Genomic DNA, 144179 nt, shown 5'->3' with positions numbered 1-144179 from the left:
AACCCCCTGGGAATTTTACGATCACAAAAGTAATAGCATGCAATTGGAAATCCAATTCTTTATTTTTAAGTTTGTATAAAGCATGATAATTATCCTCAGCAGATTCCGCCCCTGCTGTGGGTAGCTGTAGTAAGAACATTTTCTGCTTCAGTGTCTGTAAAAGACAATATTTCACCCAAAGGCAAAACCACAGGGGTGAACTCTGACATCTTGGACGGCTATGGTACCAGAAACAAACTTATTTAAAAATCATGAAGGTAACTTAGTATTTAATGTGTTCTGGACCTCACCAGCATGATAAAGGACATACACTGTGCAAATAAAACCAGTGAACTGACGATATGATGTTTGTACACAAGGAAGCAATTAAGCGGTAGCCTTGTCCGGATAAGTAGTGCAAATTATCCCAAAGTAACAAGAAAGAACTGACCGGCTCTCCGCATGACTTGATGAAGTACCTGGGTGCCCTCCTGGGACTGCAGTGGAGCTGAGACCATGAAATAGAGTCTGTAAGCAGGCACTCCCTGGGTTTCACAAACAACACTTGAACACAAGTTGTGGTATAATCAACGTTTCAATTGCACACAGCAATCTTCGTCAGGACAATAACAGTAACAAAAGAATACTTACAGACATTTATACTCATCAGACAGCCTGGCATCCACGCCGCGTTCCTCCCGCTTCTGGGTGCAGTAAGCTGCCGTCACGCGTGATGCGTGCTCACGTCTGCCAGAGGCGTTGCTATGCAACTAGTATACAAGAATAGAATAGAATAGAATCAACTTTATTGGCCATGTGTGCTTGCGCACACTAGGAATTTTTTGTGGATTACAGTGCAGCATCAAGCAGGGATGAAAAGGGGGGGAGGGAGACATTACATTTATTACATAAAGACATTACAAGCATTTAATTTCTAGCTACGACTATGGTGGTCAGGTCGCCAAGTAGGGACACGTTGTTTGGCTGTTGATATTGGGATTGCATTCGCTTTGATTGGATTGTTCAGGTGATGGACGGCTATGATCCTTTCCGCAGTCTTCACTACCCTCTGCAGTTTTTGTTTGTCGTTCTCGCTTGCGCCACCGTACCAGATTGTGATCGAGGAACATAAGACAGACTCCACGATGGCTGTGTAGAATACGCACAGCAGCTCCTGTGGGATGTTGAATTTCCTGAGTTGCCTCAGGAAGAACAGGCGCTGTTGGGCCTTTTTGATGTTTGTGGTTATGTTTAATCCCCATCTTAGGTCACTGGACATGGTTGTCCCTAGGAATTTGAAGGAATCAACCCGCGACATCACTGCGTTGGCTATTGTTAGCGGGGCTAGTGCATTTGGTTTTTTCCTGTAGTCGACCACCATCTCAACTGTTTTGGTGGGGTTTAGATCGAGGTTGTTGCTGCTGCACCACTGTGTCAGCTTCTCCACTGCATGCCTGTACTCGGTCTCGTCACCATCCTTGATTAGGCCGATGATAGTGGTGTCAACTGCGAATTTGATGATTTTCACTGACTGCTCAACTGAGGTGCAGTCATTCGTGTAGAGAGAGAAGAGCAGAGGGGAGAGGACGCATCCTTGGGGGGCTCCAGTACTGATTGTTCGTGTGCTGGACGAGAAGGCGCCGGCTTTGACCACCTGTTCCCTTGCTGTTACAAAGGTGGCTACTGGCAACTGCGTTGCTAAGCAACGTATAAACAGAGGAGACTCGCGTGTCGCTGCATCTCTGAAGCTAATATATAAAGCTCTACAGAGCTGTTGGCCGCGTAATAAAACGGCAAGATTGGACAGCAGTGTAATAAGTGATACTACGCTGTCTCCCTCCACTGGTTCATCCTTCCTTCCTCCTCCTTATTTCATACGTTCCTTCCTCCCATCCCATTTTTGTATCATTGGATACTAAAAACATTACCCATTCACGGCATTGTTTCATCATTGTAGATCTCGGTGTATTACCCCTGAAGAAGTCCCTAAGGGACGAAACGCGTAGGGTTTCTCAGACCACTATACATCCAAGGTCAAATCAGGAATCAATACACCTGAAAAATCTCTGTATCTTGTATTTTATATAAAAAAAATCTCTGTATCGTACTTTATATTTTTTTATTGTTTGGAATAAATATATTCTATTTTTAAAGAAGTCTGCTGTTGGTGAAACACATTTAAGCGCACCTCTACATCTTTTCTTTTCATATATATATATATATATATATATATATATACTATCGGAATAAACTACATTTGTTTTCACTGCAAACGAAGTCTGACGAGTGCCGCCTTATTTCCAGTCTATATATATATATATATATATATATATATATATATATATATATATATATATATATATATATATATATATATATATATATAGGGAACATGAGCCGGCACCCCCACTTAAAAGCAGGATGTCTCCCTCCAAGGGAGCTAGTAGATAAAGCGGTGCTCTCCATACTGCTCAGCCTGCACAGACTGACAGAAATGTTCAAGTATGTGGTGGCGGTGGCACTCGAACAAATAACGACACAGCAGCCAGTTAATCCCGATGTTTTGAGACCTATCAAGGTGCTTATGAGAACCTTGATAAAGGGACCTAGTGGTCTCGAAACGTCGGGGATACCTGGCTGCTGGGTCATTATTTGTTCAAGTGCCCCCACCACCACATACTTGTATGTATGTGTGTATATATATATATATATATATAATCCCAGCGTAGAGGCGGCACACGGGTCAGCAATGTAAATAGACACGGACCCTGTAGTAGGTCAACGTTTCAAAGCTTTATTTCTACGCTTCTTCCTCAGGACCAAGTTACAAATGACACCAGTGATACAAAACATTTAAATACATACATACCGATACGCCCACCGCCGTACGATCCCCAGCACGCCTGCCGTGAGGTGACGTCATCAAGGCCAGACAGGTCGCAGACGTCCTTGCGTCACCGCGTCATGACACTGCCCGTATTCCTGGTCTCTCACGCTCCACCCCTCGGCGTCCTGGCGTTCTCTGGTCGTAATAACAACCGGAGCTGCGTCTAACAGAAAAAACAAGATAAGCTTAAGGTAGCAGATCAATATTAAAAAACAAACACAAGTGTATACAATGACTAGTGAACCTACCAACATACTCTGTAAATACTAACTGTAACGTTATGTAACAAGCTAAAAGAACTACAAGTTCCTAGCGTACAGACCTGTCAGCAACGCACAGGCTCAAAATCTACAGTCATAATGTTAAAGTGAGGTGCAGGTACATCCAATTACATATAAAAAGACGATGTTTTACAGGTATTAAATAAAGCAATGCAAACCAGCTGATTCATTAAGTCCCTTAGGCGCCAGTGTCCCCAAACGGTGGATCCACTGGGCCTCGCACTGCAGGAGCTTCAATGACCTATTCCCCCCTCTAATGTTCAAAGGTACATGGTCTATGATGATATATCGAAGCATGGGGATGGTGTATTTGGCCAAAAGGAAGTGCCTTGCCACGGGCTGATCACTCTGCCCCTTGGCAAGAGCCGCTTTAATAGAAGATTTGTGCCCAGCCATCCTCTCCCTCAGGGTGCGCTCAGTCTTGCCAACATAGTGCAACCCGCACGGACACGTGATCATATAAACAATGAACCGTGTCGTGCAGGTTACCCTATGTCGGATGACATAACGTTTGCCACTATGAGGGTGGCAAAAGGAGTCAGCCCTGGTGAGAGAATGGCACACAGCGCATCCTAAACAGCGATAGCAACCTGGATGCTGTACAAGGAACTGCTCACTACTCGCAGCTTTAATTCTGGATACATCGGTTTTCACCACATGATCCCTGATGTTCTTGCCACGTGTGTGGCATAATTTGACTCCCAGTCAGGTGTAGAGCCTGATCTGACTGAACAATGGGCCAGTTACGTTTTACAACTCTGTTGATCCCAGCACTAGCCGTGCTGAAATGATTGACCCAAGGGAGTTTGTTGGATATCTCCTTTTTGCTCTTATACTTCCGCAGATCAGACCTAGATGCTGCAAGGGCTTTGGACTTAGCTTCTACCAACAATTTGTTATCATAACCTCTAGCAAGAAAACGGGTCATCATGAGGTCAATCTGTTTCTCAGCCTCATCCCTCTCACTGCAAATGCGCACAGCTCTAATAAATTATGAAAAGGGAAGCCCGAATTTAAGTAACTTCGGGTGGAAACTACTGGCGTGTAGGACAGTGTTCCGGTCTGTTTCTTTCCTAAACAAATTGGTGTTAATTTTACCTCACTTGTGGCGTGCACCTGAACTTTCTTCATGTAAAGGAGTGCTACTTCAATATCGTGACTATATATATATATATATATATATATATATATATATATATATATATATATATATATATATATATATATATATATATACATATATATATATATATACAATGTGGCCAGACATGAAGCAGGGCCATAAATATAATTGTCATATAGTGCTCCAAGTACAGCTTGTATTGCTGTGTCATGTTCTTATTGAATAGTGCTATGTACTAACATAATCCATGCAGAACATGTTGAATTACTATACAGAATATTTGAACATCAGAAGAAATTAGAAACCAAATCAGATGGGCAAATGTCTCAAGGATTAGAAAAGTTTTATTTAAGAGATCTAACCTTTATTAATGTTTAAATACATCAACAGTTTAATCCAGTGGTTCTATACTCCAGCCCTCCAGTCTGGGCTGTTATCAGAAATTGCGATGCCTGGGACTAACAAATAGACAGGGCCCGCCTTCCCCTACTGAAACGCCCATCGTGCCTGGAGAGACCTCTGGGGCCAAGTGTAATAGGGTGAGAGTTTCATAAAGTGAGAGATTTTGGGTGAGTTTTCTTTTCTTTTTTTTTAAAGCGGCAATCATTTACACTGCAAAACCAGGTTGATTTTGCCATGTAATTGATTGCTGCTTTAAAAAAATGGGAACATTTTTTTTTTTTTTTTTTACCAAGGTAAATTTGAACTAGGAGGTGATTCTATTGCAAATAAAAGCTGCTGCTTGGGTGAGATTTATAGTAAACCACTACAAAGCAATACGAACGACAAACAAAAATTAAAGCAGCGCTAGTTGATTACTTATAATTAACACAATTACATGGGATTGCCTGAAAAGATATCAAATTTATTAAAACATAATGTTAAAAACACTTAATAATGTGTAAAACAGATTATTATATTCATGTATAGAGCAACCTTAAATTTGAGCAAAGGGAGTAACTGGCTTTGACTAAGTCCTCTTGAGAGAATGGCTGAATTGTTATGGCGGCAGCTGAATAAAGTTTATGAAGTCTCACCACTTGTTGTTTATGGGATTTTTCCGGCTTGGGTCCGATGGTCCTCACTATGGTGCGGTTGTGCAATGATGGTAGATGGGACCTTGTGGGCTTCCCAGAGGTGGTGAAGTTTTTCACTGCAGTTAGATAAATGCTGGTTGCCAATTCAGTAGTCAGCCTTATGGAGGATGAAATAAAGTCTTGTGCCAAATTGAATATGCCGGGAGGGTTGCTCTCAATGCCGCCGATGCGTTTCACTGAGTTATGTCAGCTTTTTCAAGGTGAAACTTCACCACCTCTAGGAAGCCCCACAAGGTCGTTGATAATCCTCCAGCGGCCATCTACCTTCATTGCACAACCGCACCATAGTGAGGACCATCGGACCCAAGCCGGAAAAATCCCATAAACAACAAGTGGTGAGACTTCATAAACTTTATTCAGATGCCTACATAAACCTTTTTGGTTCCATTCCTACTGTATTTTACACATTTTGCACATGGTGACCCAGATGAACTGAATCAGCCTCATGCATTGCATTAAAGTATCTTCCAGGGAGTAATGTATTCAGCTCAAGTCAACCCCCGCCTCCCCTCCCCCAGGGCAGGAGGGGGTCAACTTGAGCTGAATACATTACTTTACCTCCAACAGCGCTAATCACAATCGTCTGAGATGCTCCTGCGACTTGGGTTTCTCCAACAGCGATATGGTTGCCACTGATTAGCAGCACTTTACACCCTCTACACAGCGCCATGTGGTGTATTGTAGTGGATAGTTGCACCGCTCTGCACACTGGAAACCCATGTTCGACTACAGTGTCAAATTTATTTTCTCTATTTTATTGGAACATTTTAGAAAGTGATATTTAATAAAACTAGACATACTGTACATAAAGGTACCTGTTTCCATAAAACCTTTTTGGTTCCATTCCTACTGTATTTTACGCATTTTGCACATGGCAACCCAGATGAACTGAATCAGCGTAATGTACTCAGCTCAAGTACAGTACTCTCCCTGAAGAGTCTAGCAATCTCACTGATTCCACCTACAGTAACCCACATTACTGCATGCAGTTGTTAAATAAGGTACAGTACAGTACTACTGTATACTGTATACCGTACTGTATGCAGTACACTCAAATGGGGGAATGTATTAACAACTACTGTATAATCTCCCTCAAACGAGATTTGTAAAGTCTACTGTACAGTACAGTATGTGTTACAGTATGACACCACATGTTCGAAAGTCGAAATTCATCTTTGTGTACAGCAGGCTACTGTATACAGTATGCAATGTTCTGTACTATACAGTAACTAAGAATACTGTACTGGTACTTACAATGGTGGTGGCACCTCTCCAACAGCACCATCCTACTGATAACTGTAAAATAAAATAAAAAATACAGTATACAATATATATATATATATATATATATATATATATATATATATATATATACTGTATATACTGTATGGCAACAGGCATGCATGTACTGTAATGACCACATTGAAAACAAACACTGTAGGAAATCCCCCATGCCAACAAGCATGTAATCACCCCATGGCAACAGGCATGTAATCTCCCCATGGCAACAGGCATGTATTCACCCCAAGGCAACAGGCATGTAATCACCCCATGGCAATAGGCATGTAATGACCACATTGAAAACAAATACTGTAGGAAAACCCTCGTTCCAACAAGCATGTAATCACCCCATGGCAACAGTCATGTAATCACCCCATGGCAACAGGCATGTAATCTCCCCATGGCAACAGGCATGTATTCACCCCAAGGCAACAGGCATGTAATCACCCCATGGCAATAGGCATGTAATGACCACATTGAAAACAAATACTGTAGGAAAACCCTCGTTCCAACTAGCATGTAATCACCCCATGGTAACAGGCATGTAATCACCCAATAAATAGGAATATAAAACATGCATGAACCACAAGTATGGCTATAGCTGCCTATATGGCTATAAGGCCGATCCTGGTTGTACCCGTCTGTACACGGGATCGGCTGTAATCAGCAATCTTAGTAAAATTCTCCCAATGTGTGTCATTTTTTTTTTATTACTTTCACAGGTAAATTACATCATAACATCATACCTTTCAACATTAGCATTGAGACATATGCCCGTGCCAGTGATGCAAGTCGCACTGCTGAATTTTGGGGGAGTGGTCCCAAGACAGGGGGCATGGCCTATGATCACTGTACTCCCACAATGCCATGCTCCCATTTTGACTGCTCTGGGGGTAATGACCAGCACTCTATGAGTTGCTGGCCATGCCCCTAGTCCCTCTGTGTCTCTGAATAGACATCTATTCACTGCTGCTTTGCTCAGCAGAGCAGGAACTAGCAGGTTGGACTTCCAACTGGCCTACTCACTACAGGACACTGCTGGCCCCCGATGGGATGCGTGGCAGTCCCAAAAAACTTGGGCTGTTCTGTAAAAATCGGGACAGTTGGGAGGTATGTTCCAAAATTAGAAAATTACATACAATCCTAGGGATAGAGTGGGTCTAAGCGGTTAGAGCTGTTCCTTTTTCAATAATGTCACAATATTGGGGTTACTCTGATTCACTTGGAAATTGACAATGACTCTCTAATGGACAAAACCATATGCACTGCAGGTGGGGCTGATGTAACCTGTTAATAAATAAATAGGGAGAGTTAGATTTGGGTGGGGGGTGTACTGCAAACAGATATCTATATTGCAGTGTAAAAATAAAGCAGCCAGAAACAATAAAACACCCAAATCTAACTCTCTCTGCACATATTACATCAGCCCCACCTGCAGTGCACATGGTTTTGTCTATTAGAGTGATTGTGTCTTTCCGAGTGAATCAGAATAACCCCTTATATTCCAGGGAATAATCAGAGAAAGAACAGAAGCTACTGTCTCTCTCCAGTAACCCACATTTTTTACTGCACCTTGCCTGGCAATTGTATAGAGATAAATCACAAAAGCAGAATGGTCACTAGTTTTATATTTTAACATTAAAGAAACATTTCAATACCAAAAGGAGTTTTTTTAATGTAGATTTCTTTAAAAGAGCATGCATGGTTGAGTTGCAACTAGCGGTGGCTCCCATCTGACCAGAGGTGGTGGGCTGCCGCAGACCGCAATGCCGGGTCTCACCAACATATTGTCCCCAACTTCATTCAGGGTCCTAGCACCTGTACAATAAAGTTGACAGGCTCTTTACTCAACGCATGTACAGTATTGGTGATGTCGCCGGATCAGGGGTCACCTCCGTTGTACCAAGTGGATCCCTTACTGTCGCAGCTGACCAATGCCGCTGCACCTGGGGAGAGCACCAGCAGACCTTGATGCTGGGTGCAGTATGTAAAAATGTAAGAAAATATTGAAGTATTAAAAGAGGTGCTTTTAAAGCACTGCAGCCAGGGTGCAATGCCTGGGTATGTGTAGCCTGGTGCAGGGCACAAAATATGTATTTGTGTGATACTCTGTATGTATTTTAAATGCGTGTACATCTCTGCAATTCCATTCATTTTTGAATCAGGCGCTTAATGCGGTAGATTTCCCAATTTTTAATAGAGATGAGTGGATTCGATTTCACTCATATTTACTCGGAACTCAAAGCGGGATCTTATTGGCTATCCGAAACATGTGACAGCTGATAGCCAATTGGAACCATTTGAAATGGCGATAATTTGGTAATAAGAACAGAGTAGATCCAAGTAAAACTGAACCCGCTCATCTCTAAAATATTGTAGTCTTTTATGGACTACAATCAGGGGCGTAACTACAACTTTGAGGGCCCCATAGCAACATTTTGAATGGGGCCCCCACCCCACCATTGCTTGGTACATCCCCTCCTAGTGTTGTGGAAAGAGAGAGAAAAATAGAGGATTGAGAGAGGTATGGTCAGGTGGTGAGAGGCAGCTGCATGGAAAAAGAGGGAATGAGAGAAAGAGAGGGAAGCATGACATAGAGTGTCGGGTTGAAAGAGGGGATAAAGATAGTGAGTGTAATGGAGAAAGAGGGATACAGAGATAGGGAGTGAAAGTGGTGCCAGGAAGAGAGAGACTTTCAGAGAGCAAGGAAAGAGAGAGAGGAGAAGCTCTGGTAAAAAGGAGGGGGGGGGGGAGAAAGAGAGAAAGAAAAGGAGGGAGGTGAGATGTAGGTGGAGTGTAGGGAGAGAGGTGGGGCAGCAGAGAGATAAAGAGGGGTGACGGGAAAGTGAGAGCACAGGAGAGAAAAGGGGATGGGAAAAGAGTGAAAAAAAGGGAGGGGTAGAGGGAAGATAGATAGAGAGGGGAAGGGGAAGTGAGACAGAAGGGAGGGAAAGTGAGAGAGAAGGAGGGGGAGTGAGAGAGAGAGGGGGAGTGGGTGAGAGAGAGGGTGAGTGAGAGGGGTGGGGGAGAAAGAGGGGGTAGGGTGTGAGAGAGGGGGAGGGGTGAGAGATGGTGGGGAAGGGGGTGATAGGGAGGGGGGAGAGAGGGGGAAGGGGGTTGTAGGGGGAAGGGGGTTATAGGGAGGGGGAGAGAGAAGGGGATGTGGGAGGAAGAGGGGGTGGGGTGTGTGTGAGAGAGGGGGAGAGAGAGGGGGATGAGGTGTGAGAGAGTAGGGGAGGGGGGTTTGAGAAAGTTGACAAGCATCACTTTGACTCCCCAAAGTACAAGTGGCGCTTTGCAGGGCTACTTCTCATCTGCCTCATAAGTAGCAGATCTCCTCTGCGACAGTGGTGTTGGCAGATCTCCTTTGCCCCGCTTCTGCTCCAGCAAGCGCATGGTGGGTGTCGGTGCCCTGATGCCAGAAGTTGCAGTGTCTTTCCTCCGGGGATGAAGGGATTCCTGTGCCCAGCGCCAGCAGGTCTCTTTTCCTCTGGCTCCAAAAATAGCAGTGTCTTGAACTCTGGAGGGTCTCCTGTGCCCAGCACTGGAGTCTTTCCTGTGTCCCTGCGACAGAAGTGTTAGTGGCAGGTGTGTTTTGCTCCGGCCCCTGGCGGCGGAGGTTGTCCTGTGCTCCTGGGCTGGAAGTGGAGGTGGTGGGTGTCCTGTGCCCCTGCGCCGGAGGTGTGCCCCCGCACTGTCTCTACTAGCAGTTGCGGGTCTGTGTGCTGGCTCCTCATCTAGCACAGCCGCTTATGTAGTGGGAGGAGACCGGGGCCACCGGACCCTGGATGTCAGCGCAGTAATATCGAAAATAAATAAAAAGGATGCAGGGGATAGCCTGCTTGGCCCCGGGCCCCCCAACCCATCGGGCCCCATACCAGTTGCATCCCCTGCACCCTCTATAGTTATACCACTGACTGCAATATTATACCTACAAATAATGAGGTTCTGGTTCATAGTTCTACAGTGTCTAGATAGTAAATGTGGTGATTGTCGACATTGACACACAAAAGTGAAAAACTTATGTTGACCTTTTCACGTGTCTTTCTTTTTTTATGGCGACCTATGGTATATCAACCTTTTGGTGTCAACCTATTAACTGCCTATATAATAATCCACACCCATATATTAATGACCACTGAATCAAAGCTGTTGAAAATATGTACAAAAAACCCCAACAAAACAATGAATGTAAAGAAATCAGAAACTCTAGAACAGTGTTTTTCAACCACTGTGCTGTGGCACACTAGTGTGCCTTGAGCTGTTCTCAAGTGTGCCCCCAGATCTAGAGATCCCCAAACCAGTTTACAGCCACCACCAGTTCAACTGTTATTTACTGGTCTCTTCTTTTCATGTAAAGGGCCAATGTATTTTATTTTTGTTACCTGTGGGGACAAGTGTGACTATTTTTTTTTATATGGGGACCAATAGGTTTTTTTTTTTTCCTGTGGGGACCAGTATGTTTTGCCCTGTGGGGATCTCATGGTGTGCCTTGGCAATTTTAAAATCTTATTGCTTACTGCTCTAGAAGGTACAATAGGAGCCCAACTACGCAGAGGAACCGTGGGCTATATATAAAGGGGTGTGAGTTATAACTCCGACATCTGGATATTAGTAACTATTCATTATTTGTATACAGACAGATATGCAGCATACAAATAGTACAGGCCATTTCACAACTGGGCAGGGTTAGTGCATTTCAGGTCTATACAAGGTCTATTATTATTATGAGACATTAGAGATGAACGTTGTGTCTAGCATCCTTGCTTGGTATTTAACATTATGTAATTATGTTTGGGCTACTCCAAAATAACTAGGACATGAGGGTCCACACGTGGTTGGTCATTGCAGCTCTGTTATTTAATGTAGACGCTTCTGAGGAATGTTAATGAAGGTAAAAATTCCAGATGAATCACGGTTGTCAGTACAAAGTATTCTTATTTTAATCATAAATTTAACGCTAATGACCTTGTTAGCAGAGGCAGCTGCTGCCCCTGGGTATCAGCACTGCCCATATGATGTAGGGGGAACATATAAACATACATGTAATGTAGGGGCTGGCTTGTTATCCCAGAGATCTGCAATGCTGTGTGTGTGTCAGCACCTCAAACTTAATAATAGGCTTCACTTATCGTTCTAAAGGTGCTTACACACTGGGCAATATATCAATTCACCATCGGCCAGTGTGTACCATCGATATATATGTGAACGTCATTGTTCACATATATATTGCGTCGGCTGTACAACGTGCATCGTGCTGTGTGTACATGCAATCTGCCACCCATACAGCCGCGCTGAGAGCTGGTGGTGATGCCCCCACCTATTTGTGATGTCAGTCCAGCGGATTGGGCAGCGTGTATGGAGAAATCTCTGTCCAATCCATGTGTAGGTATATCTGCAGATTGATTGATCTGCAGATATATCAACCAAGGGAAAAAGAAATGCAAAGAGAGCAGCGTCTTTTACTACAATGAATGACACAAATTAAATTGAAAAGTAATAATATTTATATATAAAAACAAATAAGTACAATAATACACACAATACAAATAATATAAAATTAAAACTGATTGAATTGCTCACTCCTGGAATGAATTAAAGTGCAAATTTCAAGACTTTTAGGGTAAAATGATAGGTAAGTGCATTTTACCAAGGACTGAATGTTGGGTCACTGTCCGTGGGTGTTTGGGATGAAAGAATAAGACACAGGTCCTCTCTATTCACACGGTCTCCTGATGTGATGCCGCTGGAGGAATCTGTGTGAGGATCCAAATTAAAACTCCCTAATGTCCCAAAGTCCTCTCTGGTGGTATGGCGCCCCCTCAGGCCGCTGGAGGAAACGCAATGGGACAGCTCAATGGAAGGTGCTAATCCTAGTGGGATAAATTCCGATGGTACAAATGGGGGGTGACCCGGGAGTATCCAATTGGCAAAGGGGGGGTCAGGAGGTACTGCAAGTCCTGTGGTTGGTTCCCACACTTAAGGCAATAGTCGAAGTGACCCAGATGGTGTGGACATTCCAAAGTGAAACAAACAGTCCTATCCAGGAGTGAGGAAACACTTAACGCGTTTCACTACTGGCTGTAGCTTTATCAAAGGTGATGGAAAGTCTGGGGACTGATGGTGTTTATATACCCCTACCAATGAGCACTCAATTGGAGGCTGGGCAACCAATCAGAGATACAATAAACAATATTATTATACAAAACAGCATGATTGTAGCGGTTGGGAGACAAACATACTGTATCATAACTATTATTGACTTAAGGTTTATGCGGGCTGCGGCAGAGTTCAGTCTCCCTTGGCACCGAGCAATTTGAGTCCCCATTGGCAATGAGCAATTTGAGTCCCCCTTGGCAACGAGCAATTTCAGTTCCCCTTAGCAACAAGCAATTTCAGTCCCCTTTGGTATAGAGCATGAAGACTCTTGGCATCGAGCATGAAGACCCTGGCATCGAGCATGAAGTTCCAATCGATGAGCATGTAGGTAAGTGGCACTTATGTGTCAAATGTGTAATGGGCATTACTGTTTGTTATATAGTACGTAATGGACATTACTGTTTGTTATATAGTATGTAATGGGCATCATGTGTGGCCTTATGTGTAATTGGCATTACAGCATGTGGCTTTATCTGTAATTGGTATTGCAAAGTTCGCTAAAATGTGCAATGGTCATTACGGTGTATGGTATAATGTTAGCATACCCTCCAACATGACCCATTCCATTAGGTACAAAATGCTCTGTTCCTGGATTTCCCTGCCAGTGGCAGTTACAGAGGTTGGACTTCAGCACAGTCCAAAATTCAATTAGGGGAACTGCCAGGACACCACAGGCTGCTCCCCTTGTATATTTATACCAGGACACCACAGGCTGCTCCCTCTGTATAATTATACCAGGACACCCCAGGCTGATCCCCCTGTATAATTATCCCAGGACACCCCCCCCCCCATTATAACACCCAATACATAATGTCACCTGCCTTTCACAGGCACTGCCAGTGCCTTTCAAATTTTGCTGCCCCGGTTCGTGCTGCACTGCTGTGGCTCCCGCCTCTCTGCCCTGCTTTGCTTTCCCGCGCCGCAGCTCGCTCAACCTCTGTCCTCCGAGTATCTGTACTCCTCCTTTTCCACCTATACGCACGAGTGGGTGGTGTCGGCGTCATGATTTCACACACGTGGCGTCCGTCACACTGCAGTGCCAGGAATCAGGATAGAGGAAGCTAATGTGATACAGACGGCCAGGCCCTGCACATATACTGTATATCCCAGGAGGCTGGTGAACATGTCCTCATGCAGGAGGCCGGTGGCCATGTCCCTGTAGCCACGGAGGTAATACGAGGCGGTTTGCAACAGTACTGGAGCAGCCCGGGGGGGCACATGGCACCCTGCCCCCCCGGCCCAGTCTGCCCCTGGCATTTGGTGTGGCTTTCCTTTATGAATATTGAACTGTGCTGCAGCCCAACCTCTGCAACTGCCACTGGTAAGGAAGTCACGAAACAGAGCTTTTTGTACCTTATGGAATGGCTCATGTTGGAGGGTATGTGTTAGGCCGCGTCCCCTTTTCACCGTGCAAGAGCCCCGCCTACTACAAATCAGGGGGGGGGGGGGGCGCAAAACATGCCTTTGCTCTGGGCATCGTGGCACCTAGATACACCACTGGCTGGAAAGCAGTCAATATCTATTCATTTTTATACTGCAATATAGATTTCAGTTTGAAGTAAACCCCCACCCAAATCTAATTCTCTCTGCACGTTACCTCTGCCCCCACCTGCAGTGCACATGGTTTTGTCCATTAGAGAGTGAATTTGCCTTTGCGAGTGAACCAAAATAACCCCCTATATGGTCGGTACTGCTTGTCACTGATCCCTGCATGTGCTTACAATCCTGATATGCAGGTAACTAAAACATTCACCTCCCAGGTAAGGAGCTGGCTGGGGTTTTTTTAAGCCACTCACAACTGCCCATTAATAGGATGGAATGCTGTAGCCAGGGCCGCTGAGAGAGGTATGCCGGGCTGCTGTAAAATGTTGGGGGTGTGGCCTAACCGTGGGAGGTGGCTACGCCAAAATGTTTAGGGGAGGGTGAAAAAAACTCTAAAGTCAATGGGGGAGTGTTATTGTGTCCCCCCCCCCCCCACACCCCCACCCCTCAGCAGCAGCAGTGGCAGCAGCACACACCTACAGCATGTGCTGACAGCAGGCTCAGCATGAGCAGTCATGCTGTCAGTGAGACACTCATGCTTAGCCTGCTGTCAGCAGTGCAAAGCACATGCTGTAGGTGTGTGCTGCTGCTGCTCAGGAGGGACAAAGGGGGACGGGAGGGGTTGGACCAGGGCCCCCACCGGGCCCCTCCAGCAAGCCTGGGCCTGGGTACTAAGTACCCCTCCACCTGGCTGTAGCTAGGGCAAAGAAAATGTAGAGGGACTCTGAAAGTGGATGCTCAAGCTCTAAAATTTGCAGACATTCTGTTTCAGTAAATGAAAAACTATTTGGAACATGATTTATTTTGCCATTCGTTACCCAGAAAGCTGTTGCCTGATTTCAAAGTTAATTTCAAACCAATCAGCAAACAAAATGTTTTTTAACCCCTTCCTGACACAGCATGTTTTTGCCTTCCTGACAGAGCCCTTTTTTTCAAATCTGACATGTATCACTTAAACTTTTTTTTGCTTTTACTTATCCCAGTGATTTTGAGATTGTTTTCTCGTGACACATTGTACTTCAATGTGTCACGAGAAAACAAAGTCTGTGTTTTTTTGTGAAAAATACCAAAATGTCGTAAAAAAATGGAAAATTTAGCAATTTGCAAAATGTTAAATTTTCTGCTTGTGAGACAAATAATAATACCACTCAAAATAGTTAATAACTAACATAGACCATATGTCTACTTTATGTTTCCATCATTATTTCAACTTCCTTTTAATTTTTTTGGACACTAGGAGGCTTACAATATGAATAGCAAATTCTCAAATTTTCAAGAAAATTTCAAACACTGATTTTTTTAGGGACCAGTTCAGTTCTGATGTGACTTTGAGGGACTTGTATGTGAGACACCCCCATAAATGATGCCATTTCAAAAACTGCACCCCTCACAGTATTCAAAACAGCATTTTGGAAGTTTGTTAACCCTTTAGGTGTTTCACAGGAATTAAAACAAAGTGTAGGTGAAATTTCAAAATTTCTTTTTTTTTGCAGATTTGCAATATTAATACATTTTTCTAAGGAACACCGTAGATTTTACTAGAGAAATGTGACTAAAAATTGATTCCCCCAATTCTTTTGTTTTCATAAATATCCTATATGTGGCCCTAGTGTGCACGTTGACCAAACTACAGGCTTCATAATAGAAGGAGCACCTACTTGATTTTGGAGCCTCCTTTTTATGAGATTATTTTTTAGGCACCATGTAGGTTTCTAGGCACCATAAGATGCTAAAATTTAGGAACCCCCCCACAAGTGACCCCATTTTGCAAACTACACCCCTCAGGGAATTCATCTAGGGGTATAGTGTACATTTCAAACCCCCAGGGGTTTCACCAATTGTGGTACAACTGGGCAGTGAAAATGAAAAATTAAATTTTTTTACACAAAAATGCAGTTCTGGCTCAAAATTTTTCATTTTCACAAGGAATGAAGGAGACAAAGCACCCCAAAATCTGTGCCCCAATTTCTCCCGAGTACGGCAATGCCTCACATGTGACCAAAAAATACCATTTGGGTGCATGGCAGGACTCAGAAGGGAAGGAGTGATTTTGGGATTTTGCAGCTCAGATTCTGGTGGAATGTTGGTGGGTGCTATGTCGCATTAGCAAGACCCCCCAAGCACCAATACAGTGGAACCCCCCCACAAGTGACCCCATTTTGCAAACTACACCCCTCAGGGAATTCATCTAGGGGTATAGTGTACATTTCATACCCCCAGGGGTTTCACCAATTTTGATACAACTGGGCTGTGCAAATGAAAAATTACATTTTTTACACAAAAATGCAGTTCTGGCTCAAAATTTTTCATTTTCACAAGGAATGAAGGAGACAAAGCACCTCAAAATCTGTGCCCCAATTTCTCCCGAGTACGGCAATGCCTCACATGTGACCAAAAAATACCATTTGGGTGCATGGCAGGACTCAGAAGGGAAGGAGTGATTTTGGGATTTTGCAGCTCAGATTCTGGTGGAATGTTGGTGGGTGCTATGTCGCATTAGCAAGACCCCCCAAGCACCAATACAGTGGAACCCCCCCACAAGTGACCCCATTTTGCAAACTACACCCCTCAGGGAATTCATCTAGGGGTATAGTGTACATTTCATACCCCCAGGGGTTTCACCAATTTTGATACAACTGGGCTGTGCAAATGAAAAATTACATTTTTTACACAAAAATGCAGTTCTGGCTCAAAATTTTTCATTTTCACAAGGAATGAAGGAGACAAAGCACCCCAAAATATGTGCCCCAATTTCTCCCGAGTACGGCAATGCCTCACATGTGACCAAAAAATACCATTTGGGTGCATGGCAGGACTCAGAAGGGAAGGAGTGATTTTTGGATTTGGCAGCTCAGATTCTGGTGGAATGCTGGTGGGTGCTATGTCGCATTAGCAAGACCCCCCAAGCACCAATACAGTGGAACCCCCCCACAAGTGACCCCATTTTGCAAACTACACCCCTCAGGGAATTCATCTAGGGGTATAGTGTACATTTCATACCCCCAGGGGTTTCACCAATTTTGATACAACTGGGCTGTGCAAATGAAAAATTACATTTTTTACACAAAAATGCAGTTCTGGCTCAAAATTTTTCATTTTCACAAGGAATGAAGGAGACAAAGCACCTCAAAATCTGTGCCCCAATTTCTCCCGAGTACGGCAATGCCTCACATGTGACCAAAAAATACCATTTGGGTGCATGGCAGGACTCAGAAGGGAAGGAGTGATTTTGGGATTTTGCAGCTCAGATTCTGGTGGAATGTTGGTAGGTGCTATGTCGCATTAGCAAGACCCCCCAAGCACCAATACAGTGGAACCCCCCCACAAGTGACCCCATTTTGCAAACTACACCCCTCAGGGAATTCATCTAGGGGTATAGTGTACATTTCATACCCCCAGGGGTTTCACCAATTTTGATACAACTGTGCTGTGCAAAATGAAAAATTAAATTTTTTACACAAAAATGCAGTTCTGGCTCAAAATTTTTCATTTTCACAAGGAATGAAGGAGACAAAGCACCCCAAAATCTGTGCCCCAATTTCTCCCGAGTACGGCAATGCCTCACATGTGACCAAAAAATACCATTTGGGTGCATGGCAGGACTCAGAAGGGAAGGAGTGATTTTTGGATTTTGCAGCTCAGATTCTGGTGGAATGCTGGTGGGTGCTATGTCGCATTAGCAAGACCCCCCAAGCACCAATACAGTGGAACCCCCCCACAAGTGACCCCATTTTGCAAACTACACCCCTCAGGGAATTCATCTAGGGGTATAGTGTACATTTCATACCCCCAGGGGTTTCACCAATTTTGATACAACTGGGCTGTGCAAATGAAAAATTACATTTTTTAACACAAAAATGCAGTTCTGGCTCAACATTTTTCATCTTCACAAGGAATGAAGGAGACAAAGCACCCCAAAATCTGTGCCCCAATTTCTCCCGAGTACGGCAATGCCTCATGTGTGACCAAAAAGTGGCAGGACTCAGAAGGGAAGGAGTGATATTTGGATTTTGCAGCACAAATTCTGGTGGAATGTTGGTGGGTGCTATGTCGCATTAGCAAGACCCCCAAAGCACCAATACAGTGGAACCCCCCACAAGTGACCCCATTTTGAAAACTACACCCCTCAGGGAATTCATCTAGGGGTATAGTGTACATTTCAAACCCCCAGGGGTTTCACCAATTTTGATACAACTGGGCAGTGAAAATGAAAAATTACATTTTTTTACACAAAAATGCAGTTCTGGCTCAAAATTTTTCATTTTCAGAAGGTATGAAGGAGAAAAAGCACCACAAAATCTGTGCCCCAATTTCTCCCGAGTACGGCAATGCCTCACATGTGACCAAAAAATACCAGTTGGGTGCATGGCTGGACTCAGAAGGGAAGGAGTGATTTTTGGATTTTGCGGCTCAGATTCTGGTGGAATGAATGGTGGGTGCTATGTGGCATTAGCAAGACCCCCGAAGCACGGTGAAATTATGAACCTAATAATCCATAGATGTGTGGTATATTTTAAAACACTCCTTTATACATAGGCCGGGTTTGTCGGGGCAAGTGTCACACTGGAAAATAGTTTGCTTTCTTATTCCCTTTTTATAGCAAACTTTGCACCTTTTTTGTGTCCTGCCCTTTTTTCCAGTGGAGGGGATTTCATCAGGAAAATGCTGCCCTGGTACAATACGGGGGCCAGTACTAGAAGTACTGGGGCCCTCTGCCTGCTGGTTCCCAAATATTAGGCCCTTTATGACTTCCTCTTGAAAGTGCATAAATGTCCCCCTCTGGCCGGTAGAACGGAATAGCACGTAAGCGTTATACAGTGCCATCTGGATGATATACACGGCCAGCTTCTTGTACCAGATTTTTGTTTTCCGCAGGGCACTGTACGGCTTCAGTACCTGATCTGAAAGATCCACTCCGCCCATGTACCTATTGTAATCCAGGATACAATTAGGTTTTGAGGTGTGGGTACTGGTACCTCGTACAGGGACGGAGGTGGTACTGTCTCCGTGAATTGTTGTCAGTATAAGGACATCCCTCTTGTCCTTATATTTGACCAACAACATATTTTCGGTGCATATTCCCCTGCTTTCACCCCTTCTCATTACTTGGGCAATGTGCGTTTTTGGGAGGCCTCTTTGGTTCTTGCGCACAGTACCGCAAGCTGCTGTACCTCTTGAACCATGGGCCTTAAACAGGGGAATGCTAGTGTAAAAGTTATCCACATAGAGGTGATAACCTTTATCCAGGAAGGGGTGCACTAAATCCCAGACAATTTTTCCACTAACACCTACGAGGGAGGGGGGGCATTCTGGCGGTTCAATTCTTGAATCCTTCCCTTCATATACCCTAAACATGTGGGTGTACCCTGAGGTGCTTTCACACAGCTTATCCATTTTTATGCCATACCTTGCCCTCTTACTGGGAAGGTACTGGCGGAATTTAACCCTTCCTTTAAAATGTATAAGGGACTCGTCAATACAAATAAATTTTTCAGGGATGTACATCTCTGCAAATTTGGCACTGAAATGATCAATGACCGGCCTGACTTTGAATAGCCGGTCAAAGGTGGGATCATCTCTGGGTGGGCACTGTGCATTATCGTTGTAATGCAAAAATTTAAGGATCATCTCAAAACGAGCCCGAGTCATGGCCATACGGTAAAATGGGGTGCTGTACAAAACATCTGTACTCCAATATTGCCTAATTTCTGGCTTTTTTACTATGCCCATATGAAACACCAGACCCCAAAACGTCATCATCTCTACTGCATCTACAGGGGTCCACCTAGCAAATGATGACGTGGGGTTTTGAGCAATAAACGTCTGGGCATATAAATTAGTTTGGTCCACCATTAAATTTATAAAATCATCAGAGAAAAATAATTTGAAAAAGTCAATTTCTCTGAGACCTGTGGAATCAAATTGGATTCCTGGCATGGCCAAAAACTCAGGAACCTGGGGCTCAAAATTGTCTGGTGGTGGGGTCCATACGAGATCAATTATTGGGGGGGGGGCTCAGCTGCTCTACAGGGGCGTCTTTGAGGGGGTCCCTCATCACCAGAGGAGGAAGAGGAGCTTAAGACGAATCCTTCAAATTCCCCGCTTGCCTCACTGGCTGTGTCAGCGTCAGAGGCAAGCATGGCATATGCCTCCTCCGCTGAATACATTCTTCTGGATGACTGGGATGACATTTGGGATGACATTTGGGATGACATTTGGGATGCCATTTTTATTTTTGTGTTACTGGTAGTGAAATGTTTCAACACGTGTATAGTGTAGGGGGGGGTACAAACTTTATTTCAACCCGGGGGGTATGTAGTGTGTAGTGTGTATGTAGTGCAGAAAAAAAAAATACTTTATACAGGAATTTGATCCCAATAAAAAAAAAAAAAAAATTGAAGGGGTTAAAAAAAAAAATAAATTGAAGGGGTTAAAAAAAAAAAAAAAAAAAGGTCCTGCGCCAAAAATTTAGCACAGATGTTGGTCAGTAACGTCCGTCACTGAACAGCGCTCAAAGGCAACAGGAATTTGATCAAAAAAAAAAAAAAATAGATCAACCCTGTGCCGAAAAAGCTGATCAGTGATGTACGTCACTGATCAGCGCACAGTGGCCACAGGACACCCACAAAATCACAGTGTGTGTAAAAAAAAATTAAAAAAAGACCCCACAGCACCCTCAAAAAAAAAAAAGTGATCAGTGATGCGACACTGATTACCAGTGAGGGGCAGCAGGTGCACAACCTTTGGTGCAACTGACAGTGCAACTGGCAGAAACTGACAGGTATATATAAAAAAAAAAAACCTCTGCACCCCCAAAAAGTTGCTGATCACCTCAGATATAGTGATCAGCACAAAAGGCGGGGGCAGCAGACACAAAATATAGCACTCTCTATCACTCTCTGTCACTATCTCTCTCTATCTCTCTATCTCTCACTATCTATCACTCTATGACACTGCAGCAGCAGCACTGACAGTTATATATATGAAAAATAACCCCTGCACCCCCAAAAAGTTGCTGGGGGTGCACAAAAGGGGGGCAGCAGACACAAAATATAGCAGTCTCTATCACTCTCTGTCACTATCTCTCTCTATCTCTCTATCTCTCACTATCTATCACTCTATGACACTGCAGCAGCAGCACTGACAGGTATATATATATAAAAAAAAAAACCTGCGCCCCCAAAAAGTTGCTGATCAGTTAATTTATACTGATCAGCACAAAAGGGGGGGCAGCAGTCAGTTATATAAAAAATATATAGCACAATCTGTCACTATCTCTCTATCTCTCTCTATCTCTCTCTATCTCTCTCTATCTCTCTATCTATAACTCTATCACACTGCAGCAGCACAAAATATAGCACTCTCTGTCACTAGCCCTCTCTATCTCTCTCTATCTCTCTCTCTCTATCTCTCTATCTATAACTCGATGACACTGCAGCAGCACAACACAGCACAACACAGCACAGGAAGTCACAAGAAGTAGCAAGATCCAGGCAGTGATCAGGTAAGTATTTTGCAAGGTTCAGGTCAGTATACTGCGGCAGCTAGGCACGGTGACCGCACTGCACGCAATTCCAGACCGGAATGGCGTCTGCAGTGCAGTCACCGTTAGTTTAAACCCCCCTCCATGGCTGTGATTGGTTCGTCGGTCCGACGAACCAATCACGGCCTTTGGGGGCGTGCGGGGTGAGGTGGGGTGACACCAGTGTCACCCTTACACCCCGCGGTGATTGGTGCTGTACTTTACAGCACCAATCACCTCCGATCCCTGTGTCACCGGCGAACGTTATTCGCCGGTGACACAGAAAACGCTGTGAATGGCTGTTCACACTGAACAGCCAATCACAGCGATCGCCGACGGGGGGGCGGCATCGCAGCCCCCCTGGGCATGCAGGGACATGTCTGCTGTCAGGGACAGCAGACATGTTTAAACTGTCACCGCGTCTATAGACGCGGTGGCAGTTAAATGGCATGACGTACATTTATGCCATGTGTCGGGAAGTACTTCCCGACCATGACGTAAATGTACGTCAAATGTCGGGAAGGGGTTAATGGATATTGTTGACCCATACTGAAAGCTGGTAGCTGCATTTTACATCCCCTTCATTAATCTCAGTCTCACTAAGATTACATGTAAGAGCAGCTGGTTCCACTATCATACTTATAGCTATCCAGATCAGCTGGGAGCTTCTTACAGCTTTTCTTGAACAAAATCAGATCCTATCCCCTCCACTGGTTGCTACTATTAAGGCCAGTCCATCAATCCCCTCCTTCAACAGTTTTAGGGAAGTTTATGGAACGCCTTAGGAATTTGACAACCAGTGCCAGGGGGTCAGGTGACATTTATCAACGTCTCCTAGGAGAGGAGAGACTGTCTTTATAGAGACAAGCAGGACCTTCAAGAGTGAGTTTGTGCCTGGACCCAGAAGAGGGTGACACAACCATGCCTGAACCAGCAAAACCGGGTAGGACAGTCTCTCCCATGTGCTGTCTCATTGGAGTTTAGTTTAGTAGGATAGAGAATATTATTTAAGGATTAATACTATTTGTCACTATGGTGGAAAAAATGTAATTAATGGAAAGCATGTGTGCTAATTAAGCCAACTTAAATAGTTACATTAATATTCATTATATCGTTTTATGGAACAATCTATGTTAGTAGTTCATCAATTCCAAAGACTTAAATTTACAAAGTTCTTCATTGCATTGTCACTCAGAAAAGATAGTTCCAAACTGCAGGATCATCGCATCTATACAGTTCTAGCAATGTATTGCCCAACATCTCCTTACACATACAATGCTACTATGACCACTTAATGCCATTTGGCTTATTTTTAAAGGAATGTAAAACAGACAATAGGCAAAACAGAAATCTAAATAACCCAGTAATATCTTCCGTAATGATTTCACAAATCGATTTGCTATCACCCTATTCTGTTAAGGTGCATAAAGATTTTTCTGTCCAATCTATCTGGTGGGAACAAAAACCTGGAAATGTATGGTAGAATATAGGAATCCAAAATTTCTACCCAAATGCAGGAAAACAGAAATAAATATTTGCTTCGATAAATTTGTTATATCAAAATGATTTAAACAATTTGTCTGACGGATCATTGTCTGTTCTCAAGTGTTTGGGAATAATTTTTTGATTGTCATTTGCTTCCATACATTTTCAGGTTTTTTGTTCCCACCAGATAGATTGGACAAAAAAATCTGTACGAGTATACGCACCTTTAGACATGCATCATCCACATCTAACTTTACTCTTCTGTATATGAAGATAAAAACACTGCATACAATACAAGCACTGTACCGAATGATCTAACGTTCCAGTGTGACAGCTGCAGAATGTTAGCATGGCACATATAGAATTACTCCAACATTACAGCTTTCTATATCATAGACTTCAATAAAATTGAGTTGACGTCTCTTTTACTAAATCCAGAACCTAAATTTAGATCTTTTAAGCTCCTTCCAAGTTTTTGATGCAACAATGTGCTGTGGAATAATCAGGCAAGAAGAATGTGTTTAGAAATTGCTATAGTTTTATATAATTTTATGTTTATTTGGCTAGACCTGGCATCACTGCTTACCAAAGTATTTCTACTTTATATTTTTACTAAAAAACATATATTTGGAGGGGATTTTATTGCTGCAAGTATCAGTATACATCTATGAGTGCATTCTGCTTTATAGTAATTGGTTAGAACATTTAACGGAGCTCTAAAAAAGGGACAAAAAAATTGTGTTTTTTACTATAGTTTTTCATTTTACCCCATTTCATATTTTTTTATACTGTAGTAACTTGTTTATTGTATCTTATACAACAATTTGAAAAATTACAGTATATGTTTAGTAAAAAAGAACAGCTTCTAATTTGCTCATCTAGGTAGGGATGGGTGTACTGTGCATCTCTGGCTGCTGGCTGGGTCAGGGGTTCCCAAACTTTTTTGAATCACGGCACCCTAGAGCATCAAAATATTTTCAAGGCACCCCTAGGCCAAATGCTTCTTATCGAGAAATTCAGAAAAAAAAATATTTAATTAAGTGCATTGTGTTTATATGTCACAGTTATCTGGTGAGGGACAGGATTTGCTTCTGTTTGTCCACATATATTATGATTGGAAGCCACCAGCACTGGTTTTGCCTGTTACATTGACCATAAATAATATGAATTGATCCTGGTCCACCAACCCAAGGCACCCCTGCAAGTGTCCTGATGCACCCCAGGGTGCCTAGGCACACAGTTTGGGAACCACTGGGCTGGGTACTAAAAATTCTGGAGGGTGTAAAGTAAGACTGCACATGTCCTACAGACTATTATAGTATTAAGAATTCACGTGTAAGAAAAACTTCTAACATTTCATCATCTACTGTATCTAACTAATAATTGTAAGTATCATATCATTGCCTTTGCATTTATGATTTCAAAACTAAAAATAAACCAAACTCTTGGCAGTATTCACATGTAAAAGACTATTTGTAATCTATATTATGGAGTTTCATATGAGTACTAGATTTGTATCACAGATGCTGTGAGTCTGGCAGTGACAGCTGAGGGGTTCTTGGGGGCAACAAGTGTACGGCAGCCCATCGCTTTGGGCACTGTGCCCACTTATATTCCCACTCTATGACCACTTTGATATTAAAGTATGAAAAAACACCTTTTTAACAAACAAAAAATGAGTACAACTTATGTCAAGCTTTTACATGTTTTCCATGCCTAAAGCTAGAGCCATCCTCATCTAGCCCTTTAATAGGATTAAGTGAGCCAGAACTGTTGGACTTAATCCTATGCTTATCCCGGGCCTACTGTATTGTTCAATGTATTGTATTGCATCTGAGAACATTAGGCCTTGGTGAGCCATGGCTTGCCATGGCTATCCAGAGAAGGCTAGTTGAAGAATGCTCAATCTGTACTGTATGTTGACTATAAGCTTGTTGCAACCTTTTCACAATGTCAACCTTGGGTATGTCAACCATTTAAATGTGTCCACATTGTCAATGTCGACCATTAGTGGTCGGCCTAATGACTGTCAACTTAGACATTGGGCGAGATGTATTAAAATGAAATTGCAGTAAAACCCCTGTTGTACCGCATTTTCACATGTACTAAAACCCGGCTGCACCGATATCGCCGGGCAGGGTATCGCCACCTTTGGGTGGCGTTACCCTATAGAAGCCTATAGGCTTCTTTTGCCCTCTCCGCTGCCTCTGCCGCAACCCCGTCGCCTCGCCGACCCCCCCTCTCCCCCTCCCTTGGGCTTACCTTCCTGAACGGTCCTCCTGGACCCTGGAAGGTAAACCCCTCCTCCCCCTAGCAACGCAGCCGGACGTCCTTCCGGCTGCAGGAGGTAGGAGGTGGCGCTGGGGACAGCCAAGCTGAGCTGTTCTGGCTGCAGTGTAGAAGTAGGCGGCTGGGAGGTGACGGAGACCCCCCCAGACCACAGTACAAATATAACGGGGGGCCTCCATCACCGCACGCGATGCCAGCCGCATATATTAGTACATACACGATGACATCATGGCGGGAGCATGGTGAAGGGCGGCGATGTATATTAATGCATCCCGCCCATTGTCTGCCAAGGTGACCGCATACCCAGTAACTAAGTTCCAGACTGTATAATACAGCAAGACACACCTACCAGAGTGTTGACTTCCTATTAAGTGCGAGCAGAGCATAGATGAGCCTGTACTAGATAATATGTGGAGCTAATGGTGGTGTCTATAAATGTCATTTTGGATTCCTTCCAGTGATACTCAGAAACTGTCCAACAGCCACTTCAGCCAGAGAAGGGGTCATTCTGGTAGCAGGTACTTGAAAGTACATTTAAAAAAGACATTACATACTCTATGTCTCTAGCAGGACAGTCGGTTCCAGATGACGGCAGAGAATCTATTGGCAAATAAACAAATTGGACCGTAAACACCTGAATTGTCTATAAAGCAGATCTTAAAGGAAGGGTTAAATGTATAAATCAATGGGGAGACTTAGCCAATCTTGGAGAGAGATTATGTGAAAATATATAAAGAAACAATCAATAAGCTTCTGTCATTTTTTTTAGGTTAAAAACTGATTGATAGATATCTTATTTCTCTATAAGATTTGATGAATCTTCATTCAAACTTTATCCCAGTAAACAAGAGTCCTCTTTCATCTTAATGGTTAAACATCGAAAGCCCTGTTGCTAAAGAGTGAGTTGCAATGTAAATAACACATAAAGGTGCCCATACACGGTACAATTATTGTATGCATTTGGACTAGTTCCCACCACATCGCATACAATTTGCAATGCAATGAGATGCAATCTAGTACAATAAGAATGTACAGCACATTCTATTGGTGCTGTGCGCATTTCATCGCACCTGACAATTGTACCGTGTATGGGCACCTCAAGGCCTAACCACAAGTTACCTATTAGAGTGATTGTGTAGAGCATGATCTAGCCAATAGGATTGGATGTTAGGCATAAACTGCACTTAGGGTAAGGGGGGGGGGGGTTACTTTATGAATGAATCTCTCTTATCTACAGTACCTTCAAATACACACACGTGCAATATGTTTCTAAACTCAGTGTAATATAATACAACAAAGGGCCACTACGCCTCTACATTTGCCCATCACTTATACAACTCAATCACTGACCGTACTGTGAAAATGATGCAACAATGCCAGATGTCTATCTGGTTATACTGTGCAGAGTGCTAAGAATGACATTGTTGTGTCAGTAATTATAAAAGATCATACTGTAGTATGCCATTTCTCATCTCATGAAATACATGTGATGAGAGTAAGGTCAGTAGGATGTAATAAGCATCCTATAAATCCTGTAAACATTTTAAGTGACATCAGTTGGCAGACTCACAGTAAGGCAGCTTCTTGTGACTTTACTGTGATCATTTCAGCAGCTTCGCTTGCTACATGGGTTGCCAAAATGAACGATCTGGTAACTGTCCAAAGCCAGCAACCTGGATAATTATGGAGCACAAACCGTAGATGTATAAACAGCAGTGATTTTCTGAAAGTGCCTGGACCAATGGAAGAACAATGTCCTCATGGGAAATGGTGGAATTGTACTGAGATATGTATTAATTCCCTATACTACTAACCTATTCACAAACCAATCCATAAGGTGTGACTTTTGGGTGTCTTGGAGTATTCTGTTTACCAATCATTTTAATTAATTAATTACCAATTCAAGTTTTAATACATGTTTGTTCAATTACCTCTTCTTTTTTTTATTTACATTGACATGCAAACAGCATTTTCTTTAGATCAATGGAAATGTTTTTTGTGCTATTGTATTCTGCTATCTATTAATAAAAGTTGTATTGAGGTATCATTCAAACCTGGATGTTTCATAGTTGTATCTACAGTATAACATATTCCTAAAGGCCTCTGCTGTCAAGAGCACCTCTGTCATACTTTGGCATCACTCATTATTATTATTATAAATTTAAGCTGTACAATCCAATATTTTAGTAAATAATAAAGTATAAATCAACAAAAAAGGGGCCTGGTTCTAGTCCATTCCGTCCCCCGTGCATTCGTATGGGGGACCAATGGTGGGCCTCTGTTTTTACACCCTCGCCAACCTGCACTGTCGGAGTGGGCGGCCGTGGCGATGGGCTATGGGAACACTCAGCGTTTCATGGGTGTCCCCATGCAAAGGCTGGTCATTACCATGTAAATGCCAGCATGACGTGGGGTTCTGGGGGCGGGGCCCTGTCTTTGGGCCGAAGCCCGCAAATATAAGTCTGTCTCCAGTGACTTATATTTGAGAGCCATGGAGAAATCACTCGAAGGTTGGCGACCATCGAAGGATTTCTTCAGCAGTGGTACATGCGAGGGGATATGTTTTCATAACACACAGCAGCGGGGGTTGGGAATTTGGTGGGGCGGGCACTCTGGGAGTTGGTAAGCCATGAGCTTCAGGACAACCAGAATCAGGCCTAAGGAGTATTGTCTCAAATTGCTAGTAACTTGCAATCAATGAACTAGTTGGGCCATTGCGCACATGTAGATGCATTTGTGATCTGCATGTTTGCTCTCAAGTAAATTACTTTTATCTTCTTAATTAAAACAAAATACTTTTGCAACATAAGGATATTTAAAGACTACACATTATAGTGGGGCAATACAGATGGTGTAATGGTTAGTATTACAGCCTCACTGAGGTCATGGGTTCAATTCCCACCATGGCCCTAACTTCAGAGTTTGTATATTCTCCCCATGATTGCGTGGGTTTCCTCTAGGTACTCCAGTTTCCTCCCACAATTAAAAAATATACTGGTAGGCTAATTGGCTCCCAACAAATTAACCCTAGAATGTCTGTGTGTGCATGTACATGTGGTAGGGAATATAGATTGTAAGCTCCACTGGGGCAGGGACTGATGTGAATGTTCAAAATATTCTCTCTAAAGTGCCGCGGAATATGTGTGCGCTATATAAGAAACTGTAAATAAATAAATATAGGCATCCACTTGTACCATATAGTTTGAAATTTTGAGGTAAATAAAACTATAATTATTTATTATTATTATTATTATTATTATTATGTTTATGTATTTATATGTATTGCCTAAAACTCTTTAGGAACTTTATGGATGATTAGCATTCCTCTTGTTATTAGATATGTATGACATTATTATGAGATCCTGGCGTTCCTTGTACCACAAGAAGAGCCCTTACAGTACAGTGGGTACTCTGAGAGTTTTGCAATATGCTTGGCAAAAGGATTAGGAAGAAATTAAATACTATGACATTCGGTAGTTGTAAATCAGAAAGATGGTCTTTCAATTTGTTCCGACTTGCTTTTCTAAACATGATTTAGACAGGGTCCTGACATTTTAAAAACCTAAGACATTAGCAAAGCTGTTGTCTATTTCAGAACACAGACAGGAGATTGACATATTAGGTTAAAGATAAAAATGTTTTTTGGCAAGTTTTGGTTCTAGGCATGATCTGTGTCTAGTCTGTTGTGCTGTCGTGTAAAGCATCTCAGCCTAACATGTAAGGTACCAATGACCAATTATCTAAGACAATGATGATGGTTAATATACAGTGATTTAAAAAAAGGAAAGCCTTCGTAAGCACAGAGTAGGTGCATTATTGTGTAAAAGGGTAAGCAGAAAATATATAGATAGAAAAAGAAAAATATAATGGAATGTAACTAATTTACAGTTACATATAACTATCTACTATCTTTTTTTTTACAGTAGGTAGAAATGTTAATGTGCCAGTTTAGAATATTAGTCTGATAAGGATATAATGCTTAGCATGGTCAACTTTGATGATACCATAATTGGACTTTTCCTTCATGGCAACCCCTTCCCTCATCATTAACATTATTTGATTTACCTCTTACACCTGTGCAAATGTTTTTTTTTTTTTTTTAAATAAAGAAATTGGTTTCTCACAGACATGTAGTGGAAATTGATTTTTAATCATTAAGGACACTTTTGTTAAAATGTATGCAGTCATGCATTTAGCATGTAAAACTTCTCAAGGTTGACAGCAAAAGGTCAACATTAATGATACCATTGTTACAAGCCATCTCTGGCAGGTCTGTTTAAATGCAGCCTGTCTCTTGTATGTGTTCTGTTTGCAGTTTCACCTGTCACATAATTAGGCAATTAGCACTCTGCCTTTTTTTGTCAGGCTGCTCACCTGCAGTGACCTTCCTCGTTTAGGGGGCTTGTCCATTACAGCTGTTCTGATTGATGAGGAAAGTCACTGCAGGTGAGCAGCCTGACACACAAGGTATCGCCTAATTATGTGACAGGTGAAACTGCACACAGAACACATACAACAGACAGGCTGCATTTACACAGTCCTGACAGCGGTGGCTAGGGTGACCAACTCATCCCTTTAATCCGGGACACATATTAATTACACAGGTTCTGTGGCAGTTTAAAACCAGGTGAAATGGAGTCTTGAGGTGTGGCAGTTTAAAACCAGGTGAAAGCCATCCACAGAACCTGTGTAATTAATATGTGTCCTGGATTAAAGGGATGAGTTGGTCACCCTAGCGGTGGCTTATAACAGTCATCATAGTTGAGATGATGTCATTAGTGTCGGCACAAGAAATATTTTGCCATTTTCAGAATCTCAACATTGTCATAATATCGACAGGAGAGTTATGGTTAGGTGTGCCATTATGGTTGCATATAGAATTAGAAGAAAAATACAATACAATGTTGACATAATATACAATACATGTTGACATTCTGATTGTTGACATGGTCAGTGCTGACCTTATAAACATGTGAGCATGTTCAATTACATTGAATGTGAATGTGTACATGCCAGTTCGCAGGTTGCAGGTGTCTGACTGCTTTGAGTAGATACAATCAAAAAAGTGCAGCTGGTTTGTACACTGAGCACAGGGCTCACTGAGGGCCTAATGCAAATCACTAAGCAATGTTCTTTTGCTGCTTAGCGAGTGGTAAATGCCGCCGGAGCGAGCAAACACACACAGGGGGTTAATCTGGCTCACTTGTAGAGGCAAATTCACTCTATAATAGACAAAACCGTATGCACTGCAGGTGGGGCAGGTGTAATATGAGCAGAGACAGTTAGAGTCTTTATTTGTAGCAGGCAACAGCATTCCATTATGTTCAGTAGCATACCTCCCAACTGTCCCGCTTACCGCGGGAACGTCCTGATATTCGGGGACGTTCCTGCGTCCCGCCCGTGGTCGCCATTGTCCCGCGGTGGGGGGGGGGGACAGTTGGGAGCCCCCCAGCCTGCCAAGAATAGATGCTGTGCGCAAGTACATTTGTTGTTGTAAATAAAATAGGACATGGTTTATATACCAAACACATACTCATTATACTTAAATACAAACTTTTAGTTTCTGCCTTGTGCATAGAGAGTTAGATTTGGGTGAGTTATTTTGTTTCTGTGCAGGGCAAATACTGTCTGCTTTATTTTTACACTGCAATATCAGATTTCAGTTAACACACCCCACCCAAATAAAACTCTCTCTGCACATATTTCATCAGCCCCACCTGCAGTGCAACATGGTTTTGCCAATTCGAGAACAAATTTCCCTTGCGATCAAGTCTGAATTAGGCCCAATGTCCTAAATTAATTTCAAAATGTTATTGTGCGACACTCTCAAATAACCTTTCATATTGTTAGCATGGTCTTACACACTTAATTAGTCCCAACCTGTTGCTGTTGATGGAAATGGAGAAATGCTGCTGTCTGTAGTGATGTTGTATAATTCTGGTGTTAACTGACATGCATGAGTCCATTAAACAGTCTCACTGTCTAGCAAGATTTACTGAGGTGTAGACAGGACCTTTAACTTCTGCTGCTTTTATATCTTCATGGTGTTTGTGACAGGCTGTTCAAAGATAGACAAAGGTTAAATACACAGCAGTAGTGTTGGATTTCAGTTGAAGAGGCAACAATCCTCAATTACAGGGCCACAACTAGGGTTTTTGTGACCCACGTCAAGGCCCCTTTAACCATCTAAAACCCATTGTCTTATTCTGTGCCCTTTGTATGGAATGTCATTATTATTCAACATGTCTAAAAAAATATTAATGTTAGCTTGTTCATGCCCAAAGAGCAAACTACCACAATACGCGCCCGGTTCAGGATGGCTCAGGATATTTGCAGCTTACTGAGCGCCTGAGACACCACCAGTTCAAACGTCCGTTCCACTGCTGATTCCCCTCGTTAACAGGCGAGGGGATGTGTAACAAAAACATATCCCCTTGCATGCCTCCGCTGCAGGAGAAATCATCAAATGATCATCAAATCATCAAATGATTTTTCCTGCCTTCACAAAGTGAAAACTGACTTTTATTTGCGTGCACCTGTATGAAGACGGGGACAGGTGGCTGATGTCTGTGAAGTCAGCTGCATGCCCTCGGCAGGCATCGGCCCTCCCGCGTACCCATGGGAGCACCCAGTGAAATGCTAGGCATTCCCCATAGGCGAGCCCTATTTCCGCCGCCGTCAGCCCCCATACCATTGTGTGCCACTCAGTCGCCGAAGCCAATTTGTACAATGGGTTGCACATGCGCATAATAGATCTTGCACATGCGCAGTCCCCATAACATCAGGACAGGGTCAGACTTGCTACATTGCGAGTAAACAAGAACTGTAAAAGTGTACAGCGATTGAAAAGACATAAAAATGATTAGAAGTGAATAGGAAAGAGCGATAAAATACTATTCATACATATGTATACATATTGGGCCTGAATCTCACCTGATCACTGGGCTGCTAAGCTTCGGAGCTCAACAATCAACCCCTGTGCACAGCTACAAATACGATTGCAGTCATGATATTAAGGAGAAATCCATTTGCATTCTCTCACCATCTTATGGCTTCAGCACCCCCACCCTACCGTGTGGCTGAGTAGCTCTGGACTCTGGTGCTGCAATGGATTTCCTCCAATCGGGGCTGGTGTTGGCCCTCCCAGAAAACACCTGGATTCCGTCTGCGTTTTTCTGGTTAGAACCTGAAAACATCTGGGACCCTCCTTTAAACACCGGCATGAAGTCCATCTTCTTGTGAAAGGCCAATGATGAACAGCCATCGCTTGCTTTGTTTTCAGGGGGACCTCGCGCATGCACACAGCCTGCTGATAATCGTTAGGGTTGCGAATGAGTCTGAATCGGGTCCATAGACCTAATCTAATAGACCTAATCTAATAAATTTTAGTAGGTTAAAAAAGTAGGTATAGTGCCACCATGGATGAATCACACTCGTGACAATAATCTGTGTTGTAGGTACTACCTAAAATGGTAGGAGTGTATTATATAGTTACCTGACCACTAGAGATGTTAATCCTAGTTTATTGTCACAAGTATGATTCATCTATGGAGGCACAATTGGAATGGGACATTATCAATGATTTTCTCATTTAATTTGGTCATCAGTCTACCCATCTAACATTCCTTTGTCATTGCTACTTGAATTAGTTTACTCTATTATCCCTTGTTTTTAAATCATTATATACAGTATATGGTATGTGTTTATGATATTAATAAATTGTGTTATATATTTGGTTATATTAGCAGCACGTCTTTTCTTTTTGTGTTGTGTTATCCTGTTGTGGGATTAACCATCCCTGTCAAAGTGGCAGTTGGTATCACGTCCATTGATAGTGCCCCTAACTTCTACTTTGGTGGTGTTTCAAAGTGCTTACAGGGGCTTTAACAACTTTGTATAAATGTTTTTGTATGGCCACAAAAGCTTCCACCTTCACTCACCATCTGTTCTTACTTCATGATTATAGCAAGGTTGGGACATATCTTCATCTTAAAAGTTGATGCTGAAGTATGGATAGAGAGTGAAGTGCCTTTGCTTCTGTAGCATTTATTCCTACTAAATGTAGTGAGCGTGCTATTGCCAAAAAAGGTCTATGCTATTTAGAAATTTGCCATTCTTGGGGTTTCCATCAAAACTTTTTTGACATCCCCTCAAGTGACTCCTCTGCTTGACCAAGAACATAATAACATTGATTTTGCGATGCAAGACTGCTTGGCATATTATTTCTTCCTTAGCTATCTGGTATTGTAGTTCTGTCTATGCCAGGGGTCCTCAAACTATTTTGCTCTGGGACCCAATCAGACAATAAAACTAATTACAGGATCCCAGCAAGTTACTGCAGAACGTCATCATATTACAGGTGTAGTCCAGCAGACAGCACATACATGGCAACATTGTTGAGACACAAAATGATGGGAGGAGTCTAAAATAACAGCCAATTCAACAGACGTTCAGACTCCTTGAATCACTGACTGAGATTAGACAAGTATCAGCCTGATGGTCAGCAACATGGAGTTGCAACCCCATAATGAGAAGGTTGGGACCTGTTTTGGGGGCAGGATCCACAGTTTGAGAACCGCTGGTCTATATGAGTGCAGTTTAAAAAGTTTTTCAATTAAAAAACATGATATGTGATGTAGTGAGTTCTTGTGATCTTGGATTAAGTTTTTTCCACTGAGTTAAAACTTTTTCTTTAGCCAAATAGGACATGATGCAGATTGTGAATAAGGTTGAACTCGGGACTGACAGTAGGAATCCCATATTGAATACCCCCCTTAGTATGCTAGTTTTTCTTAGGGCCTCCCTATTCATCCCTGCTATGTACAGACAGGGCCAGTCTAAGGCCTCTTGGCACCCTAGACATAGCTTGAATATACTGCCCCCCTCCCAAATGCAACACTGCCCCCAATACCCACCTACCTGTCCCTCAAGAAAAAGTGTGGAGGTAGAGTCTTAGAAGTTCCATTCGTATGGTCTGGAAGCTGCCTCTTTATGTAGAAATATAACCAATGGCATCATCATACAACAAAGGTAATACATTTGTTTGCTTTTTACAATTGTCTTAGTAAAAATGATTGTGCCCCAACCCCTTCCCCACTGTGTCCCACCAACAGTCTAATCCTGCTGCGTTTCTCCATAGCCTGTGATTACCCCACCCCGTGTGTCTCTTCAGCATCCCCATAAAAATGCTGGGCATTCCACTGGGTACGCAGGTGTGTCAATGCCTGCATGGGGCGGGCAGATGACATCGGCGCCCGCCCCAAATTCGAACATCTCTGTCAGAAATAAAAGTAATTCGGCAACCATCCAAAGATATTTCACTTGTCCAGCCGCGTGCGAGGGGATGTGTAAGTGGACACATCCCCTCACATGCAGATGCGGGGATTCGCACTGTGGGGGGGTGTTTGGTTGGGCAAGTGGCATTTACCTGTTCGCTAGGCTGCGAAGATATGCAGCTCAGAGAACAGGTCTGAATCAGGCTCTATATTTATAGATTTGCTTATTAGGGATATTTTCATTAGCAGCGTTTAAAGCAGCAGCTAATTATAGCGTGTTTGCATGGTTAATAAACAGGCTGTTGCCCAGTTGTCTATCCCAATTAGGCAAGAACCCATAAAGGCAGCAATCGGAGATGAGGATCAAAAGGTCAGACTGAAGTCTCAGAGGGGAGAGCTCTCTTAAGGAATAGCGGCTTCCAGGTGTAGTGTTTTCAATTGGCTGTGGACAGACCAGCTAAGTATTTGCCACATTATACGCTCTCTTATGACCTGATATGACAGGAATAGGACTCGTATTGCAATCCCATGCATTTTAACTGTACAGAAGGCACGCATGGCTTGTTACATATTATCCAAGGATGAGTACAGCACCATTCACTAATCCAGGGGTTCCCAAACTTTTGTGGAATCACCGCACCCCAGAGTATCAGAAAGTTTTTCATGGCATCCCTACACCAAAAGTTTCTCATCAAGAAAGTCAGAAAAAAAATAAGTTAATATAATTGTGTTTATTGCTCATCCTTAGGGTCAGTTATGTGGTAATTACAGTATCAAGATTTGCCTATAGTTGTGAGATAATTAGACAATTGAGTTCAAGTAGAAGTGTTTATCAATGTATGTGGATGTCTGGTGGATATGAGTTTACTATTTGTATCACTGACAGAAGTATAACAACTAAGGAATTCATCTAAACCAACAGATATTTCAATAGTATCTGGAGGAAAATAGAATTAGCCTATTGTTATTAAAAAAATATGTTTACCACTAAACAAGGTGAATATATGCAAACCCCCTTTTTGGAAGGGCATTCTCCAGACATACTTTTTACTACGCTGACCACAAAAAAAAGCCCTTGCTTCTAAAGGCCCCCATACACTATCCGATTTTGGGACGATTTCATCCGATTTCGGCACTTTGTGCCGATAATCGGGTGAAATCGGCCCAAAATCGCAGGTGTGTGATATCTGATCCGATCCGATGCGCGGTCCCGTGCGCATCGGACCAGATCAGGGAGGTCGGACGGTCAGTACATACAATCACGTCCGACCTCCCTGTATGCATATGCCTGCCCACCTGACAGGCATATGCATGCAGACACCGGGGGAGCAGTGGGGCAGGCAGCGGGTCCCTGAGCGCCGGGGAGTGCTGACCTGGCCGGGCGGTGATGTTCATATATATCAGCAGCGCTGCGGGAGTCGGGAGGGGACGTGGTGCCGGGTGCGGCGAGTGCTGCTGGCTGACCTGGCCGGGCATGTGATAACAAATAGCAGCAGCGGGGACAGGACGCGCAGTGGCGGCTATTCTATTTTTAAAGTACCTGTCAAATGACTGGCCGTTCTCTGATTGGCTGAGAGAGCTCTCTCAGCCAATCACTGGCTGCCCATTCATTTGTAATGGTTTTTTATTTTTCCTCCCTTGCAGAGTGAGTTGTTCCCGATCCTCCTGCCCAGCTCCCTCGTTGGTTCACCGGCGTACCCCCGCGCGCTGCCTCTGTGTCCCCTGCCCGGCTCTCCAGCGCCTGCTGCATATTTGACAGCTTACCATGCCCGGCTCCCCCCCCCCCCCTGCAGGTCCCCAGCATCTGCCGCCGCTGACTCTGTCCGGCTCTCCCCCTGCCCGCATCTCCCACTGCAGCTCCCCGGGAGTTGCATATGATAAATTGCATGGCACATGGCACTTGGCACATCAAGTGCCTAATCGTGTGTTCCCCTCCCGGGGAGCTGCCGGGGAAAATCAGGTCCGACTTGTCCCTAGGACAAGTCGGGCTAATGTATGGGGGCCTTTACAATGGGGCAGACGGAGCTGCAGCAGGAAGAGGTACTTTGTGCATATAACCCCTTGCCTGCATTTGTGATTGTTAAAAACTGCCATCGCATCGCAGCTTAGAGGAACATGGTGACAATCGATCGTGATGCGACTGCAGCCTGTGTTTATACAGCTTGCGATGCTAAATGTGCACCCCTGTTGGAGCAGATGTAACATGTATAGAGAGAGTTAGATTTGTGAGTGTTATTTTGTTTCTGTGCAGAGTAAATACTGGCTGCATTATTTTGACACTGCAATATAGATTTAAGTTTTTAACACACCCCACCATAATTGAACTTTCTCAGCACATGATATATCTGCCTCCCACCTGCAGTGCCCATGGGTTTGCCCATTTGAGAACACGTTTGTACTGCGATCAGATCTGAATAAAGGCCACAGTCTAGTGTTCTAGCATAGTCAAAATCAACCAACGTCCAGTAAGTATATTCATGATTGTATGGTTCTGCGGAGTTCAAGGGAAATCGCATTGTCAAAATTGTATGGATCCAAAATCTCACTGTTTGTTTGCACCTTAATTAAATTGCTCCAGTAATTCATCTTAGATAGAGATACAATAGAAAAGCTCAAAACAACCAATTAGCTTCTGTCATTGTTCTAGCGCAGCCTGCAGAACGGCAGAATGTGATCTGTTACTCTGGACTAATTCTCCACTTTATTTTCTAGTAGTTTTATTTACTATAAATTAATTTCCATTGATTTTTACCAATGAAAATAATCCCCTTAGATTTGATAACTCTCCCCCTACATTTCAAAACATAAGGGGTAATTCAGACCTGCTTGCTAGGCTGCGTATATTTGCTGCCTATCGAGCAGGTAAACGCTGAATGCACACCCACCGTAGACCAAATCCTCACAATGCGAGCCGATGTGTAGGCTTACACATTCGCTCACATGCAGCTGCAGAGGGGAAAGCTCATTCGATGGTCGCTCACCATTGAATGATTTTCTCTCTTCACAGATAAAAGTAAGCCTGGACTTACTATTGTACTGCGCACTTATAGCCAAATTGAGGGGTGGACGCTGAGGTCATGGCTTAATACATCTGCCCCATTGTTTGCTATGGACAACTCTCTACTTCTAAAAACCCACATTTTAGTGAATCTCTCCCTAAATCTGCCTATTTCCGCCACATTTGCGTTACCAACAAGTCTTATGGGCCAGATATATCAAGCTTCAAAAAGTGATAAAATAGAGAGTGATAAACAACCAGCCAATTAGCTCGTACCTGTCATTTTTCAAACCCAGCCTGTAACATGGCAGGTAGGAGCTGATTGGCTGGTTTTTATCACTCTCCATGTCATCCCTTTGTAAAGTTGATACATCTCTTACGAGGTTTAGTGGAACAACTGATCCAACCAGATTATGATGCAATGTATGTATCAATAAACTCTAGATGGGAATAATACAGAAATGCAACTATCTAGAAATATACCATTATAGCTTGTAAATTATCACTGGGAAAAACTCGGAATTAAAGTGGATTATCCACTACAAGTGGATGAAAGGCTTTCTTGCCTTCTAAACCTAACAGCCTTGCACTCTTTAATGTGCAATGAGTAAGAAATGATCGGCACGTGGAACCGAGTCCAGTCTCAGTACAACTATGTGACTCTGTACCAGCTCGCACACAGATACACCAACAGCTGCCTCTAGTTTTATATTTATATATCAAAAAGAAGAAAGAGAGAGCGATGAGGGGACGTGCAAGGAAATCTATCCACTTACTTTATGTAAAGCGTTTGGTACCAAAGTGCTTTACAAGCATACCAAGGCTTATTTAGAACATGCTACGAAGGGGTAGGAGATATAGAGGGGGTGTCTTATTGGAAGCGAGGGCAGTTAATGTGTCTGTTAATCTGATGCCTCAGCAATATGTTAGATTACAGCAGCTATATTAGGAGGTGTCCTGCTCAGGACTGTTCTGTGCCAGACATCAGATATTCTATTAGATATTTGGGTTCTACTCTGTAACCAGAAATGAAAGTACAGAATATTTCAAATTATGATCTGAAGTGAAAATGTATCATTAACATATGTATCCTAATAGTACTAATAATACTATCAGATTCTGTTTTTTATTTATTATGCACCATCTAGAAGATAATAGATCAAATCTGATTGGTTGAACTTCAGTAGAACTTCCATCTTAGTAAATTTACCCTTTAGTGAGGCTGACTTCAAGAAACCCCTTTTTGTGCACATAGATGCACTATGCATTACATTTTTTGTTAATAATGATGATTGAAAAGAAACAATTAAAAGTTTGTAATATTCAATTTTTCTGTATAGGCCAGTGGTTCCCAAATTCTAGTTCACTCTTTCTGACAAAATCCTTCTTAGATGGACAAAACCATGTGCACTGCAGGGGGGCAGATGTAAAATGTGCAGAGAGAATTAGATTTGGGTGAGTTATTTTGTTTCTGTGCAGGGTAAATACTGACTGCTTTATTTTTACACTGCAATATAGATCTCACTTTGAAGTTAAACCATTCTCTCTGCACAAGTAACACTCTTTTGCACTTCCTTTCACTTGTAAATATATGTATGTGGAAATATAATTTTTGCATCCTTTTATGAATTTCTCTCTTATGAGAAAAAATATTTTTATGCAAATGCCATCCCAATAATTTTTCAGCCAGGCCATTCTAATGCCTCATGGGAGAATATCCCGATATTGAGACCATTAATTGATCAAGGCTGACACATTCACATAATTTGGTGCCCATTGAGAGTACCATTTTTTTTTGTCCCTTTTCACAACAATTCTGCATTATAAAAATATAAAAATATTTTCTGTATGAGCATCTTCCCATGAGTAGCGGCGTTAAGTGTGGTGAATAATGTGGTGTTTCTTTGTTATGCATATCATTAACTAATATCAAATTTATAAAAAGTTGTGCCCCGACAAAGAGAGTCATCCTTTTCCTTCCTTGTGTGAGCTTCTCATTGAAGCAACCCTCTTCAGGTGACCGCAAATCGCTGCAGAATTCAGCGAGGGGCGAGGCTTAATGCCACAATGGGGCGGAAATGTGAACATAAGTAAGCAGCACCAGAAAAAAAATTTGGTCCATGTGGGGGTCTGGTAAGCGCTACAAGACCATACATGCTTAGCACATTGTAAACATAAATGCTGCGCAGTAAATGAAGCACAGAGCACTGCCGATCCACACAGAAACAATCCATCACATATATTACATGTGTCTGGCCTGTCTGCTCATTTGATCTCATGTCACGGGAGTCTGATACTCCTCAGTTTGTTTTCAGACCAGGAGTGCTGAGCCATTTTTTTGACAGCTTTGTTTAGACTTTTCTCTCCTTCCCTGCCAGTGTTCCAAAGGATTGCTGGGTAGTGCTCCCTTGTCCAATTTGTAATAAAATAAGCTCAGTGTGTGAAATACGGCATGTGTGCGGAGATAATGTCATTGCTTAATGGGCAATATGGTAATGCCGTAGAAATCATTTTGTTATCACAGGTGCCGGATGACCTCCCGACAGTCAGGATTCCAGCGATCAGTATACGACATCGGAAGCCCGACTGTTAAATGTCCGACAGTCAGGATCTCGATGTACAGGGGATATTCTCCGGAAGATGGTCAAGACCCCCATAGAGGCAGAATAGAACCTGTGGCAGAGCGAGCCACCAAGCCCTCAAGGGGCTTCAAGTCCCCTGTCAGAGTACCGGCAGTCTGGATTCCGAAGGACCATCGGAGTCCTGACTTTCGGACACTATACCACACTATTAGCACTGGGATTCTTAGTTTGATTTAAATCAAAGCCCTATATGTCTGATTTTTGATTTGCTTAGAATCACATCACTGTTTCCGTGTTCCTGCAAGGGACTGTGCTCTCTGGTTTCCTGGTTCCTCTGACAGTCCTAAAACATACTAGTATATTCATTGACTTCTGCAAATTTAACTTATGTGGAACATACTGTCCATTGTAAGCCTGACAGGCAATGGTCAAAGTTAAAAAATTTAATAAAAAGTGATGCACTATCAGTGTTGACCATAGGATATTACTCAGCATTATTAGTGATGCAATAGATTTAAACCAAGCAAACACATAATATAGTACAGTGATCGTCAACCCATGTGCATGAAGTACAATTTTAAGTGGCACAGCTTGGAGGAAAACCTGGAGCATCACTTAACCTACTATTCACAATGCAAGCAGGTCACAGTCTCGAGTGAAGACCACAAGATGTGCTATCATATCTCCTTGCATGGGCACAAGTAGCAGAGGTAATTGAAAAGGGGGATCTTTGATCAGCAAATATGAATTATATGGGACTGCTATCATTTTAGTGGTATATAATGTGGTTTGATGGCATATAAAAGGCATATGGAGGGGTTTGATATACAAGGTATCACAAAGGGATGGCTCTTCATCTATTTTTTTTTCTTGTTAATATACCTTTCACACCACAGCAGAGAGGCAAGGATCAGTTCCCTAGAAACAGACAATACCCAGAATTTGTGACTAAATAAATCAGTATTTTTTAGTAAAGACTACTATAATGGCTATAATGGGGCATGTGGCTTAATGGATGGCTTATGGTGATGCATTGTGGATTCACTACAAAGTACAAATAAACTAAAGATTTGTCACAAACACAAATTCTGGCTTACTTTGTGTAGCTGAATTCTCAAGCCTACAAGTAAATCACTACAAAATTTAAGTAAGATCAGATGTACTAATATACTAACCTTCAACTTGTTAAACTAAAATGTGGGTATCGGTAGCTGTGGAAATGAAAACAGAATAACCACAATATTATTGTCTTAGAACGCCAACTAGTGAATTGGTAAGAGCATCGTAAATTATTCTGAAACCTGACGACATAAGTCCCCAGTGGCCACCAATGAAACATGTACAGTAAACACAAACAGGAATTATTACAAGACAACATTCCATGCTAAAGTTATGCCGCACAGGATCAGGATAATGTCAAAGTGCAAGACGGCAACAACATTTTCAATTTGATCCAAGTATGTCCTACTGTGATAGGTCAGGAGTCCGCAAAGTACTCGTGCATAGTAATTACTAACCTAAATTTTCTCCAGGGTATTAGAGAGCGGGTGGTCCAAGGAAGGTGGTTGAGTGTGTTGTGTTGAGAATTATGTTATCGTTGAATTTTGTTGTTGGGGGAAGGGTGTCCATCATAATGTGAGTCACAGCAAGTTGCATTGTAATAATGAAAACCATTTCTAAGTCAAATGAGTAGTTGGTGGGATCCGGGTGTTTTATCCAGTCTTTCATTTAATCCCATGGAGGAGGTAAGGGTCTCAAACTCTTCTGTAGCCTGTAAACTCTGTCTAGCTATGTCAGCACTGAGGACTGTTCACAGGGGAACTGGATTATTTTTAATACACTGGGGTAATGAAAGCAGACAAGACAGTATATACAATCAAATATGCTTTAAAGAAATAACACTAAGCGATAATATTGGATACTTAGCAAAGGATGTGATGATCAATCAAGTAGATATATTCGATACAGCAATCACATCAGCATACAAATTGTCCAGGAGCCCTGCCTACTATACAGTAGAAGCTGACTGGTCATTCGCACTAGCATCCCTGCAGGTTTGGTGATCTTCCAGGCTAGGCTGCTGGACACACTTTGTTTAAGCTTATATATAAGGTGATCAACCGTCCTCCTTTAGGGGCAGATGTGATAAAGTGGAGAGTGATAAACAACCTGCCAACCAGCTCTTACCTGTTATTTTTCAAACCCAGCCTGTAACATGACAGGTAGAATCTGATTGGCTGGCTGTTTACCACTATCCATTTTATCATTTTGTGAAACTTGATACATCTGGCACTTAGGGAGGACAGTCCTTCTTTTGAAAGTTCTGTCCTCCTTTATGTCCTCCTTTATTGGCCCTAACAACATGCTGCGGCAGCAGCTTTCATGATCGCACATTGCTGTTGGTTTCTCGGGCACATGCGCAGAAGCACTGTACGCGGCCATAATACAATAGCCCACGGGAGTTGTTACGCGCACCCGCCCGCAGCAGCACCCTGCGGCTCTGAGTCCAGACTCCAGCTAGCTGCGCAGCACGCACAGCACAGGCCCTGTCTCTGAGAAGGAGGTAAGAGACCGCTCAGGGCACAATGAACATATTGGAGATGGGGACAGCAGAGAATGGGGAAGGTGGGGGGTCAGTTGTCAGTGCTGATATGTGTAGAAATGTTTAAAATGGGGATGTATAATATGGGGTTGGCTTTTATTTTTCACTGACTTTGGGTGCATGCCTACAGCGCATTGATGTCCCTTCTGTCATGGATTAGAAGTTGGAAAAATGGGGAAAGGGGGAGGGGATGGGGGCCAGGTGCACAGGACTGATTTGCTAACAGAGGTTAAACTCCAGTCAACATGTGAGTGAGTAAATTATGTTATAATCTCGTTGTGGAGGTGCTCCCGGGGAGTATGGTAAGTACAATGAGTTTATGAACAAACATCCTCATGATATATGTATTATCAATCATAATATTAAATGCCAATGCAATACTGTGCCTAGCATGCAGCACTTCCTACCATATATACGCATATATGTTTTTAGCTAGTGCTTCTACTGTTCTGGGGACTTTTTACCTCCATCTCATACAATTAATTAATTAATTTCGCCACATATATTCTCCCTACGGGGTTTAATAAGGTCATAATTATTATAAGAATTCTACGCTGTTCTGAAAATCAAACATAATCATTTCTCCCAGTCAATACCCTTTCACCTTCCTTTTCCTTCCTCCTTCCATCTGTTAAATGTATTTATCAATTAATCAATTAATTAGAAACCTTCCATTTAACTTATTTCAGGATGCTTTTTAGCCTCAACATGCACTTCCAATTAGGCTCAGATCCTACTCCCTCCCATTTTTCACCTGCCCCCATTTGGGATTGGCTAAGAATCATTTAAATACTGAACGCCAGAGCACACCTCTACACCGATTGAGAAAGCTTCCTAAGTGAAACGTACGTCTCGGTGTCCTAGGACCCCGCTGTGTACAAGCGGGACCCTGCACGCTTCACACATATCTACTTGGCTACTACTACTGCCCTGACAGCGCGATATTCCGGACAGCGTGTGCACCTTCTAAACGCTAACACAGCTGTTTGAGTTACATCGCCGGCGGCTCTGTTCATTCACCACCGCATTCACCACCGCCGCACACAGTGGATGCTTACCGCTGTGAGGACTACCTCTTGGACGGGGCACCGTACTGCTGATAAGATCTCTGCAGCAATCTCGGTGCACACCGCCTGCCTCACAGACTGTGGAGAGGCACAACGGAGTCCACACCTGCTTACCTTTTACTTCTATACCAAGACTGTCCATTTATTATTATCGTGACAACTTACAGATTTACTACTACAAAAAACTTTCTTCTTCACCTTTACCGACCAATTGCAGCCAGCAGTATCTGAGTGTACACACTGGGGGATTTTGCTATCGGATAGACAGACTTCCCAGTGCTGCACCCGGGAACCGGTGTCTGTGAGTTACCAACAGCCCTCAGGGCAATACTGTCATTATCTGCTTTTTAATGGTTGGAATTACAGGGTTATGGCAATACAACCCCCTACCTATATTTATTGATATCACATGTTGATTCACCTAGGCACTAAATTGTGAACCCGTATTGCATGGAGGATTTCTCTCTCCAATTACCTCACCCTGTCACCCTGCCTATACCAGTTGATGCCATATTTAAATGTATTGATCTACCTTAGGTTTTAAAGTGTGACTCCGTATTTATAGGGGATTCTTTCCTTCAGATATATTTTCACCCTGTCACATACGTGGGACTTGTTCCCTCCATTTAAAAAATTTCAACATTGAACATAGTGTATTTGGGTAAGGTCGACACATAGTGTGTGCCGACACAAGACTACAGACCAGGACTGCATTCTAAACTATTGTGTATATTCCATCATAGATATCCATCTGACTGGGAGTTGTATGCACTAAATTGTGAACCTGTATTGCATGGAGGATTTCTCTCTCCAATTACCCCACCCTGTCACCCTGCCTATACCAGTTTATGCTATATTTGAATGTATTGATTGACTTAAGGTTTTAAAGTGTGACTCCGTATTTATAGGGGATTCGGTACTTGTTTCCTATCTGGGCGCCCGTCGCGGGCATCGCGGGTACATTTATGTATGGCCGCGACGCGACCGACGCGATGCCCGCGATTTCCCATTGAAACCAATGTTAAACTTGGAAATCGTGTCGGTCGCGTCGCGGCCGGCCATAAATGTACCCGCGATGCTCACGATTTCCCATAGGAATCAATGTTAAAAGCCGCGATGGACCCGATTTTACTGTTAAATGCCTCAATCCACCCGATTTGGCCATAGGAATCAATGTTAAATGGGCCACAGAGCCCATTAACCCTTAAATGTCCCCCCCAATTTTTGACGCCACCCCACGATCGACGCCAACCCGAAGCGTGGCGAGCGCAGCGAGCCCGCGAGGGGCGGCGGTACGCGTCCTCCGACCTTTTCATGCCCTACTATCCACTAGGGCGTGGTGTGAGAATATAATAGTGTGGCGAGCGCAGCGAGCCACCGAGCCCGAAGCGTGGCGAGCGCACGCGGATACCTTCACAATTATGCGCGTCCCCTCGCGGCCTTCACAGTGAAGGTATCCGCGTCCCCTCGCGGGGCTCGCTGCGCTCGCCACGCTTCGGGCTCGGTGGCTCGCTGCGCTCGCCACACTATTATATTCTCACACCACGCCCTAGTGGATAGTAGGGCATGAAAAGGTCGGAGGACGCGTACCGCCGCCCCTCGCGGGCTCGCTGCGCTCGCCACGCTTCGGGTTGGCGTCGATCGTGGGGTGGCGTCAAAAATTGGGGGGGACATTTAAGGGTTAATTGGGCCTAATTCAGGGTTAATATGGCCAAATCGGGTCAATTGAGCCATTTAACAGTGAAATCGCGGTCAATCAGCCTTTTTAACATTGTTCCCTATGGGAAAATCGCGGTGATCGCGGTCATCGCGGGCATCGCGACCATCCAATTTTACCCGCGATGCCCGCGATGACCGCGATCACCGCGATTTTTACCCCCGATCACCGCGATTTTGATCGTGGGCGCCCAGATAGGAAACAAGTACCGGGGATTCTTTCCTTCATATATATTCTCACCCTGTCACATACGTGGGACTTGTTCCCTCCATTCATCAAAAATTTCAACATTGAATATAGTGTATTTGGGTAAGGTCGACACATAGTGTGTGCCGACACAAGACTACAGACCAGGACTGCATTCTAAACCATTGTGTATATTCTATCATAGATATCCATCTGACTGGGAGTTGTATCAATTTTTGTTAGCCCATTTCTTTCTTGGGCTTGCGGCCAATTAGAGCAAGATATTCAGTCTTATGTGAAGTACAGATTGTGCATCTTCTGAAATCTCCTCCTTTTTTACTACCTTTGCACGGTATAGCAGCGACCCACTAGGAACAATACCAGAGTGCACCCTGTGCTTCCTTCTGCAATTCACTACCCAGATATACCGCTCAACCATTGTTCACTACGTCTACATGCGTACACACTGGACAGTAGCGTATACCTGGGATTAAAGTGAAATTGCTCTTCTTTTCTGGCATCTCCCATAGTCGGGGTTCTCTCATCCCCAGGGGACCCATTACCTGACTCTGCGCTGTCACTGTATAACAGGGCCAGGTTGGTCACCCCTGGAGACAGCAGAAACCTCCTTTTTGTCTTAACTCCTGTACCTGTGACGCTCGCAGAGTCCGCTCAACTGTGCAGTTGTCCGGTTGCCATCATATGCACAGGCAGCAGCCACTAGGCGAGCATTTTCAACCCAGGTTCTTCACCACAATTCTCAATTTCTCTTGGATCTTGCAGTCCAATTAGAGTGAGATTACACACAGTTTTCGACCATTAGAAAGTAATTAAGATAACAATAAGTTGTACTGCCAGACAGTGTGCCATTTGTTACGCATTTATTAGATATGTGTTTATGATAACCAATATGGTTAATTGAAGACGTGCTTAGTCTGAAATAATCCTTTACAGGAATACGCTGATATTACAGCCATATTGAACAGAGGCATTTAGCCCATTTTCAGACCCAGATATCATATTTTCACGATCTTTTCTCAATTTTTTCTATTCATGTTATCTGTATGTCCTCGTCTCATGTTCGTCTCTTGATCCATTAACAGGATCAATTTTAGTATTAATAAAGTTGATATTTTAGACTGATACGTTTATATTATAGAAGGCAGTGCCCCACCCGGGAGTTTCTTTCCTGATATTCTCCCTTGAATATCAACCCGTTTCCTATGGATTAGAAGTTGGAAGGTAGGGGTTGCTTGAGGCAGAAAGCATATGCTTGCACCTGGGCCTACGAGTCGCTAGTTCCTCCACTGCCCACCCTGCTAGTCTATTTGTGTTTGCTCCTTGGGTCTTTCATTTACAATATTTGTTATTATATATCATTTCCTAAACAAAGCACTACCTAAAGGTGTAGATACTAGACACACGGTTAGATTCTGTCTCATGGCAGGTTTTAACTATCCAATTTTGACTTTGAGTTTGACTAACTGCACTTTATATGTGCTTTAGATTGAAGCCCCATAGACACGGGGTGACCCGGATTTTTTTTTGCTGAGCGATGTGCTGAGCATTCGTATTAAATGGGCTATGCCTATTTTTATAATAGGTAAAGCCCTGTTATCTGTGGAAAGCCAGCGCAAGCACTGGCTTACCCGGTCGGAGATACCTGCATTGCTGCAGGGCATACATCTGCTCCTTTTCTAAGCAATCTAATCAGATCGCTTAGACGCCCCTGTGTATGCCCTTTGCAATTTGGCCCTAGGCCAAATACATGCTAGAGGTGAGATAGTCGAGATAGACTTGCCTGCACAATCTATATTTCTATTCGATACTGACTAAATATGGGTGCACTTCGGGATCAAATTTGCATCAAATGTGGCTTAGTACTGTGCAATTCTGACTAACTGACTATGTAGACAAGATCGATATCCAGAATCGCATCATTTGTACACAGCTTATAAACGACCAAAATTAAATTGTTTATTAATATTCTAATTGCCGGAGCATCTTTCTGAGATTGAAAGCCATCACACAGTGTGGATGGTTGGCACGCTTTTAATAAGATGTGTCAACACCATAATGCTGACATGGTTGAACATTAATCATCTATCATCCTGATCACCAATAGGCAATTGGTAATGAAAACTGAGAATAATGTTACGGTACTTGATCAGCCTTTCAGACAGGTAAAAGAAAAGCGTTTTCACAAGGTGTAACGTCATTTGCAATGGAAAACAAATAATACTTAACATTTAATATTTTTATGCCTTGCCAAGTGGATCATTAAATCCTTTTAATGATCATGTTGCTAAGTACTGAGGGACATGTTTCACAACTTATATGAACTAGCCAAAGACTAAACTTTTGACAAGTATTTTCTCATTTTTCAACAGCCATTAAAAAGGGACCTGGACCTGCAAAACCAGCTGCAAAACCGGCAGCCAAAGAAGCTCCAAAAGAGGCCCCAAAAGAAGAGCCGAAAGGTAAGCTCTCCAGAAGGTGACTAAAGGGATGATTTGTTGCCAATGACTTTCATTGGTGTGTACCTAAATAGTTATTTTTTTTGCTTGATTTATGAAATTGTTAATCACCAAGGCAGCTGAGATCTACCTACCAGCCATGGCAGAAGATTTATTTATTTATCATGTACATTAGATGTGCGCAGCATGTATGAGATATAGCTGCTTGTTGCTGTGGAGCACCATTTTTCTTGAAACCTTGAAGGCAGATTGCAGTGTTAATGTAGAGCTGAGAGCAGGGACGTCCATTTGGTTGATGTAGGCTGAAACTGTAATGAAGTTGAGTTGTGAGAAGGTTGGAAGGGCCCTATTCAGACTTGTTCGCCATGCTGCAAATTTGCAGCACGAGCAATTATCGGATGATCGGGCATGCGCACGGAACATTGTGCTCAGTGGCGGTTTTTACCTATGGGCTGCAGGGCTGCAGCCTCCCCAGGTAAAATCCACTACTGTCTCTGCTTAAAGTGAAGCCAGATGCAATCTGTGAGACTGCTCTGGCTTCAATGTGACTGGCAGTGACTTCCTATTGGAAGTCGGACCTGCCAGTCATTCAAGGCAGTCACATTGGGAGGTGTTCCCCCCCTTGGGATGCCTCTCTGTGCGCAAATGCACGAAAGCCCCCAAAAGGGTTCTGTGCATGCGCAATATCATGGACGATACTGCACATGCGCCGGGTTTGGGAACCTGATTAAGCCTCCGGGGGCTGCTGCAAAGGCAGCCCATGGAGGCTTGGGCCAGCGCATGTGCAGTATGTATGAAGTTACTGCGCAAGCACTAGACCCGTGCAAAGGAATGGCGGCTGAGGAACACGGCGGTGGCAGCGGCAGCAAACGGGGGGCCCGCATTGCGGCAGCCACCCTCCTCCAAAACGGTAAGAGCCGCCACTGATTGTGCTCATGCACAAGCCACCAGTCCAAAGATAGCCAGAGAAGGATAGCCTTTGCCCTGCTACTGTCTGGCAGCGGTAACCCTATGTTTTTTATAGTGTTCCAGAAAACGCAGGCATTCCCTATTTGGGCGGCCTCTGGGCAACTGGGACGAACTTACGCCACTGCAATGAGGGTTAGTCTAGCTAGAATAATAAAAACTAAAAACTAAAACGCCCAACTTTCATGGCTAAAATATAGGAGCAGATATGTTACATTGGATCTACTATTTGTTCCCCCATAAAATAACATTCATTTTATGTCAGGGCACAGTAATAGACTTATTAAGTTCAAAGACCATCACTGGAATAAATAATTTATGTAATCAAAATTGTTCTGTTAATGCCATCCTGAGAGGGTTTTGACTTAACATGTATCACCTCCTTACAAGTGCCACCATGATACTTAATAAAAATCTTTCCATATGCAAAAGCATGAGGGAGCAACAGTTAATATGGGGGAGGTTATCAGAGGTGGAAATGACATTAACATGAACAGAAAACAAAACATATTATATCACCAGCGAAAGTCAAAACTTTCCAGCTTTTGCATTTTGATCAATTGACTGCTTCTTTTTTGTTATGTTTAAGTCTTGTTGGTGGCACCACAGCTGGATTGCTGTAAGAAGAACCACCTGAAGTTAACTTACTTTGAAGCACAACTCAGGAATATAAATGTTTTCAGGTTTTATTAAAAATTCTAATAAAACTGACACTGATTGCAATTATGAACCGTGTTGTGATGATTTTACTGCTTTTATTGTCAGCATCAGTGCACAGCTTAAAGTCCATGGATTGTGCTTTATATTTGTGCTTTATATGTTGGTTTTATTTTATTAGTACAAACTTTAGAGCAACAGTTTATTGTAAGTCCATTCTGTGTACTGTAAATGTATATGTTGTCCATGTGTATACAGAGTTGTTCAGTATGTACAGGTAGGTGATACAGTGTTCAATATGTCCAAAATATTGTCTGATTGTCTTGTTAAGAATGTCCTAAGACAATGTGTTATGTAAGTGAAAAAAATGTGGCTGCACGCTTAATATTTGGAGAAAGGACATACTTTGTAGTTGATGTATAAGTCTGGATTAAGAACTATTTCCTTTAAAAAGATGGTGGCATCTGAAAGGGGCAAATAGCCTACATATGGTAATTAAAGAGTGTAGATTAAATGGCGGCCTTTAAAATGTTAGTTGTGGACAAGGTGACAATGAAAGATAATTCAGATGAGACAATGAAGGGAATCAGAGCACATAAAAGACTAAAAATAATGTCTTTGAAGGTGAAAATCATTGGAAGTCCTTTATTTGAGTATTAGGATTTATCATTAAATCTTGGCATAAACAGGCAGCCAATGTAAACGTCAGGGTTGCCTGGAAATCGGGTCCCTCTCCCAGCCCCAGAAAGGGAGGCAAGCCTTCTGGAATGTGGCCAGTCTCCCGTGACACCCCCCTTGGCAGGGGGTCCGTGGAAGCAAATGACCCGAATGAAAAATCATTTGATGGTCGCTCACCATCTAATGATTTTTGTGCCGTTTGTAATGAAAAGTCAGCCTGGACTTTACATTTACACACTGTCCTCCAAATTCGGGGTGGGCGCTGATGTCATGTGATGTCAACCACCCTCCCCAAGCAGGGAAAGGCCCAGAGTTTATATGAGCACGCCCATAAAACGCTGGGCGTTCCCCTGCTGACTCCCCTTGCAACTCCATTCACTCCCGGGATTGCACAAACCCTGAATATTGGGGACGAATTCGGCCCTTAAGAAGGAGTCTGAATCGACCCCATAATACGATTTATCTTGTCATTTTGTTTTTCCGTTTACAAAGAGAAATAAACACTGGATTAATGCTATCAAGTGCAGTAGTTTCCAGAAATGTCCCCACTGAAACTATTACAATGCCTTTAACATCACAAATCCTATTCTAATAACCAGTACTGATGGGCTTTTCTATGCATGCTGTATGTGTCTTATATGTGTAAGATAAAAATGTCCCTTTTGCTAAAACAAATCTTTTTTTATTAATACTAATGCATACCTCCCAACTTTTGTAAAGTTTAAAACGGGACACTCGCTCGATGGAGCCGTGTGAGCGGCCGAAAAAGGGGTGTTGCCTATGAAAAGGGGGCATGGCCTCGCGGATGATGTGTCCTCTGGCCACGCCTCCATTTTCTGCCCGCCTGCGATGCTGAATAGACACTGTGCGCACAGCGTCTATACCGTTAAGGCTGGGGGGACTTCCAAGTGCCCCCTCCCCCCTGCTGCGGGACACTGGTGGTCCCAGGCGGGGAGCAGGACCACCCCAAAATACTGGGTTTGTCCCGCGAAAAACGGGCAGTTGGGGGGTATGCTGATGAACTGGATGGTGTCATTTCTATCCTAATTTGTAATATAACAAAATAATTTCATCTAGCAAATACTGACCTCCAATTAATTACAAAAATAAATAATTAATTATAAAGTAGTTGAATTTGTCTTAATTGTAGTGTGACGTTGTTCAATGTTTGTAATTTATATTGTGTTCATCTGGCTTTGTTAAAATATAATAATATATTATAATATACAATATTATTTTATATTATTTAATTCATTTAAAATGAATAACATGTTATGTTAAAGCTGCTATGTTTGTCTTGTCTCTGTCACACTAAATGTGTCTTTGTAATACTGTTCTATATGTGCATGACTGCATGACAAATTTTCCAATCAGACATCGGTGAAGGCATTGAAGATTCCATGGGTGCCAGTCTGTGAAGTGAGATTGAAGAGTCATTTTGGAATCCGGTATGCGTAGTATCTGGTGTCATCATAAATGATGAAAGAAAAGTTCACTCTGCCAGACAAGCAAGGGTCCTTCAGTTTCATGAAGCCACATTTTTTTCAGCTCTCCATGAACATCCTGATTCTTCACCGTACAATAAAAACCCTGGTCTAGAGCATATGGTTAAAATGCAATCATTTGTAATTAATTTTTCTATTTATTTTATCATTCTTTGATTTACAGACGTCCAAGATGGGGAATTGCCACCGGATGGTAAGTTTCCACCATACAGACTAAATATTACCATTGTCAGAGTACTTAAAATATTTCTTGAAGTCAAAATGATGAGTTGAAGATGTCCAGAAGAACCAAATGCTCTGGATGAAATCCAGGATAATTGAACATTGATAAATAAAACCACAAGATCCAAATGATGTAGATAAAATCCAGGACAACCAAACTTCAGAAAGAAAACCAGGAGAATCCAGATAACCAAGCTTGCCAAACAAAACCAGGATAACAAATATGTTGAAGATGAATTGTTGGGAACAAAACCAGAAGAACCAAATGTAGCTAAACTCCAGGACTTATACCACAAATCCAGGGAAACTACATGTTGTAGATGAAATCCAGAACAATCGAGTGCCAATAAAGTCATCAACTGCAGCTACATTCGAATATATTCATTATTTCATCACAATCAAATCATTATGTGGAACATGTGAAAAAATATTCCATCAAGGTCTTCATCTGAAGATGACTGGGGATTGACGGAAGATGGCGTTTTGTCCCCTCATGCTGTTGGGTTAAGATGGATTCTATATCAAAGGAACAACACCAGAATGCTTTATTACATTGGGATCTCCATGTATGGTGAAGATATCATTTAATGAAGCCTGTGTGGACATGGTCTTCTATGGAACGCTCCAAGATAAGCATTTCAGTAACAAACCTGTCACATCATAGGAACCAAATACTACATTTACTGTACTAGAAAAAGAAATGTCACTGAAGTGTATGAAAAGCAAACCTTACTGCATACTTTGCATATTAATGTTCATATATCTATTGAGGCTGACATAAAATGCTATTGTAGGTAACACACTGTTTATGTATTTGGAATTCCATTTATATATTTTATATTATAAACAATGTTAGGCAGTATTTACACGTCTTAATGATTGAAACAACCTACAGTAATAGTCCCCAATTATGTAATTTTTAACTTCAATTACTTGTGTCACACTGGTCAGTATTGAGGATATGGGGGATCATCACAGATCAACCTGTAAGATAATACATAGCCCTTTAATAGCTGCTGGCTGGCCAGTGATATAATGCAGACACAGCATTGCAGATGTGATTGGGTTTTATACCAGCATCACTGGGCTGTTTCTATTATTCATAGTGCTATAAACTCATAGTATATTAATATACACAATGCATAAATACTTTCAGCTAATAATAATGCTCTTTTATAACACTACTCATTTGCACTCTTCTCATTTGATTTGCAGACACAAATCCTGAAGATCGTGCGCCTGAACTGACGGGTTTATTTCTGAAGGCACCAGAAAATGTCAATGTGGAAGCTGGTATGTACAATACCAATACTGTACTTTATTAGTCTGTGTTCCAGAAAGTGTATGCCACGAAGAGACCGTAATCGAGTGGTGACACCTAGTGGTTGAATAAGTATCATACGTTGAGTGCTTTGCTGACGTTAGCAATTAGGATAAATTCTCATTGACTTTTTTTTTTCAAACACATTTCACTGGATTAACAAACTAGTTATTCACAACCCTATATAAATATACAAAAAGGCATAGTCTAAACACAAGATCGCTAAAACGAGGTAGCCAATCATCTGTAAACTTTTTGAGTTAAGGTGTCCGAGTTGGGCTGATTTCACACGATTTCAATGGATCAGGCCTATATATATATTGCTTGAAATTGATCTACATCGGATGTGTTTGACATGTGATCGTTCCCATGAGCATTGGATCCTGTAGATCAGAGTGGCCAAACCGGTCCTCAAGATCTACAGTACCAACAGTCCACAATTTCTAAACCACCTAGCTGGTGCACAACTGTAGTCATTACTAACTGTCACATTTTCAAACCTGCTGCAGTCATTCCTACTATAGAGCCACAGGTTGCCTGAGATACATGAACTGTTGGTAGATCTTGAGGACAGGTTTGGCCACCCCTCAGTCGCGTAGCTATAGCTCCGCAGCACCCGCGGTGGCGGGGAGGCGCAGAGAACATGTGGGCGCGGGGGGTCTGCGGGGCTATAGTTACCCGCTGCTGTCTTGCCTGCCATCATGGTCCCGTCTCCCGTCGCTGGCTCCCGCTGCTATAATGAAAACTGACACTTAGAAAATGGCTGCCCCCATACTGCAGACAGTTTTCTGTCTGCAGTAAGGGGCAGCCATTTTCTAAGAGTCAGTTTTCATTATAGCAGCAGGAGCTGGCGACGGGACCGTGACCGCAGATTCGGCCGGGCAGGTACGGGCATGGGGGGCGCCGAGAGGAGGGGGAGGGCAAGGGTGGGGGGGTCAAAAATTTTGCGGCGGGGGGGGGGGGGGCGCATATTAGGTAGTTACTCCACTGCCACCCCTGCTGTAGATCAAGCATGCAGCACATATGATATATTGGAATGAGATGCAACAGTGTACATCGCAAGTGCTATTTTAGCACCCACAATGTATCGCATCTGTGATGTATCGCATCCGATCTTCCTTGAAACCCCCCCCCCCCCCCGCAGCTTCCCAGCCCAGGAACCCTTTTATCTGCCATTTCATAACCATTAATAGACCACACTCAACACACGCCAATCAATTCAAACAAGTCTCCTCCCGGCTGGGAGTCGCATGGAGCCAGCAGAGGGCGTGACACCGGGCCACAAGGTCTCTCGATCCTACACACCCAGAAGTTGAAGTTGCGCACAGCCAGCGCTGTGGAGCCGGGCTTGGAATCAGATGCCACACCGACCAAGTCCCGGCTGGAAGAGGACCGAATCTACAGCATCAAAAACACTGGTGGGACATCGCTACACACACAGGCCAGAGGTGCACTGTGGAGGGATTTAAATTTTAAACTCGATTTAAATTTTATTGTTTCTGATGTTTAACACACATAAATGTTGATAAATCATAGCTATGTGTCACAAACCCGGCCATATTGCTAGCTGACTCAGAGTTTTCACTAAGCTTCTTTCCCTATGGGAAAGGAATTTGCATTGCTGTACATGTATTCACAATATGTCTTGCATTTAGACAGTGACAAATAAGGGGTGCTAGATAACGGAGGGACAGTTGGAATCCTGACTGTAAAATGCCCAACAGTTCAGATTCCTACTGACAGGGGCTATGACCCACATAGAGGAAAAATAGAACCTGTGGCGAGTGTAGCGAGCCTGCAAGGTGCTCCATTGCACTTGCCCTGGGTATCGTCACTCGGGGTTCCAGTATCGGTACACTGTCAGTCGGTATCATGACTGTTGGGCCAGCATACCACTTCCAGGTCATAAATGCAGAAGTAAATTCTTTGCCTGGACCACTCTATAATGGGAGTTTGGCTACATACTGGTGTTAATAATGCTGGTATGCATGTGAATAGGGGCGGGATGCAATGTATTTGCAATACATGTTAAATCTCTCCCTCAGAAAGGGATGTAACCTGCTTAGAACCTGAGCATTGTTTGGCCTGATTTGGGTGTGATTTGAGTAGATTATTAATATATTTTATTTATAAGGCGCCATAAGTGTTTTGCAGTGCCATACAATGGCCATACAATGAAACAGTACAGGGAGACAAAACTTAACATTACAGTAAATAAATAACAAAAATAGAGGACAGGTAAAAAGAGCACCACAGTTCAATACACACTACAGCTTAGATGTAAGTAGTGAAGACGTGATCAACGTACAATTTAATTGTTTAATTCAAATGTGAGAGATAAAGATGTATAAATACCACACGCTCCTCTTTAGAGGACAGGGATCCTCTTCTCCACCTTGGTATAAATCACAAGTTAACCCAAATGGATATCAGGTCATACGGTCCAATCCAACACTATATTAGATGGGCTCTGCAAATGTCATAGATGGTGGAGAACCAGAGTAAACATAGTTCTCAAGTACGCATGAATGACAATGAGTCCCGGGAGTCACGGTCAAGCAGAAACAACAGGTAACAGGTCCAGATCTCTCCAGGTCCTCCAGATTTTAAAAGGTAGTCCACTCTTAGATGGAGATGAGTATGTGGACGAAGATGGTCGCTGAGTGTTTGAGTATGGGAGAGCTGTAAGTGAAATGTGAAGAGAAGAGCTTTGACAACAAATGGGAAGAGGGCCCTGCTCTGAGGAGCTTACAATCTAATGGAAAGGGGAGACAGACAGATGACATGAGGTGCAAGCAAGTGGGGTGACTTGATAGTAGGATGTAAGCAGGCAGAAGGCATGAGGCAGGGGTCATCGTACTAACCTCAGGACTACGATATGCAGCGGAAGGGTATGCTTTGATTAATAAGTAAGTTTTCAGTGTCCATTTTAAGCTTTGCAAGGTCGGGGGAGTCTAATGGAGGGAGGGAGGGCCTTCCACTGAAGGGGTGCATCATGGGTAGTGGGAGCCAGTGCAGATTTTTTTGAAGGGAAGTTGCAGAAGTGAAGCAGAGTTAAGGACAGATTGGAGCCGAGTGAGATGGGAACGAGCAAGGCCAGTGAGGAGAACATGCAGTAGTCGAGCCTTTGGATGACTAGTGAGTGGACGATAAAATTAGTTGCACTCTGAGAGAGAAAAAAGGCCTGATGCGAGCAATGTTGTTTAACTGGAACTGACAGGAGTGTACCTTTATGTGGGGGAAAGATAAGGAGTTCAATTTTATCCATACTGAGTTTCAGAGAGTGCTCAAACATCCAGGAGGAAATAGTGAAGAGGCAGTTAGAAATCTGGGAGTGAGGGAAAGAGCAGGAGAGGAGAGGTATAGTTGTGTGTCACTGTCATCGGTGAGGTGGTGCCAGAGGCAGACACTGAGAACAAACTGTTGGTGAGGTAAGAGATAAACCAGTCAAGGACAGTGCAAAAGAGGCCAATATTTTGGAGTGTGTGGAGGAGAAGGTGATCCACAGTGTCAAAGGCAGCTGAGAGATCCAGAAGGATAAGTATTGAGTAGGGGCCTCTGGATTTGGCTGACAGCAGGTCATTGGGGACTTTCACCAGGGCGGTCTCACTGGAGTAGAGTCGGCGATTGAAGGGGATTAAGGATGGAGTGGTCAGAGAGGTAACTGGTGAGAGGCCTGTAAACCAACCATTCAAGTAGTTTGGAGGAGAATGGGAGAAGAGAGATAGGACAGTAGCTAGAGGGAGATAAAGGGTCCACATTTGGTTTTTAAGAATAGGTGAGACCAGAGCATGTTTGAATGGTGAGAATAAGATGCCAGTAGAAAGGGATAGGTTAAAGAGGTGAGCAAGGTGGGAGCAGCCAGTGGGGGAGAGGGAAGTGAGGAGAAAGGAGGGGAGGTGGTCCAAGGGGCAGGTAGAGGGGGGACAGGATGAGATGAGGAAGTGGATTTTCTCATCTGTAGGATGGAAGGAGGACAGAGTTGCTTAGTTGGAGAGGGAGGATGATTGGGATGAGTGGGTAGCAGAGGGGGGATGGGAGATATTATGTCGGATTATCTCAATTATAGAGAGAAAGAAGGAGGCAATGTCAGTGGCAGTGAGGGAAGATGGAAGGGGGAGGAGGATGGCAAAGGAGAGTGTTGAGAGTTTCAAAGAGATGGCGGGTACTAGAGGACTGAGAAGAGATGAATGATTGGAAAAAAAGATTTTTTTGGCGAGAGAGAGAACAGCGCTGTAACAGGAGAGAATAAACTTGAAATGGAGGACGTCTGCCAGAGAGTTAGATTTCCTCCAGAGGCATCAGCAGAATGTGCATATTTTTGTAAATATCGTGTTACTTTGGTGCCAGGGTTGGAGTTTAGAGCATCAGAGCACAGTAAAGGGGCTCTGATGCAAGAGCAAAGAAAGAGAAGAGTTTTAAAATTAGGCAGCCTGGTAGGGGCAGGTCATGGTGAAAAGAGGAGAGAAGAAAGTCTCCAGAGAGGACATGATAGCAGGGTCAAGAGACCAAATACACCATCTGGGCCTTGAGGGGAGAGGATTGGCTGAGTGGATGAAAGAAAGCAGATGGTGGTCAGAGAGTGGAAAGAAGGCATTTGAGAAATTAGAGAGATCACAATGGTAGGTGAAGACAAGGTCAAGGGAGTGTCCGAGATTATGAGTGGGGGTGGGGGGTCCATTGAGAAAGTCCGAAGGTGGTGGAAAGGGCAACAAGATTAGAGGAGGCAGACTTATTGATGTCCATGTTAGGATACTCTTGGATACCGAGATGGTGCAGCCACAAAGCGCCTAGAATCTGACCCTGACTGTTAATCCCTCCAGAGATTATAGGCACCTGCCGAGCTAAAACTTCACCTACCCCGGTGCCACCAGGACTTTGCAAGGAAACAAGGTGCCCAAAACCTCCAGAGCGGACTAGAGGGAAAATAACTAAAACCCGTGAATGCAAAGATGTTATACGTAGAAATAATACTTCCCAGTTAAATTTATGAGTGCAGAAATGCGGGAAGGTGTTAAACATAATATGTCCTGGCTGACCTAATAAATGCAACAATGCATGAAGGTGTTAATAATATACAAAACCACCCATGTAAAGCTGGATGGCAAAAACATAAGTAAGAGAGACAATATAACTCCACACAGATATATGCTAAAACTGGATAGCAGAAAAACTGTAGGAGATAGAAGGAGCACTTATTTCTGTCAGACAGGGTCTCTCAGCCTGCAGCAATGGTTCACTGACACAGGACACCCGGCAGGAGTGCCTGCTGGAAAACCTAAGACTATAACAGGACTTTAACAAGACTCTGACAAGATTTAAACAAAACTATAATCGGCAGGTTCTCAAAGCTGGGAGAATACCAAAATACCCAGAGGCCTAGCAGGCAGCCACACCCAAAGACCCAAAGTGTGCATAAAACCCAGGCAAGGTGGATCAGCAAAACCTGGAGTGCTGATCCAGGGAGAACATATAACTACAAACAGAACATGAATGACACCAACCTGCCGGAGGTGGCTCGTAACTGTACCCCCCTCTTGAAGAGGGGTCAAAGGACCCCAATTCCAGGTTTTCCACAACAGGGATACATCCGAAACCCTAGCATGCAGGTACTAACAATAAAAACAAGACAAACAGAAACAGGCTGTGGCTGCAGCTTGTAACAATGGATAGGAAAGTTAAAGTCACCTCAGATCATAAAGCTGAGGTCGGATGTGAGAAAGTGTGGATGCCATGTAGCAAAATTGTCAAAAAAAGGTGAGCAGTGGCCAGGGGTGTGGTAGATCACCGCCACAAAGAGGGGAATGGGGTAGAAAAGCCATATATTGTATGAAGAAAGTGAGGGAGTACTCAGGTGGGATGACACGGAAGGATGCAGTTGAGGGAGAGAAAGATGCCCACTCCTCCACCCGGGCGGCCATCAGGTCTGACTTAGTGGGTGAAGGAGAGCCCTTCATAGGAGAGATCAGCAGGGGAGGTGGTGTCAGAGGAGGAGAGCCAGGTTTCAGTGATGGCAAGAATTTATAAAGGCGTAAATTATTGCATTTATAGTATAATACTATCAGCTACAACATAGAAAATATATGGTACATCTTAGGCTGAAGCTTTGTAGGGTGAACACAGAAGTACAAGTGATGTAACAGAAATATAGTAGTGACATTACAGTCACAATGATTCCGATCTCATAAAAGGAAAGTAGAGAGAATTCTTCTGACAGCTCAAAGCTGATAAGCTATATGAGGGGATGTACCATGATAGTCCAGCCAAGGTGACCAGATGGCAGTGAACTTAACAGCTTCCATTTTGTCTTTGAGCCAAATAGTTTCTTTAATTGAAGCCAGGGAGGGCAGGACCATTTTTTTTTTCAGTGTGAGGATATCTGACATTAAATATGTACCATTTTAATCTTTGTGCGTGATTGAGTTTCTCAGGAATAGGCTTGTGGTATAAGGAGCACAAAAGACCATTTGGAGTTTGAATATTTATGATAGGATAGATAAGTTGATGAGCCTTAAGGTGCCCATACACGCTCCGATCCCGGCATGCGTTCTGGGCTAAAATAGCATCCATCACATTGCATTGCATGCCTTGTGCATGCTTTGTGCATGCCTTGTGCATGCAATGCAATGCTATGTGATGAAAAGCAAGTACAAAAAGTATGTGCAGCACATACTTTTTGTATTCTGCGATGAGGTGCCGCAGGAGTGCGCACCTCAAAGCACACATCGCACCACCGGGATCGGAGCTTGTATGGGCTCCTTCATTTTAAATTGGGTTAATTTTGGAAGGACCAGAATAAATTGGAGAAAGTACTATCATGACTGAAATCATATGCTGCCCTAAACTCAAGGCAGTCAGTAAAGTTTTATGCTGTCATTCAACCCGTCTCGCAGTGCAGTGTAAACGGATAACCCAGGTTGATGAAACCCGGGCTGGGAAATGCTCTCATCTATCAGTCCCGGCTCAGAACCTGTCTCTCCTGCTGACGTCATCCACCCAGCATTATGTCGGGTCTAGATGCCAGTGTAAAAGTGCCACAAGCCAGGTCGCACCCAAGTAGGAGCTGAGTACAAAATCCCAAGTGCGACCAGGCTATTTGGTAATAAAGCAATATAAGTGAACCAAAATTAATCAAATATGATGATATGTTAGAAAAGTAATGTGTTTGTTCACTTGCAATATATATATTTATTTTAACAGGAAAAGATATTTTTCTATGTGCAAGTGTTGATGCCAGTCAGCTGACAGTGAAGCCAACAATTAAATGGTTTAAAGGCAAATGGCTGGAATTGGGCAGTAAAAGTGGGACTCGTTTCCAATTTAAGGAAAGTGTGGAAAAAGAAAAGAAGGTAAGATTCCAAGGGTCCAAATGCTAGCATGTGGAAGTCTGTTACTCCTTTTCCACCAAAATCCTGTGTCTGACCCAAGATTGTTTACACACGATTTGCTGGGTCATATCTGGCTTAGAAGATCAACACTAGTGGCGCCAAACCCACAATTGTATTCTATATTTCCCTATATCCTCCATCCAACAGGGGATCTTGTGAGCTACTGTAAGTAACAAGAAAAAGTGAAGGGGGTTATTCAAAGCGCTGGGGGGTAGTAACTAAAACAGCTGTCTTGTGGTATTTACTCTGTCCCAATATGACCCAAAACAGAAGAAGACTAATAACAAAAAGGAGACAGCGCTAAAGGTGCTGCGTTGATGTTCTAATATAAGCCGACAAAGATAGATAGCAAAATGGGTTTCTATTTAATCCATAATATAACAAAAGCTTAAATATACATAAAACAACAAAGATAAAATAATATTTAAAATATAAGAATAAAAAGGAATTCCTTTCAACAAGCTAATAAGCGTCCGGTTAGCTGCACCTGAACAATTATTATATAATTAGTTGTTTAAAACAAGCATATATCTATCACATTCAAATATCAGCGGACATGTAATTTATGTAAATAATCCTGCTGTTACGCTGATCCAAATATAATACTTTTGCCAGGCTAATTGTCTGACTGGTGGGACTTTTAGTTCTCAGAAGACGTCCGTGGTAAATCAGCCCAGTAAATCAGTCATGACAAGCTTAAAATAGTATTATAGTAGATCCAGGGCACTATAATCCTCCTCCACTTGCCGTCAGAGTAATACCCTAAGGGACCATCCGGTTTAGCTTATCATCAGTTTCCCGTAGGGTGATGAGGTCGGAAGATCTTACAGCAGCCGGCCGGCGTGCAAGTAAACACAGCTGAATAAGGAACTGACGCGTTTCCCCGCCTGTGTATCTCGGCAGTTTTCTCAAAGATCAAGTGGACTTGATCTTTGAGAAAACTGCCGAAAAAAACCCTAGTTACACACACATTGGGCAGGATGTAATAACCGAAAAATGCGGTTTTGCTGCATTTTCAAATGTACTATTACCCGGCTGCCGCCTCACCACAGGGCAGGGTATCGCCACCTTTGGTATCGCCTATGGGCTTCTATCGCCACCCGCTGCCCGCCATCCACCAGAGACTCCTACCCCCCTCCCCGTCCTCGTTGAAATTCCTCCTCCACTAGCATATGTCACAGCCGGATGTCCTTCCGGCTGCAGGGGGAGGAGGAGGCACCAGGGACAGCCGCACTGAGCCGGGATGTGACGGAGACACCACATCACGGGTATCGCGGGGGGGGCCTCCGTCACCGCACTGTGATGCTAGTGACATATGTTAATACATATGCGCTAGCATCGCTGCGGCTGAGCGGAGAGGTGTGGTGCTGTATTTTAATACATCCCGCCCATTAAGAGAGAGTGCTATCATTGTGGAACTTGTAGTTGTTCAGGTTCATATTGTAAACAAGAAAACTATAAACATTGGCCAATGAGGTGAGGATGGAAATATAGTCATGACAATAGCTAAAGTACAGTAGTGGAAAGGGCAAGGACCTCCAACAGTGCACAGTTCTGTGGTCTTATTACACTTCTGCCCAATATAATCTATCCAACTCCTTTTTAGAAAAGATCAAAAAATGCATAGACATAAACCATCCTGGCTCATTTATTCAGGTACATGACACTTACAGCATATGTCTTTACAGATATACAATTTTGAACTGAAGATTCTTAAAGCTATTGCAGCTGACACTGGCGGGTACAGATGTGAAGTGACCGCCAAAGACAAATGTGACAGCACTTCCTTCAATATTGATGTGGAACAAGGTATGTATGTCATGTTTGTTATATTTGTACTTGTTATGTAAGATCTTGCCACATGATACAGGGTGGGATGCTCTAAAGCGAAAATGCTTTTACAGCCCAGTTATCAGAATTTTGAACGCATTATTGTATGCACTAAAGCCCCTCTGTCAGGGCAGCACCGTGGAGGGATTCACCAGCTTTTTGCAGAGAGGGGCGGCGGATGTTAGAACATCCCGCCCGCACTCTGCAACCCTCGGAGCCAGCTTATAAAAATACAAGTTATTGCAGTAAAAAGTGTCAGAAATTACGTTTTCCTCTCAATTCATGTTATTAGTATTTTCTTACATTGCTTGGCTAGACAATGGTCCTATAGCAGTGAACAAAATAGGTTGAATATACAGCAACATTACAGAAGTACAGTACACTTGTAACATTTATAGACATAATTAATGATATCTCTTGTGCACGTTCCTATCTCATACATTGAATTAGAAGCCCAGATTGAGCTACAAATCTTGCGGCTATACAAAACAAAATTATGACAGAGGTGTGATGCTCATGCGAATTCAAGTTTAAATTTTGCTTTGACGTTTACAATGTGAAATGAGATGTACTGGTAAAAATAAATCAAAACAAGACAAAGTGCACTCATCCCCCATTCCTTTAATAGTGAATATAGCCCCAGCTTGGTCTGTTTTCCACGGCAGGTAGTCAAGGAACCGGGGTTGGGAAGGAAAGGTGAGCCAATCGGCAGAGGAATTCCAGCTATGTGCTGAAAATGACTGGGTCCCTTTCCTATTACTGGGCCCCATGGCTATGGTAACCAGAGTCACTTACAAGTTTAGAAACATTGGTGTAGACTTAAGGTCCATACACACTGGGCAATTTTTCCCCCCAGCGTGTATGCTGACCGATGATGGAAAAAATAGCTGGGCTGAAAAACGCTCAGTCCACGCACACTGAACGTTTTTCGCCCATTTTAGCATTTTTCTCACAATGGAGGATTTTCCATAGCAGGACGCTATGGAACGCCATCCACACTATTAAAGCACCTCAAATTAGTAAACTGATCTGCTTTTAGCTTAAAGTCGCCAATGTATGTGTATGGGCCTTACGTGACACCTGTGATTCAAGTATAATGGAAATACAGTAGCCTCTATAACAGGGTTGCCGACTTTTTAAATCTCCTCTCCGGGAGAAGCCTGGAGAGGAGACATTCAGCAGGAGTTCTGGGGGCGGGGCTTGAACGTGACATCATTAAGCCCCATCCCCATTCTTGAAAATTATCCGATTTGCACATCTCCGTGGAGGGGGCAGGACTAAAATGACGCAATTATGATACTTTAGCCCCGCCCCCTCATCGGAGATAAGCATATCAGGTGAATTAAATGGTGCGTGGTGTGTGTGTGTGTGGGGGGGGGGAGCCGAGATCAGGGGGGGTTTGCCCACCTTTCCGGGGGGCCGGGAGGGGGACCTGATTTTAAGGCCCCTCCCGGCCATTTCGGGAGGGTAGGCAACCCTGCTCTATAATCATTACACAATATTCAAAAGTGTAACATATACAGTGCAAATCATACTTGCCTACTTTTGAAATCTTGTTTCAGGGAGATTATAGTTGGCAGTAGAATTTTGCAAAGCGCCCCATTGAGGGGGTGTGTCATGCTCCACCCAAAGGGCATGTCTAGTTCCATATATGGAGAGATTGTGAAAAGAGATGGTGAATGTGGCACCTAGAAGCGTGGGTGTGTACTGCTACATCTGAGAGGAATCTTTTAAAATTACTTATATCCAAATGTAGATGATCCCCGAAGCAGTTAGTAAGTGCTACTATAAGTGCTGGGAAATGGCGCTGATGATTCAATCAGAAAATCTCCCTGTGTGTAGGACCCATTACACTCTAATTTAGAGTTCAGTTTGAACACACCCCACCCAAATCTAAATCTCTTTCAAATTAAGGGCCTAATTCAGCCCACTTCGCTAGGCTGCTTATACTCGCACCCTAGCAAACAGGTGCGAGTGGTTTTAGTATTCTAAAAAAAAAATTGGTACTTATCTCCTAGCACGGCACCCACGATCTAGATTGTATGTGTCGGGCCGATATCGTAAGCATTGCATGCATCTTATGTGTTTGTGCGCCATAAGATACATGCGATGCGATCAATGAGAGTACGCGTACGATGGGCGCCATGCTAGGAAATAAGTACCAAAAAATTATACTTATTATGTTTCAATTATTGTATAAAATGAATAGACAAAATTACAAGTTAACATTGGCAATTATCAATGCTTTCTTCAATTTATTTCCAGTGGCAAGCAGTGAGGACAATATTTTGCAATCTTTCAAAAGGACGTACGTATGCCATACATTTTATAAATTACTTGGTTTTTTAAATGAAGCAAATATGTTTTTTTAATAACTTCACTATGATTTTATAACCCCCCATACCAGGCTTTCCCAACCACGGTCCTCAAGGCACACCAACAGTGCAGGTTTTGTAGATATCCAGGCTTGAGCACAGGTGACTTAATTAGTACCTGAGTGATTCTGATTAAACCATCTGTGCTGAAGCCTGGATATCACTAAAACCTGCACTGTTGGTGTGCCTTGAGGACCGTGGTTGGGAAAGTCTGCCCCATACACTTACTTTTGTTGTGAGACTGATTGTTATATATATTTTATTGTATATTTCTAGGGGTGAACCAAAAAAGGACGAGGATGCTGGGGAACTCGACTTTAGTGCGCTGCTCAAGAAAAGGTAATTTGTTACAATTCTATGCCACAATTGAGAAAACAATTGGGGAAATTTACAAAAATGGGAGTTCCATTGAATAGATGAGATGTTGCCCATAGCAATGAAACAGATTCTATTATCTTGTAGAAGGTGCTAAATAGATCAAAAGTAGAATCTGAGTGGTTGCTATGGCAACGTCCCATCTTCAATAGAATTCCCATCTTAGTAAATTTACCCAAAAGAGGCTGATTCTAAGCCAGATGCAATGCTGTAAAATTGTTCTGTGTTAAGAAGTCACAGGGTCCCAGTACTGATTCTGAGGCACATTCTCTGAATCATGGTGGAATGTATTGGGCATTCCTGGGTGGTGACTGTGATGTGATTCTACAGATGCACAAAGATCTTTCATTTTATTGATGTACTATGGGGGTGTCTTTGACATATGTCACACAATATTAGTTGCAAACCCATATGCTTAATGGCTCACATTAAAGTCCATATGTATGGGGTCAATCCTATTAGGTGGAATGGGTGTGATGGGCCATTGCCTTTTCAATGCCACCAATGGAACCCAATCTCTCACCCTTCATGGGCTGAAATCACTTAATTAAACCTCTATGGGGTGGAGAGCACTTCAGTGTGAATTTGGACCGCTGTAAAGAACATTCTCTGACACAATAATTTGCACCCTTGTGATCATAGCGGCTAATAGGATTCATCCCCTAGATCGGTAATTTACACAGGGGAAGGTGCAAGTACAGTATAGCTGGTGCGTCTGAGGGATGTGACTAAAGACTTACAAAGCAGGAAGGTTAAAACTGCTGCCATTCACAGTGGGCGCTCAGACTGTAGATATTCTGGGTGAAATGTAATAGGATGAGAGAATCAGAAAGTGAGAGAGTTGGTAAGAAATCTCCAGTTTTTTTAAAGCGGCAATCATTTACAGTACACTGCAAAACCAGTTTGATTTTGCAGTGTAAATGATTGCCGCTTTAAAAAACTGGAGATTTCTTACCAACTCTCTCACTTTCTGATTCTCTCATCCTATTACATTTCACCAACTGTTCTTTTCTTTATTTTGAAATTATGTGAGCCCTGACCCTGCTCCCCCGCTTCGGCAGACAAGATGGTAATACATCTTGTTGATCTCCCTTCCGGCTTTGCCTCGTTAATGAGGCAAAACAGGAGGAATTATAGTGGTGCGCTATGCGCCGGTATAATTTATCTGCCCCAATAAGTGTTAACGTGGTTCTTTCCACTTTTTGTATTTCCATACCCATCTGAACCTCTCTCGGACATTATTCCTTTCTCACCAGATTTCTCTTCATTTGGAACACCCTTACAGGCAAAGCGTCATGCAGTTTGAGCCATACAATCTCACACTGTCGGTTACTCAAACCTTTCACATTTTGTAAATTTTTCCATACTTTCTCACTCATTTTTGAGGACTGACCATCAATTGAACTAACAACCTCTCTTTCTTTCAAACGCTTTTTATCCTTCCATTCCATTCATCCATTTCAACACCTAACAAATCATACTAACGAACAAAACTCTCAACCACTGCATACCACTTAAACATGATATCAGACATTGGTAATGCATTCACTCTCCTTCCCCACTTCAGACTACTGTACATAGCAACCATCCAGGCATATATATCAACATACATCCTGCTACAGTCACTCTTTAGTAATCTAAAAAATTGTGCGATATAATTCACACCTATGAAAACTTGTAGGTCAAGGAAAGACAAGAAAGACAACCCCCCGTTCACAAAATCTTTACACACGATATCTCTCGTTAGCCTTTCCATAGTGCTACCCCAGAAAAAGATAAAAAGTAATCTATTTAATTTGCGTAAGCACAAAATTCCTGGAGAAAATGCCATCACTATGTACAAAAGCATAGGTAAGATTACAGCTTTTATCACTAAAACTTTGCCAAAAAGAGTTAATCTTCTCAATTTCCAAAAATTTCATTTTTCAACCATTGTTCGACCATTTCATCCCAGATTTCTTTTCCATTTCATTTATTATCAAAAATTACTCCTAAAACTTTAATACTACTCTCTACACTTGAAATACAGAAATAATTAGGATATATCCAAAGCGCTGTCTGTGTATGATTTTCCTTCTTCTCCTGTTCTCACGGATGGTGTATATGTGAAACAAAGAAAGGGATAAAAAATTGGGACTAGAATAGAACATACCACACTCAAAAAGTGTGTGTGTCAGAAGCTCATAAAGGTATCTTTATGGTGATGTTGATAACCTTCACCAGGATACACCAACGTGTCCAAGTAACTTATTTAGACGTACATTTCCACTCACTCAAATTCAGAAGGTGTAACAGATATAGTGGTTTCTTTTTTAGTAAGCGTACCAATGACAATAAAGTAGTCCAAAAAAGAAGTAGTGCAGGTCCAGATAGCCATCCAACGCGTCTCGATTTCAAATCTTTCTGAAGGCCTTGATAAAGATTTGAAATAGAAACGCGTTGGTTGGCTATCTGGACCTGCACTACTTCTTCTTTTTTGGACTACTTTATTGTCACTGCTGGACATTTATCTAAGGTACTGGGTGGTTTACTCACAAACACTCTTGACTTATCCGGAAGGTCTTTTTTGTTGTATAGTGAGTTCCCTATCATCATTCACCCTCCTTTGGATTTATTTTTTCAGTATACTTACATGTGGTACAATTTTAAAATAGTTTTTTGGCAATAAAAGTTTTTATGTGATTTTTCCACCGTTCAAAATATTTTCCAAGTAAAAGAAACCCAGATGTGTTTGAAAATCTCCTGTGAATTGGTCATTGGTACGCTCAGGGCCGGCACCACCACTGGGCAAATCTAGGCATTTGCCTAGGGCGCCGGCCACTGGAGGGCGGCATTTTGTGCCGCCCGGTTACCTGTCCTACGGCGCTGTGTATTTAAATCTGGCGGCGGAGGCAGCGGGGGTCCCTGCAGTCCATTAGAAATCACGAGCGCTATCCGCCGGGCTATGCGGAAGCGCTTCTAGTGTGAAAACTCTGGCAGCACGGCGCACGCTGATCTCAGCCAATCAGCGTGCTGCCAGTGTTTTCACACTAGAAGCGCTTCCGCATAGCCCGGCGGATAGCGCTCGTGATTTCTAATGGACTGCAGGGACCCCCGCTGCCTCCGCCGCCAGATTTAAATACACAGCGCCGCAGGACAGGTACCCCCCCGGCACCGGGGCGCCCCCACCCCGACTCGCCTGGGGCGCTCCGGTGCCTTGCACCGGCCCTGGGTACGCTTACTTAAAAAGAAACCACTGTATATGTTACACCTTCTGAATTTGAGTGAGTGGATATGTACGTCTAAATAAGTTACTTGGACACGTTGGTGTACCCTGGTGAAGGTTATCAACATCACCATAAAGATACCTTTATGAGCTTCTGAAACACACACTGTTTGTGAATGTGGTATGTTCTATTCTAGTCCCAAGTTTTTATCCCATCCGTGAGAACGGGAGAAGAAGGAAAATCATACACAGACAGCACTTTGGATATATCCTAATTATTTCTGTATTTCATTGTCTCACTTGTTTTTTTTTGGTTAAACAAGTTTTTTGGGGTATATTGAGCTGCTTTTCTGTTTTTTGCACCTTGGAAACCTCCAGTGTTTACACTTTATACTCTCTACACTTACCAACTGGCTTTTAATATTCTTTACTTTCACCGAAACATTTAACTTTGCATTTGTTCAAATTTATTTTAAAACATGATCCACTACAAAAGATCAAGGTCAAAAGTTTAGCCCTATCCAGAGTCACTTTATTATATCCTAAGCACACAACATCATCCATATACGCTAAAACTTTAACACACCATTGCTACCAGGCATCAAACATCCACGCATCACCTTATCTTCCATTTGTTAGGGAGGAAAAGAAAAAGGAAGAGGAACAACCAGAAGGAATTCCTCCTGATGTCTGGGAAATATTGAAGAAAGCCAAACCATCTGAGTATGAAAAAATTGCCTTTCAGTATGGTGTCACTGATCTCAGAGGCATGCTGAAGCGATTGAAGAAAGTAAGAGTGGAGATCAAAAAAAGTGAAGGTAACAGAAAATAGAACAGAAGTTTAACTGGGGCGGTACACTTGTCAAACTGTAACACAGTGTACTAAGGTATTGATATGGCTTTAATATTACAATTGTGTTGAAAGATGATCTATATTTACTTAGGTATATATAATCAGTTAACACAATTTAACAGGTGATAAGGAAAATTCAGAAAAGTTTACAAAAATCCGCTCAGGATATGAAAAACATTTAGAATAATGGGGAGAGAATGCCTGGAATAACTGACTTCAAATGCTGTTTACATACTAGATCAGGGGTAGCCAAACCAGTCCACAAGATCTACCACCGGTCCACGTTTTCCAAGTCACCTAGCTGGTGCACAGCTGTAGTCATTACTAACTGTCACATTTTCAGACATACTGCATTCATTCCTTCTATAGACCCACAGGTTGCCAGAAAAACATGGACTGTTGGTAGATCTTGAGGACAGGTTTGGCCACCCCTGTACTAGATGATTCCTGTGGCCTCCGATATAGTTAACTATATGGGCAGTGCTGCGGAAGAACAATATTGACAGTACACACAGTGCAATATTGTTCACGATATCGGTCACGGTGTCACCGCCCCTCGCTCCGTAAATGCAGCTGCTGCCGATATTGTCAGTTTGAGCTGCATGGACAGACAACACAGGAGTCGTTAACAACTTGCGGTCGCGCGTATCATTAACAATATTGACTGCACATACTGCACTGTATATAAGTGATATCGTCAACGATATTAATGATTTATCACCCAATGTGTACCCAGCTTTAGAGACACTCTATTAATAGTCACCATGCAACTGTCAGATTTTATCATCTGATTTGGTGTCTTTAATTGTTACCGTCCATGCCATGTATTCACAGTAATAGACAAAACAGAGATGCAGTATGTGCTAAATCACAAATTATATTTTTAAATCTAATTAATATATTGGGGTTTTACCAGTTTGTGATTTAGCACATATCTGTGGTGAACAGAGTGCCTACCCCCCTATCCCTCCGGCTGCGCTGTCTCTCCCTCCCAGCCAACCAATGCTGGCACCCTGCTGGCCATTGATATTGAATCAATATCAGTGGCTGCCGGATCGACTCGTGTGTCCACATCTTAAGGAATAAGAGGATTGGAAAATGAACATTCCGTAGCAGGAAGAGAAAGAAAATTGTAGGAGAAGAGGAGCCATGAGCCGATTAGAGCATCAAAGATGAGGAGTGAAAAGCCTCCGGCCTTGACTGGTTTTGCAACCTGGATATCCTGCACTGGCTGGCTTACCGACAGAGGCCTGACCAAACAGTGCAGAAGAATTAAACCCCACCCTAAGCAGCAAGGTATTTAATATAGTGGCTAGTCACTAGGGAGGAGCCAGCATGCATGAAGAGTCCAATGCTGCCCATTAAGCCAAAGCAACAGATTTGGGACCAAGGCCTTTCTCCCCCATTGGCAGTAGCATGTGAAGGCAGGGTAGCCACATAATTTAAAAGGCTAGCACAGGGACTCTTGGCTTATGGGACCATGTGCAAAGTACATTATGAACCCATGGTGCACACACCGTGCAAGATGACATATTTCCAAGAAGGTCTATTTGTCTCAAGTAATTGGACTTAAAAAAAAATCTGTCTTGTAGTGTATCCTTCAATCATCTTTATCTAAATTACCAGTTTTACATCTCTTTTTTTTTTAAATATACAAAATATGTACATTGTGCATTTTTAACAAAAACTCAGTGGATTAGTAATTCATAAAGGAAGAGAATTTAATGCATTACATCCTGCAGGGAGAAGAGTTGGGTGTGTATTGTTAGGTCTACACCAAAATGGTTGACAACCATTGGGTTGAAACCACTAGGTCGACAGGCAGCAATATCGACATGGGTCTAGGTCGACATGGGTCAAGGTTGACATATGTCTAGGTCGACATGGGTCTAGGTCTACATGGGTCTAGGTCGACAGGACATTAGGGCAACACAAGCATTAGGTCGACATAGGCAAGGTCGACAGTCAAAAGGTCGACATGTTTGTTCTCTGTTTATTGACCCGAATGTCGACACAGTCGACATGGACACAGTTTGAAGTGCACCGCATCCCCTCGCATCGCTCGCTTCACTGGCAATGCTTCGGGCACGGTGCCTCGCTGTGCTCGGCACACTATTTTATTCTCCCACCACGCCCTAGTGGATGGTAGGGCATGAAATACCATCTGTCGGCACATGTCGGCTCAAAAACCAGTGAAAAAACCATTGTCGACCTTTTTACTGTCGACCTAGCCCATGTCGACCTAATTGGGTATATATGTTGTGCAGATGCACAGCAATCATCAGGCGCTAGGGGGGGGATGGGATGAGAAAACAATAAGGGGCAGACCATAAGACAAATGGGGTAGGGATCACGTGAGGGGGTTAGTTTCTGAGATTGGGACGACAAGATAGAGATAAAGAAAAGGGGTAATGCAATACAATGAGAAAGGTTATAAATAAAGATATGAAGAAGTGAAACAAATGAAAAAAATGAAAAATGAAAATAATAAAATAAAAAAAAAAAATAATAATAAAAATAAAATTAAAAAATAAAAATAAAAGTTGAAAAAATGTGTTTACACTCTTTCTGTGAGTAGGTAGAAGCAGTCCAGGTTTTAGGGAGGTTGAATAAGCTTGCCCTGCACTATTCTGACGGCTATGCCGCTTGCTGCGGCTTTGCAAACTTACGGGACTCCGGAGCGTACAGCTGGTGACGTCACCTGCCGGCTTCTTCGTTTGCGGCTCTGCGGTATCGTCTGGCAGGGGGTTGCTTCTCCTCTTCTGCTGGGGAGCTTCTTGTGCTTTAAACCAACGCGTTTCACACGCAAGGTGCTTTATCAAGGATGTTTCTAGCTTGTTTTTTTTCCTTTTAATTAGGGTAAACTTTATTGAGAAAACGGAAGTGTAAAAACGGAAGTTGTCATAACAACTGGTGGGAACCTCATGTCTTTGGGTCTTTGTTTTTTTAAAGAATAAAATAACATAAAAATTGGTCAATTGTTTTATAAAAAAGTTGCCTTAAAAAACGAAGTGCAATAAAAGGAGAAAGGTGAAAATGAATATAGAAATATAGAAAATAGATGAAAATAAATATAAATTAGGAAAAAGTGGTAAATAAAGATAGAAATAAGATAAGTGAAATATAAAAAATAGGAATAAAAAATATAAATAAGAAAAAAAGGTACTTATGTAGTATCTGGGCTGCCGATTTCTAAATCGGGTCGGATCGGGAGATCGCATCGCATCGCATGCGACCATGCGATTCGATGCGATGTGATGCGATGACCCGATTTTTCCATAGGAATCAATGTTAAAATGGACTGAGTCCATTTTAACATGGAATTCAATGGGAAAAATGGGTCCTTTTCATACCCCTACTATCCAAGTGGGCATGGAGTTGGATATAAACCTGTGGCGAGCGTAGCGAGCCACCGAGCCCGAAGCGTGGCGAGCGAAGCGAGCCCCGCGAGGGGACGAATACCGTCCCCTCGCGGGGCTCGCTTCGCTCGCCACGCTTCGGGCTCGGTGGCTCGCTACGCTCGCCACAGGTTTATATCCAACTCCATGCCCACTTGGATAGTAGGGGTATGAAAAGGACCCATTTTTCCATAGGAATCATTTTAACATTGATTCCTATGGAAAAATCGGGTCATCGCATCCGATATCGGATGCGATGCGATGCGATGCGATGCGATATCGCATCGCATCGCATCGGATTGTATGCCTTAACTTAAGGCATACAATCAAAAAATCGGCAGCCCAGATACTACATAAGTACCGAAAAAAATATAAATGAATATAAAAATAAAAATAAATAAAAATAAAAATAAATCTAAATAAAAATAAATAATAAAAATAAATACACAGTAGTTGGAATGGAAATTGTGGACAAGGGGGGGGGTCAGGATTAGTAAGGGACTTATAAACATCAGGAAGGGAGGGGTCCAGATTATTTTAGCGTGGACATCAAAGGAAGGCTCAATGTCTATATTTAACCCTTTCGGTTCCAGGGTGTCCAAAGCGTATATCCATCTAGTCTCGGTTTTTTTGAGGTTAGATACCAGATCTCCTCCTCTCCAATGTGGTTCTACATGTTGTATACCCATAAAGGTGAGACCTTTTGGGTCTTTGTTGTGCTCTTTCAGAAAATGTGATGATACACTGTGGGTTTGTAGTCCTCTTTTTATATTATATAGATGTTCCGCGATTCTTATCTTAATTTTCCTTTTTTGTTTGTCCCACGTATTGGTATCCACATTGGCATTCCAAGAGGTACACTGCTCCCTCTGTTTCGCAGGAAATGTGTTCTTTTATTCTGAAACTTTTTTTGTTTTAGAAGTAAAGGTTTTTGTGGGTTTTGTTCCAGCGCTTTGGTTTTTACAACCTTTACATTTCGTGCAGTAGAAGAAGCCAGTACTCATTTTCTTGTTGGTCTTCATCAAGTAGAAGAATGTGCCAGTGTTTTTTTAAAATTTCTTCTATTTTTAAAAAAACACTGGCACATTCTTCTACTTGATGAAGACCTAAAACAAATACTTCCCCCAAAACCGAAAGTCGTCTACCGAAAAGCCTCAAACTTAAGACAAAAACTGACAAAAAGCTATTTACCACCACCAGAAACAAACAACAAGAAAATGAGTACTGGCTTCTTCTACTGCACGAAATGTAAAGGTTGTAAAAACCAAAGCGCTGGAACAAAACCCACAAAAACCTTTACTTCTAATCAAAACAAAAAAAGTTTCAGAATAAAAGAACACATTTCCTGCGAAACAGAGGGAGCAGTGTACCTCTTGGAATGCCAATGTGGATACCAATACGTGGGACAAACAAAAAGAAAAATTAAGATAAGAATCGCGGAACATCTATATAATATAAAAAGAGGACTACAAACCCACAGTGTATCATCACATTTTCTGAAAGAGCACAACAAAGACCCAAAAGGTCTCACCTTTATGGGTATACAACATGTAGAACCACATTGGAGAGGAGGAGATCTGGTATCTAACCTCAAAAAAACCGAGACTAGATGGATATACGCTTTGGACACCCTGGAACCGAAAGGGTTGAATATAGACATTGAGCTAAAAGCCTTCCTTTGATGTCCACGCTAAAATAATCTTGACCCCTCCCTTCCTGATGTTTATAAGTCCCTTACTAATCCTGAACCCCCTTTGTCCACAATTTCCATTCCAACTACTGTGTATTTATTTTTATTTATTTTTATTATTTATTTTTATTTAGATTTATTTTTATTTATTTTTATTTTTATATTCATTTATATTTTTTTCTTATTTATATTTTTTATTCCTATTTTTTATATTTCACTTATCTTATTTCTATCTTTATTTACCACTTTTTCCTAATTTATATTTATTTTCAACTTTTTTATAAAACAATTGACCAATTTTTATTTTATTTTATTCTTTAAAAAAACAAAGACCCAAAGACATGAGGTTCCCACCAGTTGTTATGACAACTTCCGTTTTTACACTTCCGTTTTCTCAATAAAGTTTACCCTATTTAAAAGGAAAAAAAACAAGCTAGAAACATCCTTGATAAAGCACCTTGCGTGTGAAACGCGTTGGTTTAAAGCACAAGAAGCTCCCCAGCAGAAGAGGAGAAGCAACCCCCTGCCAGACGATACCGCAGAGCCGCAAACGAAGAAGCCGGCAGGTGCCGTCACCAGCTGTACGCTCCGAAGTCCCGTAAGTTTGCAAAGCCGCAGCAAGCGGCATAGCCGTCAGAATAGTGCAGGGCAAGCTTATTCAACCTCCCTAAAACCTGGACTGCTTCTACCTACTCACAGAAAGAGTGTAAACACATTTGGTCAATTTTTATTTTTTAATTTTATTTTTATTATTATTTTTATTTTTATTTTATTATTTTCATTTTTCATTTTTTTCATTTGTTTCACTTCTTCATATCTTTATTTATAACCTTTCTCATTGTATTGCATTACCCCTTTTCTTTATCTCTATCTTGTCGTCCCAATCTCAGAAACTAACCCCCTCACGTGATCCCTACCCCATTTGTCTTATGGTCTGCCCCTTATTGTTTTCTCATCCCATCCCCCCCCCCTAGCGCCTGATCATTGCTGTGCATCTGCACAACATATATACCCAACTAAAAACCTCCTAATCAGGCTGCTTCTACCCACTGAGCGCAAATCCTACAAAAAGGATTCTATCCCCTTACAAACCTATACCATGTCGACCTAATGCTTGTGTCGACCTAATGACCTGTCAACATAGACACATGTCGACCTTGACTCATGTTGACCTTGCTGCCTGTCGACCTAGTGGTGTCGACCCAATTTCTTGTCGACCTAGTTGGTGTAGACCTAATGACCGTATGCCAAAGAGTTTTCTTTAATGAAGTTCTTAAAATAACAGATATTGATACCTATATTGATAATGTCTACTTTACCTTTGCAGCATTTGGAAAGAAATTAGAATCCTGTTATTCAGTAGACAAAGGCCACAAGATTAAAATGACGGTGGAGGTCACAAACCCTGATCTTGTAGTTAAGTGGTTTAAGAATGGGCAAGAGATACGTCAAAGTGCCAAGTAAGTGACAGAAAATCTGAACAATCTTTGCCAATGTAACATAATTTATGCTTGAACTAAGAAGAGAGTCATTCAAGGACAACAACAAATTTGTCAACTGCATGTCACATAAGAAAGTTGAACTGATTAGTTTATACCAAGAATAGATATTTGCATACTGTAATAACCCTTTTACACAGAATACCTGGGTCCTACCTGGGTTATGGAATGTGGTTTCAAGCTGTGTCACTGCTGCTAAAACTGTGTTCACAATGCAGTCTGCAATTGGGTTATTGTCGGGTCATCCCTTTCAGACTGCACCCATGTATCAATGCTGCCAGATATACTGGCGCTTGGAGATGACATCATCTCCAGGAGCAGCTGATTCACCTATTTGGTCATCTTAGCATGATCCAGGTTGGATAATCTGGGTGGCACTTTCACACTGCAGCCTTCCCGGATCATTCCTTGACCCCGGTCACAACCCTGGTGGCGGACTTAGTACTCACACCAAGCCAAGGCCTGTGTTGCCCTGGAATTATTCCAGGCCAGAATCTTTGTGTGAAAGGGGAAAAAGTGAGCCTGATTCAGAGGTGGGCACAGTTGCAGCCATGACTGTCTTTTTATGTAGCCACTACTGTCCTTGGGCGTCACCCCTCGCCATGCCCCCACCGCGATGCTAGCGCATATGTACTAACGGAGGCCCCCTACGATACCTGTGATGTGGTGTGCGGGGAGTCTCCGTCACCTCCTTGGCTCTGCGGCAGTCCCCGGCGTCTCCTCCTCTCACCTGCAGCCGGATGGACATACTTGGTTGGGACATGCTGCTGTGGGAAGAGGAGCAGCACATAGGACTGCGGCGGACAGCCCATATGCTTCTATAGGGTATCACCACCCAAAGGTGGCGATACAGTGCCCTGCGATGACACGGTGGCCGGGTATTAGTACATTTGAAAATACAGCAAAACGGGTTTTACAGCATTTTCGTCTTTGTACATCCCGCCCTTTATGTTAATGTTGTTGATGACTTCCTACTGATTTTTCCAGTGATAAAATCCAGTGTAAAGGCTCCCATACGCTACTGTGATATGGGATGATTTCACCTGTTCCCGACGGATCGAACTGAGAAATAGGCCCAAATTGGATGCGTTCGAGGTCCCATCAAGTCCGATGCAGCCAGGAACATGAAACGCATCCAATTTGGGCCAATTTCTCGGTCCAATTAACCCATGACTCTGGGCCTGTAATTAAGGCTACAATTATACACACCTTTTTGCAACAATGTTTCCCATATTTTTATAACCAGTGTGCTTGTTATTATCACTGACATGCATTGTGCATTGTTACTCCAAATAGGGCATTGTTACTCCAAATTAGGATTTTTAAAAAGTGCTAAAGTATGTTTAACACATTTATGGCTCTGTTAGTATTTACACCAGTGGTTCCCAAACTGTGTGCCGTGGCTCCCAGGGGTGCCTCAGGATACATGCAGGGGTGCCCTTGGTTGGTGGTCCAGGACCAACTCAAATTATTAATGGGTAATTATGTATGAGCAAAACCAGTGCTGGTGGCTGCCAATCATAAAATGTGTACAAACAGAAGCAAATCCTGCCCTTTACCACATAACTGACCCTAAGAATCGCATATAAACCCAATCTAATTATGTTAATTTGGTCTAGGGGTGCCGTGAAAAAAATCTGATACTCTAGGGTGCCGTGATTCAATAAAGATTGGGAACCCCTGATTTACACATTGGGGGAAATTTTCTAAGGCAAATACGCCTAAAAAAATTTGTATTTTCATAGTAAAATACAATTTTTTTAGGCGTATTTGTATTTTTGGCATTTACTATGGCAAAAATTTGCATATTCATATTTGTATTTATGGCACATTCGTATTTGTATTTACAAATACAAATGTATACGCCATCGGAAAATATGACTAGGAATCACCATTCAAAAGAATGGTGATTCCTAATTTTCTAATAAATTTAAAAAAATGGCGTGGGGTCCCCCCACGGCCGTAACCAACACCAGGCTCAAAGAGCCGGGGCTGGTTCTAAAAAATCAGCAAACCACTGACATAGGGCGTCGCTGAATTTTTAAAACCAGTCCCAGGCTCCAGGGCCAGGGTTGGTTCCCCCCCCCCCCCCCCCCTCCAGAACTTACCTGCCCAGGCTGAAGCCTGGTGCTGTCCCCGGTACCCCTGGGCTGTGGGTACTGGGCTCATCTTTGTGTAAAAAATAGAATGATAAACCATTGTCTAATACTGTGAAACTATGAGTCCCAGCAAGCCTCCTCTGCAGGCTGGGACCTGGAGAACCACAAGTCCCAGCATGCAGTGCATTAAAGTGCCCACTGGCACTTGTAGTTCATCCAGCTGTCTCCGCTTCAGGAAGATGGGCAGGGTTAGGGGGGGGGGGGTCGGGGCAGCAAGGGAGACTGGTGGCGGGGACCCGGGGGGAGCTCCGTTGCCACAGGGAACGCGAGCGTCTCACCCCCTGGTGGGAGCTGGCAGCTGTCTGGATGAGCCAGGCTCCATCTGTATACTTATAAGTCTCCTCCAGGGTAGATCAGGTCCTCTTCGATCCATGTAGGCTCTAGGGGGACTTGACAAAAAAAATAAACCGAGTACGCGAACCAAGCCAGACTGACCAGGAGCCGCACAATGTCTTTGTTTACATCGTGCAGCTCCGCCCCCCCGAATAGCACTATTGGCTGGCTAGCACCACTAGGCACCGCAAGCCGGCCAATAGCACTATTCGGGGGTGGAGCCGCACGATGTAAACGAAGACATTGTGCAGCTCCTGCTCAGTACGGCTTGGTTCGCATACTCAGTTTATTTTTTTGCCAAGTCCACCTGGAGCCTACATGGATTGAAGAGGACCTGATCTACGCCACAGGAGACTTGTAAGTATAATTTGCTTCCACAGGTCCCCTATGGATTTCGTCGGACACCGGACGTGGACCCTTGGACACCGGAGCCGGACCCAGAGCCACAGGACACCGACCGAGACCCAGGGATAGGGACCGGGCTCAAGATAGGTAAGTATCAGTATGTGTGGGCTTTAGATGTAATAAAGTTTTATTTTTCATGTGTGTCAGTGTTTTTTTTTACTAATTCTATTACTGTGGAACTACAAGAGCCAGCGGGCCCTTTAATGCCCCATATGCTCGGACTTGTGGTTCTCCAAGTCCTAGCATGCGGGGGAGGCTTGCTGTGCTAGTTTAACAGTATTAGACAATTGTTTATCATTCTATTTTTTTACACAAAGATCAGCCGCGTACCCACAGCCCAGGGGTCCCGGGGACAGCACCAGACTTCAGCCTGGGCAGGTAAGTTCTGAAGGGGGGGGGAACCCCTTCATTGGGGGGTCCTCACTCCCCCAGGACCCCTGCACAGGTTGACTGGTCGGTAGGGCTGGAGCCCCGGCCCTGGAGCCTGGGGCTGGTTTTAAAAATTCAGCGGAGCTCTATGATTATATACAGTATATGATTTTTTAGAACCAGCCCGGGTCTTTGAGACTGGTGCTGGTTACGGCCATGGAGGGGACCCCATGCCATTTTAAATTTTTTTTTTTAACACACTGCAGCCTGCACGGATCTGACTGATCCGTGCAGACTGCCTATACTAATTCGTATTAGCGTCCGTATATACGCCTGCTAATACGAATGAATACGCCATCGGAGTTTACAAAGCAGTCGTATTTTACTGCTTTGTAAAATAAACAGGAAAAGGTAGTCTCTGATGTTCTATGCGCTAATAGCTGCCAAGTGGAAGGTGCATCCAAACAAGTGGTACCCTAAAACCACTCAAAAGAATATGTGAAACAAAGAGTTGATGGATGTGCCCTCCAACGGCGCTAATAATATAGTGAACCACCACTTCCCTTGGAGTTGGGATACGTTCCTCTTCTCCAAGATGTGTGATAGCTGGTGTATGTGGGTGTAATACCGTGCGTTCCTCGGGTAGAGTGAACGGTCCTCTTCTCCGTATGTCAAGCTCCTATGGGGTCCACATGAATAGCAAAATCCTCCAAAGTGGGTCTAAGGGAAATCCTCCACACTCTAAATATGGACCATACCAGAACGTGTGTCCCCAAAACAGAATGGATAGGTATACGTATTGTATTGCAGCTGAGAACAATAGAATAGCCATGGCTAGCCATGGACAAAGGAGCAAAGATGAAACTTGCTCCTACTGTAGTGTAAAACCTTTTATTATACAAAACATACACAAAAGAACTGGAGGTAAAATGAACAAGATGGCAGGTTACCGTAGATGGTGGAGAACCAGATGGTATCTAAGTTCTCATATGCGCATACGTACACAGTGGTAATACCCGGGATAAGACCTCTGTTTCCTCTATGCATGCGGTAAATCCAACAAAGTCCAGTGCACCTCCAGATTAGAATCCAGCAAACTCCGATTCTGGATTCTGATCTGGAGGTGCACTGGACTTTGTTGGAGTTACCGCATGCATAGAGGAAACAGAGGTCTTATCCCGGGTATTACCACTGTGTACTTATGCGCATATGAGAACTTAGATACCATCTGGTTCTCCACCATCTATGGTAACCTGCCATCTTGTTAATTTTACCTCCAGTTCTTTTGTGTATGTTTTGTATAATAAAAGGTTTTACACTATATTATATACCTATCCATTCTGTTTTGGGGACACACGTTCTGCTTTGTAAAATACCCTCTGGAACACGAATTTGCATACGGCTAAAACAGCCTTTTGCCTTCGTATTAAGAATACGAATACGAAAAATCGTATTCGTGTTCTTAGTAAATTTCCCCCATTATACTTAAAAATATAATTGGCAGCATACTATAAAATTATTTGTCCTGACATCCTACAAACTTGAATCCAATCCTGTTAGGCATGAGCGAGAATACTGTACTTTGCCTTCATAATAAATGCTGACAACATAAACCACCTTTATCATTACAGATACTTGTTTGAGAACGTTGGCCTGAAAAGGGTTTTGACCATTAACAAATGCACCCTAGCGGATGATGCCAACTATGAGTGTGTTATTGGTGATGAGAAATGTTTCACAGAACTCTTTGTCAAAGGTGAATAAAACAAATTGTATGTCGTGCATTTTTCAGGAGCAGAATATATTAGATCTCTCTTTATGCAGATATTTTACAATTATAATCCAGACTATACAAATTAAAAATGAAAAGTGTAATACTGGGTCCACACTGGAGCAATGCTGATTAGTTCCAGATTCATAACGAACCACCATCAGCACAGATCACCCATACACACTGGAATCATAATGAAGAATGAAAAGAATGCTGTTCTATCCTTTATTAACATGCATGGTGTCGCTAGCAATGTCACTAGGTTTGAGCAAACCTAGCATCATCACAAGTGATAGTGGTAGCACCCATATGGCGCATACAATGGATGTCATATCGCTCAGTGCGTATCCAGCTTTAGTTGAATAAATATGAATATACAGTAATATCTTAAAAATCTTGCCTTCAGAACCTCCTGTTACAATTGTGCGACCACTTGAAGATCAACAAGTCTTTGTGGGAGATAAAATTGAAATGGAAGTGGAAGTATCAGAAGAAGGAGCGCTAGTCATGTGGTATGTCATCCATGTTTTTACTCTCCTTCCCATGGAAACAAATAATTCTCCTTAACAGTGCTCACAGAGAGGACATACATGTGTTTACTGAAGTAACTTCCCTTAGAATGCAATCTGTAAACTCACGAGGAAGCAGTGTCATAGGCCGCTATGTTTGCAATGGAAAAATATGTATTCAGATGTAACCTATCAATGCATGATTATTGGCTGGTCTGAAAGCTATTTGCCTGTTCTTTGTGCATACAATGAGGGACCTTTAATCCACTGTAGTAATCTAGCTTGTCCTTTTCTTGTTTACAAGGATGAAAGATGGAGTGGAGCTTACCCGTGAGGAAACATTCAAATATCGATTCAAGAAAGATGGAAAAAAACACTTTTTGATCATCAATGAAAGCACTCAAGAAGATTCTGGGCGTTATCAAGTGTTGACCAATGGTGGAAAATGTGAAGCTGACCTTATAGTGGAAGGTATAAGCTAATGAGGCTTAATTATACGTCAGTGAACAATGCTTCTTAGCACTCCCTCCTATTAACACATGGCATTCTCCTACATCCTACAGAGAAACAACTAGAAGTCTTGCAGGGCATTGCTGACCTGACAGTCAAAGCTTCGGAACAGGCCGTCTTTAAATGTGAAGTTTCTGATGAGAAGGTGACTGGGAAATGGTTTAAGAATGGAGTCGAGCTGAAACCCAGTAAGCGTATCACCATGACACATAAGGGCAGGTAAGAGTCAGTTTAGTTATTAAATTACACAATTGTACACGGAACACTACAAAGGAATAGTTAGTGGCCACTTGTGTACAGATGTAGCCAACCTCATCTGCTCTGTTTGCTGGGCTGCAAGTAGTTGCAGCCTGGTGGTTGCTCAGACATTGGCCACCATCATGCATCAATGGATAGATGAGCATGGTTACATCTGTACATCACATCATGATGCTGCACAGGACAGTATTTATTGGTTTGTCCTCATACCGTGCCCTTTTGGATGCTCAAGCACAATGTACTGGCCCTGTGTGTGAGCTTCTAAAGTAATACATCTCTAAAACCAAAGCCTTAAATCTGAATTTTTATTAACATAACCAGGTTAAACAATGGCGTACACTCATCCACCATCCACTGTCATTGCGGAATGATCATTCAACCTGCATATCCCCATGCAGCCAATGTGATCTGACAATTCAGAACAAACATTTTGATAGCTATGAGCATACACTCTAATGCACATTATTTTATATGATATTGACAATATAGTAACATACACTTATGGAAAATAAGGGAAAAGTTTCCCCACCAGAGCCTCCCATAGCTTTACCTAAAGCAGCCATTCATATGTTTGAGTTATATTCCAAACTGGGCTGCATAGATGACAGCTACATACTGGTCAGTTACTATGAGCAATAGTTTTTATATTGCCCCTCACTTGTGTTTTCAATATAAAAAATTAAAAAGGATATTTGTTTATCTTGCTTATATCCACTGATCATGCCACAGCTGAAAAGTAATATATTGTAGTTTCTAAGTGGCCTATTTATTAAGTGTACTCATCATAGAGATAGACGGATTCAGTATGAAATCCCGGCGGTCGGGATCCCGGCGTTCAAAATCCCGACGCCGGAATCCCGACCGCCGAAATCACGACAAGGGGGGGACGTGGATCGCCCCCCCTTGCGGGCTCGCTGCGCTCGCCACGCAGCGGGCCCTGGTGCCTCGCTATGCTCGGCACGCTAATTTATTCTCCCTCCAGGGGTGTCGTGGACACCCACGGAGAGAGAAACTGTCAGGATTTCGGCGGTCGGGATTTCGGCGGTCGGGATTCCGGCGTCGGGATTCTGAACGCCGGGATCCCGACCGCCAGGATTTAAACTGCATCCCAAATAGACATGGGGCCGAATATAATGGCACCTGAGTTGGGTGGTCATGCAGGATGCCGGACAAGCTCTGACTTTTTTTGAAAGGGGCAATCACTTACAGGGCCTGGTTTTGCCTTGTAAGTGATTGCTGTTTATATAAATGGCCACCGGACTTGGGCGTCATTACTTCTGGCCCATGAGCTTTTTTGCCACACTTAAAATTACTTTCAGCTACATTTATCAGAAGACTATTGCCAAGTCAGCTGATTGGATTATCTGCGATGCTTGCTTGAATCAATAAGAGTTCATATATAGCAGTAGCATAAATGGAGGGGTAGCGGGTTCTGAGTAACTGGTAACCACCCTTGACAGTTCAAGTTTTCAGTTTGAGACAAAGCTGTCTCCATCTTTGATATTACTACCGCCTGCAGTCACAAGCTGCTAGTGAGCTGTGCCCATGAGGGCTCTCTGCTGTTGAATGAATGGGAAAGAAGATGCATGAAAGGGCACCCCACCTACCTAAAGCGGTGGACTGTCAGGTGTGCTTGGTGGGCTGCACTGGCAAATAGGTTTTACCATACTGTATGTAGTGCCCTTCTGCTCCATGGGAGGTTTCTGTCCTCCCTGAGCTCGCCAACGGCTGAGCGCTCAGGTGTTCAGGTGCTCAGCCGTTCGTCTATTCGCGCATCCCTGTGTTTTTTACAGGGATCCAGCAGTGCTTTCAGCAGCACTGTTCTATTCAGAAAGTCATAGGCTTTCCAACGACATATCACAATGCATGAAAACAACAGATATAGCATGGACCCTTATGACAGCACCCTTAAGGCCATCTTTTAACTTAGATGGTCCCTTAAGATGGTAAGGTAGTGTGAAACGTTTGAAGACAATTAGCTCAAGCATTCGAGAGTTATCATGGAACATTCATACACACACAAACATCATTCAGTTATACTTATGTCGATGGATCAGGTATTGTGGTGACACAACTAGTATTGCGTTATCAATGAAACTCCTTAGATTTACAAGGTGATGCGACAGCAAAGACCACCAACAAAACAATTAGGGGGGAATTTACTTAAGGCCCCCATACACTAGCCGATTTTGGTCCGATTTAGGCCAGATCAGTCGGATCTGGGCGAAATCGGACCAAAATCGGCTACTTTTGATGTCCCCTCAGATCCGATGCGCGGTCCCGTGCGCATCGGATCTGCGTCGGGTGGTCGGACCTGCTGCACGTCCGACCACCCGACTTGGGACCTTTAGCTGGCGGTGAGTGCTGACCTGGGGGCGGTGTGGTCAGCAGCAGGGCTCATCAGGGGGACGCCGGAGCGGGGAGCGTGTCCTGACGCTGTAACTAGCCGGCGGCGCCTGTGTGTGATGATCTGGCCGGGCGCTGTGATCATTCACATATATCATTCATTCAGCAGCGCTGCGGGACGGACGGGGCCGGGCAGTGGCGGGTATTATATTTTTAAAACACCTGTCAAATGACTAGCCGTTCTCTGATTGGCTGAGAGCTCTCAGCCAATGACTGACCGTTGGCTGAGAGCTCTCAGCCAATCAGAGAACGGCTAGTCATTTGACAGGTGTTTTAAAAATATAGTACCCGCCGCCACTGCCCGGCCCCGTCCGTCCCGCAGCGCTGCTGAATGAATGATATATGTGAATGATCACAGCGCCCGCCGCCCGGCCAGATCATCACACACAGGCGCTGCCGGCTAGTTACAGCGTCAGGACACGCTCCCCGCTCCGGCGTCCCCCTGATGAGCCCTGCTGCTGACCACACCGCCCCCAGGTCAGCACTCAGTACCCCCGCTGCCCGCCCCACTGCTGCCCCTGATCACCACCGGCCCCCATGCCCCTCACCGCCCGCTGCAGCTCCCCGTACATGTGATAAATCGCAAGCGATTTATCACATGTAAAATTTGGCTCATCAAGTGCCAAATTGTATTTGAGCCTCCCGGGGAGCTGCCGGGCGGCTCACAGGAGTATTGGGTCCGACTTGTCCTAAGGACAAGTCGGCCTAATGTATGGGGGCCTTAAGATGTGTGTTCTACTTCACATGTGATGTTGCTATGGGCAACCAATCAGAATCTACTTCTTATTTATTTTGCACCCTCTAGAAGATAGTAGACAGGATCTGATTGGTTGCCCATAGCAACATCACATGTGAAGTACAATACACATCTTAGTATATGTCCCCCTAATTGTTTTCCCCCTTAGGCTTTTTATCCTTTTCGAGATACACCTCTAAATGTTTGATGAAACACATGTGGATGCTGACTTCACACAAATTGTCTGTCACTCATAAAATGCTAATAAACAAAAAAAATAGACATTTGATTAATTATAGCCAAGGTTTATATAAGGGGTATTGATGGGAATTGAAATGTTTAACAGGATAAAAAACAGGTGATACATTTACCATTATAGGATCCACAAGTTAGTGATTGATGATGTCCGACCAGAAGATGAAGCTGATTACACATTTGTCCCAGATGGATTTGCTTTGACTCTTTCTGCCAAATTGAACTTCCTAGGTAATTTACATCCTAAACACATGTATATATAAACACTTTTTTATACAGTAAGGAAACGACTTAAGAGGGCATGGCCAAGGCAAACGGGCATAGCCACTCCCCTTTGGTGGTATTTTAGTACTTTCAAATAAATAGTGATTGCATACCTCCCAACTGACCCACTAATTGACGACTGTCCAGCTGTCCTTTCCGCGTGTCGCAGTGTCCTGCAAGCAGGAGGAACAGGTTTGTGGAGTCGGCGATCACTGCTGCTCTACTTGGCAGAACAGTCGGGAATTGGTAAATTCAGTGCGGGGATTGAGCCGGTGGACAGCCCAGCTGCTCAGGAAGCTCTGGGCACACCGCCAAAATGATGCAAACTGGGGTCACGGTGCTCAGCCCCGCTCTCTCTACCCAAACCCACATTTGGACAGGCTCCTTTTTTGCAGTGCAGAAAGTCCTGCTAATGGGACTTTCAAAGTTGAGAGGTATGTGAGTGGGAATACAGAGGTGTGTCCGTAGTTCCCTGACAGTGTGGGGTCCACCGATAATCATGTAACAAAGTACTTTGGGGCGTGATGGCGGAAAATAGTTGCACCCATGGAAAATGCTGGGTGTTCCCACGGCACTCTCCCAGTGATGTGGGTGCCGGGGGTGGGCAGCTGACATCATCACCCACTTCCTTCTGAATGCCCACACACATCTAAGGTTACCTCAGAGTAATCTTAGATGTGTGTGTGCCTTCCACATCATTCGATGGTCGGTGACATTCGAATGATGTGGGTGTTCTCCCACAGCCTGTGAATGAATGTTAATGTTAAACATCCATTCACAGCCTGTGCGTACGAACACGGCTTGCGAGGGGGTCGTGTGTATCAGCATTCGCAGGCTTGTGAATCAACCAGAATAAGGTCCAAAATGTAACAGAATGTACACATGCAGAAACCTCACTCTTTTTATTGTACTTACACCTTGATGTTTAGATAATAATCTCTAAAAAAATATATTTTTCTTTTCTTTTTCGCAGAGATCAAGGTTGAATATGTTCCACGTCAAGGTAAGAATCTGCAAAAACAAATTATTTTATATAGTGCTTCCGTTGGTTTGTTCTGTAAGCATGCTAAGATCATTTAACAGTGATTCACAAAAAGGGAGGAGTAACCTTAGTATTTGACTAGAGGTGCTGGTGAGGTGAATACCAAAAAAGAGATTCAGAATTTATATAGTGAATATTTTCATTGACTTACCAATTATGTGTGCACAGTAACTACCAGTTTTAGCAGTAACTTTTGTCCAAATCATTGACTTGGGCCTGTCTGTCAAACAAGAGGTAGATAATTATTAGACATGCTGTACATAGTGAAAATGTTACATCATAATGTCAGCTATAGGGGGGTATTAAGAGATGTCCGATAAGTGTATAAAATGCGATGTGTTTTATTTTTCGGTTAATTCGCAATGCAAAGTGATTTCACTTATGCGAAGTTTTCGTGTATTCAGACTTGAAAAGTGAAAAGATATTCACCCGCGAAATGTGACCAATGAGGTGAAAAGAGGGAGTTGCTCTTTCCGCATTTCCGCCCTACGCAGTCTATATAAGTATTCGCTCCTCGTGATTAGACGCCATTTGCCGAATGAATCCAAATACCAGCAGACTGCACGATGCTGTGAACTCCCTGAAGTCTCAAACAGGAGTGTCTACACAAGGGAAGAACTGCATTCTGGGTTTAAAAATGGATCACATGTCAGAACAGAGCATCATGGGAGAAAAATAATATTACTTTAAAATTAAATATATATTCAATAACATAAATTCTAGTAAAAAGAATGGGAAAAATTAAACTAATGCATTTAAAGGAACAAACGAATATAACAAATATGAACAAATAAAAAGGAGAATGGTAATGTAAAATGGTGACGCGGCAGAAAAAAAACAGAATCCCGTAAATACACCGAAAAAAGTGCGAAGACAAGTTCGTTAAAAAAGTGTGAATAAGAGAAAACATTCCAAAGTGAAAATGACACTGATATTACGAAAAAGCAAAATGCGAAAATATGAAGTTTTCGCATAAAAAAGGTCGAAAGAAATGAAACTTTCACAAAAATCGCAAACAACGATTTTGTGGAAAAATCAAAGTTTGAATACCTGATAAGAGTTCGCATTCGAAAAAATAAGAAAAAGTGAACAGATTACGCTTAACACTACCTAACGCAAAAGTCTGAATACCCCCCTAAGAATGCTGTCAATTATAGCATTGTAATATTACATTATGGCCACATTCTAGGGCTGACATTATGCTGTCGACATTTGACTGCCGACAGTGTAAGTATTGACATACTGGGGTTTATTTACTAAGATGGGAGTTCTATTGAAGATGGAATGTTGCTATTTGACAACCAATCAGATTATTCTTCATCAAGCCCCACCCCCATACAGCTAATACCTTGATTCCTGTGTCTCTGAGGAGGGGGCGGGGCTACAATGATGCAATTGGTGTCATTTTTAGCCCTGTCCCCTCCCCTGAAAAGGTCTGGAGGTTAAGGCAACCCTGACATTGGGTGGGATGTACTAAAGGGAAAATGCAGCCAAAAGCTTGGTTTCGGGTTTTGTCTACATTTCCCTTATGTACTAATGTCAGGTACCATTGCATTTCTGCTCATAGTGAGGAAACAAAGAGTGCTTGATAGGGAGAGACTATGGGAGGTAATGCAGCCGTGTTGTGCAAATAACTGTAATCTCATACAATAAAACATGCAATTCATGCATTCATTCTGCTCAGGGAGTCTATGATCCTCACATCTGCATTGAGACGGAATACTCAGTTGCTGAGAATGTTGGAATGGCTTTTGTGGGCACCTCTGTTAACGTTTAGGCAGCTGTATTGCTTGTGTTGCCTAGTCATTGTGCCACCGAAAAGAATTGTTGCTGCATCAGCACTGCAACCGCATCTCAGTCAAGACTAGTGTTTGCAAGAAGAGGATCTAACACAGAGGCATTCGGTTTACTTTAAAAAGGATATCATGTCAGAGTAATTTTACATCTGTCATGTAAAATAAAATATAAGTTTGAACTTTATACAATAATACACAATTTTAAATGTAGTTATGAATTTGTGGATAAAATACCTTTATTTAGACTGTAGATAATATTATACCAAGCTCCACTGAGAATAGGATGGCCAGATCTATATACATAAATAATGTATTTTTTTAATAAGGCATAACGTAGAAGCAGCAGTAGTAGCAGTAGTAGTAGTAGCAGTAGTAGTAGTAGTAGTAGTAGTAGTAGTAGTAGTAGCAGCAGCAGAGCCCTTTCTTTTACATTACATTAAAGTGATACAAGCACATCATTATCAGCAAAAAAAATAAACTATATAAATTTATGTCATCACGTCACCAATGGAAACTACTGGACCTTTCATCTCGTTTCTCTAGAACCACCCAAAATCCACCTTGATTGCTCTGGCGGTGAGCATGTCAACACCATTATTGTTGTGGCTGGAAACAAACTACGTTTTGATGTTCCAATCACTGGAGAACCGGCACCAGTTGTTACCTGGTTCAAAGGAGAAAAGGCAAGTAGCTAGCAATGGACAATATTTATCATATAGAAACATAGAAACATAGAATTTGATGGCAGATAAAAACCATTTGGCCCATCTAGTCTGCCCCTTTTTTATCCTTCAGGTAATCCCAATCCTTTTTATTCCTTATTTCTTTGTAAGGATATTCATATGCCTATCCCAGCATGTTTAAATTGTTCTACTGTCTTAGCCTCTAACACCTCTGATGGGAGGCTATTCCACTTATCCACTACCCTTTCTGTGAAGTATTTCTTTCTAACATTTCCCCTGAACCTACCTCCCTCCAGTTTCAGTGCATGTCCTCTTGTGCTATTACTTCTTTTCCTTTGAAGAAAACTTCCCTCCTGTACTATGTTAAAACCCTTGATATATGTGAAGATTTCTATCATGTCCCCCCTTTCCCTTCTCTGCTCCAAACTATACATGTTAAGATCTTTTAGTCTTTCCATATAAGTTTTGTGATGTAGGCCATGCACCATTTTAGTTGCACTTCTTTGTACACTCTCTAATGTATTAATATCCTTCTGAAGATATGGGGCCAAATGTAATAGGGTGAGAGTTTCCGAAAGTGAGAGATTTTGGGAGAGTTTTCCCATGTTTTTTAAGGCAGCAATCAATTACACTGCAAAACCAGATTGAATTTGCCATGTAATTGATTGCTGCTTTAAAAAACATGGGAAAACTCTCCCAAAATCTCACACTTTCTGAAACTCTCACCCTATTACATTTGGCCCATGGTCTCCAGAACTGGACACAGTATTCCAGATGAGGCCATACCAAGGACCTATAAAGTGGCATTATTACGTCTTTTTTTCTGCTACTGATTCCTATGCAACCAAGCATCTGACTAGCCTTCCTCATTGCTTTGCTACACTGCTTTCCTGCCTTTAAATCACTTGAAATAGTGACTCCTAGATCCCTTTCCTCCGCAGTAGTTTCCGTTATAGTACCCTTGATATTATATTGAGCTTTTGGGTTTTTGAGTCCCAAGTGCATAACTTTGCATTTTTTAGCATTAAACTGTAGTTGCCATGCTCTTGACCAATTCTCAAGTTTACCTAGATCATCAGTCATTTGATTTACCCCTCCTGTTGCATATCTTTGTGTCATCTGCAAAAAGGCATACTTTCCCTTCAATACCGTTTGCAATGTCACTCACAAAGATATTAAAGAGCACTGGTCCAATTACAGATCCCTGGGGTACTCCACTGGTAACATGTCCCTCCATAGAATGCACTCTATTTACTACAACTGTCTGTTTCCTATACTGCAACCAGGTTCTTATCCATTTAATTGTTTTATAATCCAATCCCACACTTTCAAGTTTATTTAGCGGCTTGACCGGTGAAATGCGCATAGGCGCGTGATGTAGGATAGCCTTAAAACATAGGAATGCAACCTAGATAAATGCCTGAAAATGTCTACTGTACTCCTTGTGTGTGCTAAATAAAGTAACTGTCCCAGACCTCACTGTCACGATAGCACCGCATTCCCAATATTAGGGGAAGCGGGCAGTGTCTACATACTGCGCGTGGCGAGCGGCAGCGGTGCATAGTGATACACAGTAACTATCTCCAATCCCTATTTGCGTGTGTCTGAGAAAACAACTGTTCCAGACCCCATTGCTACGCCAGTACCGTATACCCAATACAAGGAGAAGCGGGCAGCGTTCACATACTGCACACGGCGGTGTCGCATAGTAACACATAGTAACCATCTCCAATCTTTACTTGTATGTGTCTGAGAAAACAATTGTTTCAGACCGTATTGCTGCGCTGGTACCGCATACCCAATATTAGGGGAAGCGGACAGCGCTCACATACTGCACGCGGCGAACGGGTGCTGTGCAAAACAGTATACAGTAACAATCTACAATTCTCCCTTAATGGGGAAGATGTATTAAGCCTGGTGAAGAGATAAACTGGAGATAAAGTGGAAGGAGATAACGCACCAGCCAATCAGATCCCAACTGTCATATTTCAAACACAGCTGATTGGCTGGTGCGTTATCTCTTCCATGTTATCTCCATTTTATCTCCAGTTTATCTCTTCTCCAGGCTTAATACATCTGCCCCTATGTGTGTTATAAAACAAGTGCTTTAAACTCTACTGTCACCGCATTCCCAATACCAGGGGAAGCGGACAAGTGTTCACGTACTGCACAGGGTGAAAGGCTGCGGCGCAGAGTGACAGACAGTAACGATCTCCAGCAGCTCTCTATTACAGAGAATTACAATAGGCGATAAAACATACAAACCACACTAAGTAAATGAAAATACACACAATGAATATCTGAAAGTGATTGTATATGACAGAGCGGAACTGGACGGGGTATACTGTAATCACCGGACAGTGTGCAATGGAGCCTGTCTCTTGCAAACACAAATACCAGAGAAAGCGGCTAATGCTCTCAGACTGCACAGGACAAGACTGTGACAGCACTGAGTGACATAATATAAAGACTATCACTAGCTCACAAACATAATAAAATACAAGTGAGTGTACAGCAAACATTAAAAGTGGTTATATACTAATCACATAAGGAGAGATTGGATAGTGTGGATCAGGAGCGTACTGTAAACATCTGAAAAGGGCGATATATAAAGTGTACAGAGAAAGATTGGATGGTGTGTATCACAAGTGCACCGCAAACATCTAAAAGTGATTGTATACAAATTACATGAAGGGAGATTGGATAGTGTATACCACAAATATCTAACATTGAACAATAGAGCCTGCTGAAACACATAAAAACCAACAAAAACGCTAATAAGCTAAATAAATGGTTATCTTTATAAAAGCAGCAGCAAATGGTCATCCTTATAAATAATAGAACAACCTACTCTCCCTAATAACTACGGAGACGTTGCTGTGGGACAGTTAAGTAGCATACATTGGGGCAGATGTATCATAGCAGCGCTTATCGCGCCGCTATGATACTTCCTGCTTCGCCTCAATAGCGAGGCGAAGCAGGAAGGGACATCGACAAGATGTATTAACATCTTGTCTGCCGAAGCGGGGGAGCGTTAACTCCCCCCTTCGGCGATGTCCCTTTCTGGAGATAGCGCATCAGTTAATACTGATGCGCTATCTCCTGTCCCCCGGCCGGCCGCACTGGGCATGCGCGAGATCTCGCAAAAACCGCGAGTTCTCCAGCGCAGCCCAAGCCAGACGCAGGGCTAGCGTTGTCCCCATAGTGGGGGATAGGACAACGCTAGCCCTGAGCTGGCGAAGCGGCCGGGGCGAATTAACGCCTTGAAGGCTGTTAATACATCGCCCCGGCCGTTAATCCCTGGGGGGGATTGCAGGGACAGCCCCGCCGAGCGTAACTCGGCGGGCTGTCACTAGCGCATGTTAGGTGCGCTAGTAATACATTAGCAAAATCGTAATCCCCCCCCCCAGTTAACCAGCGTTAAGTGCATTTTTGCACTTAACGCTGGTTAATACATCTGCCCCATTGATAGCTACAGTAACTGCGAAACTATAAGAAGTAGCAAATTATGTGCTAGGTGACCCAGAACAATAAATATTGCTGAAACACTATTAAATAGGAGGGCAATATGCAGGCTCTAATCCCCAAATCAGTATAATTACCGTACTAGAATAAAGAAGCTGTGATACACTAAAAGACAGCAATAAAAGGACAGACAGTGTAAGGTGAGGACAATAAAAAGATAGCTCACATCAGACCAAAAGTGAAACATAACTGTATCTAATTATCCTCAACAAGGTTGCCTTGAAGATAAAAGGGCAACATTGTAGCAGGATACTGCTTACACCAGTGGTTCCCAAACTGTGCGCCTAGGCTCCCTGGGGTGCCTCGGGTTGGTCATCCAGGACCAATTCAAATTATTTATGATCAATTATTTCTGGATAAAACCAGTGCTGGTGGCTGTCAATCATAAAATGTGTACAATCAGAACCAAATCCTGCTCTTTACCACATAACTGAACCTAAGAAGCACATATAAACACAATCTACTTAGTTTGACATATAATTTTTGGGGCCGAGGGGTAAATTCTGATACTCTAGGGTGCCGTGATTAGAAAAAGATTGGGAACCCCTGGCTTACACAATAGTACCAAGCAATTTGCTGGGAATAGGAAATATAGCAGGAACAGACAGTTAATACACTAAGGTCAGAGATAAAACAAATAAGCATATTTAAAGCAGCATCCTCGCCTCAAAGTGACAAGGAGAGTTGACACAAGGAGTCAGGGGGACACAGACACAGAAGAGCATCCACATCCCCCTTTATTTTAACCACTTTTCTAAACTTTTTTGCACTTCTATACTATTGTTCTAATAAGATGGTGTAATCAGTACACTTCTTTTTTAATTATCGTGTATAATAAAAGTTACATTTTAAACGTTCAAGTATCAGTTGGATGCCTAATAATGTTATCTGCAGTGTGCACCCATTGTTTCTCCATTGTTTCTCCACTATCCCTTCCCTTTTTTTGTATACCTACAGTATGTATCAGAGAAGGGTAGCACCACCTCTCTTACTTGAATAGACTAACAAACCAATATCCTAAAGGAATTGAGTATTGAATATTTAAGAGATAGCAGATACAACACAAAAAGGCCAACAATAGGACCATTTCAGTGCGGAATAAATCCATTTCCCCTTTATTGAAGTTTATTTAGCAGTCTGCGATGTGGGACAGTGTCAAATGCCTTACTAAAGTCTAGATATGCCACATCTACATCTACAGGTTCATCTATTATTTTGGTCACGGAGTCAAAAATGGTGGATCAGGTAAAAAATGGGTACACCCTCAAACAAGTTATACTTGATAATAAGGGTGAAAAAACACAGGTGCCATTAATTAAACAAGCAAAAAATATTTTGAATTATGCACATAAGATATTGGAGTATAGTGAAATATATCCTACCGCATACGGCCCCCGGGCCTGAGATTCCCCACCCCTGCCCTATCGGCTGCTGAGCAGCAGTTAATAAAAGCTGTGCGCATTTTTATTATTGCCAGGGGGCTGGGGGCATGGTTAGAGGCTCACAGAGTCTCTCGGTCATGCCCCCAAAATGGGTGTGGCCTCACGGGACAGCCGCAAGTATAGGCCATGCCCCCTTTAATTAGGCCACGCCCCCTAAAATTTCGCCATGCCGTAGGCGCTCTTCTCAGTGTCCACCATCTGTCTGCAAGTTGGGAGATATGGGGGGGGGGGTCACAGAGATGATCATCAGAAGCGGCAGTGGGAGCAGGAGAACCAGTGAGTGTATACTCACTGCCTCCTTCTGCCGGCTTCTTACACTGCTCCCGCACCCCGGCTCTCTCGCAACCACTGCCACTTCCAATGATCCTGCTGCCGCAGTTCTTCACTGCGTTTTCAGCTGCACTGCTCTCCTGAGTCTGACCTGGCTGCTCCCGACCCTGATCTGCTGCAGGGCTGGCCAGATCTGTTGGACTGTGTTTGTATAATGCATGTAACTCCTCCCAGCGTTTTACACACACACACACACACACACACTGATTGACAGATCTGGCTAAATATATAGGATATATATATATATATTTGCAAAAAAGATAGAGAGAAATGCACCAATGAGCCAAATATAAACAGTGTCAACAGGAAGGACTTCCCCCTGATGAAGTCCTTCCTGTTGATGAAACGCGTTGGGCGTGGCTAACTTGGTCCGACGTGGAGACGTCCTTTTGTCCACCGGTGTATCCTGCACTTGCAGTTGTGTCCAGAGAGCGGTGAGCGTTGAGTCCGTGGTCCCTGGTCGGTGGCTGAGCGGGTTCCTTTCCTGCATATTCCGCAGATCATCTTGTGCTGAGATCGGATGTTACATGTGGCTGGCAAGCATATGATTTTAAACCCCTATGTATGTGAGCATAAAAACAAGTAAAAAGTGTTGTTTATATTTGGCTCATTGGTGCGTTTTTCTCTATCTTTTTTGCAAGTACCTATCCTTGGATCTTTGGTAGGATCCGTTGAAAGAAACTGCACACATGGTGGATATCATTGTGGACTACATTGCCTTATACTAAAGGACTTGTGCGCTGGGTATCTTTTTTCTGATATATATATATATATATATATATCACTCCAGACGGCGGCACTCGACAAAATAACGGAATGTCCAAGCAGGTAAGTAGATCAACGTTTCGAACCTTTTACTTAGCTCTTCATCAGGATATCTATCCTGTTGAAGAACTAAGTAAAAGGTTCGAAACGTTGATCTACTTACCTGCTTGGACATTCCGTTATTTTGTCGAGTGCCGCCATCTGGAGTGATGTATGTACCCTGAGGGGGAGTGGAAGGCACCGCGTCCATATTGCTCAGGTTAAGGTGTGCTGCTCTAGACTTGGACTGTATATATATATATATATATATATATATATATATATATATATGTATATATATATATATATAATTTAATATTATATCAGTGTACTGTTTACCTTTTAACAGGAATTCATGGATTCAGAAGGACGGGTGCATGTTGAACTTAGAACTGAGTTAAGCAGCTTTGTAATTGAAGGAGCGGAGAGGTCCGATGAAGGTTCTTACAATATAATAGTGACAAATCCTGTTGGAGAGGACAAGGCTACTCTGATCATCAAAGTTGTAGGTAAATTGAACATTATTGAATTTCGTTATCTCAATCATTTGTTTAATGATGTATATTGGACAATATACTGGTAGCCTTCTCCAGATGTAATCCATTTTTATATATTTTTACCTTTTTAAGATGTCCCCGACCCCCCAGAGAATGTCCGTATCACCAGTGTTGGGGAGGACTGGGCTAGCGTTATTTGGGAGCCCCCCGCATATGATGGCGGAAAGGAGGTAACAGGTGAGCTACATGTACTTGATGGTGTTATATTCACTGATGAAATGAGTCCCCTTATTACACAAATTTAAATGTTTAAATAAATATATTACTGTTCAGAACCAATAAGCTGATGATTTTTATTTGCTTGGGGTATTTTTTAGGATACCTCATAGAAAGGAAAAAGAAAGGCAGTCAGAGATGGATGAAGATGAACTTTGAGCTCTACACAGACCTGACATACCAGTCAGTAAAGATGATTGAAGGGATCCTGTATGAAATTCGAGTCTTTGCTGTCAATGCCATCGGTATATCACAACAGGCTAATACTTCCAAGCCATTCATGCCCATCGGTGAGTGCCAGCTGCTGAGTTATTAAAATACATTCCATAATAGCGTAATATTCACAGAAAAGAATTGAGCCAATACTGAGATTGTTCCACATCGTCTACCATACCAGCGCTATACGTAGAGCATATAGATGTCAGCGCATATCCTTCTATTGTAAATGTGCTTTCTGCAAAATGTAAATATATGGTATTATGGGGTGCTTTCAAATGCTTGATTTTAAAGTGTGTGTGGCCAAGCCAATAATTATCATGTAACAAGACATACTCTGCCTTATACAAGGTTAACACCATTTGATGGGCAATCGAATGCACACCCCCGACCGCCAGTGAATGTACGCGGCAGCATGCAAATGGATGTGTACACTCACATATGCATTCGCATGCGAGCGTTCAGCCGAAAATGGTCGCCGACCATCGAATTATGCTTTAGTCATTTGCAAATTAAAGTCAGTTTAGACTGTCTTTGCTTTGACTAGCAAATAGCCAAGAAAAGGGCGCGCGCTAACGTCATGTGACATCAGGCGCCCGTCCCATTCAGGTTTTGACCCTCCTGCATTCGTATGGGGATGCCCAGCATTTTTCTCAACACACTGACCGTTTTTGTGGGCACACCCAGGAAACACTGGGCGTCACCATGTGCCAGCCCCCTGTCCGCCCACTGCACGCCTCCTGAAGGCGTTCGCACAGAGGCCATGCACAAGCGTATATTTACTGATATACATGCGCACAGCCGCAACATCGATCCCGCAGCAAATTTACTGTGGGCCGAATGAAGCTGAATCACCCCCAAAGTGCAGTATCCGTAATACATCAGCCTTAAGGCCAACTTGTCCTTAGGACAAGTCGGACTCAATTCTCCTGTGAGCCGCTTTGCAGCTCCCTGTGAGGCTCATATACAATTTGACACTTGATGAACCACTGTAGTTGCTGTAATTACCCTCACCGACAATGAGTTCCAGAATTTTACTGCTCTAATGGTAAAGAATCCTCCTCCTAATTCAGTACAGAATTTATTTTCCTCGAGCCTCAGTACATGCCCTTGTGTCCTAACTATAGGCCTGTTAGTGAACAAATCATCTCCCAGTTCTATATGATTTCCAATCCTGAACATACTAATCATATCACCTCTCAACCTCCATTTCTCCAGTGAAAACATATTCAGCCTGGTTAACCTATCTTTGTATTCTAGTGATTCAAGACCTTTTACTAGCTTAGTCACCCTTCTCTGTACCTGTTCCAATTAATTTATGTCCTTTTTAAGGTGCGGTGCCCAGAACTAACTGAACTGAACATAATATTCCCAGTGTGGTCTCACCAATGCCTTGTAAAGTGGCACTATCATATTGGCATCCCTTGAATCCATAACCCTTTTAATGCATGCCAGTGTCCTGTTTGCTTTTGCTGCTGCACTTGAGCAGTGTGCACTATTACCCAATTTTTCATCTATGATGACCCCCAAGTCCTTCTCTACAGCAGAATTTCCTATAATAACTCCATTTAGCCTAGAAGTAGCTTGTTCACTTTTGTTCCCATAATGAATTACTTTACATTTTTCAACGTTAAACCGCATTTTCCACCTTTCCGCCCACCTTTCCAGTTTAATAAAGTCACTTTGTAGTGTTTCCCCATCCTCTCCTGAGTTAATTTCCTTATTCAATTTTGTGTCGTCTGCAAATATTGCAATTTTACTCACTACAGTATGTCACTTCCAATATCATTAATGAATATATTAAACAAGGTGGGTCCCAATATTGAAAGTTGCAGGACTCCATTTTGGACCTTACCCCAGCTGGAATGTATGCCATTTACCACCACTCTCTGTCCCCAATTGTGTAAGCAGTTTTTAATCCAATTACAAAATTTATCTCCTAACCCTAAATTACCTAGTTTTATTAATAGCCTTTTATAAGGCACTGTGTCAAAAGCTCTAGCGAAATCAAGCAGTATTACATCAACAGATTTCCCTAAGTCCAGCCCTTTACTTTTTCCTGTTCTAAGAAATTTTGGATACTATCTCTTATTATTCCCTCTAATATTTTTCCCACAATGGATGTAAGGCTGACCGGCCTATAATTTTCAGGGTTCGTTTTGCTACCTTTCTTCCATATTGGTACAGGTCGAGTATCCCGTATCCGAATATCCGTTATCCGAATTATTCCGAAATACGGACATTCCAGAAAGTGAAAAAAAATATTTTTTTTGCTAAAAACTCACTGGGGACATATGTAACAGCATCACTGGGGACATGATATGTAACTGGCACTATATATGTGCAAGACAATGATTGCTTGGCATTCAAATTCAGTGCTGAGATAGTACACACATTTTGTTTCACGTTTTGAAACCTTGTTTTTTGAACAATTAAAATATGTTTGTGTGTATTTTATGTGGTAATAAAATATATTTGTGTGTATATTATGTGTTTATACAGCATAAATGCAAGATACTTCAAAATACATCATTGAAATATTAAAATATTCCGAAATACGGAATAATCCGTTATCCAAAATTCTCCTGGTCCCGAGCATTTTGGATACGGGATACTCAACCTGTACTACGTTAGCTATTCGCCAGTCGATTGGTACCATCCCTGAGTTTATTGATTCCTCGAATATCAGATATAATGTTAGTGCTATGACAGAACTCAATTCTTTTAGTATCCTAGGGTGTATTTTGTCCGGGCCAGGAGATTTGTTACTATTTAGGTTCTGTAATCTATTTTTTGACTATTTCCTCACTCAAACACACAGTTTGGGAGCAATCAAAAGCTGAGCATTTAATCTGTGGGAAATCTTCTAAAGATTCTTCCCAAAGCAAAAAATTCATTGAATAATTCCGCTTTCACTTTTCCTTCTATTACCAGGGTACCTTGCTTATGTTTTAGTGGGCCAATATATTCCTTCCTTAACCGTTTCCCGTTTATATAACTGTAGAATTTTTTGGCATTAGATTTGCTATCTGCCGCTATTTTACATTCAGGGGCAGATTTATTAAGCTTGGTGAAGTGATAAAGTGTCTGGTTTTTATCACCAGCCAATCAACGCCAAACTGTAAAACTACAGGCTTGGTTTGAAAAATGACAGGTAGGAGATGATTGGCTGGTGATAAAAAGCAGACACTTTATCACTTCACCGAGCTTAATAAATCTGCCCCTCAGTCTCTAATTTAGAAACCTTAATTGTTTACATTTCTTATTACATTCTTTATATGCGGCAAATGATTTGGGTGTCCCGTCTTGTTTAAAGGTTTCGAATGCCCTCCTTTTTTAGTTATTTCAAATTTGTGAAACAGGGGTGGTTATGCACTGGCTGATATTTGCACAATGGAGCAATTGTCAAAAGACTACGTATATGCTATGATCGCAATACACAAGTGTCATGACATCCCTGCAATCTCTTGGAATGGGCATTTCAAAGAAAACTTGGAGTGGGCATTTCAAAGAAAGGTGAATATTAATCATATCTCTTTTGCAGCTCCAACAAGTGAACCTCTGCACATGACCGTAGAGGATGTCACAGATACTACCTGCACTCTGAAGTGGAGACCACCAGATCGTATCGGAGCTGGAGGAATTGATGGTTATCTCATTGAATACCGCAAAGAGGGATGTAAGTTTTTATAAACTTTTTGTGATGCAAAAAGTGAAGTCTGCACACAAAATTGAATAGACACTATATAATATTTATAAGGAAAATGTTCTTTATTTTCTGTATTAGTATTCTACAAAAGATACAAATGTAAATCAGTCTACATGGGCAGTAGGGTGGCCAATCCAGGGATCGGTGGGATCCCGGGATTTGGCCCCCAAAAAGCCGGGATTTCAATCCCGGGATTGGAGTTTCCAATCCTGGGATTTCGGGATTAGACTGCGCATGCCCGACTTCTCCCGGCAGCACTGCGCAGCTTGGCGAGATCAGAGGTCACGCTGCGCAGGAAGAGGTCGCGCCCGGCAGTGTTATGCCACGCTACCCGCTTAGCCAGCAAGCCCACCTGATCACCCAGCCAGCACGCCAGCCCGCACCCAGCCAGCAGCATGGATGACCTGTCCCCCCACCCAGCAACCGGGCTCCTGGCAACCCTGCTGCACCCTCAAATGTAAGTAAATGTGGGGCAGCCAGGGTGTCTTTTTATTAGGAAAGCCAATCCCAGGATCCCGGGGATTGAAAAAATGCCCCGGGATTGGCTACCCTAATGGGCAGTCTAAGGGCAAGATACAACCAAACCTTTTCGAAAATGCACTTTTCGGAGGTTTGGCTGCAGTCCACATATGTACCAAGCCCGAAATGCTTTACAATCCAGGGTTTTGATGTAGTGAACCAAGCCATCTTCAGATCACCATTACCCATAGAAACCTATGGGCTGCTATCATGGATCTTGCTTTGAGATTCCTCCGAGCAGCCCCAGCTGCACGTTCATCACTGAACGCATTAGTAAACCTGGAAGTCCCATCACCACAAAGGATAGCTCTTACCACAAGAGCCATCATTGGCCAAAATGTTCATGCATATGGCATTACTAGATGCCATATGCAGATTTAGGGCCCGGAATCTACATATTAACATGTAACTATTACTTATGCAAATTAAGACAGTCATTGGCGAATCAAAATGAATGAGAACACAAACTATCAATTAATTTGTGACCATTACTTTTGGTTATAACACCAAGTTTAGTGTAATAGTGATTTTATTTACTGCTTTACAAGACCCTGGCCTGATAAAGTGTGTAGTCCTTACATTGTCCTTACAATGGGACTGTTTGTGAGTCACACAGATCCTTGTGCACAGATGCAAATGTTTGCATACACAGGACTGGCTTAAAGGCCTATCGTATGGGGGTGCATCCTCATAGGGTGAACAGTTTGCTGCCCAAAGCTTGAGTAACACACCACAAACTGATGACCAAGCAGGCGGGCAGAATTTACTTGGCTCCGGTCTGTCCTCTCAGCTGCTAACTCCACTGTTCAATTTAGAAAGTGGTTGCATTGGAGCTACAGTATTGATCTCAAGGAAAGCGGCATCAATATCTCGCAAGACTTGCTGTCTGTCAGGACTGTGAATTTGGGTTATAGTAACAGGCGTTAATATGTCATTATAGGGGCCCGTATATCAACAAAATAGGGGCCAACTTCTTTCTCATGTTCCAGAGAGGCTTGAATGTCTTTATGTATTTTAACAGCAACGGACTGGACTGCGTCCAACCAGGAGCTGGTAGAAAGATGCGGATACACTGTTAAAGATCTTCCTACAGGAGAGAAGATTGAATTCCGAGTGATTGCTGTGAATATTGCAGGAAAGAGTGAGCCAACTTCCCTTTCTCAGCCTGTCACCATCCGGGAGATTGTCCGTAAGTCCCCCAAACTACTCATCCTCGTCATTTAAAATAAGCCAACCAGTTTGTCTATCTTCATTTAATACATGATCTGCAAAAACAGGCAATTATTTTATGTTGCGGTCATGTGACATTTTAAGGTGCATTAATGCACAAAAGATCATATATGTAATAGCTTCATAAATTGCAGGAGGTGCTGGATGCCGGTCGAACTCAGACTTTTTTTTTTAACATGGCATTCATGTACAAGGCAAACCCATCAGCCAGCATCTTCCACCTCTGGGGAACTTGGATGCTATTACAAGTGCCCCAATGGGTCTCATTTTAACTTATATAACAGCACAGTGCAAACCATTTTTGTCATTGTGTTCCTCAATATACATTATATATTTATATAAAAAATTATATCTGGAAAAACTGAACTAAAAGACATTGGTCTCAGTCTGTGCGGACAACTACAACGGTCCTCAATTTGTTCAAGTAAACCTAAATTTCAACCAGATTGGTTTCTGTAACAAGGTGATATTGATTGCTGTGGTGTTTGACCGAGCAGCCAAAAAGATAAGTGTGGCAGAGTGATTTATGACCCCCCCCCCCCCCCCCCCCCCATGCACACTTCATTCTGAATGTGCAGTCAATCCGGCCACAAGCATACAGATGAAGCAGCATTCATCTTTGGCATGGCATGGGTTTACACATTGCGTCCTGCTCTATCGTGTGTCGGGCAGTGAATATCGCCCATAGAGGGGTGTTCAATTCCTGTCGCTATTTCCGATGGGGGAAATAGGGGCGGGTGCCTATTCAATGCTGTCATGACCGACAGCATTGAAGAGGCAGATCGACAGAATGGGCCCAACTTTAAAAGTTGTCACGCCCGTTTTGCCGTGATCGGCCGTGAATTGTCACAATCACGGCCGGATCTCGACAATCCACAGCCGTTTATGTGGACACGCCCCCTTTTCGCTGATTGGCATGCGAGACATTGAATCCCACCTGGCGATTTATGGATGAGCAAAATGAAAACGGGCCACGGTCATGGCTGTCGGAACGTATTGACAGTCATGACCCGGGATTAAATGCCTCCCATAGGGTTTAATGACGTGACCATGCGCACTAATCATGGGCACACTTGTGCCAGCTGTGCTGCAATGCGTGGCTACAGCTGATGTTCTGCTTTATACTGTATCTGTTCTGCTTCCATACAATATCTGGGCTCCTGCACTGCTGGATTGAGCAATAACTCCAAGCACAAGGTGATGGGAACCCTGCGCTTTTGTTCATTTGATTTATGTACTAACTGAGACAATATCGTCTGAACTATTTTATTGTTGGATTTTATGGGATATAATGATAGATTCAAACTAAATAATTTTTTTTGTGACTAGATTCATCCCGGTATATATATTTATAAAGCTTTTGAACATTTTTTTTTTGCTTGTTCATTTACATGTTTTTTATTTAATAGAACAACCAAAGATTCGTTTACCACGACACCTCCGGCAGACATATATTAAGAGAGTCGGAGAGCAAGTTAATCTGGTTATCCCCTTCCAGGTAAGATATCCGATGGATGAAGTGATGAAAGGAAAAGAATGAATAATGTTGTGTACATTGGACAATGATTTGCAAATTTGAATATAATGGTTTCATCATTTCTGCCTTGACAAAACGTACAGGGAAAACCAAGACCAAAGGTTACATGGTCAAAAGAGGGCCAGCCTTTGGATGCGAAGCAAGTCAGTTTCAGAACTAGTGAAGTGGACACCATCCTCTTCATCCGATCCGCTGAACGGGCTCACTCTGGAAAATATGGTCTTTCTGTGCAGATAGAAAATATGGAGGATGCTGCAACAATAAACATCAGGATTGTGGGTAGGTTTTGTTGATAAATAACATAATAGGCAATGTGAAAGCATCAGAAAACATGAGATATCATAATCTAATTTTGACTGCATTTTGTGATCTTAGGGCCTGATTTAGAGGTGGAGGCCATGCCAATATTTATACTGTACATGTACATATCAGAGGGTTTACATGCAGAGTGATTGACAGTCAGTAAGCATTTGTGAGAAGTAACTGGGGATTTTTACTCAAATGCAGGTGTTTGGTATTTGACCAATCCGGTGTCCTCTCAGCCTGCTACAATAACTTTTTAGGCTGTTGTAAAGGCTCCAGTGTCTTCCAACAGACATTCTTAGTTAAGGTCTAAACACACTGGTGACTATGCCCAGCGTGTGTGGACAGTAAAGATCGCTATCATCGCTGGGGGGGAAAGCCTCTCAGTGCATACAGACTGAGCTGCTTTCCACCTGCCCGGTGCCATCAGCAGGGGGAGGATGGCTTTGCATAGTGTAGCGCTATGTAAAGCTGTCCTCAAGGCCGCTCATCTGCTGGTAATACCAGCAGATGAACAGCTTGCCCAGTGATGATGCGGGAGCGAGCAGCAGCGCTCACAGCTCATCGCCGCTCCATACACACTGGGCAGCTTTGAGCTGAAAGCCGCTCAAACTTGCTGTTTTGAGCTGCTTTCAGCTCAAAGTCGCCCAGTGTGTATGGGCCTTTTATCTGGCCATACACCTAAAGATTTATTGCAAAATAAGATTATGGAACCAGTGCGCCTAATTGGGAGAAACTTAAAGCATAGTAATCGTCGTTAATCTTTATAAAGATCTTCAATCTCTCACGTGTTGACGTCAAGATTCACCCGGTCCAGAAATGGACCTCTCCTAGGCCTAGATCAATCCCGCGTCAGTAAGATGTGTTTATATTCAGATGATTTTTCTTCATAGCGTCTCCTTATTCGTGTATATTCAATGGTTTATTTCTTAAAGAACACTCATAGTGCATTACCAATATATAATATTTTGTACATACAAACAATCCAAATAAATGTAACTGCATACCGGAAAGGGGCCTCTTCTAGGCCAGGCTTGATCATGTTCTCTGTAGACAAGAAACAGGCAAAAACTCTGTCCTGATTCTGTGTGGTCCAAATTCCGTCCGGAATTATTGATCAGGTGCACGGGATTTTGCTCTAGTGGGAACATTTGTCACACAAGGAACTCCATGAAGAACATGTGACAGCTGCAATACTAAATATGCATTGTCCATTTATTTGATTGGAATAAAAAATCTGGTAATATCCGGATGACTGTTTTGTCAGTTTCCAGCATTTCGAAGCAAATAGTCATTTGCTCCCATAAATTACCAAATTTTTGTTACAACCAGCCAGATAGGACAATTCATCTTTAGGCCAGCTTAACTGTAGTGTTGCCCAGATGATTGATGGTGCGAGTAATGAAATACAGTCTTTGTACGCAAGTGGAAAATTATTGCTGCCACCAGTGGGCATCTCTATAGAAATCCCTGCAACTGTTTCATAAGCAGGAATTTGCACAGCGACTGCATATGGGATCATAGTCATGACCAGTGTTCCCTCTAAGCCAGGGGTGGCCAAACCGGTCCTCGAGATCTACCAACGGTCCACATTTTCCACATAACCTAGCTGCTGCACAACTGCAGTCAATACTAACTGTCACATTTTCAAACCTGCTGCATTCATTCCTACTATAGATCCACAGGTTGCCTGGAAAACATGCACCGTTGGTAGATCTTGAGGACAGGTTTGGCCACCCCTGCTCTAAGCTGTGCGCACGTGTGCGCGCACACAACTCGACGAGGGTGCGCACAGACATTACAACAGAGCGCACAAAGCAGCAGTGGTCCCTTTTTGCAGTTGTGGACTCAATTAATGTGTGTTTCACCATTTACTACATTGTGTGCTGTGTTTTTAATGTTTAAATGATTAATATAATTTTGAAGTAAAGTTAAAACAAATGCTGAGCGTAATTTTCCAGTTTTATATAAGTGACGCACAAAAATAAAAATTTCCTTCCAAAGTTGTACAGCCAAAATCTTTTGCCGCACACAGCCTTCGTAAAATTAGAGGGAACATTGGTCATGACGGGATTTGTGTGTACCTCTGAATCAGGCATCTAGGAAATACAATAGTATTGGGCATTATGCACGGTGAAGATAAACAGAAAAAAGGGGTTTGTGCTGGCTGGCTGGTATTTAACATACCCACTCAATAAAAGGTACAGTATATCATAGTAGCATATGTTGGAGAATGGGTAGGGCACAAAATGGACCATGTATATCCACACAATTGAAGCAGGAGAAACAATTAATATGCAATTTTATTAGAAGGAACCATTTATCTCCCAGTGCTCACTTTTTAAGGTCACTATGGAGAGTATCCAATTACTTTCGCTAGTTTTTCATACAAAAAAAGGCAATGAATGTGATTTTCACATGATGGTCATTATATGACTCTCCAAATATGGCATTTTTTGTCAACCAATTAAAAGACCCATTTTTGGGCGATTACACATGGAGGTTCATTTACTAAAATGGGAGTTCTAGTAAAATGTAAACTCAATGAGCATTACAGTGCATCTTTCCTTCCTGTTTTCCCTTCAAGAGCAGAAAAGCTTTGATTTGGGATAGATTAAAAAATAAAGAAAATAGTCAAATATTACCAATGAATAACACCTTGTGCACTTTGGCCATGCAGCATACATTGGCGGCCATATTGAACAGATGACCTCAATGCAGATCATTGTACCCTTATCTAATGAAATCCAAAATGCAGCATTCTCTTCTTAGTGCATGTACTTTTCATGGTCCGCTCTATTATTTTTGTACTAATCTACAGTAAAGGTTTCCTCACATTACAGCAGGGGTTCCCAAACTTTTTGAAATCACGGCACCCTGGAGTATCAGAATTTGTTTTGTGGCACCCCTAAGCCAAAAGTTTCTTATTGATTACTTAAAAAAAATATAAAAATTGTGTTTATATGTGATCCTTAAGTCCAGTTATGTTGTGAGGGACAGTATTCACTCTGGTTTGTTCACATATTTTATGATGGGAAGCCACAAGCACTGATTTTCCCTATTACATTGACCATAAATAAAATTAATTGGACCTAGACCACCATCCCAGGCAGGGCCGGCGCCACCACTAGGCAAGTTTAGGCATTTGCCTAGGGCGCCCGCCACTGGGGGGCGGTAGTGAGCTGTAGCCGGGGAGAAGAAGTAGCAGCAGCAGCAGCCAGCAGGAAGCTATGCTGCTGACGCTACCGCAGAGGAGAGCACGGAGAGGCTGCCAGGCCTGCAGAGAGACAAAGCATTTTGTGAGTAACTCTACTTATTTGGACCCCCACCGTCCCCGGCCCGTCCCCCCGCCAGAGCCCGCCCGCGTACTAGCCAGCTGCTGCACTGACAGACAGACCCCCAGTTAATAACTGATAACTGAATCCCCAGTTATCAGGCCTGCCTGCTACAGCGGGAAACTTCGTAGCCCCTGTCAGTCAGTCAGCTGCCTGTCAGCGTTAATCCCCTGCCCGCCTTCCCACCCTGGACGGTCTGGACCGGACATCGACACACATGATGATGCGGGCGGCAGAGCAATGTACTGACTTTGGCGAGTGGCGGAGCCGCCGCAGCCCGCCCGCCCAGCTACTTAGCGAATGTGTTTCACTAAGCAGCTGGGTGGGCGGGCGCTCCTCCACCTGCCGGAGTCAGTACATTGCTCAGCCGCCCGCTTGTGTGTGTCGGTGTCCGGTCCAGACCGTCCAGGGTGGGGAGGCGGCCAGGGGATTAAGTAACGCTGACAGGCAGTTGACTGACTGACAGGGGCAACAAAGTTTCCCGCTGTAGCAGGCAGGCCTGATAACTGGGGATTCAGAACTGTCTGTCTGTCAGCGCAGCGGCTAGCTGGTACACGGGCGGGCTCTGTGGGGTATGGATGAAAACCGGACAGGACAAAACCCCCGGACCAGACAACAAACTCTGCATTTTGGAGCTTGTAGCCTCCGGTCCGGGGGGTGTCCTGTTCGGAGGGCTGCCTGTCACACCTGTCACCAAGTAGAGGAGGAGGGGGTAGAATAAACCCTCCCTGTATGGTCCGGGCATGTAGCAAAAACCGGACGGTCCGGACCACACGGGGAGGCTATAATCTCCCCTACCCCATGTCCCTGGTGATAGCTATAATAGGGAGCCCCCCGGACAAGACACCCCCCGGAGAGGACACCCCCCTGACCGGACCCTACAAGCTCCGGACTGCAGATTTTGATGTCCTGTCCGGCGGTCCGGAGTTTAGTCCGGTCCGGTTTTTACATAGTCCCGGCTCTGTGTGTTAAACAGTGAGTCAGTGTATCTAAAATTTTAAAAGAACCTGCATTTGCTCATGGGGGTGGCCGGGTGCGGTGTGTGTCTGCATGATGCAGACAGTCTGCATCATATATGGTGGCAGTCATTTGTTCATTCTGACTGTGTTATCAGGATTTGAGTCTAGGGTAATGTGTTTTTTTTTTGGGGGGGGGGGGGGGGGCGGTATCCTGTAGGTTTGCCTAGGGCGCCTAGATGCCTTGCACCGGCCCTGATCCCAGGGCACCCCTGCAAGTGCTCTGAGGCACCCCAGGGTGCCACGGCACACAGTTTGGGAACCACTGCATTACAGCATTACATAATACCAACATACAGTATATTCAGTTATTTCTGCATGGGTTACCGTTAGTCCTTCTTTAGGTTTAGATTTTTCTTGTAGTTTAGCTAAGGAATCCCATGCTACTCCTGAGGAACAGAACTGACCATTCTGATTCACATCATATTGCTGATTTATACAGGTAACACAACATTTCAAGTTCATGTGGGGAGAAATATCTGCAAAGATCAGGTTCCTTAATTTCAACTATATTTAACTCCTCCTGCTGGATAAAGTCCAGTTATGTCTGCATATCCCTAGCACTAGCACAAGCTACGGAATGTGAGAGGAGGTTTATTTTAATCCCTCCTAATTCAGAGTGTACAGTGTGAATTTACCAGTCCTCAGTTGGTCATGAAGGCGCTCCTGCTGTTCTGAGCATCTGGCAAGTGTCCGAGTGATGTCCCTGCTCTGGGTTTTCTTGGTCTAGCTCCAAGGCCTGGCTTCCAAGCAGTTCACTATTTCATCATCTAAGTATTTACAATAAGGGTTTCTATATTGCTGTCTTGCTAAAATGATGATGAAACATTCACGCCAGATTAAATAGTACAAAATGTTCTGCTCCTGGACTTCCGTTTTAATGTATGGTTGCCATCACTTGTGCTGAAACTCTGGCCATTCCCATGGGCGAATCTCCCGCCCTGCAAACCCATGCCCTCCGCCCGCATTGATGTGTGGGAGCGCCAGGGAATAGTCTATTCGCCGTGGCTGCTCGCACACAGCAGCTGCACATGCGCATAACGGACTATGCGCATGCTTAGTCGCAAAACATTGCTCACCTGCACGAACATGCAGGGGAGCGAAAGAATCAGAATAAGGGCCTGACTTGGTGATAAATATAACAGGGTGTGAGCAGTGCCGGTGCCGGAACAGGTGTGCTTACGACAGGAAGGGGGGGGAATCCCCCCCCCCTGTCGTAAGCTCACCTGTTTCTGCAGATAGCCGCTGACCAGCACGGGGGATGCGGGCACCACCCGCCAATCGCATCAACAGGCGAGCTCCATGGGGGGGGGGTATAACCTCACCTGCTCCTTGCTCGGAATAGCTGATGGTACTTGGAGCTGCTTTCTGCTCTCCTCAGGTGGGAGCGCTGCTGCAGCTCAGTACCGCCCTCCAGTGGCTGGCACCCTAGGCAAATTCCTGAAGCTGCCTAGTGGTGGCGGCGGCCCGGGGTGTGAGAATCGAAAAGTGAAAGATTTTGGAGAGTTTTCCAATTTTTTTAAAGCGGAAATAAAATGCATGGCAACCTGGGAAACCTCTCCCAAATCTCTCACTTTCTGATTGATTACATTTGGCCCATGATATATTTTGACAACACCTAGCTCGCATAGACAAAGTAAAATAAAGCAGCACCCAACAGGTGCCCTTCACCATATACATGTCATAGAACGTAGGGTCACACAGTTAGCTTATGGAAGAGATGCATCAAGTCTTTAAAACCAGTGGTTCAGTGTGGCAGGTTATAAAGCAATTTAACTGCACTAGATCATTTGCACATGCATAACATTAACCCAGTGGTTCCCAAACACAGCCCTCAAGGCAACCCAACAATCAGGTCTGGTACTGTATATCTATGCTTGACCCCAAGTGACTTTATTAGAACCACAGTCATTTTGATGGGATGCCTTGTGGACTGAGTTTTGTGTCCTTTGCTGTAATCCCTCCATTGTATGTCAATGTTAGTAGCAAGATCACCACACTGGCCCTTATTCAGATCTGATTGCAGTACAAATTTGTTTGGAAAATGGGCAAAACCATGTCCACTGTAGGTGGGGCAGATGTTACATATGCAGAGAGAGTTAGATTTGGGTGGGGTGTGTTGAAACTGAAATCTAAATTGCAGTGTAAAAATAATGCAGCCAGTATTTACTCTGCACAGAAACAAAGTAACTCACACAAATTTTACTCTCTCTGCACCTGTTACATCTGCCCCACCTGCAGTGCACATGGTTTTGCCCATTTTCAAAACAAATTTGTACTGCGATCAGATCTGAATAAAGGCCACTACGAGAATCATACCTAATGTCATTCATCTAAAAGAAGCTAATTTATTCAAGGACGCAAAGCCCTATAGCTGGCGGAAATGAGTGTTGTGGCGGATGTCTGGTTTATTCTGGTTGCATTTTGAATTAAAAAGTGATAAATGTTCCAAAACCTCTCATTCCTTAATGCCACTATGCTAATGCTACAATTCCAGAACAGGTTTCAGGTCTATTTATCACTTCCTCTCCCAGGGACAGCTGCTCTGATAAACAGCTATGCCAGTGATGCCTGAAATCTGTACTGTAGCCGATAATAGTAGTGGAGAAAGTTTACACTGTTGGGTTCCACCTCAACACTATTGTCCTTAGGTTGCGTAGACTTGGATTGAAACCAGAGGAGGAGGAGGAGGAGGAGGTATCTACTCATAGCGTTTCACACTCCAGGAGCTCTTTCCATAAAAAATAGTCAGCTAATCCCATCTGTTACTCTAATCAAGTTCTGAAAATGTGGAGACTGCAGTGTGCTCCGAAAATAACAGTAAAGGCACTGGCCGAATTTGAGCTGAGAGAAGCTCACTTTCACCGTTTGAGCTGCTTTCATCTCAAAAGCTGCCCAGGCTGATGCACGCTCCCGCAACATCGTAGACCGCCGCTCATCTACTGGGATTACCAGCAGATGGACGGAAGGGTCAATGGGTTTTTATAGCGTCTTGCTATGGAAAGCTGTACACCCCCTCGAAAATCACTTCCGCTCATATTATATTTATGCACCTGGGCTCATCATCCACAAGTTCGGCCACTGACCTAAATTTGGAAGGTTTACTGCTATACAGTAGCCCTACAATACATACTATGGGGAACACAATTATTACAGCTGATTTGAATTGTTGCAATACCTCTTCTGTTATTGTGATAACTGATTAAAATCATTAAAAGACCAAGCTCTATTAAGAATTGTTTTTAAGTAAAGATTCAAATAGTTTGAAAGTTGTTTAATAACTTTAGTGTACTTTGTAGTTTTTTTTCTTTAGACCTGAAAACCCAAATCTGGGCTAATAGTTAGCATTACTGCCTCGCAACACTGAGGTCATGAGTTCAGTTCCCACCATGGCCCTAACTGTGCGGAGTTTGTATATTCTCCCTGTGCTTGTGTGGGTTTTCTCCAGGTATTCCGGTTTTCTCCCACAAGCCAAAAATATACTGGTAGGCTAATTGGCTCCCAACAAAAATTAACCCTAGAATGTCTGTGTGTGCGTCCACATGTGGTAGGGACTATAGATTGTAAGCTCCACTGGGGCAGGGACTGATGTTAATGTTCAACTATTCTCTGTAAAGGGCTGCGGAATATGTGTGCGCTATATAAGAAACTGTTAATAATAATAATAATAATAATAATAATAATAATAAATAATAATATGTTATTATATGTCATGCACTATTTATGTTCCCAGAAAAAGCTGGACCTCCTCAAGCAGTAAATGTGAAAGAGGTATGGGGATTTAATGCCCTGGTGGAATGGCTGCCTCCAAAGGACAATGGAAATTCAGAAATCACAGGGTACACTATACAAAAAGCCGACAAGAAGACAATGGTAATTATATTTGCATCATTTGATGGTGCATTTACATTTTAGTAAATGATATGGATGTGATCCCAAAGTTACCAGACTTCTCTCTCTCCCCCTGCCTACATCTTCAGAATATCTTGAGTTAGCAGAATATCACCATGTAGTGGTCCCCCAATATCCTATTTATTATTCTGTACAAACCGTGGTGATTCAGAGTAACATGCAATCAAGGTCACGTGAGCAAACAAGACATACTCATCTCTATGGACCAGCGACGGTGATATTCAGAGTAGCAGAGAAGTCCGCCATATCTCCATTTGTGGCTATACCGGTTTCGGCTAATTCAGAGCTGAGCAAACACAAAGGGTATATGCTCACTAAGGGCCTTATTCTAGTTCACTCTTTCTGGCAAAATCCTTCTTAGATGGACAAAACCATGTGCACTGCAGGTGGGGCAGATGTTACTTGTGCAGAGAGAATTAGATTTGGGTGGGGTTTTACTTCAAAGTGAGATCTGTATTGCAGTGTAAAAATAAATCAGCCAGTATTTACCCTGCACAGAAACAAAATAACTCACCCAAATCTAATTCTCTCTGCACATGTTACATCTGCCCCCCTGCAGTGCACATGGTTTTGTCCATCTAAGAAGGATTTTGTCAGAAAGAATGAACTAGAATAAGGCCCAAAGTCTGCACACAAAAGGTCTGCATGCATTACGCTGACATGGCTTTAGGCCGACAGGGTCATTGGGTAGACACAAGCATTAGGTTGACATTGGGAAGGTCATCAGTCAAAAGGTCGACATAAGGTTTTCACATTTTGTTTTTTTAGCCGACCTGTGCCGACAGGCGGTATTTCATGCCCTACCATCCATAAGGGTATGGAGGGAGAATATAATAGTGTGCCCAAAGCATGGCGATTGCAGTCGGTGCCCCAATACGGACAAAAAAACATGAAAAATCCATGTCGACCATTTGAATGTCGACCTAAGGCCATGTCAATCTTTTGAGTGAGTCAACCTAAGGCCTGTTGACCTTCCTGTGGTCGACCTAAGATCCACATCCACACAAAGTTGGTGCAGATGTGTGCTGATAGTGAAGGCGGTTACTACACCTAGGGGGTTATTGTAATTGACACGCTTCCCTTCATGTACGCGCAGAAGAGCAATATTGAGCATCTGCACATGTTCAGACGCTGTCTGTGAGTGGGCCAGCCGAACTGCTAGTTCGATGTCTGTTCGCACCTAGCAGTGTGGGCGGGGGACGTGGGGCGGCAGCTAGGGGTCGCGGCCATGGGAATGCGCCTGTGGTGTGGGAATGGGGAATGGGCAGCTGAAGTCAGCGGATGTCAGCTGCCCGCCCGCTTCCTGCACAGTGCACCTGCAGATATAACACAACACTGAGGTGTCTTACATCTGCGACCATGGAATGATCTCTTCCCTGCACGCAAGCTGCAAGCTTAGATACAGCCAATCAGCATGAGCCCAGTGTTTTCAAAGTCAGAAGCGCTTCCCGTGCCGCCGCACCGCGTTGTTTCCAGGTCACTGCAGGGACTCCGGCAACGTCATACTCAGCACCACCGGGAACTCTAGGCTCTCCCTGACCGCAGGTACCCCCGCACCGCACGGACCCCCCTGCTCGCTCCCAGCTTCACACACAAGGAGGGGGGAGCTGGGGGAGTAACAATAGTGCCCGCAGACCCCCCGGTGCCTCCCCGCCGCCGCGGGGGCTGCGGGGCTATAGTTACGCCACTGAGGTGAGATAGACTTGCACACAAGAGTGCCACTTGGGCAGATATTATGCTCTGACAGGTGCTAAAAAGCTATAGCATTCAGGGTCAGCAGAAAAACTGACATTAAAGGTCCATACACACTGGGCAACTATGCCCAGAATTGTCGTAACTGTATATCTACAGGACCTGTCACCCTCTAAAAATCTAAATTTCTCTTAAATAGCACAGTGTATTTGAAATAAAAATAAGTTTTAGAACAACAACAATAACTATTGACTCATTGGACAACCACTTAGGCTTTTCCTGATGGTAGCAATTGGAGCAGTGTTTTATGTATGTCCTGCATTAGTCACCAACACAAACAGGTCAGTGAATCTTCTGACAATTCAAATAACGGATTGTGATGAAAATGACTTGTTGGTGATTTGCGATGGAACTACCATAGGTGTGCAGCGGTCAGCCTCATATAAAAGATCATCGCAGGAGTTACCTTGCAATCAGACACGATGGGGGGAATTTACTAAGATGTGTATTCTACTTCACATGTGATGTTGCTATGGGCAACCAATCAGATCCTGTCTACTAGAGGGTGCTAAATAAATAAGAAGTAGCTTCTGATTGGTTGCCTATAGTAACATCACATGTGAAGTTGAATATACATCTTAGTAAATTTCCCCCGATGAGTCTTGTATAGGTATCACTTCTTTATGTAGAAATGGGTAATAGGATCAATATAACATGACAAAACATCAGCATTCAGTAACAGCGTACTAAATTCAACATGCCTGCCACATGTGCTTCTTCCTTCACTCCTTCAGACAATATAAACAGGAAGCATGAGAGAGATACAGGAACATAACAGCAAACTATACATATCAAAGTATATCGCCATCTGCTGTCCCTCCAATGTACATGCATATGAATGAAACCCACAATCTACATATATTCCAACAAGACATTCATATGATTAGCTCTGACTTCCGCTGACCAATATACAGCAACTTATTGCTGAATTCCAGGTATCACAGCCACTGTTACCCAAACTGTAATTACTTACTCCCTGCTATTGGAAATTCTGGATTCATTTAATACTAGCAGTGGCGTAAGTTTGTTTAAGTAGCCCGGAGGCAAGCCAAAAGTTGGTGCCCCCCCCATAGCTAGAGAGAGGGGGGGGGGAGAGAGAGAGAATGAATGAATTATGTAGAAAGAGAGAATCAAGATTGTCAGAGAGAAAGAAAGATGTCATGGAGAGAGAGGCTTTAATAGACTCACCCTCCGGCGCTGCAGCGTCTCCCACCTAGCTCCCGGCTCTATTTCGCCAGCTTCACTGACAGTCACCGCACACTGGCTGTGTGAAGTGGTGTTTCCTAAGCCTCAGGCCGACTTCCGCCGCGCTGCCAGGCCTGCCAGGAGCGGTGACGCGCCCGCTGCTAGTACACATAAGGCTACAAAGAAGGTGGGGCCGCCCACACCTTTGCACACACGGGTACGGGGGAGGGGGGTCGCCCGCCGGGAAGGGGGGGGTCGCCCGCCCTCACCACTTCACAGGTCGCCCGCCCTCACCACTTCACAGGTCGCCCGCCCTCACCACTGCACACCGCACAAAGCTACGGGGGAGGGGGGCCGTCCGCACCTCTGCACACAAGGGAATGGGGGAGGGGGGGCTGCATGCGCACTGCACAAGGTTACGGGGGAGGGGGGCCGCACGCACCTCTTCACACAAGGGTACCGGGGAGGGGCGCACACAGGGCCCGCACTGTGCTGCATAACATAGGCAGCGGCACATCGGAGGCAATGGAGCCAGTGCCCCCTTTAAGCCTAGCGCCCGGCGGCAGATGACTCCATTGCCTCCGGGAGTTCCGCCACTGAATACTAGTATCATTAAGGAAAGAGATGAATGTTTTGTTGATAGATACATTTAGTGAATCATGGTGAATGCAATCCAATAGAGAAGACACAAGAAAAGTGATGATTTGCATTTGATACATATTGATTCTAACTACAGCTGATAGGTATATGTTAAGTTACAATAGTTATAGACACTTAGGGGTCTATTTACTAAGCCTTCGAGAGAGATAAAGTACTAGCCAATCAGCTCCTGTGTTATGAGCTGATTGGTTGACACTTTAAAGACCCATTATAGAGAGTACACGGGTCAACTAGTATTTTTTCTATTTTGAAACTCTGTGCTTATGTTCTTCCACAGGAATGGTTCACTGTATTTGAGCACAACCGGCAAACTAAATGCACTATTTCTGACCTCATCATGGGGAATCAATACTACTTTAGGGTATTCAGTGAAAACATTTGTGGTCTGAGTGATAGTGCCACTATATCCAAGAACACAGCCAACATCCTGAAAACAGGTGGGTGAAGAACGAGACATGTAGGGAACCGTCATGTGTAATCTGTAAAGAATTATAACATTGAACTCTCTTGTAAAACTTAATACAACATTTTTCCAAATCACTTGCTTCCATTTAGCAAGTCCAAGTGCCCTTATACTTCCATACATACATGGTCACCTTCAACTTCAAGATAGCACAACTTATGTCAGGGATGGGGAACCTTCGGCCCTCCAGCAGTTGTTGAACTACAAATCCCAACATGCTCTGCAACTGTTTTAGCATAGGTAAATAGCAAAACTGTAGCAGGGCATGCTGGGATGTGTAGTTTAACAACAGCTGGAGGGCCAAAGGTTCCCCAACCCAGACCTAAGTAAATGAAATAATATTATATTTACATATATAAGGCAATGGTTTGTTCAGTCTAGTGCAGGTATAAATGTTGGAGTATATCCTTCCTTGTATCACAAAGAAGAGAACAGAATTCAAGGCAGCCACTCAGATCTAGATGCATTAAGCTTGTATGCACTGTCTTCCCCCTTACAAAGTGATAAAAAAAATGCATTGCACTGTGTGGTATGGTATGTGTAAGACTCAAAGTGCATACATACTGGCCCAGTGTGTATACCGAACGATGTAATGAAAATCGCTAGCCGATAAATTGCTCAATGAAACATAAAAACGTAGAACTTGACGGCAGATAAGAACCACTTGGCCCATCTAGTCTGCCCCTTTTTAAACATGTTTCCTAAAACCATATTTGATCCTTATTTCTTTGTAAGGATATCAATATGCCTATCCCAAGCATGTTTCAATTGTACTACTGTATTTGACTCTACCACCTCTGATGGGAGGCTATTAAACTTATCTACTACTCTTTCTGTGAAGTAATTCTTCCTCACATTTCCCCTGAATCTTCCTCCCTCTAGTTTGTCCATGTCCTCGTGTTCTGCTGCTCCTCTTCCTGTGAAGAATGTCTCCCACCTGTACCTTGTTAAAACCCTTGCATAAACACTGAGTGATATTCACTCGGCCCAGCGATTTTCACTGGTGGAATCACTTTCCATAGTATGAGACTATGGAAATTGGTTCACTCGGCCTGGGCACATGGGGGGGGGGGGGGGGGGGTGTTGCAATATTTAACTATATTTAAATGATTTGACTTGGCTGTATTTGTATTTATCTATACTAAAATAACAGTCCCTGTCTGCAATGCTGGAATTTTTAGTGGATATTTTGAGGATACAATCACGGGGGATTAGTATTTTAAACTGTATCACTAGACATTTCATATATACATTTCTTAATAAATAGCTAATTTTAATTAAATCATAAATCCGCTATTGACAGGGAAAGACTGGGCTGTTTTATAGTCATGGCATTTAATTGTGCACTTTCATCAGAAAATGGACTGTGTTCACTGCTCATAAGGGCATACTGTGAGTCATGAGGATCGGACCTCCCGGCTCGCCCCAGTCTCTCTATGCCAGCCCCTGTCTTATGACAGCCGAGCAGAAAACCAGGAGACTGATCTGCTCAGCCAGCCCAATTTCTCTCTATGGCTGGACCAGCCCTTCAGCCCTACTGACATTTGACAATAAACATCAGCCAGCCATTGCATTGTCTTTCAAAGTATTGTAAAAGAAAAGTGTGTAATATGGAATTTATTTTTAAGATCCAGCTTCCTTAACAAATGGGAAAATGAAAGTTTGGATAATGAACAGCATACTCATCGGGTATAGTCTTTGTCACCCCAGTGCTACTGTAATGCACATAGTAGGGTCTTGCATGCCCTTTCCACCACATGTGTAAATCAAAGTGAACAGAGAGCTTACTATAAGCCACTATACAGTATACTCTTAGAAATGTGCATGGCATGTATTATTTGCTATTTTAAAGTTTTTTTTGTTTAACCACAGGGTTGATCTATAAACCTCTAGACTACAAAGAAAAAGATACAAGCATGGCTCCAAAGTTCCTTACTCCACTCATAGACCGCGTTGTAGTGGCTGGGTACAGCACAGCTTTGAATTGCGCTGTAAGAGGATATCCAAAGGTATGATGCTACCTCCTGTCATGGTCCTTGGGGCTATAACCGCTAATATACTGGAAGATATGACATGATAGTACATTTTATAGACCTCACCTTTCACTTCTTAGTTAATATTGAAAATGCTCTAAGCAGATCTGTCCAAAAGGTAGATTGCGATCTACTGGTAGCTCATGGAGCATCCAACAGTAGATCCCGACCAATCAAAAACAAGGTCTCAGAAGCCCACCTCCCATAAGTCCGGTGCTTGCAATTAGCTGCAACTTGTGTCCATATTCATAGATGCATGGATCCCACTGGTGTGTTCAGCAATTTTATTTATAGAACAAAAATGAGTGTACTTCTTAAAGTATAAACCATGGTACGCAGATGCCACCACTATTGCCAGAAATCCTGCATGCATTTTCAACTACCATCGTACATTTAGGTCCATGCGTAGGAAGGTATTTTTGCATCCATAGTAGTAGTAAAGAAAAATTGTTCACCTGCACAAACATCAGTAAAGTGCCCACCTATGAATTAGGCCCTGTATTGGCATTTTGTGGATCCAGGCTCACAGAACATCACTGCCCAGGAAAAATTTATTGTTTATGTTCATTATTATCAAAGCTCTTTTTGACCACTTTGACCCCTGCTTATGGTTAGGAATGAGTACCTACCACCCTGATTATTCCAAGCTTGCTGACACCATGCACAGCAGTCGTTGATATTATGAATATAATTTGCATTAGGTTTCAACGTATTGATGCCAGTAGATCACCAATAAATAAGTGAACAAAAAGTAGATCCCATGCCGCAATAGTCTGGCCACCCCTGCTCTAGAACAAGTAACAAGACTTGCAACCTTTTCACATATAGGGGCAGATGTATTAAGCCTTAACAAGAGACAAGGGTGATAAGGAGAGATAAACGTCCAGCCAATCACCTGCTAACTGCCATGTTACAGGCTGTGTTTGAAAAAAGTCAGTAAGGAGCTGATTGGCTGGACGTTTATCTCTCCTGATCACCCTTGCATTTATCTCTTGTTAAGGCTTAATACATCTGCCCCATTAAGAGATACACCTATCTTCCTGGACTTCAATGATGACTAAACTGTAGCCTAGGTTGCACCGCAGGAGAGTAGAAAGCTATCATCGATCATGGTGCCATCCCTTAGTAGGCTCCAGAAAATATTACATTAGCTTTGTGTCTATTACAGAATCATGCTTACAAGTTACATTTGGCTTGGGAGATGAGGAGCATCCATTTATATACTTAATATTATGGAGTTTATTATGAAATATTGCCAATTCCTTGAATACTGTGACATTTATATGGTTGCTTTGTACAGTTTTACTGCAATTTAATAATTATGTTCAGTAATAATTTATAAAAAGAAAGAAATAATATATAATTGGCTTCCCAAAATACAGCTGGCCTTAATCTAAATATTATTTGCTAATGCAGACTTTTCATAACTCAAACCTTGTTTTATTTATGTGACAATGAATCTGCATGACAGTTTCCTATGTTTTCCATTGACGTACTGGAAAAGAACAACTGGTTTTGGCCTGTCTGTTCCACCCAACACATTAAACATATATCATTTGTTCAGTGTCATTATTGTTCTGTACACACTGATTGTAGAAATAAACACACTGGGCCAGATGCACTAAGCTTCAAAAGTGATAAAATGGAGAGTGATAAAAAACCAACTAATCAGCTCCTACCTGACATTTTTCAAACACAGTCTGTGACATGGCAGGTAGGAGCTGATTGGCTAGTTGTTTATCACTCTCCATTTTATCCCTTTTGAAGCTTAGGGCATCTGGCCCGTTGGGAGATACCGCTGACACACACCTACTGATCGGACCCAAAAAGCATCCGAGATGTGCGGCTAATGGGTCCGATCCGACAGATTGAAACTGCAGCAGGTGTGCAACTGCCACCCGATGTGCACGGGACCACGCATCGGGTCGGATGGGATGTCAAACACATTTTGAGCCGATTTCTGTGCCCGCTCCATCGGGATCTGGTGAAATAGGCCCAAATCGGATAAGTGTATGGGCAGCTAAGTAAAACATGTTAAATACATTATTAAATATACAATTACAGTACATGGAACCTTGTGGTGATAGTTCATATGAGCACCATGACCACTTTGACTTCATCGGCCAGAAGTCTGTACAACAGTAATAAATAATGTTGACATACAAATGAAAACTGGGGTAGAAACAATGCTCTCCATTGTGGGGATACATATTTACTGTATATTAGGTCATTCACGTAGGATGCTGGAAAGTATGTCGGTCTTGTATAATGTCTGAAAGTCAGCACCTCCCGAATTTACCAAATTTGTTTGACCCTTACATAATAACCAAAGTGACTATCATTTATATATACTGTATATATCATAATATGTTATTTTGCAGAATATATAGTTCATTATTTTCTGTTCCTCATTTCACAGCCTAGAGTTATATGGATGAAGAATAAAATGGAAATAAGAGATGACCCTAAATTCTTAATGAAGCATAACCAAGGCGTCCTCACTCTGAATATCCGCAAGCCGAGCCCCTTTGATGGTGGAACCTACACCTGCAAAGCCATTAATGATTTGGGGGAAGCTGAGGTTGACTGCAAACTGGAAGTCAGAGGTAAGACAACATGTTATTGGGTATGGATCGTTAGGTCGACTGAAGAAAGGTCGACACTCCTTAGGTTGACACCGGAAAGTCAACAGGCATAAGGTCGACAGGGACTGAAGGTTGGCAGCGTCCTTAGGTGGACTGGCGGAAGGTCGACACATATTTTTGTCTTTTTTAGGTGTCTGGATCTAGAAGTCTAGCTCTGGACAACGTATAAGTGTACGGCAGCTCCTCACATCGCTCGCTGCGCTCGGCACACTATTCTATTATCCCTCCATGCCCTAGTGGATAGTGGGGCATGAACTACCGCCTGCTCTGGAACCGCAGTCGGGGAAAAAATCAAAAAAACCTGTGTTGACCTTCTGTATTGTCGACCTAAGGACCTTGTCGACCTTCTTCCTATCGACCTTCCAGTGTCAACCTAAGGAGTGTCGACCTTTCTTGGGCCGAGCAAACGACCGCATCCCGTTATTATTGAGGTTGCTTAGGAGGAGTCAGTTTCGCAGCAAATCTATAAAGTTAAGAGAAGTATCCAATAATGCATGGTTAGGAATGATTATAGATATACGGGATGCGGTCATTTGGTCGAATGCATTATGGTCGAATGTCATTACATCGAATCCATTAGGTCGAATTGCTAAAAGGTCGACATGATTCTAGGTCGACATGGGAAAAGGTCGAAATGATTCTAGGTCGAAAGGTCATTAGTTCGACAGGTCATTAGGTCGACAAGGTCATTAGTTCGACATTGTCTAGGTCGACATTCACAAAGTCGACATGGGGTTTTTCACTGTTTTTTGAGCCGACATGTGCCGACAGGCGGTATTTCATGCCCTACCATCCACTAGGGCGTGGTGGGAGAATAAAATAGTGTGCCGAGCGTAGCGAGGCTCCGTGCCCGACGCATTGCGAGCGCAGCGAGCGATGCGAGGGGAAGCAGTGCACTTTAAACTGTGTCCATGTCGACTGTGTTGACATTCAGGTAAAAAAACAGTGAAAAACCCCATGTCGACTTTGTGAATGTTGACCTAGACAATGTCGAACTAATGACCTTGTCGACCTAATGACCTGTCGAACTAATGACCTTTCGACCAAGAATCATTTCGACCTTTTCCCATGTCGACCTAGAATCATGTCGACCTTTTAGCAATTCGACCTAATGGATTCGATGTAATGACATTCGACCATAATGCATTCGACCAAACGATCCCAACCCACTCCTTAATCTGTTAAAGAAACATCTGATGTTGGCACTTAAAAATGTATGTGGGCAGTATTTGTCTTATAGAGAAAATGTAGCTTTTCATTTCCTCTCACAACAGACTGCTGAGCCCCCAAAGAGGAGGGGCTCTGGGGTGGAGCAGAAAGGCGTTGACAACAGTTAAAATTCAGTTTTAAATTCACATTACCAGTTGTATGTCTTTGGTAGGATTTCACCACACACTTTTTTTGGCTTGCATTAAATCTAATTTTACTACATTACATTATATATTGATTGACCATAAAAAGTAAAATACCTGTTATACAATGTTATACTGTATAAAATAACAGCTAACTATGACCATAAAAATGTATCTTCAATAAATGTATTAGAACTCAAATGAAGGTACCGAAAGTTGTGATCATGTTTAAATGTTTTCCTCTTTATACAAAGCAGACTGGAAATAATCACCTCATTCTGAATTTGGCCACAACATTTGTTATCCTGTTTACTCTGCTTGAATGTAACTCGCATATCTGCTCTATCTATCTGCCCGTTTTTGCCCAGCGTGCATGGATAACAATAATGGGGAAAATTGCTGGGCTGAAAAACTCTCAGTGCATATACACTGGGTCTTATTTTGATTGACTTGGACAGGTACACATTCATTCGGATTGCGTATTCCTGCTGAGTGCGTGTGCGTAGCCTACGCATGTGCAATGGCGGCTGTCTGCACTCGCTACACAGAAAAAATGTCCACCGAATACTGTCGGACTGATGGACCACACTGTGGGCGTATCTATGGGCACGGTTTAAAAGTGGGCAAAACTGGGCGTAAATCGGGGCGTCATCATGGGTGTGCTCGATAAGTGGTAGGCGTGCACTCGGACCGCTCTGCAGTCACCGAGCGGCTGCGACCCTACACACCCCAAATCTTCAGTGCAAACAAGTAGCTTTCATGTCTCGGAGGGCAGTTGTTCATCTACACCGGGTTCTATGGGGCAATCAGTACGCACCGCACCAAAATGACTTTCAGCTGAACCTAATACTAACCCACTCCTCTGGTAAATTTACTTTAATTACCCCACTCCTCTGCTGAAATGTCATGCATTAACCCATTCAGTCTTTGCCGCCCGCACACAAAAGCCAAACATTTATTTGAAAAGTGGCATTAAATACAGTAATATCTATATCTACCCACAACCCCCATAGATTTCAGTGGGGGATACAGTGGCAGATATACCAACTTTTGGAAAGTGAAGCTAACACCAACTGAATATGGCAGTAGCCCACTGTAGCTTATGGGCTACAAATCACAATCTAAAGCTGGCCATACACTTTGTATGGGTGAAAAGTGGCCAAATCAGATGTGTTTGTCATCTGATCCAATCTGAGGCTTGGCCCTGTGCACATCAGATCGTACCTGCTTGCAGGTCCGACCTGCAACATGGGCAGCCTCCCGGCAGCGAGCAATGGGATTGCATGTAATATTGCATGCTAAAGCGCTGCGGAATATATATATGCGCTATATAAGAAACTGTTCATAAATTAAAAAATAAAGGACCGCATGCTATATACCGCATGCGATCCTGCCACCAGGGAGCCTCCCGAGTAGTTCACGGGAATTATTAGGTGACTTCTCCCTCTGAGAAGTCACATAACTGTATGGGATTCTAAGCAGTGAGAGGGTTCCCCCAGATCCATCACTGGAAATGACAGCTGCATGCACAGGAGACAGCAGCACACTGAGACATCACAAGAACGGGTGTCTCTATGAGTACTCGCTTATATATTCACCTGGTATAAATGTATATTGCAATCATACTTACCTAACCTCACAGAATGGCATGGAGGGTCCCTAAAATTGGGTACCCCTCCTGGCCCCCAGAAGGTTGGTAAAGCCTCCAGCATTTAGCGGGTCCCCACGCATCAGCAAATCACATCAATTTCAGGAAATGGGCAGGGCTTAATGCCGGGAAGCACTGACCCCCAAAAAACCTACCAGAGAGGAGACACTCAAAGTAGGCAAGTATGATTGCAATGCAATCCTGAATGCTAACATTGTGCCCATATAATAATAATAATAATAATAATGAATGGGCCTCTTAGAGTTTACAATCTTGTATTTCAGTATGAGATTAGGGCTTTTTTTTTTCATTTTAGCACAGCCAAGTACATGAAATCATGAATTTACTGTTTTTAAGATTGATATACTACCAAGTATAGGATATCTGATATCTACCAAATAAATATTCAGACAGTTTGGAATCATTCCAGACTCAACACAAAATATTTCTGTTTTGTGGTGAGTCTAGAATAATTCCAAACTGTTTACACATGTATAGTTGGATCTTTGCAGGGGCTGGTGGTCGGATCGCCAGTCCCAGCAAGCCCCGCCGGAAGGGGATGCGCACGCATGAGATGCGCATGCATCCCCGTCAACTGGAGCTCCCCCAGGTCCCTGCCGAAAAGTTCCCAACGCCGCCCCCCACCTCCCTGATTCCCCCCCTAACCCTGCCCATCTTCCTGAAGCGGAGACGGGCGGGGTTCGTGTCCCAGCCCGCACGGTAAATGGGACCTGCGTGCATGTGGGACGCCTGCGCGTCCCAGTCAGATTGAGCGCCGGCTCGCCAACAGGGTTAGTTTTTACTTGTTTTTACTTTTATTTACTATGTCCTGATTTGCATTTGTACTGTAAATCACTACATTCTCGTTTATTTTATTTTATTCAGGCCAAACTAAATAAATAAATAAATAAATTATTATTATGTAAATTGCTTGTAGCAGGCTTGAAGAACCTAATGGTGTGTTCACACGGGGGCAATATTGGGTGAAATCGCTGGGAATATGGTCGCTGAGCGACCATATTGCCAGGGATTTGGAGTGCTGCTGGCGATAAATCGCCAGCTGCGCGCTCCCGTATGTACTCCCTAATGGTCGCTGGTCGCAGGAGCATGCTCCTGCAACCAGCGACTTCCCCCGGCGCTGAGCAGGATGTCAGCGCCGGAGAGATCAGCGCTGCTGCCTCTTCCCCGTGACACATACACAGCGGCGGAACGTACGGGGGCCATGTCTGACTGTATAATAAATAACCCCGGCGGCAGTGTGTACCCGATACACCCCGCCCCCAGCATACGTCACGGGGAAGGCTGATCCATACAATGCAAGCTGCCCCACCCCCCCCGCCCCGTGCCGCTTCTCCCTCCCTCCCTCCTGCCTTCGTTTCTGACTTGTCTCTGTACCCCCTGTAGAAGTGTCTCCTTTTCATCGCTGATGAAAAGGAGACACTGAGCAATATGATTGCTGGTGATATATTGCTAGCAATATATCTCCAGCAATCATATTACCCTGTGTGTACACAGCATTACATAGAAAACATGTCTACAGTAGTTATATATTTAAGGAAGTTGTGCCATCTTGTGGCCATTATTGCAAACTACAGAAATAACTTCAAGTCAGTACAGGTTGAGTATCCCTTATCCAAAATTCTCGGGACCAGGAGAATTTTGGATAACAGATTATTCCGTATTTCAGAATATTTTTATATTTCAATGATGTATCTTGTGGTATCTTGCATTTATGTTGTACAAACACATCAAACACATGAAATTAACACAAATATATTTTATTTGTGCATAAACAAGGTTTCAAAACATGAAACAAAGTTTGTGTACAATCTCATCTACTGAGGGGCAGATTTATTAAGCTCGGTGAAGTGATAAAGGGGGAAATTTACTAAAGGAAATGTGTAAAAAATAGGTGTATTTGTATCCAGGAATACACTTATTTTTTACATTTACTATCCCGAAAATACGGGAATTGATAGCACATCAATACGACTACGAATTGCCGTATTTTTGGGATAGTACCCCTGAATTTGAATGCCAAGCAATCATTGTCTTGCACATACAGTATTTAGTGCCAGTTACATATTATGTCCTCAGTAGTGCTGGTACAGATGTCCCCAGTAAGTTTTTAGCAAAAAAAAAAAATTTTTTACATTTTTCTTTTCTTTAAATAGCAAGAGCAGTTTACCACGCATCTAATTTTTTTTTTATAGCTGTCCGACGACAAAGTAATCGACTTTTTTACATTTCTAAAAAATTTCTTTTAAAAAGTCTATATATAGAGGATATAAAGTATGGCTGCAAACCACATGATGCAGGGGGGATGGACCAAACCTTCTAAAAAGGTGAAAACATACCAACCTATTTATTTATTTACAGTTTATTATATAGCGCAGAATATTCTGTTGCGCTTTACAACTGGAAACAGTGATAAACCAAACTGGGTAGTAACAACCCGACACAGCGGTTGGAGGGCCCTGCTCGCAAGATTACAAAAACTATAGAAACCTATTAGTTCTTACCTATCATTTTATAGAATGTTCTTAATAAATGATAGCTAAAGCTGATTTTTGCTTTGGGCAACTTCTCCACTTGTTCTCTTTACTGTGGAATGTCTGGGATCTATTTAATGTCAGAGAGATACAGTGGAGAATGAAAAAGTACCAGCTAATCAGCTCCCCTGAAAAACAAAACAGTTAAGAGCTAGATGGATACTTTACTCCTGCCACTTTATCTCTCATAAAGGGTTTGGTACATATACCCTTCTGTCTCCCCCACAGATTTCCAGATCTCAGCATGTCATATTGACACAGGAAAGCAAGGAGGGGAATTCTACAGTACAAAGTCTTACAGTAACATGTGCAATGTAATTGGTTGCTGTTATAGTCACTTTACACTATAAACTCCAGGTTTTGACATTGGTAATAGCAGTTTGATAAGGACAAAATGATAAATGCTATTGTTATGGTCAGTCACATTGATTTATTGTTAAAAAAATTACACTTTTGATTAATAGAATTGCTGCTTAAATATAAGTAGTCAGATGCCTAATGCCCAATTTCTGTGATCAAGAGTGTCTGAGGTTGGTGGTAGCTACGGATATCTTCTATTTAAGTGGTTTTTGTTCAGTGATGCACATAATACTCCAGCATGTGATCCCTTTAGTGTACTGCAATTACTTTAATACTCATTGACCTGCTAAATGCTTTAAAGACATGAAAAAAATCAGTTCTAGAAAAACCCATCTAATATTTCCTTCTGTTTGATCTTAATGAGAAATAAATGCTGAAAGAAAATATCTGTTAAATATGAAAATGTTTATAAAAATGTCTTTATGTGGGATGCAGAATCATGTCACCAAGTTTTTTAGCGAGAATACTGGAAGGCAGGCAGGGCCGGTGCAAGGCATCTAGGCGCCCTAGACAAACCTACAGGATACCGCCCCCGTTTCACCGCCACCCCGGCATCGCCCCCATGTATTTTACATACTGTCTGCAGAACTGCAGCCTGAACCCCCCCCAGTAAAATCAGCCACTCCAGTGAGCTGAAAGTCTATGCAGCTATCTGGGTAAAAATAATACAATTTTCTCACAGATAAGGGACAGGTGCTCCGGTAGGAGCCCATCACAGCAAAGTGCAAACAAAAGTGATAACTTTACTTTACCTGCTGCACATGTGTGGTCACAACAGTAGCTGTTACCTGGGAACACTCTCCCGAAAAGGTGTGCGATGTGTAGTCCATAGACTACTTTGGTTAAGGCCATTGCTAGTGCAATGTAACCCACTTGGATGAATTGGAGGAACATCTTCAAGTATTGCTGCTGGACTCTGGACATCAGCAATCTGCGGCATGTGCCCAACTAGAGTGGCCAATCCCAGGATGGCACAAAAATTGCCGGGATTCGAATCCCAGGATTGGAGTTTCCAACCCCACAATTCTAGGATTAGCCTGCACATGCGCCAGGCTGCTCCCGTGCCCAGATGTACGGCTCTGCATAGTGTGATGTGGTCAGAGGTCACACTGTGTAACCTGCCAGCCACACCTCTCATGGATGCATTGATCTACCAGCAGCACTGCCCCCATCTGTGCCGCCCGCTCATGTGAGGAGGGGTGGTTGGTGCATTTTATTTAAACTAATGCTCAAATATTAGTGTGGCTCAATCCCAGGTATTTTGGGAATCCTGGGATTGAGCATTTTTCAATCCTGAATCCCAGAATTGAAAAAAATCCCCTGGGATTGGCCACCCTAGTCCCAACCAAACTTTTATGGAAGTGGTTGAGATATAGAAGGACAGATTACTCTTCACGGGAGTCAGTGGGGTTTTTATATAATGATATTATGGAGTATCTAGGACATCCAGGCAGTCTAGAACAAATATTTGTGGAGTTGGCTATAATACATACACTTTTTAGTTATCATCATTTTAAGAAGTGTACGTAGTAGATAATTATGTTGCTATAGTTTTAATAATGAGGAACTGAAAATAATCATTGGATAAGACACAAATGCTGTTTTCATCTCTTCTACAGAATATCTCTCCAGTGTTTATATTGAAAAATAAATAAATCAGCATGATGGTTTTTAAACAGTAACACAGCTATAAAAGCAAATGTTATGAGCTGTGAGTTTAAAGAAATTCAGGACCTGGTATATTGCTGGTTACATATTTTCTTTTCTGCTCCTAAGCATGACTGACTTAGTTCAAAACAAAGATTATTAAACACAGCTGTTTAATCCTTTTATTTTATTTCTCCTTTTTAGTTCCCCAGTAAACATCCCTGTGGCTAAAAAGTGAGTATTATATACAAACGCTTCAGCAGTTACTTCTCCAAGGCAATGTGTGATCTTTTGGCTAATGTGGATAAAAAATGTCAGAGTGGCACCAATGCACATTTGTTACATATTTGTCATCTGTTATTTGTCTGTTTGTTTGTCTGGTATGCATTACAACACTGTAGGACCGATTTGAAGTAAACCAATGCAAGGTGGCTTGATTGGGTCCAGATTAGGGTTATGGCCACTAAAACCCCCAATCCACGCCCCGTTGTGGGTACCAGGTGATAAAAGGGGTCCCGCCACTACACAAAGTGGGTCAGGGAAGCAAGATAAAGTTGCATAACATAGAGGGGGTAGAGGACATCTGCTTTAAGAAAAAAATTTGATCAAATCCGGGAGCCAACCACATAGAGGTGTATGCCGGGCACACCATGGGCACACCATAAGGATCAAATATGGTTTGAGGTAACATTTAAAAAGGGGCAGACTAGATGGGCCAAAGTGGTTCTTATCTGCCATCAAATTCTATGTTTCTATGGGGAGCATGTTTAGGGCCTTCTGCTGAACAGATTTGGATGAGATCTTCATAGAAGGATGCTTCAAAGATGGATGGCAAATTGTCTGGGATGCCTATGGTAGTGGGCAGGACCTCTATATGATGTCAAGTTGTTGTACACTGGGCAGACCTTTGACCCCGGAAGCGTGTTCTGGGTCTTCCACTGGATGTCACAGACATATGACAAATGATCTGGGATGCCTAACTAAGTGTTTGAAAATGTTCAAAATTACAAACATCCACGAGAGACACATCCTGGGTCTGTTGGAAGAGCAAGTTTAATCAATAGAAGGATAAAGTTCAAGTAATGCTAATTGCACAACCAAACCTCAGCTATTGCTAAAATAAAAGGCATGGGCTTGAATATTATAGATCAGCGAAAACATGTGGATGTAGCAAAGTGCTTTGGCTCTCTAGAAAGGAATGTTTCAATCTCTAGACAACTGATATATAGAACAATTCCTAAAGCGAATCTGGATGCTTTAGTGTTGATGATGATTACTAAAATATCTGTCTTTATTATCTGAAATAGCTATAGAGACACATCTTAGCAGCAAACAGTCAAAAATAATTCTTATACATGATTGTGATGTCATTCTTATTAAATTCTTACCATTGGACATGCTTACATTACTAATACATTATATAGAATTATGACCGAAGACTCTACACAAGGGTCGTTGTATTCTCATGTACCAACGGTCCACGTTTTCCAAATCACCTAGCTGCTGCACAGCTGTAGTCATTACTAACTGTCACATTCCCCAGATCACCTAGCTGGTGCACAGCTGTAGTCATTACTAACTGTCACATTTTCAAACATGCTGCATTCATTCCTAACTTACACATTTTAAAGTTCCATAGGTTATCTATAAAACATGAACTGTTGGAAGATCTTAATGACAGGTTTGGCCACCCCGGCCCTAAACCAACCCAATATGGAGCTGTATGTTTGATGCGTACAACTAGGAATTGTTTTCAGATGCGGCATAATGTAGCTACAGAAAATATCCCAGAATCGGTCTGCAAAATGGACTTGCATGCAACTCTGTATCAGCCTTGCTGTTGGTGTCACAGTCTATAAAAGCATTGAAGAGTTTGTGTAAATACTAACCAGCATCCTAAAAACATGATGTTGTGACAAAATTTGGAAGTATTGTAATAAGTTACACATTTGTAAAAATCCATGTGTAGGTGTGGTTTAAATGGAAATTTAATTAGAAACATTAGTAGAATTTTTACAGTACTGTTAGTTTTCTGAAAAGATCCAGGTTCCCAAAATAATCATTGTTTTTGGCAGTATAATAATTATTGTGGAATGTTTCTCTTGCTAGAATGAAACTCCTATTAGAATTAGTGAGGCTTTCCACATTTGGGCTGCTATATAATGCCAACAGCATATACAGTATAAAGGTGGAATTATTGTGATTGTTCTCCTCAAGCCCCTTACACTTAACAATGTTAAGAATGCTTGCTCCAGTACCTCATTAACTACTCCCTTCCTCTACTGACCAGTTCAGACGAGGAAGGACCTTGTTAACAAGGACCAAGCTGCAGCATGGCCGCCACTCCCCTTGTTGCGCCCCCCCCCCCTCCCCCACCCACCGTCGCTACCTCTCCACCAGAATTGTGTATGCACTTGCCGATGCTGGGACCTCGTCACTGACAATATTGCCAGAAAAACACAATGGCTAGTATGTACCCAGCTTTAGTTAATCAAAGCTCGGTAGAATGCGGAATATTTATTTGTGTGAGGAGTCTGATGGTTACTCTCTAAAGCTGGGAACACATCAGACAACTTTTTTAAATTATATACACAATAACATTATAGTTAACAATCTTTTTGTGCATATAGTTTAGTGTATACGGACTATATTATTAATAGAGATGTGCGGGCTCGGATTTCCGGATTTCCCAGATCCGAGCCCGCACAACCATCATCAATTCGAGCCTGAATCCGAGGCGTTGGGTCCATGAGTACAGTGCCATCTTGAGTTCTGGGCGCATTTTCATTTCGAACGTGGTGGATAGCTTCTTCAGGACCATTTTCGCATTGTTTTTCATTTCGGAGGGCCATGACAACACCTCTTTTGAACCCGTTAATTGCTCTACTAGGATATCAATCTTCTGCTGTTCGCTGGGCACATACGGTCTAAACATGGATTTGATCTTGTCTTCGAACCCCCTGAAAGTGGTTCTTGGGGTTTTGCCTTCGTCTCCACGGTAGGTCTTGAGCCACGGGGCTCCGAAGTAATATAGCAATGTTATGGAGGCATTGGTTATTCTTACAGGTGGTTCTTGTTGATCGCCGTTGGGTGCCATTACCAGTGCCAGTGGTATCACTTGTTGTTGCTCCATCTTTCACTCTTGGGCCTCTCTCTCCTTAGGGGGTGAGGAAAAGCAAGTCTGCACTCTTTATGATTGATTTTATCCCATATGTTTGGGTATGTTCCACCTTATTATTTGTATAGTGGGGGTGCTATCACAACAACCATTGGAATACAATGGAGTAGAATAAAAGAAGCGGTTGCAGGATTGGATGCACATCCCTTGTGTTTTTTTTTTATTGTGCTGAAACTCGGGGCCACATGACATATGTTAGACAATGTGAAAATAAGGGGTTAAATCACATATACTAATAACAAAACAACATGTAATGTGTGGACCTTTCAGAGACACCGTTAATGCCGCTAATTGCAAATTTTGCCCTAATATGATTAACTAATGTTTAATGTCTGATCTAGGATGTTATCAGAGACCTGTTAGAATTACCTGATTGTAAATGCAGACAAAGAATTCCGAATTTAGGGACATAGAACTACATAGGTGAATTAACTATCCACAAGCCTGGAAAGAAAGGCATAGGATGTAAGTGGATGGGTACCATGATAAAGTGCACGCTGAAAGTAAAATACCCATAATCTCTACTACCAACAAACACAGACTTGTCACTAGACCAGGTCTCTGTAAAATTGTAACATATTATATTGCAATCAAGGCAAAAGATAAACAAAAGTCTGGGCTCTATATACATTGTATAACCAGTGTTTTAATTCTCAGTTGAGAAAAATACATGGCATGACAAAGGCTCTGTATTTTTAAATGCTATTCCTTGCACAATCTTTTCTTACTTTACCCCCATACACATTACATGTTGTTTTGTTATAAGTATATGTGATTTTAATCCCTTATTTTCACCTTGTCTAACATATGTCATGTGGCCCCGAGCCTCTCTCTCCTTAGCCTGGATCCTGTTCGGTATGACGCCAATTGATGTAGTGTCCCGGCCGGAGTCACTAGGATTCTTTTCTCAGGGGGAAGATAGGTGCTTCGGATGAAAGATGGACCACCAGATGAAGTAAAACGGTTTCTTTATTTGTCACGGGGGTGAACAGAGTTCAAGTGCAAACAGACATATAATACTTGCTTTCTGAAAATGCAAAGATTATCCATCAATGTAAACAATATGGCGTGGCGTAACTTAATACTTATGACCATAGACCCAACGGTTTGTGACAATGCCTCTTGACTCCCGGCCTCAAAGACCTCTCTGGGATTGTGACAATACAGATGCTAGGGACGTCACGGCACGGTCACCAAGTTCGGGTATTCTACCACTATAAATATGGTAAATACTTTGCAACATCAACTGCTCTGTACCGGCACTTTTCGTCCGGCCCTGAGGGTGACCTCCTTCTGCCCCTTCAGACATGCGGCACTGCACACCTGTCTCCTTCCCGTGCTGCTGCTGCCGCTCTCCTTTCTCCTCACGCTGCCTGACAGTTCCTGCTTCCCCTCTACAGGTCCTGTGTCACTTCCTTTTTCTTGTGCCAATGTGGGCTCCTTGTCCCGCCCCCTGCTGCGGACCTGTCTGTCAAAGTGTGCACACTGGGATGCCACAAACCAGGGGTATTACATAGACACAATGGTTTAGTATTGCTATTCACAATAAGAATTAAATAAAATTCAATAAAATATGAATCAATAGTTCTGTAACATCAGTAGTAGTATGTTTCATAATCGTAGAGGAGTACAATGCAGATTTTATGACCATTGTAGTTGTTCACATAGATAACCACAATAAGAGTTTTGTCACTGTTCACGTCAATACCTAACACATTTCATCTTGCGACTTCATCAGGGCATGTCTGGGTGGTATAAGAAAACTGCAATCAGTCTATATGGTCTACAGAATTCAAAATCCATACCCATTCGGTAAAATGAAACAACATACTATATTAATAGAGAAATTAATATTGTGAATGTGGTATCAATCGGCTTCAAAATGTATATATTCAATATAGGGTCCTTAATATTTTTATTCTATGTATTGCCTTACTCAGCCTAACCTTAGCCCTTTCCCTTGTGCCTAACCATACCCCCCCCCCCCCCTCATGCCTAACCCTATCACTCGGGCCTAACCCTCTCCCATGTATCTAACCCTCTCCGGTATGTCTGACCCTATCCCTCTCCCATGTGTCTTACCCTATCCCTCTCCCATGTGCCTCATCCTATCCCTCTCCCATGTGCTTGACCATATCCCTCTCCCGTGTGCCTCAGTAGCGCACGCAGGGGGGGTTTCTGAGTTCCCAGAAACCCCCCCAGGAGCCTAAGGGTCCGAGACTAAAAGCTGAGGGTCCCCTCTTTCCATGGGTATAAGAATTTTAAAAATCGGCCCTTGGGAACCGGAGATATCTGACTTCAAAGCAGTGGTCCCCATCCAAGCCTGTTAATTGCTCTTCCCAGACAGATATTTAAGGTTCTGTCTGACTTACAGTTTTTCTGAGGATATATTCCAAGAGCTGGGACTCTCCCCCTTTGAAGGAAACTAGTAGCTCGTCTTCACTTTTCCCAGAACCAGAGATATCAGCCTTCCAGCAGCTGGTTACTGCTCCAGCTCCACACACCTGTTATGTAGTTTTTTTTTACTCGTTGGCAGATTGCTCTGCCTGCTGAACTCTGATCCCCTAGTCCCCAGCACCATTTGGTAGGTGGGATTCTCTAGTTTCCATTAAAATCTAAGAAATCTATTTCCGGGAACTGGAGATATCTGCAGTCAAGCAAGCTGTCCTCCCACCAGAAAATTATGAATAATAAGCCCACTCCACTATTCACCCCTCCTCTGCACCCTTCCACCCTGGAAGTTATGTATCAGGGCCCCTTCATTCAGCCCAATGCCACCTTCTCCCACCCCATCTCCCACCATCTGTGCAGTAAAGGGGTAATTAGTGGAAATTACTGATCCAAGCCCTACATGCTGAGCGGTTGATAAAATACCCCCTACCACACGCGGGACATCAAAGCTTCCCCCACCCCTACCGCTGGAGGATGGGTAGGGGCCCGAATACATTGCTATGCCCAGGGGTCTACACTGCTGTTGACGCCCCTGTATGTATATATATGTATGTATATATGTGTGTATAGTTTCCAGCTTTGGACTTCAGAGCTAACACACCTACCTGGGACCATTATTCCCTTGTGGTTGTCTGAACCTTTAAGAACCTACCGCTGGGCTGTTTAATCTGTTCCTGATTGTATGAAGGAATTCATTGTTTTGATGATCATCGATCTGTTTTGAATTTCATATTGGATTCTTGTTTAACTAACTCCTAAGAAGGAGATGCTCCTACCTACCCTTATGGTTACATCCATATTGACATCTTACTAGTATCATTCAATTTGAAACTACTATTCGCCCCTGATGAAGTCACCTAGCTGACAAAACGTGTTGGGCCAGATTCATATGTTTTGATCACATGTGATCAATGAACCACATACAGGATACGAACTGAATTGTATTTGTTTGTTTTTATCTTTTGTATACAAAATATTATAAAGGTAAAACCTGTTATAAATAAATATATTTTATATGATATGCATATTAGTATACCATAAGCGCACTCTGTACCCTCTCTTTGTTCATCTATATATATATATATATATATATATATATATAATATTATTATTACTTATATACATTTGGTCTATCTATAATACTTTAACTGACCCAGCATATACTGGGTCACCTAAGTGTCCATCTACGTGCTTTGCTCCGCCCCTCTGGATACCCCCTTTAAAAAATCCTGCGTTTGCCCCTGTGCCTGACCCTATCCCTCTCCCGTTTGCCTGACACTATCCCTCTCCCATGTGGCTGACCCTATCCCTCTCCCTTGTGCCTGACTCTATCCCTCTTCCGTGCACCTCACCCTATCCCTCTCCCATGTGCCTCACCCTATCCCTCTCCCATGTGGCTGACCCTATCCCTCTTCCGTGTGCCTGACCCTATCACTCTTCCGTGTGCCTCACCCTATCCCTCTCCCGTGTGCCTGACCCTATCCCTCTCCCATGTGCCTGACCCTATCCCTGTCCTTTATTCCCTGTCTCTTTCTGCAGCCTAACCCCAATCCTCCACCAAGTACCAAACTCTAACTGTCCCCTCCAGCAGCCTAACCAGTCTAACCCCAGTCTCTCCCTCTTGCCTAACGCTATACCTCTCCCTCGTGCATATTCCTCTCCCTTGTGCCTAAACCTATTCATCTCCCTTGTGCCTAAACCTATCTGTCTCTTTCCACAACCAAACACCAACCCTCCACCACGTACCTTAACCCAACTGTGCCCTCCAGCAGCTTGACCGGTCTAACCCTATCCCCAAAAATCATGAATAACTATTTGTAAACCTTTTTTGTGTCAACCATTTGCATGTTGACCCTTTGTCTCTGTCAACCCAAGTACATGTCAACCATTTGTTGTTGACCTGTTGACTGTCTGTCTACTGTCTATCTTCCATGTGGATAATACCACAAAGAACAGTGTGTGGCACTCTGATAGAAGAAGACATGTGTAACACCCAACTTGTGTCACAGACAGCAGTTATTTGGAAATTCATATGTGTAGTCATAGGAACAGAGATTCTGTTGTATGATGTTGAAGTGTTGCAGCAGGATTGCAGTATGCATGGTCAGTGCTAATGGATGTGCACTGTGTGTGTGATTGTTTGCACCAGACACCAGACCAGACACTAGAATATGAAATTTATAAGATGTGCAAGAACTGTTCCACTGCCATGTGCCAAAAATATTTACAGAATGCACAGTAAATGTCCTTATTTCTGTCTGTTTTTTATTCCCAAAGCATTTTTTCGCCGTGTCTCCCGCTGATCTCCCGCTAGTCTCCCGCTAGTCTTCTATATTGTAGCCACAAAGAAACACAGAGAACAGTCTCTTCTCCACGCTGCTTATTTCTATGTCACTTGTGTTACTGCTGTATTGTGTATTGTAGATGTGGGCAAATAAGTGCTTCATTATGATAGTAACATGCATCTTTCATGTAAACACCAATCTGCTTCTTTACTACAGTCACAGATTTACAATAAATGTTGTCTAATGTGATTCCTACGGCCTATACACACGGGGTGATTTCAGCCCTATTTCTAAGCGAACTGGCTAGATCAGCCTCTCTGCTGCGGGAACAGATGCTGTGCGCATGCGCACAGCATCTATTCACCGGATGATGTGGGATTCCCAAGTGCATGGAGAATCCGGGAGAAGAGACTTCCAGCTGTAGTTTGGGGGTGGGGCTTGAGCATGCCGTCATTAAGCTCCGCCCCAGGCTGTAAAATAACCCAATTCACGGATCTCCGTGGAGAGGGTGAGGCTAAAATTACGCGATTGTGGCATTTTAGCTCCGCCCCCTCCTCTGGGACCCGCAGATTGCGGCATTTAAATGCAAAGGTCAGGGGGAAGACGCCACAATCGGGGTTGCATGGGGGTCCCCCAGAATCCAGGAGGGTTGCCCACCTTTCCGGGGGGCCGGGAGGAGGGCCCGATTTTCAGGATCCACCGGGCCATTCCGGGAGGGTAGGCAACCCTGATGTGTTTCAGCAATGTGTGCTGGGCAATCTGTGCTTGACTAGTTTACTCAGCACAGGGCTGAAGTCAACCCGTGTGTATGACCTTTATTTGATATATTTAAATGTCTTCATGTTATAGCAGATAGACCTTATAAATGCTTAAATAAAACATGTTTATTTCATCCATTGAGCCTGAGCTGGCTATGCATTGTGGTTTATGTAGTTCACATAGACTTGGTTTTTCAAATTCACCTTTTTTTATGTCAAATGGAAAAAACAATGATGCATTTCAGAATAAGCAGCGGTTTCCTGCAGAGAGAGAGTTGGATCTGGGTGGGGTGTGTTCAAACTGAAATCTAAACTGCAGTTTAAAAATAAAGCAGCCAGGATTTACCCTGCACATAAACAAAATAACTCACCCAAATCTAACTCTAGTTTGAACACACTTCACCCAAATCTAACGCTCTCTGCACGTTGCATCTGCCCCACCTGCAGTGCACAGGGCCGGCAACAGAAATCTTTGGACCCGGAACACTGATATCTCTGGGCCCCCCAACACCGAATGCGGATTGTTATTAAGGGGTAGATCTATCAAGGTGCCCTATGGGGTTTCTGCGCTATCCCCGTGCACTAAAGCAGGGGATAGCGCTTCCCCTCAGTTATCATATCCGCTGTGCGGGTACAATATCGGCAGCGTTGCAGGGTCGGTAACATTGCGCATGTACTATGTTTAGTACAGGGCGCAGCATACTTACCTGATGTATGATCCGGCAATGTGGGGCTTCGTTCTTTATGGAGCCCCGTCCCGGATCGCCATCTTCTTCTGGCCCTGCGGGTCTCCTGCTTCATAGTCAGTGCCGCTGGCTGGTCTCCGGCGTCTTCAAATTCAAACTGCGCATGTGCCGGGATACACAACATCCCCGGCGAACATTACCCGGCGCATGCGCAGTTTGAATTTCAGCCAGCGGAAAACTGCGCATGCGCCGGGTACACATCGCGAGACAAAGGTATCCGGCGCATGCGCAGAAGACGCCGCCGGACAGCAACGCACCATTCGTTATGGGAGGAAGCGTCTCCCCAGTAGGAGGGGATAACGCACTCCCATAACATAAGTGTTCATACATTCTAGCGCAAAACAGGTTCACTTCACCACAATATAGTGGTGAAGCGAACCTGTGCCCATAACGAACCGCACGCCACTGATAATAAATCTACCCCTAAATTGCATATTGAATGTATTTTTTTTATTATTAGAAAAAAAGGATAATTAGAAAAAATGGATAATTAACGGATAAGCAATATAATAGGGAAGGGCAGATGGTAGGGCACAGCATTGTGAGTTGTGTGGTATGGTGTGTTGCATGATGTCACTAAACTCATTAGTATGGTTAGCCAGACAGGTGATTAGGCAGCCATGCTTACAGACCCTGAGTCCCTCAAAGCCTTGGGGCCCCTCAACTGGTCGGGGCCCAGTACGAGTGTCCCCTTTGACCCCCCTCTCACCTGCCCTGGCAGTGCAACATAATTTTGTCCATTTGAGAAAAAAGGTGCTTTGCGATCAGGTCTGAATTAAGTTTATTATACAAGTTAGAGACCTCACAAGACTACATTTCAGCCAGGGGCATATTTCTAGAAGCAAAAACACAGTAATCAGTGTAGGTGCTGGAAGGCATAAATAGGCAAGTAAAAGTATGCATTATGTAAAACCCCTCCCAAGCATACTTACCATATTTATTTTGTCTCCTTTCTGGGAGATGCTCGGAGAGGAGATGCTGCTGGGGATTGGCTGGGCTCTTGTGTAAATAGGCTCATAGGCCCTTATTCTGGTTGGTGCGGTAATGTCCGCGTGCGTTCGTGCCGCCGATGTTTTGTGTCTGCGCATGTGCAGAGGCGTCTCTGCGCATGTGCGAGCAGGGCGTATGGCCAAATCCCGCATGAAATGTGAACACTCCGACCAGGGGGTGGAGAGGGGCGTGAAGGGCTATTTGGGCTCATTACCATATGCATACGCCCCGCGTTTCATGGGCGTTCCCATGCAAACGCTGGGCGTACGTATGTTAATGCGGCCGTGACGCTCGTGTAGGGGGCGGACATATGACATCGCCGGATGTCAGCTGCCCGCCCAGATCCCTGCTTTTGCATGGAAAAATGTCTGTGTGGTCTGAGGTTGCGGGAGCTGGTGGACCACTCGGTCCTGCATTCGATGGTCTGCGACCATCGAATGATGGGGGAGGTTCCCTGAGATGGAGGAGGCGTATTCCATGAAAAATACACGTGCGGTCCGTTCGGCCAGCTTGTTACCGCATACGGACGGAGTTGGCGATCCATATGGAAGGCGGGGTTTCGCACGCACGATCCTGGCCGCATATTCGGATCCGGCCGCACCGATCAGAATAAGGGCCATAGTGAGGAAGTGGGGCAAAAACTTCATGGTCTGTGTCATTTTAGCCAAACCCCCTTCATACGGTTTTGCAAATCCTGTGATTATCTCTCCATTCTGCCCACTGACTAGGCTGTAATCTGATTACTCTTGTTGGGATGTTGGAGACAAAGAGAAAAATCTGAAGTCTCCCATAACTTGTGGGAAAGTAGGAAAGTATGCTCCCAAGTGGTAATATATCACCAGGTGAATCCAGCACAGTTACTTAGAAAGGTGTAAAAAAAAATACAGTAATGTAGGGAACCTAGAAGTGGGTTATCATTGGTATAGATCACTTAGGGCCTTATTCTAATTCATTCATTCTGACAAAATCCTTCTTAGATGGATAAAACCATGTGCACTACAGGTTGGGCAGATGTAAAATGTGCAGAGAGAATTAGATTTGGGTGGGGTTTTACTTCAAAGTGAGATCTAAATTCCAGTGTAAAAATAAAGCAGCCAGTATTTACCCTGCACAGAAACAAAATAACTCACCTAAATCTAATTCTCTCTGCACATTTTACATCTGCCCCCCTGCAGTGCACATGGTTTTGTCCATCTAAGAAGGATTTTGTCAGAAAGCGTGAACTAGAATAAGGCCCTTAATGCTATACTGACATAGGAAATGCACATGTTCATTAAATGCTATATGTTTAGTTAAAGAAAGAGTTTATCCTGGTGCTTGTGCTAAGGGCCTAATTTAAAAAAAAAATCTCAAAATGGAGAAAACCATGTTGCACTTTAGGTCGGCAGATATAAAATGTGCCATGCTTGCCTTCCCTCCCAGAATGGCCGGGAGCATCTCAAAATCAGGTCTGCCTCCCAACCCTCCGGGAAGGTGGGCAATCCCCCGCAATCCCCACAGCCCCCCACAATCCCCCCTGGGTGGGGAGTCTGTGGGAACCTGATCGTGGCCCCTTTCCCCACTGTGAAATGCGTGTAATACCAACTTTTCACAGCGGAGCACATGGCCACAATGATGCTACCTCAATGGCCACGCCCCCAAACAAATTTCACTGGTAACTCGCCTCCAGCTCTGCCACATTCTTGTCATGGCCGCCGTCCCCTGCTTTTTCTAGCTAGCTGTCATTCAAGGACAGCTTATAAGTAGGCAACCCTGACATGTGCAGAGTCAGATATGGGAGATTTATTTTGTTCCTGTGCAGGGTAAATAGTATACTCACTGCTTTATTTTTACACTACACTTTAGATTTTAGTTTGAACACACTCCACCCAAATCTAACTCTCTCTGCACATGTTGCATTTGCCCCACCTGCAGCGCACTTGATTCTGCCCATTTTGAGAACAATCTTGCCTTGCGATCAAGTCTTAATTATGCCCTATATCCAGTGTGGCTTGTTGTGACTCCTGTGTCATTTTTCTAGTGGATGACCATCATTGCAGGATTATTCTACTACCAGGCAAACCATCAGCAGTCTGCAGAGCACAACAGGGGACTGGAGCAGCTTCCGTCAATGCGGCAATCACAGCACAGACAGTTCATTCTCTTTTCTTTTTGAAGCCTCATTACTCATTGAAACTGTATGCTACAGTGTTACCAAACTTCTGTATGTCAATAAAAGTTAACACAGAGCTGATTGTTGGCCTGTTTATTTAGGGATGTCTGGATCTAAAATGGTTTTGATGACACATGAATTTAACATAGCCAAATGTCACAGAAAGTGCAATAGGTGTCATGGAAATAATGAAATCATTGTTTCTGGAATAATGTGAACACACACTGCAGAAAGTTTAATTGCACCCTGTGTAAACACACCTATAATAATTGGCTTACACTTTTGAAAGTTGCGCATAAAAAGTTCAAGAGACATCTTCAGGGATGGATTAAGCCTTCGGTGGGCCCGGATCACTTTAGACAGGGGGCCCCCTCTCCCTCTTGTCATTATTGGCTGCAAACTGCACGAGAGAATATTGCACTGTCAGAACACAGAGTAAAGGCTGTATACACGTACAGTCCATAGAGTTGCTAAAATAACAGATAGAAGCAATTGACAATATTAGCAGCAAAAACTTGCATATACGTAGATCATACATATGTATAATGTCACTGACTAGTTCAAATAAACAAGGAAAATAGTTCAAATTTAAGGACATGTTATAAAGCAAAGATAGGAACATTGTGATAGGCGAGTACATGTAAACTCCAAAGTTGTTGAGTGAGTACATGTAAACACCATTGGTAAGCGTGATAGTCAGGGCATCTGGATTATCAGAGAGTTGTACATAATATATGTGGTCTACAACTGGAGGTGGTCAGAAAGAATAAGGAAAAATGACACAGGAGAGTACGTACAAGGGTATTAGATGTCTTGTGGGATCTAGAATGTACAACCGGCTGATTATCTGACAGCTCTAATGGGGAAGTGCCCATAAGGGGCTCAGGTTAAAGGATCAATTGTCAATGGGTAGCTGCAGGGGGAGGGGGGAAAATATATATATATAACACATGGAAAGCCTGTTTTTGTCCCAATGTACCTTGCTCTGTAGGAGACCTCATAGGCTCAGCACTGCCCCTGATTAAAATCCCTCTCATAACAAGGCTGCTGCTGTCCTCATCGGGCCTGAAAAGCATGTGATGAGCTCCACCAATCAGAGCTCAGCATAAGCTTCTTCGCCTCTGACCTCTTGTGCAACATCTCATGGGACTTAGGGCCTTATTCTGATCGGTGCGGCCCGATCAGAATATGCGGCCGCAACCGTGCAGGCGAATCCCCGCCTTCCATACGGATCGCCACCTGCCGTCCGTACGCGGATATGTGGAGATCCGCATGAAATTGGACGGGGATACGCCTCCTCCGTCTTGGGAGCAGCCCCTGCATTCGATGGTCGCCGAACATCGAATGCAGGGCCGCACGCTCCACCAGGTCCCGCAACACAAGACCACACGGACGCTTGTCCGTGTGAAATCATGTATGGGGGCGGGCAGCTGACATCCGGCGATGTCAGATGCCCGCCCCGTACCCACGCGTCACGGCCTCATTACCATGCATACGCCCCGCGTTTGCATGGGAACGCCCATGAAACGCGGGGCGTATGCATAGGGTAATGAGGCTAAGTAGCCCCTCACGCCCCTCTACGCCCCATGTGCGGCGTATAAAGAATCCGTGCGGCGAAATCGCCTGCACATGCGCAGAGTGACCTCTGCACATGCGCAGACGATCAACATCGGCGGTCCGTCCGCATGCGGGAATATCCGCACCGATCAGAATAAGGCCCTTAGTTAACTCCCAGTAATGCATTGCACACTTGTGCAGTCAGTGTACCTCAGCTCCCGATGCTCAGTACCATTCATTATTGTCACATCAGCAGATACAGTAGGTGAAGCTGCAGAACTACCCCACTCCCATGCACAAAACCTTTAGCTAAAAAACAACAACATTCCAACCACAGGGAAGGGCAGGGTTACTGAACTCACCCTTAATCCGGCCCTGGACATCTTAAATGCATACCATCAGACAGTGGTATTTTAGTAAATGTGGGGCCATGTGCAATTTTAATGGAAAAATGGTGGCACATGCAATTGCTATCTTCTGTGCATACGCTAAATTTCCAACAATTTCTTCGGAAAAATAGCTGATGCCTGTGTAATATTGTTGAAGCAATCGACAGATCATATCACCTTGATGACATTCTGTCTGAAATACATCAATATGTATTATGTTATACATAGGGTTACCACCTAGTCCATGAACACCACCCCTCCAGATGCTTAATTACTGGACTGTCCGGAGTAATCTCGGATGGGTGTTACCCTAGTTTTACATAAGATGCATATGAATCTTTTTTATTTTTTATTTTGTAAATGTGTTTCTGATGCCAAAGGGGTGTATCTACAATGGTCTGACTGGTGCTGGCTTCAGCCATTTTGCTGTCAATTTCTTGCACAGTTGCCATTTTACTAAAGAAATTGATGGACATGTAGCAAATGCACAGAATATAGCAATTGTACCAGCTGCCTTCTGCATATGTGCACAAACATTTTTACAGGAGAGGGGGCCCACACATTCAAATTAACATACGGCCCCCTCATTTACTGAAACACTACTGTTCATTTAAGATGTCTCCTGAACAGCTTTTTAAAGAAAAACGAGGGTCCCAGAAGTCCTCCTCTGCTACAAACAGCTGACCGGTTTTGACACTATAAAGTTTCTTTTTCAAGG

General features: G+C 43.2%; 1 protein-coding gene across 1 annotated transcript; it reads left to right on the top strand.

Moving 5' to 3' along the window:
• Positions 1 to 43085: 43085 nt before the first annotated feature.
• On the top strand, positions 43086 to 141514 carry MYBPC2 (myosin binding protein C2). The gene is made up of 30 exons (XM_083161506.1): positions 43086 to 43125; positions 48463 to 48552; positions 52519 to 52548; positions 53793 to 53870; positions 61099 to 61247; positions 62975 to 63095; positions 65382 to 65424; positions 65768 to 65830; positions 69711 to 69889; positions 76340 to 76472; positions 81409 to 81533; positions 81955 to 82060; positions 82362 to 82528; positions 82621 to 82786; positions 86347 to 86453; positions 87460 to 87489; positions 89868 to 90007; positions 96458 to 96617; positions 96738 to 96842; positions 96983 to 97171; positions 100642 to 100776; positions 102347 to 102514; positions 103965 to 104053; positions 104176 to 104371; positions 112480 to 112619; positions 116533 to 116692; positions 118591 to 118727; positions 121171 to 121357; positions 129160 to 129189; positions 141384 to 141514. Exons 1-29 carry the CDS (start codon positions 43086 to 43088, stop codon positions 129168 to 129170), a joined length of 3444 nt encoding a protein of 1147 aa, XP_083017632.1. The 3' UTR covers positions 129171 to 129189; positions 141384 to 141514.
• Positions 141515 to 144179: the final 2665 nt, after the last annotated feature.

Source organism: Crinia signifera, chromosome 19, assembly GCF_055691185.1.
Source record: "Crinia signifera chromosome 19, ASM5569118v1, whole genome shotgun sequence".
Taxonomy (NCBI): domain Eukaryota; kingdom Metazoa; phylum Chordata; class Amphibia; order Anura; family Myobatrachidae; genus Crinia; species Crinia signifera.
Note: the sequence above shows the minus strand (reverse complement) of the source record. Positions and strands in the feature narration are given on the sequence as shown.

What these genes read in the sequence shown, in the direction of transcription:
- MYBPC2 (XM_083161506.1), top strand. Translation starts at nt 43,086, where the DNA reads ATGAACATATTGGAGATGGGGACAGCAGAGAATGGGGAAG. An exon ending in AGCTGACCTTATAGTGGAAG is followed by an intron (nt 82,529 to 82,620) that starts GTATAAGCTAAT and finishes TACATCCTACAG; the next exon opens with AGAAACAACTAGAAGTCTTG. An exon ending in CACCATCCGGGAGATTGTCC is followed by an intron (nt 102,515 to 103,964) that starts GTAAGTCCCCCA and finishes TTTATTTAATAG; the next exon opens with AACAACCAAAGATTCGTTTA.